General features: G+C 35.2%; 11 protein-coding genes and 2 non-coding genes across 16 annotated transcripts; 3 read left to right on the plus strand and 10 right to left on the minus strand.

The window, feature by feature from the left end:
* Positions 1-21750: 21750 nt before the first annotated feature.
* Positions 21751-24557, plus strand: LOC140813133 (cytochrome b-c1 complex subunit 6-like). The gene is made up of 5 exons (XM_073171582.1): positions 21751-21891; positions 22025-22061; positions 22792-22876; positions 24122-24211; positions 24294-24557. Coding segments are annotated over exons 2-5 (210 nt in total). The 5' UTR covers positions 21751-21891; positions 22025-22059; the 3' UTR covers positions 24327-24557.
* A 24497-nt stretch (positions 24558-49054) lies between these two features.
* Positions 49055-50561, minus strand: LOC140812565 (NAC domain-containing protein 104-like). Its single transcript, XM_073170870.1, has 3 exons — positions 50162-50561; positions 49412-49683; positions 49055-49337 (listed from the first exon to the last, which is right to left on the minus strand). Exons 1-3 carry the CDS (start codon positions 50331-50333, stop codon positions 49203-49205), a joined length of 579 nt encoding a protein of 192 aa, XP_073026971.1. The 5' UTR covers positions 50334-50561; the 3' UTR covers positions 49055-49202.
* Positions 50562-65434: 14873 nt separating this feature from the next.
* On the minus strand, positions 65435-67143 carry LOC140811591 (15-cis-phytoene desaturase, chloroplastic/chromoplastic). The gene has a single exon (XM_073169577.1). It carries the CDS (start codon positions 67007-67009, stop codon positions 65555-65557), a length of 1455 nt encoding a protein of 484 aa, XP_073025678.1. The 5' UTR covers positions 67010-67143; the 3' UTR covers positions 65435-65554.
* A 221-nt stretch (positions 67144-67364) lies between these two features.
* Positions 67365-92131, minus strand: LOC140811589 (uncharacterized). 4 transcript variants are annotated; one of them, XM_073169572.1, is made up of 2 exons: positions 92083-92131; positions 67365-69755 (listed from the first exon to the last, which is right to left on the minus strand). In XM_073169572.1, exon 2 carries the CDS (start codon positions 69430-69432, stop codon positions 67528-67530), a length of 1905 nt encoding a protein of 634 aa, XP_073025673.1. In that variant the 5' UTR covers positions 69433-69755; positions 92083-92131; the 3' UTR covers positions 67365-67527. The 4 variants fall into 4 exon arrangements, with proteins under 4 accessions (XP_073025673.1, XP_073025672.1, XP_073025675.1 ...); XM_073169571.1 differs by lacking the exon at positions 92083-92131 and adding an exon at positions 71223-71432; XM_073169574.1 differs by lacking the exon at positions 92083-92131 and adding an exon at positions 71230-71383.
* On the minus strand, positions 75485-81512 carry LOC140812431 (uncharacterized). Its single transcript, XM_073170692.1, has 5 exons — positions 81434-81512; positions 78718-81092; positions 76707-78565; positions 75992-76562; positions 75485-75553 (listed from the first exon to the last, which is right to left on the minus strand). Exons 1-5 carry the CDS (start codon positions 81510-81512, stop codon positions 75485-75487), a joined length of 4953 nt encoding a protein of 1650 aa, XP_073026793.1.
* On the minus strand, positions 86136-86225 carry LOC140813409 (small nucleolar RNA snoR114). The gene has a single exon (XR_012113943.1). It is a non-coding gene; the product is annotated as a small nucleolar RNA snoR114 (small nucleolar RNA).
* TRNAG-GCC (transfer RNA glycine (anticodon GCC)) lies at positions 86235-86305 on the minus strand. The gene has a single exon. It is a non-coding gene; the product is annotated as a tRNA-Gly (tRNA).
* Positions 88353-92131, minus strand: LOC140811590 (pentatricopeptide repeat-containing protein At2g17525, mitochondrial). Its single transcript, XM_073169576.1, has 2 exons — positions 92083-92131; positions 88353-90529 (listed from the first exon to the last, which is right to left on the minus strand). Exon 2 carries the CDS (start codon positions 90520-90522, stop codon positions 88654-88656), a length of 1869 nt encoding a protein of 622 aa, XP_073025677.1. The 5' UTR covers positions 90523-90529; positions 92083-92131; the 3' UTR covers positions 88353-88653.
* Positions 92132-99349: 7218 nt separating this feature from the next.
* LOC140812362 (aminotransferase ALD1, chloroplastic-like) lies at positions 99350-102441 on the plus strand. Its single transcript, XM_073170607.1, has 10 exons — positions 99350-99473; positions 99577-99602; positions 99678-99751; positions 100085-100201; positions 100449-100511; positions 100665-100769; positions 100955-101005; positions 101095-101412; positions 101603-101809; positions 101887-102441. Exons 1-10 carry the CDS (start codon positions 99412-99414, stop codon positions 102178-102180), a joined length of 1317 nt encoding a protein of 438 aa, XP_073026708.1. The 5' UTR covers positions 99350-99411; the 3' UTR covers positions 102181-102441.
* A 547-nt stretch (positions 102442-102988) lies between these two features.
* On the minus strand, positions 102989-105168 carry LOC140812737 (non-specific lipid transfer protein GPI-anchored 31-like). The gene is made up of 3 exons (XM_073171097.1): positions 104625-105168; positions 104479-104505; positions 102989-103356 (listed from the first exon to the last, which is right to left on the minus strand). Exons 1-3 carry the CDS (start codon positions 104962-104964, stop codon positions 103175-103177), a joined length of 549 nt encoding a protein of 182 aa, XP_073027198.1. The 5' UTR covers positions 104965-105168; the 3' UTR covers positions 102989-103174.
* An 8766-nt stretch (positions 105169-113934) lies between these two features.
* On the minus strand, positions 113935-114285 carry LOC140812435 (uncharacterized). Its single transcript, XM_073170695.1, has one exon. The coding sequence runs from the start codon at positions 114283-114285 to the stop codon at positions 113935-113937; it is 351 nt and encodes a 116-aa protein (XP_073026796.1).
* Positions 114286-131462: 17177 nt separating this feature from the next.
* Positions 131463-133006, minus strand: LOC140812113 (peroxidase N1-like). Its single transcript, XM_073170317.1, has 3 exons — positions 132532-133006; positions 132237-132399; positions 131463-132018 (listed from the first exon to the last, which is right to left on the minus strand). Exons 1-3 carry the CDS (start codon positions 132931-132933, stop codon positions 131594-131596), a joined length of 990 nt encoding a protein of 329 aa, XP_073026418.1. The 5' UTR covers positions 132934-133006; the 3' UTR covers positions 131463-131593.
* Positions 133007-143270: 10264 nt separating this feature from the next.
* On the plus strand, positions 143271-143681 carry LOC140812444 (uncharacterized mitochondrial protein AtMg00240-like). The gene has a single exon (XM_073170711.1). It carries the CDS (start codon positions 143271-143273, stop codon positions 143679-143681), a length of 411 nt encoding a protein of 136 aa, XP_073026812.1.
* The last annotated feature ends 498 nt before the right edge of the window (positions 143682-144179 follow it).

Raw genomic sequence — 144179 nt, forward strand, 5'->3', positions numbered from 1 at the left:
TCATCATTTGTGCTTGACCACGATTCTAAAACATTATCAACTTTGTATCATGATCAACTTCGAAATGATTTTATATGTTATAAATGAGGCCAATAGAACATTTTATAACATAAGAGAGTAATATCATTCATGTCACGTCCCATGGACGGGGTTGGTCGACACCTGCGTTGCTCTCAAATTTACATTCGAAAACAACAAGCCACAGAAGTACAAAATTCATAAACCAGTCTTTTATTCATAATACTGAATATTTATTGTCTAATACAAAGTCAAATGATTAATGTTTTACAGCGGAAATATAAAACCAAATATAATGTCGTCTTAACAGATACAGCGGAAAACATAAATAGAACTGAGAAATAACAGTCTTCTTCACCAGCCCCAAAACTGAATCTGCTCTTCTTCTTCTAACATTTCTTCCTCGTTCTTATCTGAGATGAGTTTGGTGGGTGAGTGATATGGTCGTCACTAAATAAGCGGGGGCGGGAATAACTCTCAGTTTTCGAAATTATTTTCAACATTAACAGTAATTAATACAAATAATATACAGAAACTCTTATTTTCAGAACATGAATCAGTATTCAGAACAGAAATAAGAACTTATAATTTGGCAAGTAAGCACTGAGAATGTTTGTGAATTTCATGGCTAAACTGATATCAGTCCCCTATATGTTCTCTCATCGAAGGGGTGATGACAGTAATCAGTAATCAAAATTCATTAATATTCAGAATATATATTCCTACCATTAGTTCACTAGGTTTCAGTGCTTCAAAAATCATATATTAGAAATCAGAATTACATATACTTTGCTTCAAAACAGAATCATCAAACTGGTTTCAAGATATTTATACATAAGCCCACTTACCGTAATTTGCTAGAAAGTTTCGGTTGAAGTCTGGAATCTGCTTGTTCTGGCTACTGGTTTCTACTGCTTGAAATAGACACTTTCTTAGCTCGAAAATTCAAGTGATAACTCAAGATTTGTGTAACACCAATTCAGAGGTTTGAGGGTGTTATTTATAGGAAAATTTCTGACTGTTAGTCTCTCAATTAATGGTCATAATCTGTCATTAAGTGTCATTACAACCTTTATTCCATGATAAATACTTCAGTTACGAGTCATAAGCAGAATCAGTAGCTGTCAGCTGGAATCTCGCACTACTGAACTATTCTGCTGCTGGATTCTATCTGGTGGAAAATACCAGCTTCTGAAATCTTAATTGCTGTTGAAATTTTACATTGCTAGCTTCTACTGGAAATTCAGGTTCTCATAATTCATTAATCTACAACTTGCATAGCCAAATGAGGTCAGATATATGCTTGATAGTCATAGACCGAAATCGAAAGTTAGAGGATTTCATGGTTCATTAATGATATTGCAATTGTTAAATAACACAAAGACATTTTATTATTGAATTTTGTCAATTAAATTAATATAACTAGACAGAGTACATTGATAATTTAGGGAATCCCCTAAAAATCATGCTTATGAATGAGAATTCAATCATTAGAGAAGATTAAGTGGTAGGTGAAACGGTATCCTAAAAACTATTTTCTTATTATTTTACTTTTTGTTATTTATAGTGCGTTGGTTTAATTCTTTTATTTGAGTTTCAATTTAATTTAATGAATTTCACATTTTCGTTAAAGTTATTAAATTATTATGTTTGAGATAAATTTGTAAGATATTAATCATTGTGAGAATAACACCTATATTTATTACATTAAATTAAAACTTAACATGTAAACTTGCGGTAAATATCAAACAACCTTGAGAGATTTAATTGTTCTAAATTATTGTGCTAGAAAATCTCAATCAAGTTGTTAGCGTCATTGTCGGGAGCAAATTTTACTTTGTTTAGTTAATTTTGTTTTATTTATTGTACTTCATTCTGCGTGATCTACTGGTTTATGTTATATTTTTACATGAATATTTCTTATGTAATACTTTAAGATGTTTTATCAAAAAATAGTCATAAGTTCTTCCCAACAACACGAAGAGTTATTCTACTCAGTATGAGTAAGATTCAGTAATTTAACGAACACTCTCGGTATCATGATTGTTCTAAATTTTTTCATAAACAAAAATTTTTAATGGTTTGAACACAGTGACACGAAGATGGATAATCAATAGAGCTCTGACAACTAGTATTCTCATATTAAGCTATAGAAATTCGGCCTCAGTCAGAAGAAGTTTTGGAAGAATTATCATATGAAGATAAGTCACCATTAAAGTTGGGGATGAAGAAATTTCCAAAAATATCAATTTGATCTCATCGAAATTATTATCATACACACATCCATGTGATCTTTCTCTTCCTCTAACACCGATTTCAAAAAATTTTGTTCTTCGAAAGCCAACACTGATGTTCTCTTCCCATGTTTATCCTTATTTGTGGAGTGTTGTTGAGGTGACAAACTTAAACTGTATAACATATGGCCAAGGTTGAGGGCGCCAAGCTGATAAATGGTGTCATATGACACTTACTTTCCATATCAAACTTTCTTTGATGAGTGCTTCTGAGAGAGTTAAGTCGACGAATAAAAGTTAAACGCTTCTTTAGAGGTAACTCGTGCGTTTTACTTCTGTTTTATTTATTTAAATTAATTTTAATTTTTGTATTGAGTTATTTTTATTGATTGATCATGTTTAATCTCTTAAATTTATGTGCAAGATATGCATATTAGAAGAAGTGGCAGATTGGTGGTCTAACAAATTCTCCACAGCAGAGAAATTGATTTTTATCTGCAATACTCAAGCCTATTACCTTACAATCAATCAGGAGAGCACTCTCGTTCTTTGAGTTTTCATTTTTATATTTTATTATTTTTTTGTCAAGTATTGTATGTTTTTGTCTGTGCATTTAGGAAAACGAAAAAAATTACTATAAGAAAAGCGTAGATATTTTTATGTTCTTATTCAAGTTAGTTGTATTAAAAATTAGTTCAGGAAAATATTGTCGTGACAATTTTAGCTTTTCTAAGCCTAACAGTAAAAAAAATATAATCCATTGTAACCTTATTAATCCTAAGGAAAAATATATATTGGTCCAATCCCCAATCCCTACTCAAATAATCATCTTTTACGTACATTCGAGCCACATAGTTCTACCTTTAGCCAAAATTGAAAACAAAAGGAAAAAATACTCGTACCCTAAGAGAGTATCTTTGGTAGTACACACCTAAGCCACGCTATACACCCGGAAATTCTCGGCGATTTGTGTTTCTTGGTTGGTAAGTAGAGGAGAATTATTACATAAAAAGTATGCTTTCACCAACATGTCCATTGAATTGTGTTGCAATGATGTGAATGGAGTCTACGTGAAGCAGGTGCTACTTGAATACTTGGGAAACATTGAATGCTCTACGGCGTAAAAAATGATCGCTCCAACGTGACGCAAAAAGGAAAAATCTTTGCGGATTTTCTGGGCGTAGATATAAAAGAAGAAAACATAGTACATGAAATAGAGGAAGGTGGAACAAGAAGGAGTAGCCATAAGAAGCACAACTGAGAGAGCCAGACAAAAGGATAAGAGGGAGAGCAAGAGCGCAAGAAAAGAATAAGAACTCAACACAACGTTTTATCTTTTTCTGTCTTATTTTAGTTAAGATTTATGAGATCGTACCCTCAAACATTTGTGTTTTGAATTTTTTTTTTTAATTGAATTTTGTTTTTATGCATATTTGATTATGTTATTGTGTTTATTATATATTCTAACATGATTAAATTCTAAGTGATTTTATATTTTATAAGCAAGCCCGAGATGATATTTTATAAAATGAGAGAGCAACATAAACCATGGATCTACAAATTTTTACAGATATATAATATTGGGTAAATGTTGATAGCCATAAAACAAAAAATGAAAACTAAAGGATTTTGTTGGATTAAGCAGTGTGTAATTGAGAGTAGAACTGAGATGAGTGACCTCTTGAGAAGTTTTCGTGTATCAAGCTGCTGACATTCAATAATTAATTTGGTTTGCTAGGGGTGCCATAAAAGAGTGACTTCAGATCTTAATAGGTAATAATATGACTACTTGGGATAGGACCGACGGTAGGGAAATGGTAAGATTGATCTCTAAGGAATATGAGACAGCATGATACGAATCCACGTACGAATAAAAAGCAAACACGATTAAATATGAATCGCACCCTCAATTTAATATCGAACAAGGATCGATGTGTTGTCCCGATCTTTTGAATCAAGTGTGTGTTGTGATTTTCACCTCTAAACTATGAAAAGTTTAGCAACAAATAATCACGAAATAAACAATCGAAAACTATAATCTACCTTCAAAGAACGAGTCTAAGACAATCCACACAAGCACGATTGACAAACGCCACAAAGTTAAAACTTTAATAAGTTTGATTTTGGTTACAAAGCGAAGCCTTGAAAAAGTTTGAGAGAAAACTCTAAACTTGATAAAAATATCAATAATATGTCAATTGTGTCTCAAATTTCGTCCAAACACTTTTTAATAATGAAAAGATATCACAAATCTAGTTACCCAAAAAGTTAAAACTCTAAAGAAGGAAAATATTCTCGCTCATCCACCTCAGACACGGACCCCGTGTAGGCCTCCATGTACGGGTCCGTGTACTCTCGGGAAATCACCTTCAGCTGGAAACAAGGGGCACGGACCCCGTGTACTGGTCCGTGCTCGGGTCCGTGTAGACACTGGAATTCTTCATCCTTGACTGTAAAGGGCACGGACCCCGTGTGCAGGTCCGTGTGCACATCCGTGTAGGCTCGGCCGTCTTCAACAATGCTTGAATAATATTCTTTTGGCCTCCGAACGTACTCCCATGCGTCACGACCCCTTCATGCTTGCTCATGACTCCTTGTAGTGCCTCCTTGAATTTCTTTAGTCGTCCTCTCGTGACTGGTCCCTCCGGCAGCTGTAAAGGATCTCATGCCTTCTTTGGAGCTTGACCACCTGTGGTCGTATCATCCTCCCCTTCTTGAAAAAGATTTGTCCTCAAATCTTGCTCGTCACCTACATCAAACAATGACAAGTCACTAATATTAAAAGTAGAACTCACGTTATACTCACCTGGTAAATCGAGTCTGTAGGCGTTGTCATTAATCCTTTCAAGGACTTGAAATGGTCCATCGCCTCTTGGTAATAGCTTTGAACGTTTCTTCTCAGGGAACCTTTCCTTCCTCAGGTGTAGCCACACCCAATCTCTCTTCTCAAATATCACCTTCTTCCTCCCTTTGTTGGCTTGCTTGGCATATTGCTCATTTCTCTGCTCAATGTTGCCCTTGACCTTTTCATGCAAGTTCCTAACAAATTCAGCCTTCTTTTTCCCATCCATGTTTAACCTTTCACTCATAGGTAAAGACATCAAATCCAACGGAGTCAAAGGATTAAAACAATAAACAATCTCAAATGGCGAAAAATTTGTAGTAGAATGCCACGACCATTATGGACTTAAAACAATTTTCCCATTCTTTAAGTTCTTCTTAAGTCTCAAATGTGCCTATGTCTAACAACTTTAGTTTGTCCATCTTTGAGTATGAAGGCACAGCTTTTGTGCACGTTTAGCCATTACGTTTCCAAGTAACTCAAATTTACATCGCGACAAATAATGTCCTGGTGCCATGCAACCTAACGATTCTCTAAAAATGATCAATGTGAGACTTCACTCAGTGACAAGCAAAAAATGTGCCATCTGAAATCTTCCACAACAACAATATATCTCCCACTTCTTGTCCGAGAAACCTCAAACAAGTCCATAAATATCACCAAGGTTCCTAGGGCGGAATGTGTGATTGTGTTGTTTTAGATTTAGCTTGCCTACAAGTAATGCACTTTTCACAAACACGCTCAACGTCATGTTTAATGCGTGCACTTAATGTTTTAGCCACACCAAAATGTCCCATTAGACCACCCCTATGCGTTTCCCTAACAAGTAATTCACGAATGGATGATCTAGGAATGCACAACCTATCTTCTTTAAACAAGAAACCATGATGCAAATAAAATTTGTCATGTGGACCATGCATACATGTTTCAAATACATCCTTGAAGTCCTCATCTAACACATATAATTTCTTCACAAGCTCAAACCCCAAAATTTTTGACTTCAAGGTATAGATTAGTACGTACCTCCGTGATAGTGCGTCGGCCACTACATTTTCCTTACCTTGCTTGTACTTGATGATGTAGGGGAATGTCTCTATGAATGCCACCAACTTGGCATGCGCTTTTTCAACTTTTGTTGACCCTTAAGGTGCTTTAGAGATTCATGATCTGTATGAATCACAAACTCCTTAGGCCTCAAGTAGTGCTGCCACGTCTCTAGGGTCCTTACGAGCGCGTAGAACTCCTTGTCATATGTGGAATAGTTCAGCGCTGCGCCATTGAGCCTCTCACTAAAGTACGCTACCGATCGACCTCCTTGCATCAAGACTCCACCAATACCAACACCTGAAGCATCACATTCAATTTCAAAAGTGTTAGCAAAATCAGGTAAAACAAGTAAAGGAGCATTAATTAATTTTTGCTTAATAAGATTAAAAGACTTCTCTTGCTCCTCGCCCCAATGGAACGGAACGTTCTTCTTGATTACCGCCGTCATTGGTGCTGCCAATGTGCTAAAATATTTTACAAATCTCCTATAGAAGCTTGCAAAACCATGAACTTCGAACTTGACCAACAGTAGTAGGCGTTGGCCAATCTCGAATAGCACTTACCTTGTCTCCATCAACTTGTATCCCCTGTGAGCTTACTACAAAACCAAGAAAGACAAGTTTGCTTGTACAAAAATCACATTTCTTTAGGTTAGCATACAAATTTTCAGCCCTTAATGTGATTAGTACAAATCTCAAGTGATTAACATGCTCAGCCAAGTTCTTGTTATACACTAGAATATCATCAAAGTAAACCACAACAAATTTTACTATGTACGCATGCAAGACATGGTTCATTAACCTCATAAAGGTGCTAGGAGCGTTAGTTAAGCAAAAAGCATGACCATCCACTCATACAACCCATATTTGGTTTTAAATGCAGTTTTCCACTCATCACCTTCTATCATCCTAATTTGGTGATACCCACTCTTCAAGTCAATTTTGCTAAAGATACAAGCACCATGCAATTCATCTAACATATCATCTAGTCTAGGTATGGGATGCCTATACTAAATGGTAATGTTATTAATTGCCCTACAATCTACACACATACGCCATGAGCCATCTTTCTTAGGAACTAGCAAAACAGACACAACACAAGGAGACATGGACTCACGCACAAAACCCCTATCTAACAACTCACTTACCTGCCGTTGAAGCTCCTTAGTCTCCTCCGGATTGCTCCTATAGGCTGGACGATTTGGCAATGCATTCGCAGGCACGAAATCGATTTGGTGCTCGATTCCCCTCAATGGTGGCAATCCTTGAGGCAACTCCTCCGGAAATACATCCTCAAATTCCTGCAAAAGTGAAACAACAATGCTCGGAAGGGCTCCGGCTATATCACTTGTGTTAAGGAGGATCTCCTTGTAAAGAATCAACACAAGTGGTTCATGTGTGTGCATCAATTGCTTCAACTCACTTTTTTGGGCCATATATGATTTCTTTTTGGCCTATTTCCTCTCATTTTCTTTCCTCTCAATTTTTTTTCTCTCATTTTGATTTTGTATGGCTATCTCACTCTTTTGATCACTCTTTTTTTCAGTCATTTCATTTTTACTTTCGAAAGTCATCTCACTTTTTAATTCACTCTTTTTTTCGTCCTCATCTCTCTTCTTTTTTTTCAATTGGTCCTCCAACACTTGTTTTGGGGACAAAGGAAGTAAAACAATGGAATCCTTCTTCAACATAAATGAATACATATTCTTGTATCCATCATGTGTCACCCTCCTATCATATTGCCAAGGTCTACCCAACAAGATATGACATGCATGCATGGGTACCACATCACACAAAACCTCATCCACATACTTCCCAATAGAAAAAGACACCAACACTTGTTTGTTCACCTTCACCTCCGCACAATCATTCAACCATTGAAGCCTATATGGTTGATGATGCTTTAGTGTAGGTAAACCCAACTTTTCTACCATCTCACTACTAGCCACATTGGTGCAACTTCCCCCATCTATGATAAGATTGCAAACTTTTTGATTCACAAAACATCTAGTATGGAACAAGTTTTCCCTTTGGTTAGTCTCCTCCTCCTTGACTTGGGCACTCATGATACGCCTAGTCACTAGTGCTTCATCTACCACCGCCTCATATCCCTCGTCAGATCCTCTAACACAAGGCATCTCATCATCACCATCACCCTCACTATGAGACTCATGCTCACCATAGTCATTTAAGATCAGTATCCTCTTATTAGGACACTCACTAGAAATATGACCCAACCCTTGACACCTAAAACATTTAACATCTCTATATCGATTAAGAGGAGTTTCAGATTTACCTTGCACTCCTTGCTTAGGCGCCTCTTGTTTGGTCTCAATTTTGGGCTTGCTCACCACCTTGTTCTCCTCACGTTTCACCACATTTGATCGCCATGAAGATGATGAACCCCCAGTTTGATTGGTGCGGCCAACTCCACGCCTTTTGAGTTGTTGCTCCACTTTTATGTCCATCTGCATCATCTCATCTAGATCCAAGTAGTGTCGAAGCTCCACTTGATCTTGAATTTCCCTGTTCAAACCACAAAGAAAACGAGCCATGGTCGCCTCACTATCTTCCTCCACATTGACCCTAATCATGACTACTTCCATCTCCTTATAGTAGTCCTCAACACTATTTACCCCTTGCCTCAAAGTTTGTAGCATCTTAAACATCTCCCTATAATAATGATTGGGCACAAACATCTTCCTCATGACCCTCTTCATCTCATCTCAAGATTCAATGGGCCTCTCATTATACCTCCTCCTAGTGGTCACTAGTTGATCCCACCAAATGAGAGCATAGTCTAAGAATTCAACCACCGCCAACCTTACCTTCTTTTGTTCGGAATAGTGGTGACACTCAAACACGAACTCTACCCTCTTTTCCCACTCTAAGTACGCCTACAGGTCAGATTTCCCATGGAATGAAGGAATTTTCATCTTAATACTACTCATGTTACCATCTTCCCTATCCCCATCATATCTACCCCGTACAGCCTCTCTTTTTCCTCTCCCAAATCCTCTACCTCTTCCATTCCTTCCCCAATTCTCATTTTAACTCTCATTGTCTCCTCCCAAATCATATTCCTCATCATCTCTACCCAAATCCTTAGGCTTAGATTTACTCCCACTAGCACTACCCTCAAGCTTGTCCAACCTTTCATGCAAGGGCTCTAATTCATTCCTCATCAACCTACTAAAATGTCCAAATAAGGCCTCCATTTGGAACTTAGACACCCCTTGGTTTGAATCATCTCCTACCTCCCTCTCCATTTAATTTTTAGAATTGTACCTGCAAGAAAACGTTAGTAGAAAAAAATATTCCTCACCCAAAAGCTCACGATCACTCCAAAGAAAGTCGCTCGTCACTCCTCTCTAAATTTTTTTGCTCACAACAAGTACTCACTAGTCACTCCAAAGAAAATAACACTCACACTCAAATGTTTCCACTCAAATTTTGATTTTTTTCTCGAACTGTGCTCAAGCTTTGTATTTGGGTTTATCAAACAATCAAGTTTCGACTTGTGAACAAATGTGATCGACTCACTTAGATTGCGTAGACGAGCAATTTGAAGATCAATATTGTTTTTTTCACTGTGTGAGGCAAGTGTATATGACTCACAAAAAGGAATAGAACAAAATATCAAAAAGAAATAATGGTGAATTTTCGGATTTTTGGTATTCGTTTTTTTTTACTCTAAGGCTGAGTAAAAACTCGAAAATCCCAAAAAAAAAAATATCACCAAAATTTCAGAATCTGGTGAAGAACGGTAGAACAAGAACAGGTCTGAAAAGGACGAAGAAATATCACAGATATGAAAGTTTAAGAACAAGATAAACTTACTTGAATTCAATGAACCTAAGCTCTGATACCAAATGATACGAATCCACGTACGAATAAAAAGCAAACACGATTAAATATGAATCGCGCCTTCAATTTAATATCGAACAAGGATCGATGTGTTGTCCCGATCTTTTGAATCAAGTGTGTGTTGTGATTTTCACCTCTAAACTATGAAAAGTTTAGCAACAAATAATCACGAAATAAACAATCGAAAACTATAACGAACCTTCAAAGAACGAGTCTAAGACAATCCGCACATGCACGATCGACAAACGCCACAAAGTTAAAACTTTGATAAGTTTGATTTTGGTTACAAAGTGAAGTTTTGAAAAAGTTAGAGAAATATGTCAATTGTGTCTCAAATTTCGTCCAAACACTTTTTAATAATGAAAAGATATCACAAATCTAGTTACCCAAAAAGTTAAAACTCTGAAGAAGGAAAATATTCTCGCTCATCCGCCTCAGACACGGACCCCGTGTAGGCCTCCTCCGTTACGGGTCCGTGTACTCTCGAGAAATCACCTTCAGCTGGAAACAAGGGGCACGGACCCTGTGTCCACCTCCAGTGTACGGGTCCGTGTACACTCGGTCTTCGCAAATATCATAGGACACGTACCCCAGTGTACTGGTCCGTGCTCGGGTCCGTGTAGACACTGGAATTCTTCATCCTTGACTGTAAAGGGCACGGACCCCATGTGCAGGTCCGTGTGCACATCCGTGTAGGCTCGGCCGTCTTCAACAATGCTTGAATAATATTCCTTTGGCCTCCGAACGTACTCCCATGCGTCACGACCCCTTCATGCTTGCTCATGACTCCTTGTAGTGCCTCCTTGAATTTCTTTAGTCGTCCTCTGGTGACTGGTCCCTCCGACAACTGTAAAGGATCCCATGCCTTCTTTGGAGCTTGACCACCCGTGGTCGTATCACAGCACATACAGATAAACATGCATCTCTCCGAACTCATGAGCCTAACAACCCTACCCATTAGAATTCAAGTAGGTACACTCTGCGGTGCCACATGTATAAGGAAAAAAGTTGTGCCAGGACTAATAACTATAATTTTTTGCCAGTGGTAATCGATTGATCCTAATAATTGGTATCAGAGCGAAATCATGATTTCATTGGGTTTAGCGTGCATGAATGATATCAGTACTGGGATGAATGAGTGACCTCATGAGAAGTTCTCGTGTGTCAAGCTGCTGACGTTGAGCCGCTTGATCTAGTTGGCTAAGTGGACCGTAAAAGAGTGACGTCAGGTAATATTATCATTGTTGGGGACATGGCTAAGGAAATGTTAAGACTAAGGGATATGATACATGACTAACAGATAGACACGCACCTCCCCGAACTCACGGGCATAACAGCCCAACCCATTAGTACTTAAGTAGGTGCACTCAGTACTGACACAAGTGTAAGAAAATAAAGTTGCGCTTTTGCTAACAACTATAACTTTTGACATAGTGGTAATCGATTGATCATAATATATTTCACGGTTCGTAACGTGATTATAATTGTCAAATAACACAAGTACACTTGATTATTGTATTTTGTTAATTAGATCAACATAACTTGATAGAGTATATTGATATATTAGGGAATCTCGTCAAAAACATGACTTATGAATTAAATTCAATCATTATAGAATATTAAGGGGTGAGTGAACCGATATCTTAATAATTATTTCTTTATTATTTTAATGTAAATGATTTTTATTGTGTTTGTTGAATTAGTTTATTTAAATTTAATTTAATTAATTTCACTTTTTCATTAGATTTAACTAAAGAAACGTGCTTAGCTAAATTATCATATATCAATCTATGTGGGAACGACACTCGTATTTGTTACATCGTATCAAACTTGACATGTACATTTGCGGTAAATATCGAGTAGCCTTGAGAGATTTAACTGTTTTAAATTGTTAGAAAAACTCGATCAGCTATACTTGAAATATTTCTACCTCTATGATGTGGTGAAATTTTAGCTCATGTATCATCAACTTATGAATGTCAACTTTCTTTAAAACTAGGAACCATTTGCACGCTATGTGATATTTTTATGATATTTTTTTAGTTATTGTTAATGTAATGCTTTATTATAAGGGGAAATTGTCAAAAACTCCCTATTTCCATTCTCAACCTCCTCTTTACTCCCTACCCCATTAAAACTTTGTTTCAACTCCCCATATCCCTCAAATTTCCAAGTTTGCCCTTATATTTATTTTAAATAATTGATTTCTTTTTTGTAGTAAAAGGCCCATCATGCTTCCGTAAAATAAATTGAATCTTTTACCTTTTTGACTAGAGTACCACCGGGTTATATCCACCGTTTTTTACGAACTGCTCCTCACAGTCCAACCACACGATCGCAACCGATGGTTACTAAGCAGATTCCTTCAGCAATACTTAGCACAGCTCTAATTCGTTTCCTACCTTAGAGCGTACAGCAAAAGATCAATTTTTGAAAATAATACATGATAGGGGCTAAGAGCAAAGATCTCTTTTATTCAAACACAAACATTTATTTATTACATAGTAACCTCCTGTAGAGGAGGAGAAACTTGTTTTAGCTACTTATCGTAGCTGAACTCTTAACACACATAAAACTTGAAAGAAAATATTACAACCTTGTATGAAAGAAATGGAGAAAATATTTGATGATCTTCACTTCCTTCTTTCTGCCTTATTTATAGAAGGCTCCTTCGGATTTGAACTTCGGATTTCAAATCTTCATAAGCCTTTACAGCTTGCATTGGGGACCATTTGGTGGTTGAGGGGTCCCTGTCTAGATTATTAATCTTGACATCAACTTCTCATCCTACTTTATCTCTTTTAGATACCATTGACGATGAGTTTCCAGGATATCGGCAGTAATTTCATCTTTTTTATACTCTTTGAAATGATTTACTAACCATTTAAGAGCTTCTCCCTCTTTCCTCTTGTATGTTATTCTTCTTTTCAAAACTTTCAAATATACACGATACATTTTAAGTTTTGGTTCTGGTGTGTTAACTGGTTTTCTTTCTGTCCTTATTTATGGATGAATTTTCGGGACCAGTTAATTTACGTTTATTCATTGGATTCCTTTTAGATTGGTGTCCAATGCTTGCTGAGTCATCCACCATTTGTTATTGATGGTCTATTTGTCCTTTACCACTAATTAGTGGTTGTCTTGTTTCTTCCACTCACATGGTAGTGGTCCTGCTTTTGTAGTGGAGGGTCACATGTCCCTTTTAATTTTGTCGAGGAATCTTTGGCTTTCGGCTTCCTCGAGGAAATCGTGAATGTGGTCCATCTGGTATCGGTAAAGTGTTTCCGATCAGATCTCGGCTTGAATCCTTTACCAAATTCCGGTTCCTTCTGGTTTTGGCATTCTGGACAGATGTTTTCAGACCATCTTCCTACATGTGCCATATTACAGAATTTCCGACGAGTTTCTTTACTTGCCGGCAGCTTGCTATTCCACAAAAGATTTCTTTTCTTTTCAAATAGATCTTCTGCAAAACTTGTTGTTTTTCCTGTCATGGTATTTAACAGGAATGATCCGTTCCCTGAATGATTGTAGAATTTGAACGGAAACTTGACTTTGTCCATCTCAGTGAGACAGACCCAAATACCCCAAGCTCTTCTGGTAGAAATGTCATCTTCAGTCATTGAAGACACTAGGGGTGTTTCTTCTGTCGGAGGGTCCTTGATAAATTTCTGGATATTTGAATCTGGCCTCCTTAGCTTGATGAAATGAAAGGCTTCGTGAGAACCTTTCCCTGCTGGTTCTGGTGCTGCACTAAAGAAGTATAGCTCCAAAACATCTCCTCTGGACAAATAATCATTGTTTGCCCAAGTCTCGTGAACAGCTTCCTGGATCCACTTTGGTAAACCTGAGATTTTCGGAAAGCTGGGTGATGTAGTATAAACTGAGGCAAGAGCCCCAAATTCATACCAAGCTTTAACCTCCTTGGGATATGAATTAGGTTTCATCCATACCCTTGGATATTTTCCTGAAACATCAACCCTATTTGTAGCTGGGTTAATGCCAATACGTGTTTTTAATTTCTCCCAATTCTGCTGATAAACCTGGAATGGAGAAATTACACCTTCATTAGTACCAACCTTAGCTTTGCCTTTGTCAATACGAGGCCTAAGGTTGATCTCTCCCTCTTCAATCCCCGAGGTGAAGGGTTGACTTGAGGACTCAAGATAAGGATCAGGAGTCTCAATTTTTGTTTCAGCCGACTCATCTCGTGATGATCCCGACTTAACACTTGTGCAAGGGGTATTTGAATCCCCCGCTACAGGTATAGAGTCCTGTACTCGAAAACTCTCCATTTGAGAAACCACTGGTCTCTCAATGCCCTGGAGGATAGGCCTTTGCGTTACAGACCATAACTGAGTATATGCCTGTAAACATCCTGTAATTCGATCAGAGACAATTCTCTTATCAGCTTGTTGTAGCCTTCCCGCAACTTCTGCGTTAACAGCTAACTTGTTGAACTCGGTTTGAAGCATTTCAAGGTGTTCCCTCAAATGCCTCTGCATCTTGATAATAGCATCAATGTCAATGCTGTCCATCTCTTGTTAAAAAATCTGCAAGAATATTTTCATGAGATTTTATTATCATAATATCAAAAATATAATTTTGACATAAAGCTTGCCATCGTAATAATCTAGCCTTCTCTGGTTTAGACTCAATTCTATTCCTCAAAAAGGCTTTAACTTGAGTGTTATCAACTTTCAAAGTGAATTTCTTTGCAAGTAAAAATAACGGCCATTTTTCAAAAGCCCTTTTTACTGCATAAAATTCCTTTTCGTTGATATGCCATCTTATGGCTTCTGCGTCTGAGAATAACCCACTACAATATCTGCATGGTTGTTCTCCATCTGGTGTGAGCTTTGTTAATACTGCAGCCCACCAATGATCACTGGCATCGGTATATAATACCAGATCATCCTCGTCTTGAGGAATAGCCATCTTTGGAAGATTTTTGCAAACCTTCTTTAAATGGATAAGTCCTTTTGTGTGTTCGTCTGTCCATATAAATCTAGCATCCTTTTTCAATAATGGACTGAACACCTTCCTGTGTTTTGCTAGGTTTTTAATAAACATCCCAGCAAAATTAACAACCCCTAAAAAACTTTGAAGTTGTTTCTTGTCTTTGAGATTCTCTGGAAAATTCTGCACCTTTTCTACTATGTGTTCTTGCAGAATTATTCCTGATTCATCGATTTCAATTCCGAGGAATTCAATCTTTCTTGTAGCAATGACTGCTTTCTTTTCAGATAAAACCAGTCCTTCTTTCTTGCAAACATTAGAGAAAATCTCCAAATGTTTAACATGTTCATTCATATCTTTGGATGCTATTAAAACATCGTCGATGTAAACAAACATAAACTTGAAATAATCTTTGAAAAGATTATCCATCTTTCTTTGAAATATTTGGGGTGAGTTAGCCAATCCCATTGGTAATACTTCCCAAATATAATGTCCTTGAGGTGTGGAGAAAGCTGTGAATTTCTTGCTTTCTTCCTGCATCCGAATCTGATAGAATCCAGACTTGCAATCAAATTTAGAGAATATCTTGGCATTGCGAATGCAACTAATCAAGTGTTCTCTACTAGGTATAAAATACCCATCAAACTCCAGAATCTTATTAATTTCTTGATAATTAATAACCAATCTGGGTTTTCCTCGTTTAATTTCACCATGGTTTCTTACCAGAAAACCTGGACTGCTATATGGTGACATACCTGCTTTGATTAATCCAAGGTCCAAATGTTCCTTGATTATAATCTGCATATCCCTCTGATCAATGATGTTCATTGGGATGGGTTTACAACGGACAAATTCATACTCTTTGCCTTCCTTGATCTTAAGGCAAGCCCTGAGTTGATTTCTGTCCCACCATGCCAAGGGATCTTCGTTATAATTTTCTTTGATCCTCTTCTTGACATCTTCCAGTGATACCTTAGATTCAAACTCTACTTCATTTGTGTGTAGAGTTATCTTAAGGCATTTTATATCTTCTGGTTGGAGTTCCTTATCTGCTCTTAACTGGAGCATTGTTTCTCCAAACCGTCTTGAATCCTTCATTTTTGGGTTCAGAAGTTTTCCTGAATCACCACGCTTGCTGCGAAACTGGATTGGCAATTTTCTGTAAAATGTCTCCCTAAGTCTCTGGACTATGATTTTGTGAGCACATGGTGTTGTGAACACTAATCTTCTAGTCTCATTTTCTTGTGTATAGGACTTGAACATTTGTAGGAAATTATTTCCTAACAATATGTCAGCTCCTGTATCATGAAAATAAATTGGTGGTGTCTTTACCTTGTACCAAGGTGTTTGTCCAGCACCGCCAATCATGATTTCAGTCATCTTAATCCCTTTACATAAGATTAAGATTCTTCTGGAAAAATCTCTTCCAGCAATCTTGGGTAACTCTTCTTCCAAATTATTTGGAAAAACTCCTCGTTTTGCTGTACATATTCCAGCACCTGAATCAATATATGCAGCAAAGTATTCTGCCTTATATTGTTCATACAACATTCCTACTGGAATGTATATGGAGAATGGACTTGTGGTCATTGGATTTTCCACATTTTATCTTCTGCCATAAACTCCATTCCATACTCTAGACGTTTCCAAGGTTTATGTTCCTCGAGAAACTCTAGCCCAAGAATCAATCGTTCTGATTCTTTTCCTGGAATTCCTTGAATATGAACCTCCAATTCTCCGATATTAATCAGTCCTTGGTAAGTTCCTATCATCGGTTGTTCCAAATAGTATATTGAATTACAAGGAAATTGATTCCTTTGTTTTGTAATATCAAATACTATTTCTACTTCCTTCCAACCTTCTGGGCATCTGAGCTTTCCTATTGTAGAAAAATTTTTCAACTCCTGTTGGGTTTCTATGACAGGCTTTTTATCCCATCTGTAACTTGTAATTCTATCTCCTTGAAAAGATAGTCTTCTTGGTTCCAGTCTAAGACTTTGATTTCTCTGTAGAATCGGTTTGTCTTGGATCTGGATATCTGTTTCCTGTATTAAAGGAAACTCAATTCTTTCTGGATAAATTGCCTGCGCAACTTTTCCAAATATCTCAGGTATTTCAATAAACTCGTTTCTAATAAACAATTCAGAATGATGTGTATTAGATAGAGCATATGAAATCTGATAGGTAATAGAATATGGTCTATTGCCTTCCTTCATCAACCTTTTTTCCTTGAAGTTCTGATGTAATGTCAAGGCTCGGCTGAAATCTCGATCTGCCAGGTTGTAGGCTATCCTTGGATAGATTACTCCTACAATTTTTCCTGCACAGAGGTTTCCTGAGATTGTTCCCAGTACTGAATCTTGTAGATTCCCCATTCTTTTATCGCATATGGCGATATCAATTGGTGAATCTATCCCTTCTTTGAAAGTAGCCTTTATCATAATCTGGATTGCTCCTATATGAATCCAGGACATAGTCCTTGCTACTTCTATCTTGAGTTTTTGTAATTCCTCTTTTATTTCTTCGGAAGGAATTAACTGCATCTCCATTCTATTTCCTGTAAGTTCCATTGGGATTGCCATTTCCCTTCTAGAAACTTTATAGATTAGATGATGCTTTCTGCTTCTTAGGCCAAGACTTCCTAAGAACTTTTCTACCTGTCCTGCAGAGAAACCTTGGTATCTCTGTAGACTTGGATTCTCTCTCATGATTCTTTGAACCATGTTATGAGATATTGTTGTCTGGCTAAAAAACCCAGACAAATCTTCATGTGTTTCGTGTCGAAACACCTCGTTTTCAGTCAGATTCCGATTCTGTTCCATCAGATTCTTCCTGACTTAAGACTTCCTCTTCTTCATATATACTCTCATCTGAGGCAATGTCCTCAAATTGGTATACTTGAATGAGATCTTGGTAATAAACTGCTTCTTCAATATCCGGAGTAGGATCAAAACGTTTAATACCTCTTTTCTCATTTTCTGGACAATTGGTCGAGATATGACCTCTTGCTCCACATGTCCAGCAATTACAATCCTTGAAACTTTCATTGGCTCTAGTATGAGCTCTTCTGAAAGTTTTTTTTGTAGGTGTTCTTCCTGTGCTTCGAGATGAACTTGATGCCTGGGATGATATCCTACTTCTCGATGGTCCGCTTCTTTGTCCAGATTTATAAGATCTGGCTTTCTGTCTAGACCATACGGTTCTTGGTTTCCAAGAACTTCTTCCACTTCGTGCATAAGGATGAGTCCTAAAACTTTTCCTTTTATGTTTCTGTGGTTTACTTCCAATAATTGTTGGAAGATCATTTTCCTTACAACACAAAGGAGTTCTTTTGTTGATACCCCTTAGTCGTTTGTAATTCTTTTGTAATGCTGCCATGTGACACCATTCTGCTAATTTCCCTTTAAGGAAAGAGGCTCTTCTTGCCAATGTATCTGGATTACCAGGTACGTATTCCCCTATGAGCATTTCTCTCCAAGGGCTTGGCATTTTTGCGAAGAAAAGCTGCATAGCTATATCTTCTTCGACTCCTGAATTCCATCTATATTTGGTGAATAACATAATGTATTCATCTACCAAACATATATCATGTAATTCAAGACTATACAGAGCTTGCGTATATTTTTTCTTTTTCTCTGTATCTTGACTATTGAAATAGTCTACCCCTATAAAGTGTGCTTTGAATAGGGTAGCCATCTTTCCAGCGATCTCACTAAGAGATTCCCCAACTAGGACTGACTCTTTCATGTCTGATGAAGTCATGTCCCAAGCAATTTTTACTGATCCCATAAGACTCATTTCTAAAAGTTTAATGAATCCTTCTTTGTTGAGATCAAGTGTTCCTGCTGCGATCCTCATAGCAGATGTCCAATCGTCTATGAGATCTTCTCTGTTTTTGAAGTCCAATACATCAAGGTTAAGCATCACCCCGTAAGGATGTATATGATCTAAAACAGTTTTCCCATAGGGTGTTTGGTGCAAAGGAATTTGAGTTCTCCTTGCCCTTGTTCCCGCTGGGTGTGATCCTCCACCAGTATGGAAATCAGTCTGAGATTCTCTCATATTTATATTATGAGATCCCATACTTTCCCTTGGTGGTTCCTGGGAAGATGACCAGGTTATTGCAGGTGGTGTTTCACCTGCTGCTGTATTCATCTTTAGATCTACAACTTTGAGATTTGCGAAAGATTCCGCAAGCTCTTGTAGATCCTCCAAACCAATCCTTTCTAAAGTTGTCATCAGATCAATTTCTTTTCTGAGACAGATTTGATTAGATTGATCATCTTTTCTTCTTCAGTTAAAGGTTTTGACACCACTCTGGCCTTCCTTGTTGATGTAACAAGGGTTCGGTACCAAATGATGGTGGTAACCAGCCTCCTGAAGTTCTTCTACTAGAACTTGGTTGTTGTTCTAGTTTCTGTATTCTTGTTTGAATATCCTTTAAGATCTCAAGAATTTCTTCTTGTTTCTCTAGGACCTTTTCAATCCTTTGAGGTACATAATATAGCATATTGCCATAATTTTGTACCGTTTTCTGTATTTCTCTGAGATCCAGAGAGAGCTTAGAGGAGTCTGGTACTATCTCCAGAAATTTATTATTCTGAATCATAAATTTTTACCTGAGGGTGCTGTTGCTTCCCTTCGTGGATCTTCTGTTTATACAGATCCATTGTTCTCTGAAGAATTTCTTCTGAGTAGATTTTGAAGTATGTTTTTACGGTTCTTTAAACCTTGTAAACGCATACCTTTCGTTCTGAGTTCAGTGAAGCATGTACTTCGCTGTAATTCTTGTTCTAATTGAATTATTTCTAGGGAAATAAGTTCAATTTCGAGCTGGATGGTAGTCCCTGGCATATTTAACAGATCATTGAAGATCTGGTCTTTTCGGCCTGTAAGAGTCTACCTTTTGTGTATGCAAGGTTTTGCAAACACTGCTGTCTTTCATCAGGAGATAAATTTCCTTTGTTCTCCTGTTTCTGATATCTAACAATAGTTAGATAAACTTGTGTATATTCCAAAATATTGGAATAGTTCTTGTAAATTATTCTCCTCGAACTAAAGTTCGGATTCATAATTTTTTCGAAATTCTCCTTCTCATACATTTAATTACTAGTAATAATAAAATTTTCGTGTTTGAAATAAATTAACCATGCTCTGATACCATTTTGTGAAGCGCGGAGGATCAATTAAAGAAAATAGAGAATAAGGGTAGTTTTGTCAATTCTATAGGTTTAGGGAGTTAAAAGAGAGTTTTTGATGGCTAGGGAGTTAGGAACAAGTTAAGTTTGGGTTTAGGGATTTAGGAGCAATTTCCCCTTATTATAATGAATTTTTATATTATGAATGATATAGTCTTTGAAATATTCAAAAGTTTAGATGAAGATTAAAAAAAATATTTTAGTAATTTTAAAATTTTTGGAAAGTGGATGATAGTGATAAAGGAATACATAAATCTATGAAAATAGATTTTTAAAATATTTTTTATTAAATGAAAGTATTTATAATTTTAAATAGTATCGTAGGTATTTTAAAAAATTCATCGAAACATCAAAGTTAGTTATTATAGATGACTTGGAATAAATACAATAATAATTATGATAATATAGATTATATAGTGTATATATCTTAAATTTAATAAAATAGTATATATAAGGATATAAACGAGTCGAGCCGATTAATATCAGGGTCGAGTTTGGTTCATTTAATATATATATATATATATATATATATATATATATATATATATATATATATATTTATATATTATCGAGCTTGATTCAAACTTTTATCACTAGGCTCGAGCTCGGCTCGTTTAAAAAATATTAAGCTCGCGAATAGCTCGATCTCGATCTTGATTAACATATTTAACAATTTTGGCTCGAAATTGACTCATTAAACAGATTTATTTTCAAGCTCGTTTTTGATCTCTTCGAGCTTTATCATCCAAATATTAAATAATATATAAAAATTTAAAGAGTGGGCTTCTCATTTTTATAGCATTTATATATCTTCTATTTTACCAAAATTTCGATGTTGGACAAAACAAATAAACAATACATGTTGCCTTCCAATGTTACATTCGCTGCTCAATAAACTTGCCCAACAAACTAGCCGAGCTCGGGCCACATAAATGATATGAGCTCGTGAACAGGCTCGCGAGTTTTCGAGCCAAATACCTTAAGCTTGATTTCGGCTCGATAAAAATGTCGAGTTCGATTTTGGACTTCAGCTAGACTCTATAAACTTAACGAACAATCTCGAATGAGCTTTTTATCAAACTAAACTATGAATAGCTCACCATGACTTGATTCGTTTACATCCCTAAGTATAGATTGTATCATAACAATGACAAATATTATTGAAATATGAAGATAATTATTTCGATCAAGTATAGACTAACCCTAAATCGTAATTGCAGTGACATATTTTCACATTTATTACTCTATAATATAATCAAGAAATATACATATTTCTTGAGTCAATCACCACACAATAAAATAAAAATTATTGCATCCTAAAAAGAAACATACATATATATAGTTAAACATATAACAAATATATCATACATAGATATTTATAATAATTATGTCGTCGAATTTTTTAATTCTCTCATCAGATTTTGATAAATAAAATGTATGCATTGAATTTTTTATATTGTAATAATTGTTATATAAATCTCGTGTGTGTATATATATATATATATATATGTATATATATATTTTTTGAAATATGTATGTATATATATATATATATATTTATGTTTCTTTTTAGGATGCAATAATTTTTATTTTATTGCGCGGTGATTGACTCAGGAACATTCCTAAAAGATAAACCTAAACACCCACTTCATTAAATTTACATCGACCGTCCTCCCGTCTCCGGCTTGCGTCGCACCTCCACTCATATCCGCCGTCCGCATCCACAGGTAAGCCACGCTAATTTACATGTTAGATCTTTTTTTCTGTAAGAACTCTTAATCGACGTTTTTACTCCAGTTATTTGTCGGCGTATCACATTTCCGTGTAAGATCGATTGAATTTGGCCGAATTTTTTTGCAGGTTTTTTCGCTAGATATTTTTCTGTTACTTTAACTATGTAAGTTTTATGTTTGTTCTCACGCTGTCAACTGTTTCACCTTTGATTTGTTAAAGAAATTGTTTTATATATATATATATACCTTGTTTATCGACCCATATAATTAAATGCTGTCCTGCCACAGTTGATATTGGAGATTTTAGTTTAAAAAAAAATTTCCCTTTCTGGAAGCATATAAACCTCATGTGATTCTTAAAAACTGGGCTGTAAGGTAAGTTTCCCTTGTTACTTAGTGTGTGTTTTTAATATTTCTTGATGCCATTGGGTGTGGGTGTGAAACCAGAGGCCAAGTTTCTAGTGATAAAGCCAAGTTTGTGTAATTTGTGGTTGGGCATATTATTAGGACATTTACTCAGGTCCACTGATCTGCTCATTCCGTAGTCAGCTCATAAAGATACCCCTCTGGTTTGGCAATAAGTAACACCCTTTTATCATTAGTTGGTGATGGATCTTGATTCTCGACTAATATACATTCTTGGATCATCCTTTGGATTTTGGTTTGGCTTCGATCCCACTTGCCCCATGACTTTATTGTTTTCTAGAAGTTATGTACTTTACGATTTTCTTTCTTTCTCACCAAGGCAGCACACATGCTTGACAACCGTAATTTTTCCTTAGGTTAGAATTGTTTTTGTACATTAGCAAGCAGACGCTTAGTATTTGTGTATTTATCTGAATTAGAGAAGCAACACCCCTTTTCTCAACTTTTTCATGTATTTCTTTTATTTAGGTCAGACGAAGAGCCTGTAGATCCAAAGAAGGAATTTGAAGACCGATGTAAGGCGCCATGTACACGGCCACTGAAGGAATATCAGGTGATTTTAGTTGAAATTTCAACTAATTTAACTCAACATTTCTTTGTTCTTGAGTTTTTACCATGCCTCAGGTTTGATATTGAATGATGTCTCGTTCTTTATACTTTGTTGTCATATTACAGCAGTTTATTTCATTTTTTTGTCCTCATCTCTTAGGTTATTCCTTTATTTTCTTGTTTTAGACTTCAGCATATTTGATTGCAGCATTTCCCACAATAATGTAGTTTTACTATTCTGTCATCTCTGAGTGCTTAAAGGCCTTGTTGTGTTTTAGACATGCTCAGACATCACTATCATCATAATCTTCATATCATCTATGCGTTGATAATCTTATGAACAAAAGCCAATAGTTTTGCAAATGGATTAAGCATCCTTGCTACTGTTTTATCCTGGAGAATTATGAGGATCTTTTTGAAAAGTAATCTGAAGTTTGTGTTGGTCATGCGCTTGCAAGGGTGTGTATGCTTGGTAAACAAAAATTAGATCATAAACGCCATACATGGGACTTGTACTTTATTCCGTATTGTGTATGCAGTTATTCTTAAATTTGATATCTAAGTTTTTTTTCTGAGATAGAGTATTTGAAGTTCACTCTGTTGTCAAATGTTATATTTCAGTGCTTACTTTTTTCTTGCCACTAAATATATTGGCATTGCAACGTTCACAAGGATCAAGTTTTACTATGATCAATGATATTTAAATTATGCATTTGTTTTTTTTATTGTGAAATGATGTATATGGGAATTGAGTTCCAGCAGATCAGCTTTGGAGAACTCTTAAGGAATCACTAATAAGTGGAACCATTGAACAAAATTAGTAATTTTGAATTCAGAATAACGAAAATACAAAATCATGCATTGATTTTATCAGCAACTTTTGTCATTGAAAAATATATTCTCTGTTTGTTTGGGATCTCAGGTGCTTCTGAACTCAACTTAAAATAATTTGATTCAATACATTTGAAAACTGCATCAAAATTTCTCCTTTTGAGAATTTCAAGTAAATTACCATTTTCACGTAAACATCTCAAACAACCAGTGGACGGATGATTTTATCATATGGTTCGTCATTCACTCTCAGTATAACCACGTTGGAGTGTGACTATTTTTTATGAAAGGCAGTACTTTAATTCTCTCTCCAATATTTTCCTTCACAATTAGTGGTCTTCTGATTTCCTTAATTATGCTACAAGCCTCCCAAAATTCTGGTGTCACTGATGATGCTAATCGCCTGAATATTTGGCAGGCGTGTGCTAAAAGAATTCAAGGGGACGAATCCGGGCACAAGCACTGCACTGGGCAATATTTTGATTATTGGCGCTGTGTCGACAAATGCGTAAGCCTCTTCCCCCAATTTTTCAGAGCACGACTTACTGCTGCATTTTTGTTAATTTCCTGCCGAAAATTTTCTGGCACAGGTCGCTACTAAGCTATTTGCTCATCTTAAATGATGGAATATCCAAGCTGATCGATGCACCAAAACCAAGCACTTCAGTTTTTTAGTTTCTTGCAAGTAACCCATGATTCTCTGTTTGCAACTCAACAGCATGGAATTTTGATAGATGGAGACTTGCTTGATAAATAAAATACAAAGACGTTGTATTAAATCTGTTATGTCGCTTTTGCGATCACGATATCTTCCATTATATGTGCACAATTTGGGTGCAGTCTTTTTGTGTTTCTTTACTGTCTGAAGTTTGTGTGTTTCTTTTGATCAATTTCTGGTAGTTATTCAATTTAATTAATTACCCAAAAAAATTTACGCTCAGTGATCATATTGATGGATTATAAATTTATAATGCAAAAATTTGTGTGAGACGGTCTCACGGGTCGTATTTTGTGAGACGGATTTCTTATTTGGGTCATCTATGAAAAGTATTATTTTTTATGTTAAGAGTATAATTTTTTATTTTAAATATCGATAGGTTGACCCGTCTCACAGATAAAAATTCGTGAGATCGTTTCACAATAGATTTACTCAATTTATAATTGGGTCTTTGATGAAATAGATAAATTACATATACTTAATTTTGGTCATGGCAGTCTTGTCTATTATCAAATGCATTTTCTAATTTAAAATTTTAAAATGCATATCTTCTGATAATTATTGAGTAAATTTGTTTTAATTCTTACACCTTGGGTAATTTGTAGAAAAATACATCTGTCCAAGATTTATTTAAGATTCAGTACCCAACAGTTTTTTTTTGTATTTTAGTACCTGACAAAAGATCAACTTAGTTTTTAGTACATATTTCATGCATTTTTACATTTTTACCCTTTTAATTAATAAAAAAGTATATAAATACTTATTTTTGTTGGACATCTTCTATTTCCACTCATCAATCCCGATGCATTTGGATGACATGTATATTTAATTTAAATATTTTTTATTAAAAAAAACAAATTCACAACTAATTCAATTTTTTGAAATACTTAGTTTTACTTGTGAAATACTTAATTTCAATTTTAAAATACTTGATTCAGTAAATGAAATACTTAGAATGTTTATTAAAAACTGGATATTCGAACATGCATTTAAAAAAAACAAATTCGCAACTAATTGAATTTTTTGAAATACTTAGTTTTACTTGTAAAATACTTAATTTCAATTTTAAAATACTTGATTTAGTAAATGAAATACTCAGAATGTGTATTAAAAACCTGGATATTCGAGTATGCATTTAAAAAAAAAAACTTTTCGCAACTAATTGAATTTTTGAAATACTTAGTTTTACTTATGAAATACTTAATTTAAATTTTAAAATACTTGATTTAGAAAATGAAATACTCAGAATGTGTATTAAAAAGCAGGATATTCGAATATGCATTTTAAAAAAAAAACAGATTCGTAACTAACTGAATTTTTTGAAATACTTAGTTTTACTTGTGAAATACTTAATTTTAATTTTAAAACTACTTGATTTAGAAAATGAAATACTCAGAATGTGTATTAAAAACTGGATATTCGAATATGCATTTAAAAAAAAAACAAATTTGCAACTAATTGAATTTTTGAAATACTTAGTTTTACTTGTTAAATACTTTATTTTAATTTTAAAATACTTTTTTTAGTAAATGAAATACTGAGAATGTGTATTAAAAAGCTGGATATTCGAATATGCATTTAAAAAAAAACAAATTCACAACTAATTGAATTTTTTGAAATACTTAGTTTTACTTATGAAATATTTAATTTAAATTTTAAAGTACTTGATTTAGTAAATGAAATACTCAGAATGTGTATTAAAAATCTGGATATTCGAATATGAATTTAAAAAAAATCGCAACTAATTGAATTTTTTGAAATACTTCGTTTTACTTATGAAATACTTAATTTTAATTTTAAAATACTTGATTTAGTAAATGAAATACTTAGAATGTGTATTAAAAACCTTCGAGTATGCATTAAAAAAAACAAATTCGCAACTAATTGAATTTTTTGAAATACTTAGTTTTACTTATAAAATATTTAATTTAAATTTTAAAATATTTGATTTAGTAAATGAAATACTCAGAATGTGTATTAAAAAGCTGGATATTCGAATATGCATTTAAAAAAAATCGCAACTAATTGAATTTTTTGAAATACTTAGTTTTACTTATGAAATACTTAATTTTAATTTTAAAATACTTGATTTAGTAAATGAAATACTCAGAATGTGTATTAAAAAATGGATATTCGAATATGCATTCAAAAAAAACAAATTCGCAACTAATTGAAATTTTTGAAATACTTAGTTTTACTTGTGAAATAATTAATTTCAATTTTAAAATACTTGATTTTGTAAATGAAATACTCAGAATGTGTATTAAAAAACTGGATATTCGAATATGCTTTTTACAAAAAATCGCAACTAATTGAATTTTTTTGAAATACTTAATTTTACTTATGAAATACTTAATTTTAATTTTAAAATATTTGATTTAGTAAATGAAATACTCAGAATGTGTATTTAAAAACTGGATATTCGAATATACAACGCAAGTTCACCAAATGCTTGCATTTTCACCAAATGCTTGCATTTTCATCCAAGATCCATTTGGATGATATGTTTATTTCATTTAATTATTTTTTTATTGTTAAAAAAACAAATTCGCAACTAAGCATTGAACTTTTTCAAGTACCTAGTTTTACTTGCGAAATACCTAATTTCAATTTTAAAATACTTGATTTGGTAAATGAGATACTCAGAATGAGTATTAAAATACTGAAAATTCGAATATGCAACGTAAGTTCACCAAATGCTCGCATTCTATCCAAGATGCATTTGGATGACATGTTCATTTTATTTATATATTTTCTTTATTTTTTTTAAAAAAAAAATTCGCAACTAAGCATTGAACTTTTTCAAGTACTTAGTTTTACTTGCGAAATAATTAATTTCAGTTTTAAAATACTTGATTTGTTAAATGAGATACTCATAATGAGTATTAAAATACTGGATATTCGAATATGCAGCGTAAGTTCACCAAGTGCTCACGTTTCCATCCAAAATGTATTTGGATGACATGTTCAAGGACTTTTCAACAGCCACAAAGCTTTGAAAAAGAAAAAAGGCTTAGAGCGAAGATTTGAAGATTTCCGGACAATGTTCTTAGGAACAAGTAACTTAATCCGTGGATTTAAAATTTAAAGATAAATATGAAGTCGGATATACGTCGATAGTCATAGTTCAGTAGGTCGAAAGCTAGTGGATTTAATAAAACGACATGCAATTCATCCTTGATAAATAATTAAAGAGATTTAATTACTTCACTGAGTTGAATTAGTTTGGCATAGCTTGAGAGGGCGTGTTCAATTGGATATGAAATATCGTCGAAAGCATAGATCATTGTCGAACGAATTAAGTAGATTAGCGAGGGGTAAATGAAATACTTAGAATGTTGTATTAAATACTGGATATTCGAATATGTAACGTAAGTTCACCAAATGCTCGCATTTCCTTCCAAGATGTATTTGGATGACATGTTCATTTCATTTTAAAATACTTGATTTAGTAAATGAAATACTCAGAATGTGTATTAAAAAACTGGATATTCGAATATTCATTTAAAAAAAAAAACAAATTCGCAACTAATTGAATTTTTTGAAATACTTAGTTTTACTTGTGAAATACTTAATTTTAATTTTAAAATACTTGATTTAGTAAATGAAATACTCAGAATGTGTATTAAAAACTGGATATTCGAATATGCATTTAAAAAAAAAACAAATTCGCAACTAATTGATTTTTTTGAAATACTTAGTTTTACTTGTAAAATAATTAATTTCAATTTTAAAATACTTGAGTTTGTAAATGAAATACTCAGAATGTGTATTAAAAAACTATATATTCGAATATACATTTAAAAAAAATCTCAACTAATTGAATTTTTTGAAATACTTACTTTTACTTGTGAAATACTTAATTTTAATTTTAAAATACTTGATTTAGTAAATGAAATACTCATAATGTGTATTAAAAACTAGATATTCGAATATGCATTTTAAAAAAAACAAATTCGCAACTAATTGAATTTTTTAAAATACTTAGTTTTACTTGTGAAATAATTAATTTCAATTTTAAAATATTTGATTTTGTAAATGAAATACTCAGAATGTGTATTAAAAAACTGGATATTCGAATATGCATTAAAAAAAATCGCAACTAATTGAATTTTTTGAAATACTTAGTTTTACTTATGAAATACTTAATTTTAATTTTAAAATACTTGATTTAGTAAATGAAACACTCAGAATTTGTATAAAAAAACTGGATATTCGAATATACAACGCAAGTTCACCAAATGCTCGCATTTCCATCCAAGATCCATTTGGATGACATGTTCATTTCATTTAATTATTTTTTTATTGTTTAAAAAACAAATTAGCAACTAAACATTGAACTTTTTCAAGTACTTAGTTGTACTTGCGAAATACCTAATTTCAATTTTAAAATATTTGATTTGGTAAATGAGATACTCAGAATGAGTATTAAAATACTGGAAATTCGAATATGCAACGTAGGTTCATCAAATGCTCGTATTCTATCCAAGATGCATTCGGATGACATGTTCATTTTATTTAGATATTTTCTTTATTTTTTTTAAAAAAAAATTCGCAACTAAGCATTGAACATTTTGAAGTTATGCTCGATCACTATGAATTTTACAATGAAAGTTTTGCTCGATCACTAAACATGGAATATTTTGAAGTACTTACTTTTACTTGCGAAATACCTAATTTTAATTTAAAAATACTTGATTTGGTAAATGAGATACTCATAATATGTGATAGAATACTGGATATTAGAATATGCAACGTAAATTCAGTCATGATTGGTTTTTCCAACTAAGATTCATTAGAATACTTATTCATGTCATTTAAAGAAATGAAACAGTTCATTACTGATCGTGGAGTAAGAGTAAGTTGTTTGTTGATCAAAATAAACACTTACTTTTAACAAAAATATAGTAGCATACTTGTCCCGGAGTAAAAGTAAGTTCTTAATTTGTATACCGAAATAAATTGTTATTTTTATTTCATGAGAAATGATGAGCAATGTATTTGTTAAAATTTCATTTGCATTGAAATTGCATCATAATGCATATTCGAATATCCAGTATTTTATAATCTATTTTAAGTATCTCATTTATGAAATCAAGTAATTTGAAACTAAAATTAGTACTTATCCAGTATTTTAATACACATTCTGAATATCTCATTTACCAAATCAAGTATATTAAAATGAAATGAACATGTCATTTAAATGCATCTTGGAAGGAAATGCGAGCATTTGGTGAACTTACGTTACATATTCGAATATCCAGTATTTTAATACAACATTCTAAGTATTTCATTTACTAAATCAAATATTTTAAAATTAAAATTAAGTATTTCATAAGTAAAACTAAGTTTTTCAAAAAATTCAATTAGTTGCGATTTTTTTTTAAATGCATATTCGAATATCCAGTTTTTTAATACACAATCTGAGTATTTCATTTACAAAATCAAGTATTTTAAAATTTAAATTAATTATTTCACAAGTAAAACTAAGTATTTCAAAAAATTCAATTAGTTGCGAATTTGTTTTTTTAAAATGCATATTCGAATATCCTGTTTTTAATACACATTCTGAGTATTTCATTTACTAAATCAAGTATTTTAAAATTAAAATTAAGTATTTCACAAGTAAAACTAAGTATTTCAAAAAATTCAATTAGTTGCGAATTTTTTTTTAAAATGCATATTCAAATATCCAGTTTTTTAATACATATTCTGAGTATTTCTTTTACTAAATCAAGTATTTTAAAATTACAATTAAGTATTTCACAAGTAAAACTAAGTATTTCAAAAAATTCAATTAGTTGCGAATTTGTTTTTTTTTAAATGTATATTCGAATATCCAGCTTTTTAATACACATTCTGAGTATTTCATTTACTAAATCAAGTATTTTAAAATTAATATTAAGTATTTCACAAGTAAAACTAAGTATTTCAAAAATTCAATTAGTTGCGAAGTTGTTTTTTTTTAAATGCATATTCGAATATCCAGTTTTTAATACACATTCTGAGTATTTCATTTTCTAAATCAAGTAGTTTTAAAATTAAAATTAAGTATTTTACAAGTAAAACTAAGTATTTCAAAAAATTCAGTTAGTTACGAATTTGTTTTTTTTTTAATGCATATTCGAATTTCCAGCTTTTTAATACACATTCTGAGTATTTCATTTACTAAATCAAGTATTTTAAAATTTAAATTAAGTATTTCATAAGTAAAACTAAGTATTTCAAAAAATTCAATTAGTTGCGAAAAGTTTTTTTTTTTAATGCATACTTGAATATCCAGGTTTTTAATACACATTCTGAGTATTTCATTTACTAAATCAAGTATTTTAAAATTGAAATTAAGTATTTTACAAGTAAAACTAAGTATTTCAAAAAATTCAATTAGTTGCGAATTTGTTTTTTTTTAAATGCATGTTCGAATATCCAGTTTTTAATAAATATTCTGAGTATTTCATTTACTGAATCAAGTATTTTAAAATCTAAATTAAGTATTTCACAAGTAAAACTAAGTATTTCAAAAAATTCAATTAGTTGTGAATTTGTTTTTTTTAAATAAAAAATATTTAAATTAAATATACATGTTATCCAAATGCATCGGGATTGATGAGTGGAAAGAGAAGATGTCCAACAAAATTAAGTATTTATATACTTTTTTATTAATTAAAAGGGTAAAAATGTAAAAATACATGAAATCTATATCTATATATATATATAAAAGCAGAGTTTTTGCCAAAAATAGTAATTTCCCGCCAAAATATCATTTCTAAAAAAAGAAAGATTTATCATCAATATTGACATACGTGCACTGCAATAAATGGCCGCTTCAATTATTGTCTGCATTGATTATATCAATTCATTTAATTCAATTTCGAATTTAATTAATTTTATATTAATTCAAATATAATTTATGTATTATATGTTTTTTTTTTGTTTTTTTAATTCAAATAGAAGCTAAACTCTATTGAAAACATAAACTACATTAATTTTTTTGCATTGATTATATCAATCAATTTAATTAAAAATTGTACATTTGCATTGATTATATTAATCAATTTAATTAAAAAATGTACAAACAAATTTAAAATACAAATGGTTAAAACGTTCAGTATCACTCATTAATTAAATCATTTAAAAATACATTTTTCTATTTTAATAATTTTCTGCCCAAATTATTTACTAAAAAAGAAATGCAAAATTTAATTAGTTTATCTAATTTTTCTAAAAATAAAAATGGTTAAGTGTTAAAAATTATCACTACAACAAGGTTTTCCAATCGACATTAAATTACTATTTAATAATCATTTTTTTTTTATCTCAAATGCATATTATTTAGAAATCTATATCTATATATATATATATATATATAAAAGCAGAGTTTTTGCCAAAAATAGTAATTTCCCGCCAAAATGTCCTTTCTATAAAAGGAAAGATTTATCATCAATATTGAAATATGTGTACTGCAATAAATGATCACTTCAATTATTGTTTGCATTGATTATATCAATTCATTTAATTCAATTTTGAATTTAATTAATTTTTGTATTAATTCAAATGTAATTTATGTATTAAATATTTTTTTACTCAAATTAAAACTAAACTATATTGAAAAATTAAACTGTATTAAAAAATTTTGCATTAGTTATATCAATCAATTTAAGTAAAAACTATATAAATAAATTTAAAATAAAAATGAATGCAATGTTCAGTATCAGTCATGAAGTAAATCATCCAAAAATAAATTTTGCTATTTTAAGTAATTTATTTCTCAAAATACTTACTAAAAAAGAAATACTATATTTAATTAGTTTATTTAAATTTTCTAAAACAAAAATTGGTTGAGTGTTAAAAATTATCATTACAACAAAGTATTCCAATGGACATTAATGTACTATTTAATAATCATAAATTTTTTTATCTCAAATACATATTATTTCGAAATTACCTTAATTTTAAAGAATTATTGCATTGTAGTTTTCTTCCAAAATCATATGTATATCGTATATCTTGATTTGTCTTCTTAAAAATTAAAATAAGATAGCACAAGAAAATTAAAAGAGATAGATTCAAAAGAATTTCAAATAGACATTAAATTACTTTTGATATTATCCTCAATAATCAGAAATGTTTGACACTCAATGCATGCAATTCGGGATTTCCATAATTTTAAAGAGTTAATTTATGTTTTAATTCTGTCAAAAGCATCCAATGTATACTTTTTGTCCTTTGAGATGTTTTATTTGAATTTTAAATTATAAATAATGCAATATTGCATATTATATTAGAAATCAATTTTATTAAAATTTTTCTTATTAAATTTATTTATTCCAAAATTGAATTCTGAAATGGCTCTTCTTTTCAGCAGCATATATGAGTTGAATCTTTTTAAGATGTAATGTTCGTTTAAATTTAGATTTGTTCGTTATTATGAAATACCTATATATGGAAACAACGAGACATTAAGTTTGAAATATATGTTTCATGATCAAGAAATAAAAAATATTATTCTTCTATTTATACAAAATTTTAATTATTATTTGTTACTAATGTGATAATTTTTTTTTATATTACAAAGTTCACGGATACATGATAGCATAATGTCCCGTAATGGAAATGATTGGACCAATTCTAAAGAAAGCAAACATCTTATTAGAAGACACCTTTTAAAATTTGTTGACATTATTTTGGAATACACATAGTAAATGTTAATAAAATAACTTTTATGATTTATACATAATCTACTTATGATCAAATGTTTCATTTTTCTTTCGAAATAATAGGCTGTTGTGTATATTACGAAGAGATTTTGTAAATTAAATCACAACCTATTTGGATAAAGATATTGATGAAAAAATTATTGTTATCATTCAAATGTGTCAAACACGTGTCATGTCACAAAATTGTTTGTGAATGTGGATTTACACGAAATTACTGAATTTTTAAAAAAAGTATATTTTATTAATTTTAATGAATGTGATTTAAAAATATTTGCTTATCACATGTTAAAAAATAATAATATATAACTTCTCGAAAAGTAAATAATTAAATATGTATTAAGGTTGATGACCGACATCAATAAACTAAACACGATAAACATCATGTTATTGCCTTAGGCTGACACGATCTAAAAATTTGATATATGATAGTGATTATTATCCAAAAAAATTAATCGACATGCGTGGTATGTAAGAAACTTTTTAAAATTAGTGACAAAATAGTTTTTTTTTAATTTTTTATAATTGTATTACTTTTTTTAAAATTTAAATATCTATTCATTTTTCATTAATTTTTAATAATATCATCCCGTGCATCGCACGGATTAAATACTATCTATATCTATATCTATATATATATAAAAGCAGAGTTTTTGCCAAAAATAGTAATTTCCCGCCAAAATGTCATTTCTAAAAAAGGAAAATATTGACATATGTGTACTGCAATAAATTATCACTTCAACCAATGCTTCATTGATTGTATCAATTCACTTAATTCAATTTTGAATTTAATTAATTTTTATAGTAATTCAAATGTATTTTATTTATTATATGTTTTTTATTTTTTTTACTCAAATTAAAATTAAACTTTATTGAAAACGTAAATTATATTAAAAATTTTGTATTGATTATATCAATCAGTTTAATTAAAAACTGTATAAATAAATTTAAAATACAAATGATTGCAATGTTCGATATCACTAATGAGGTAAATTTATTCAAAAAATACATTTTGCTATTTTAATTAATTTCCTACCCAAATTACTTACTAAAAAAGAAATACAATATTTAATTAGTTTATTTAATTTTTCTAAAATAAAATTGGTCGAGTGTTAAAAGTTATCACTACAATAAAGCTTTTCAATAGACATTAAGTTATCGTTTAATAATCATAAATTTTTTTATCTCAAATACATATTATTTCGAAATTACCTTCATTGGAAAGAATTAATACATTGTAATTTTCTTCCAAAACCATATGTCTTCTTAAAATCAAACAAGAGAGCAGGAGAAAATTAAAAAAAGGTAGATTCAAAAGAGTTTCAAATCGACATTAAATTACTCTCAATAAACATGTATAGTACCCCTCAATAATAAGAAAAGTTTGATACTCAATGCAAGAAATTCGAGATTTCCATAATTGGAAATAGTTAATGTATGATATAATTCTGTCATAAGCATTCAATGTATAATTTTTGTCCCATTGTGATGTCTTATTTGAATTTTAAATTATAAATAATGCAATATTGTATATTATATTATGAACCAGTTTTATTCTATTTATATTACTAAATTTATCTATTCCAAAATTGAATTCTGAAACGACTTCTCTTTTCAGGACCATATATGAGTTGAATCCTTCAAAACTGTAATGTTCGTTTTAAATTTAGATTGTTCTTCGTTATGAACTACATACATATGGAAACAACGAGAACAACGTGACATTAAGTTTGAAATATATCTTTCATTATCGAAAAAGAAAAAATATTATTTTTCTATTTGTACAACTTTTAATTATTACGTATTACTAATGCGATAATTTTCTTCTATATTACAAAGTTTACGGATACATGATAATATAAAATGTCTCATAATGGAAATGATTAAACCAATTCTAAAGAAAGTAAGCATCTTATTAGAAGAGAGCTTATAAAATTTATTGGCATTGTTATTGAATACACATAGTAAATGTTAATAAAATAAAATTTTTGATTTATACATAATTTACTTATGATCACAAGTTTCATTTTTCATTCGGAACAATAAGTTGTTGTGTATATTATGAAGAGATTTCGTAAATAAAAGCACAACCCATGACAAAGATATTGATGAAACAATTATTGTTATCATTCAAATATGTCAAACACATGTCATGTCATAAAATTGTTTATGAATGTGGATATAGACAAAATTACTGAATTTTTATAAAGTATTTCTCATTAATTTTATTGAATGTGATTTAAAAATATTTTTTTATCACATGTTAAAAAATAATAATATATAGCTTCTCGAAAATTAAATAATTAAATATGTATTAAGGTTGGTGGTCGACATCAATACACTAAACACGATAAGCATCATGCAATTGTCTTAGGCTAACACAATCTAAAATTTTGATATATTATATTGATTATTAGCCAAAAAATTAATCCACATGCTTATATTTAAGAGATTTTTTTAAATTAACGATTTTTTTTTATTTTTTATAAATATATTATTTTTTTAAATTTAAATATCTATTCATTTTTCACTAATTTTTTATAATATCATCCCGTGCATCGCACGAGTTAAATACTAGTATGTACTAAAAACTAAGTTGGTCTTTTGTCAGGTACTAATATACAAAAGAAAACTGTTGGGTACTGAATCTTAAATAAATCTTGGACAGATGTATTTTTCTACAAATTACCCAATTAAAAATTACATTAATTTATTGTCAGAAAATTATGTGTTTGCATTCCTTCGTCCAAGACAAAATGTTTGTTCCATCTTTTGGGTTCATATGTCATACAAAATATTAAAAATATGATAATAATATAAGATATTTAAATATTAACTGTTTCAAATTTGATATTAATATAATGATTTTTGAATATCCAAATATTTATATTAATGATTTATTCGTCTTTTCAGATAAAAATCAGTATAAAATATTGAAAATATGATAATATTTGAATATTAATTTTTTCAAATAGAATATTAATATATGATTTTTAAATAGCCAACATGTATATCAAATGTAGAAATTAACAAAGTTGTTTCAATTTTGTACTTGAAGTCTTATTATTTTTTTTACAAAGCTTAAAAAATTATAATTTGTAAAATATAATCTTTGTAATATATATACACACATCTGTAGATTGAACCGCTGGATCTTCTCCCGGTTTTCGATTCCACCACCTTTTCAATCCAAAGATGGCACCGTCGTCTTATCCTCATTCGCCTTCCTCTCTGCGGAAGCTTCTCAGAACCGATCAGAAGCCCAAGTCCGCCGCTCCCTTGAACTCCGCCTCGTCTTCCTCAACCACCACCATTCCGCCGCCCGATAAGAGGACCAGAGACCAGCCCAATCTATCCGATTGTCATTGCTGTGGCCGCCGAATCAACCACACAAATCCAAAAGATCGCCTGCAACCCTTGGACAGCATCTGGCGCATCGTCCTCGTTTGCAGGAAATGCCGCAAGAAGGTCAATTCCGGTCAAACCTGCCCTTACTGCTTCAAACTAGCGGAAGAACTTTCAGGTAATCTTTTCAGATGTTGTGTGTGTCAGCGTAGAATTCATAAAGATTGTGCTGGGGAGTACAGGAATTGCGCGCCGTTTTGCTATCTGAGGGTAGATTTGGGGTTTAGGGTTTGCGTGGATTGTTGGGTTCCGGATTCACTTAAGAATTCGATTAGGGCTTGTGGGAGGAGCGAGAATATAGACGCGTCGAAATACAAGAATGAAGCTAAGGATTCCTCTGAGAAGGATGCTAACCGTCACGTTGAGAAGGCAAAGATGGCCGTAAATCACAAAGATCAGGCATTGAAGAAGGCCACAGTCGCCAAGAACGCTGCAAATAATGCGAAGCACTTTTTAGATTTTGTGAGAAAGAAAGATAGGAACGAGCAGAAGGATGCGAGTTCAGATTGCAGTGGAAAAATTAAGGAGGTTGATGATGCAGAGTTGGCTTTTAGATTGCATAGAGCAATGAATAGTTCTCCACGGATTTTGAGGGATAAGTGCCAGGTGAATTCATGTTTGGACGACTTAAAAAATGGTGATTTGAATGTTTTGACATGTAAGAGGTTGGTTTTAGGGGGAGATCAAAGTGAAGATCGGAGTTCTAATAGTGCAGAGATTGAAAGAAATAATTGGAGTGACAAGAAGAGTTTGTGTTCTGATGCTAATGAACTAGCGATAGGGCCATTAATGTACAAGCGGGAGAAAAAAAGGAAGACATGGCAGGAAATTAGGTCTTCCCTTCCCGAACAAATGAAGTTCAGGTTACAGCTGAAGGATTCTGGGCCTGGAAGGCCTATCAAGTGGAAGGATGATATTTGGGAGATTTTAGTTTGTGTTAATTCGGATCAAAGTGGTTCTTGTATCAATGTAAATAGATTTAGACAAGATCCGGTAGTTTACAAGCGGACTAGATTCAGACAGAAGTCATGCGAAGGAAATGGCATGGTAGAATGCAACTGCTCCTTTGACCGTTGGAGAGCTATATTTGAATCTCAGAATCATCATCAATCAGATGATAAAACACATGAGTTGCCTTTGGTTGAGTCGGGGACTGTTTGTGTAGCCAAGTGCAATACTGAGGCAGATTTGCCAAATGGAAATTGTGATGCTGAGAATGATAGCTACTTTCTGAAGTATACTAGGACTGATCGTGGTTTCAAGTGTGGCGATAAGGTAATTTTGCCGGACAGGAGTTGCAATGCAGAGAGTGACCGCTACTTTATAAAGTATAGTAAGAGGATAAAAGTTACTGAATCAGGTTCGACTGTACCGGTTTCTGATGCTTTTCTGTGTGCAAAACAGGCTTGTGCACCTTCCTTAATTGACTTGCAGTCTGGGTATTCTGAAAAATGTGATTGCGAGTTAAGTTCGCCACCTGGTGACAATGATGAAGAACACGACCGGTATTTTTTTAAGTATGTCAAGAGGATGAAAGGCTCCCACACTCTCTCAGTTGTTGAAACTAACCCTGCATTCTGATAAGAACTGAGGACAATCAACTTACCTTCATAAGTAAAAACAAAAGTACTTGGTGCATTGTCATGTGCTTCACTATTTTTACCAATTTGTCTTTTTTTAGGCTGATTTTTTTTTTTACTTTCATCAACTTTCCTTGATGAAATTTTTTTACTCATGAGACTAATCTGAATTTTTTACGTGTCCTTGTGTTTCATAGTTATTTTCTGTTTTTCTTTGGTTGCAACTGCTAGTGGCACACTGAAAAATTTACAGGATATTTAGAATAAAACCATGACTTGCGATCTGAGCAATAATCTTTAGAGTTCTTGTCCTGATAAAAAATATGAACTGTGTGATTGCCCATCATAGGAGACCAAGATGTGAATATAATATTTTAACACTTTTGTGAAGAATTGATGACACAGAAAGTTGTACTGCCTTTCATTGATTCTTTTCTCTCTTTGTTATCTTGTTTTATTATGTAATTCATTTCCATGCACTGCCATAGACTTTGATGAAACAAGATATGATTCTGTTGGAATGTGGACGCATTTTTTTACGCTGTAATATTAACAATATATGATTTGTTAATCTAATGATCTGAGTGTTGCTATATTATTATAATCAACATCAATACTACCTGTGTGTTGAGATAGACACTTGAATAAACGCTTGGGTTACTGCCATATTCATAGCATCTTACCAACCTATTTTCACGATCGGAGGACTTGCTTTTTGTGCACTTTGCCTGTATTTAGTATCAGAGTGTTGCTGGGTTCGGAATTTTGAGCTTAGCGTTTTAAGTATAATGGCTATTTGTATTTGTTGTAGTACATCAAATTTGAATAGTTTCCGAATCATATGACTCAATTCGCCTAATGTCGCATCCTTAAAATAATTGAGTTTCCTAGGAATCTGTATATACCCAAATCCAAATGTTGACTTTATTTTTAACATCTGTTACATAATCAAACTCTCGATGATAATTTAGAATTTAGGGTGAAAGTTGAACAATGATTTTCATAGTAAAAAATAGGGTGTCATGCATGGTGGCTTCTCTGTTCTGACCACTTAAGCACGTGCTGATTATTCATTCATGTCTAGTTGAATAAGTTTTTTTTTCGCCTGCATACCGAAGTAGACCAGTGAATAATACTTCAGTGATATCTTTATATAACCCTGTTTGACCTAATTAACAAAATAAACTACTATTGATTGGTTGAGTAAAAGGTATTGAAAGATTGTGGGTTTTGTGTGTAATCCACACTCCCTCAAATCAAATTAATCCCATTTCTTACAACTTTGTGTGTGGAGGTATTATACCAATTTCTGTATCATGCCATTACCTCTATTTTTCGCAAGTGCTTTCCTCACCAGCAATCCACTTTATTCTCTTTCATTTCTTTAGGAAAATTTTATACAGTCCAACCGCACCAAATACTATTCCCTCTTTTTTATCGAATCCATCGTAACCATTAGCTACATTCCAGGAAATTGTGCACCACAAATAGGAACTAATAAAGAAACCAGCGATCTCGTAGAAAGACGTCACAAGCCTTTGTGGAAAAAAACAATTTGCTGAGCCTGAACAAAAGGTATAAAATTTCTATCAAGATAACTAGAAGCAGATGTGTCTGAAAGACTTGGTAGCAGATGGTTCGGATGATGATTGTTTCTGGCTTTCAACCCAGGACATTTGATTTAGAAAGTGAACCTCCCTCAGAACTCAATGGAGTATGAGAATTTTTTTTCCTCATTGAGCTGTGGAGAGATTTGTTATACTAGGTTTTCAAACGTAATACCTCGTCCTAAACTCGAGATTTTTGTACCAAAAGAGCTATAGATTTCATATTTTTAGCAAGTATATAATTAAATAAAAAGCCATAGGCTTGTGCTCTGCACACTACTAATATTTTTTCCATCACCACTTATGACTCCATCATTATTTTCCCTAATTAAACTTTCCCTTTTCTCCCCATATATATCTTCCACACCCATGCAGTTTTTGTATCCCCATCAACAGAGCTTGAAATAACCAAAAATCATAAACTAAGCATATCTTTCATTTATCATGGCTGCCTCAAACCAAGTCCAAATCACGATTAAAGGCAATGCAGATCATCAAACCCCATCAACATTCATCTCCAGGAATGGAAAGAGGACTTCGACTTCACAAAAGGGCATAATGGCTTCGAGCTATACTTGGAGCCAATGGTGGGTTAGTAACCATTGCATCGTTATTTCTGGGAGTTGGCGCAGGTCAAAATGGACATGAAAGCCATGATCCGCACCGGCTTCGCCGGACTATTGCCTGTTCTTGTAGCATGGCAATCGGGGAATTTGTTTCCATATATTATCAGTTAGATATTGAGGTGGCCCAGATGAAAAGAGAACGGTAGCAAATAATGTTTTTTTGAGTGATGAAGATAAAGAAATCTTCTGAACCCTTTTCAGGCAGCCATGGCATTCGCCCTGGCGTTATATTTAGGGGCAATATTTCCATTGCTCGAGGCTGCACTCATAGTATATCACACAGTGAGGCTCTGCGTGGTGGTGGGTATCACCACGGTGGCTTTGCTCGGGTTTGGTGGCATTGGGGCAGTTTTGGACAGACTAGTGTCATAAAGTCCTGTGTTAGGGTACTTGTGGGAGGTGGATGGCTATGGGTATTACTTTTGATCTTACCAGTTGCTTGGATCGAGTGAACTGCATATGTGATTGCAAAGTAGTGATAATGATTGACTTTATTGATGTGTTTTATTTATCATGCATGTCTATTTATATGATACAAATAAAGTTGGGGTTCTGAATGAAGGGTAAGATGTAAACTTTGTAATGTTTACCTATAAATGAAGATTGCACTAAGATTATTACAGAGTTCATTTCCAACATACAAACTAAAATCCTTGATTCCAGCTTCTTCTACTCTAACTTCATTTCATTCCAGTTTTTCAAGCAATAATGCTCAAAAGTTAAACCTAAATTTGTAAGATATAAAATCTTAAATTTTGAGGTTTAACAAGACTGTTTAAAGAATGCAGATTACATGATCTAAGCAAGAAAACAAGGCTTCAGATACGGGAAAATCAGTTTCTAAATATCATATTTGCTGATGTTGTCTATCTCCTATCTATACTAGATTATTCCGAATCTCGTTGATTCAAGTTTTCAATACTCGGAAAGCATCTAGACAAAAACATCAATATGTTGGCGTGCAGCCTCCTATATTTTGTCACTGCACCTTAGCTAGCTCTACCAGTCCCTGCGTACCATCTCTTGCAAATTATGCCTCATAATTATCTTCTCTTCTACCAACAGTCTTACGGATGACCTCCCACCCGAACCCAACATAACACTACTACCACTCCCGGTGGCCACAGCGCCGGAAGAAGCCATCGCCTGAGAAATAGATCCTTTTTGGTACATGCCATCGAGCAGCATAGTATCAAAACCTCCTGGAAGTGATGCCCTTTGTTTTGACGAATGACTCGCAGATTGGAACAACTCTGTTTCTCAGTCCCCTGATGTTCGGTCGAAAGCTTCCCTCCTTTTTCCTCTATTTCTCGTATTGATTCTCCCATTGGTGGCAACGCGGCCTTTACGACACTTGTATCCACCTTCGATTCCGACTCCTTGGCTAGTACTTATTTGCTAGGCACTTGCTTTTGCTCCGGAGTAGTACTAGACATCCTCATGTTGCTCATGACTGATTTTTTGCAAATATATGTTGGAGTACCGTTTTCTCGCACCAAAGCACAATGGAAGTTTAAAAATTTTAGTTTTGACGTTTGAAACGTTCGTTGTGCGTCTATGATATATAACATTCATAGGGTGTTTAGATCTGTTTAACTTTGTGTATTTAATGTCAGCTCCGACTGTTCTGATTTTTAACCGGATTTAGCACATTTTGTGATTCCCTACTAACAAATCTCTCCTCTGATCGTCTAAAATGTACTATGTTGTCTTCGAAAAGATGTTCTCCAGTTGTGTTTCACTGGGACCTTTTGCTTGTTTGAGTGCAAATTCGAATCTGATCTCACGTTTTGAATGCTATTATTGCTACTGTGGTTGTCTGCTTTCATGCCAAACTACCTAAATGCTGATGAATTCGTATAACACGACGATGAATGCACGTAGCACAATGTTTATGGAGTAACTTTTCTGTGGGAAAGGAGGTCAAAATTTTTAATGTGCTCTGTACTATATTCTATTGTCCTACCTTCTCTTCCAAACTACTCGTAACGGTAAAATGGGTTCGGCAGGTAAACATTTCCCTTGTTTCTTTTGTTTAATCTTATCCTACCATTCAAAACTGTTCTCGATTGTAATATTTATCATATTAATGTTGTTAAACATTTGACAGGCTGCCTGGTTTTTGAGTGGATGTTTTGGAAAGTTGATGATTGGCTTGCTTTTGCTAATCGGAGCAAATTAATATAAATAAAGTTGAAAAATGTCTTTTGGGTTGCGATAAGCCTGAGCTCGAGTAGTTGCATCATTTGTAACATTTGTCCAGTGTGACGTGTGAAGAGTTTCTTATAAAATGAGGCCAGTTCCTGTAGGCGTCACACATAGCAACTGCTTTCTCTTGCTTCAATCCGCTTCTCGTGGAGTTGTTTTCTTGGAAAAGATGGCTTTTCTGTTTCTTTTGTCCTTTTTCGTCACTGAGAATCTGAGATGCATTTGTTTCAAGTCGCAGCACTATCCGCACCTCACTTAACCTCAGGTTTGATGGAAAAGTTGAATTCTGGAGTCTGCTGGAATGAAATAAATCTGACTCTTGCCCGATAATAGATAATTGTCACTCCCCTGCCACGTTTTTGTGTTATCTCCCAAAATTTTGGATATGAAGATCATTGAAGAAATCTTCTTGTTGCCTTCGGTGGTTACTGCCTGCACAATGTGAAACTGCTGTCAGTTGCTGCTATAGGCTTCAGTTAGCTCTTTTTTCTATTTGATCCGCCGAAAATTGTAAACGGAATGCTTGGGAATCAGACGCAGGGCTGTACCTCCTGCGAGAGGCGAGATAGGCCATCGTCTCAGACCCCAGCTCCCACAGGGGCAAAAACAAAAATAATTTGTCTCTTGTTGTTGAGGCCTGCACCTAGATAGTATGTACATTGGACATTTAAAAAAAAATGGGCATTGACCCATTGAGAACATAATTAAATATAATGATTGTGTTCACTGGGAATTTAATCTAATTGTGTATAGCCCAAACAATAAAACTACATGGCTCATTAATTAAATTATTAAAAAATTTGTATACATAAAATGGTAATGTTTGTCCAATATATTTATTATTTTATCTTGTGTCAACTCGTGTGTTAAACTTTTATACTTTATTTGATTATTTGGCTACTTTTCTTGAGTTTATGTAGTTGGACCCATTTCAAAAAATAAAATATACAAAATTGTGATACTTAAATATTTTATATACTTTTATTTTCTATTTTCTTGAATAAAATATTATATATATTATTTAAAACAAATCATTTATTTTTATAATATAGTTCAATATATTTATCATTTTGATAGTTTATATTGATAAATTTCAATTTTAGCAACATATCTTACAATTTTTGGCAATTTCAATCTTTTTCCAATATAATTATTCATATGACACTGCATTATGTTCGAGCCATGTTAATGTTGTGGGGCAAGAAGAAAAAAATTGCAAAGAGATAAATATATAACTATAACTCGTAAATTATATTTTCTTTATATTTATTGTTTGGTTATTTTTAATTTACAAACTGAGCTTTACGTTTATTTATCACCACAAGATTTTTTTTAACATATCGTTTCAGGTTCTGTGAACCACGGGTATGGCTCTGATCAGACACAGAAATTCTTTATATCGCCCAACGAAACTCATTTCAGGCCTACCCCTCGAATAAAAATCCTGGTTCCAATCCATGTCTACCACTTTCTTTCTTTCTTTTGTAATTTGCATGCACTGAATGTCCTTTAGGAAAAATTTGCCCTTGAATTTCTCGTACTTCTTTGTATTGAACTGATTCCAAAATTTCCCTTGAATTTCTCGTACTTCTTTGTATTGAACTGATTCATATTTTGGAATACATTCTCAATGAATCCATGCCTCTACCGAATGTGGAAGAGATTTTTGGTTTTATTCCCGCCTTCTTTGTAAAGTGGCATTTCTATTTGTCATCACTATTTTACATTGTATGTTTATTAGACAAGTCAAAATGGGCTGGCGGGGGGCGACCAGCCAGCCACTTGTCGCCACCTATCGCAACCCGCCATTAGTTTCATAAAATACTTAAAAACATTGAAATAAGAAATTAAGAAAGTATATAACATAATTCGTAAAGGGTAAAGTGCTTAAACCAAATATAAAGAAATTAAACAAATACTATAAAGTCAATTCTCATTAAATTTCATTCAATCTTGATCTTCTACATTAGCACATAGATTCAAATTTTACCAGATTGAGTGATGGAAGCGAGGCGCATGAGAAAATAAGGAATAAATAAGATAAGAAACTAATGGAAGCGCGGGAGGCTTATTCCAATTTTTATATAAAATTTAAAAATATAAAATTCTGCCCTAATTTGATGGGCTAATCCACCCCGTCTTGCCCCGCAACCCAAACGGGCTGAACCCGTTTGGCTCACCTCCAAACAGTATGCTATTTCATCAACTCAATCCGCTCAATTTTTATAGTGGGCCCGGCCGACCTGACGGACCTGACTCAATTTAACAAGTCTAATGTTTATCGAAAAGCAATTGGTTATCGGATTCGTTTATTTTACACATAAAATAGAACATAGATAACTTAAAATGGACTGTGAATATAACTCTCATTCCCATAAAAATATCATCATGGTGGCTCGAGTTTTGAACCCAGTTTAGTGTGACTCCAAAGTTACATGTTCACGCAGCCTTATTGAAAGAAAGAAATAAATAATCCATATGGAGTAAAAATACATTTTAGCCGTAAACAAAGCCATCAATCAAAGGCAAGAAATGTGCGACAGGGCATTATCCTTTCCAGTCAATATCCGCCGATGATTAATTGGCCCGACAATTCAATTGATCTTTGTCCATTTGTTCTGCAAAGTGGCATCTCCACTTCTGCACAAGTTTCTGTCGAATGAATGCATCTTTTATGAATAAAATTCAAAATATTGATCTGTTTAATTGGAATTAATTAATAGTTTAATGCACTTTTAGATTTATCTTATGTATATAAAATACAAAAAGAAACATCGGTGGAGTGAAAGAGAACCTAGTTGCCCTCTTCGCACTCCATTCTTGTGCCTCTAATTGCTTTGACATTTGATGTAATAATTTATTTTCTTGGAATATTTGTTCATCCATATAATTAGCGTCGATTAAAAATTATAGCTGATATTAATAGTACACAAATATTTAAGTTATATTATAATTGGATTATATATATTTTAATCAGTGTGCTATGTATGATAAGAGAGAACAATAAATACAATCGATCATTTCCGAGAAAAGAACACTATTTCGAATTATGTGGGAAAAAGGTTTGGCTTGTGTTCGTATCATTACCTTTCCTCTTCAAATTTGATGTAGAACTATATGAAAAGGCATGGCATGTCTTGTGCTATCATAATTGCTCTCAATTTGATTTTGTCTTCTCAATCCAAAATTCAAACATTAAAAATCAGACTTGCCTTTAGTCACAATTAATTTGACTTTGCAACATTCACAATTGATCCCTATCATCCATATTGTTTACTGATAAAAAAAATAGTGTTTGGGGGAATGATTACTATTGTTGGTGGTGACAAGTTTTATTAAGCAATGAAAATATATAATTTTGTTGTCTCTATAGTCCTTGTTGACAAAATATATATATTATTGCAAAAAATAGAATAATAGTTATAAATGATACCGTGTGATACACTATTCACACTATGGATTATGCACCAGCAAACATACGATGTAAAGATGAACGAAGAATGTCGAAGGATGTCGAAGTTTTTTTCGACGAAACCCCTCCAATTATCAAGTCAGTTGTGGTGAAAGTATACGAAAAAATGCTAAAATATAAATGAAAAAAGAAATTAGATATCATCAGTATATCTATGTTATATTCGATGTATTTGCAAGTGTAAAAAATGTTTTATGTTTTTTGAAGTTCATGACTCGTCGGTGTTCAATAGTATTGCATCGTACTTAATGTAGTTTTTTGTTAAAAATAATAATAATTTTGAAATATTGATAATGATATATAAAAGTTTAATTGTTTGAGGTGATTTGATCTTCAATCTTGCTTATAAGTTACAAGTTATTTCTAAATTTTGTTTGAATAAAATATAATTTTCTAAGAAAATCCAATTGCTATGGATCAAACGATCCAATCTGACCACAAAAAAATTGCCAAAATTTTTGAAGGTGAGTAAGCATGACATCTTCTCTGACACAACTTGTGTTGCCTATATCTGAGACAAAGTAAATAGGCATGGTTTCTACAAAGAATTTTTTTATGAAACTTGATTTCAAAGCATCCTCTATACATATATTTATACATGAATGTATAGGCATGGGGACTATTTGGCATTTACACCACAATTTCAACCTAGGAACTGCAAACAGCCATCTATCTGTCATATATTCACCACACACATTTACATATATTTAGTGACAAAGATGGCTACAAATATATATATATTTTCCAATAGATAAAATGAGCACGAACTTTATAAAGTGTACATACAAATATAATTGACAAAAGTAATGATATTCTTTCTATCAATATTTTCTCAAATGAATATGTCGTACAAGGTTTGTCTAGTTGGATTTACTTGACTAGAACTGTTTGCAGACTACTGCATTAGTCCAAAGATTTATTTAATGAGTACTAATGATAATGACTACAATTTCTTCATCATAAAAATAAAAATAATGGTAACCATATCAAATGTCCCCACTCTTAGCTCATGTTTGACAAGTGTCATTATCTCATATTTCTATTTGTGGATAATTTTCAATTTACAGACACTTGAGTAGTATTTGTAAAATGCTCAGTTTTGGTAGTGCATAATAGAGCTTGTTTATGGGAGAAATCTCAGAAAGAGCCTAACGATCGTATTTTTATATTTGGTCACGGCTCAGTGACGAGAGTTGCTGACGTCCCGCCCCAGGTACTTGGTATAGCTAGACTGATAAGTGGACCACATGATAATATGATAGTCACTTTCAAAGATCAAACTTCACCCAAAATGATATACTATTTATGATTTATGGTTATTTATGCTTACAAGTTTTACGCCAGCTTATTTTAAATAAAAGTATTATTTTTATATGTATGTGTCTGTCTACGTATTATTTGTTATTTATGGTTAGAAGGTGCTGAGTCATTAGACTCGCTACATTTGGATGGTTAGGTGAAGATGATTTTGAAGGAGGCGCTGAAGCTTGACTGAATAGGATCTAGCATTACATTTTTGAGAGACTTTTATTTTCCGCATTAGTTTAAGATTTAAGATTTTAAAGTAAAGATTTTCAGAATTATCTATTTAAAAATTTGGCAAAAACTTGTGCGAGACGATCTCACTGGTCGTATTTTATGAAACGGGTCTCTTATTTGGGTCATCCATAAAAAAATATCATTTTTTATGCTACGAGTATTATTTTTTATTGTGAATATCAGTAGAATTGACATGTCTCATAAATAAAGATCCGTGAGATCGTCTCACAAAAGACGTACTCTAAAAATTTTATGCTTTGTTTTGAGGTTTAGTCGTTGGAATATTTTAAATGGACGTAAGATTTTACGGTTGAAGTTTTATGATATTTTATGCAGTTAAAGTTTTTTAAATATAAGTTTTTACATTGGATGGTTTTGAAGTTAGAAGAAAATGTTTATAAAAAAAATAAAATTCTCTAGTATTTATTTAAATTCTAAAGTTAAAAATAGAGGACATTTCAGTATGTTTTTCATTATAAATTATAAGTTATGCTTAGATTGATATATTCAAAATAATTGATTTCAAATTCTTTAAATATAGCTTAGATGTAAAAGAATTGAAATGAATTCCAAATTCACTTCATATCAAGTTTTGTAAATACACACAAGATGAATATTATTTGAAATTATGATAAAATCAATATCAAATCAAATCACTCACTTCAAATCAACTTCTTCAATTATCTTTAAGTACTTTGAGATATACTTTTTTTTATAAATATTTGAGTCTACACTTTGTCAAATTTCTGCATATTCAGACAATACAACCCAAAGTCTCCTCATTTCTCAAAAAGATAATTAGTTTGAAATATTTGAAGATGGATTGTTGCATCATAATGACGCATGCTGACCTCATAAGCCATTAATTAAAGGAAAATGAAAACATTTATTTATTTATTTATTTTTCTTTGTTATACAGTACAAGACAACTTCCAAAAGTTGGAAAGAGTCATCCCATTTATATATAAATATAAAAATCTTAAATGTGTACTCACAACCCAACAACAAAAGCCCATTATTCATTGGGCCCCACAAGCCCATATTTATAATCCCAATAACCCCCTTGCACGTGAGAATCTTCCCAACAAAATGATTAAAAATCAATTGTACATAATTTTGAAGCAACATCGAGAGGCCATACATATATATCATTCATATATTCAATATTTCTTGCCCTTGACATAGTTGTGATGGTAGGTTATAATGGAGATTTATCATATTTTCCTCCGTCTTTGTCTTTCTAGTTCGAACCTGTCATACAAGACTTGTTTAGTGTGGTTTATCTGATCAGCGTGAATAGTAGATTACTGCATTGTTCTTTTAGATTTGTTCAAAAAATAACGGTTATGGGTTCCAAAGATTAAAAAATATATTTAGTCTTCTGATCAAGTTTAGAAAATAGAACTTGAATATTAAGAAAATTATGTATATAAGTATTGCAAAAATTATATCATGAAATAACCATAACCTACAATATATCATCGAAGCGAATTCAAAACTTGACATAAAGCGTATTTTCCTTGAAATAAATGTCGCATACTACATCATGAATTGAATCGGTACAAACATTTGCTAACATAAAAATTCGAAATCCTACGACATTCAGGCCTGGGGAATTAACTAGGCCAAATCAATCTTCAGGCAAGCTGATTTCATCCATATCATCCAACGACAGGAAAACCTCATCCAAGCACGAAAGTTCCGTCCCGTCATCGCCGTTGTCGTCGTTCTCGTACACTCGGCACACGACCCATTTGCTGTAATCCTGCAGCAAGCACAAAAAGATGTATGTAACTTATGATTCTACGTTAGTTTAAGAAAATAGTGTTAAAACCTTACATTAATCTTGGAGTTTCTCCTTGATCTAGTTTCTCTATTGGTGGAAGCAGAATCAGAGAGCCTATATTCCTCCATGATCCAATTTGTTTTGACCCCTTGAGCCGGTTCCCCGATGTAAAATGCGCAATATTTTTTCATGCCAACTTTGGAGCCACCACTCGTGTGTATTGGCTCTTCGACGCCGAGTGACTGCCAATGCCCGCTCCCTGTAACTCTTTGCTGTGTTCTTCTACTATAGAAGTACCACTTGTTCCCTTCCCCCATAGCTTTACCTACATGCAGCACAATCCATGTTATGAATAAAGAAAAAGAAAAAAAAATCTAAATTAATATATACTAGTGTCGTGACGCACGCTCGTATAGATACATAAGAACAAAAATTGTTTTGAATAATTGAAAAAGCGGCGGGAAAAATAAGACTATAACGACTTTGAATTTAATATATAAGTATATAACTAGTGACTCTTGACATGAGATAAGCGCATGTCAGACGGAGCGACGGAGCCGGACATGGAACTCTTTACATAATTTTCGAGACGGAGTCAAAATACAATAGCAAACTTCTAAGATCAAAAGGAAGAAGGTGAATTTGTCTACTGTGAATTGAATGCTAGCTAGCTAGGTAGCTAGCTGCATGGTTTGAAAACATATATATACACAGCCAGCCACATATGTATAGATACCATGCACCTAAGTAATGTCTGTGTTTTTGTAAGTAAAAAATAAGTGTAAATATGCTGAATTAGTTACCATTTAAGTCCCATGGATCATAAGGATAAAGATCAAGATCCGGGATGATATCAGGATGGTAAGGCAAAATCGCCGCCTTTCGTTGAAGGAAATGAACCACAAGCTCTTCATCTGTGGGGTAAAACCGAAATCCCGGCGGCAGGTTGCAGTTGAAGCTGCTATAATCTCCCATCAATCCCACAAAAGAATCAAGAATTATGTATATTTAAGATAAATCTTGATCACTAATTATTCAACTCGATAAAAACACACACATACATATATATATGTGAGCTAAATATGGGAAGATTGAGTGTGTGTATATACATACAACTGGTGGTATATATAGATGGATGAAGGATTATTTCATAATAAAAGTGGTATTTATAGTGAGTCGGGGTGTGGGAAAAGAGAGAAAAATGAAGGGTTTTGACGTGAAATGGAAGTTGTGTGTGTTTTGATCAAAGATTGAAGCATATGCTTTTGTTTTTATGTGCAATAATATTATAATAATTATATTTGATTGTGTTCTCTTTTTAAAATTGAAGTGTGGTGTGCTGCTTGATGCCCTTGTTCCCACTCGGGCGGCGGGTATAATATTATTAACAAAACGTTGGATACTTTTCAAGTAACGGGAGTGGTACTTGTCGGCATTTTAGGGAAAACTTCATAATATAAATGCTAATGTCCATATTAGATGTCCGAGTTGATATAATTTGTCAAAAATGTTTTTTTTTAGATATATATCAAGATGATCAGTCTCACAAAAATAAATTCATGAGACCGTCATACAAATACCAATAATATATTTTTCATGAGTTGTGCAAGATTCGTCCCATAAATTTGACTCGTGTTACAGTCTGACAAGAGTTTTTTTGTGTTGACCTACGTATGTATGGCCAAATAAATTTTGATTCGTTATGATGTGGAGATATTTAGGGGCGGAGCCATCCCAAAGGTTGGGGTAGGCTCCAGTCTAGGCTATGTTTTTGGGTCAAAGTAGTAGTATGGATTGAGTTTTCTTTTATTAAGTTTTAGCCTTATCTTTTTAACTTACTAAATTTTGTGAGCCCATTTTTGTAGCTCATTTCTTTGAGGGTTTTTAATAGCTGTCTGCCAAGGGAAGAGCTTTTGTCTTCGATCTTCTTTCACTTCTCTCGACAGAAAAGGCTTCAAATTTCATCATTTTTGTCACGTCCCGGGACGGGGGTTGGTTGACACCGGCGTTGCTCTCAAATTTACATTCGAAAACAACAAGCCTCGGAAGGAGAAAATTCAGAAACCGGTCTTTTTATTCATAATACGAAATAATTCATTGTATGATACAAACTCGAATCATTAATGTTTTACAGCGGAAATGTAAAACAGACAAAACATTGCTTCTACAAATGCAGCGGAAAAACATAATTTAAAACTGAGAATAACAATCTTCTTCTTCACCATCCCCAAAACTGATTCTGCTCCTTTTCTTCTAACCTTTCTTCATCGTTCTTATCTGAGATGTTATGGTGGGTGAATGATATGGTTGTCACTCAGTAAGCGGGGGCGGGAATAACTCCCAGTTTTCGAAATCATTTTCATACAGAAACGTAATACGAAAATATACAGGAATTCTTATTTTCATAACGGAAATCAGTGTTCAGTATTCAGAAATCAGTAATCAGTATTCAGTAATAAAAAATCAGAAGTTTACCAAGTAAGCACTGAGCACGTTCGTGAATTTCATGGCTAAACTGATATCAGTCCCCTATATGTTCTCTCCTCTAAGGGGTGAGGCCAGTAATCAGTAATGTTCAGAATATATATTTCTACCATTAGTTCACTAGGTTTCAGTACTTCAAAATTCAGATATCAGAAATCGATCATACAGAAACTTTGCTTTAAAACATTGATCATCAAACTGGATTCAAAATACTTATACATAAGCCCACTTACAGTAATTTGCTAAAAGTGTTTCGGTTGAAGTCTGGAAACCTGCTTGCCTTGCTACTGCATTTTACAGCTTCGAAAATGCACTCTCTTAGCTTTAATTTCAAGTGATAACTCAAGATTTTGGTAAACCAATTCAGAGGTTTGATAGTGATATTTATAGGCGCAATTCTGACTGTTAGTCTCCCAATTAAGGGCCACAATCTGACATTAACAATATTTATTTCGTGTTAAATGCTTCAGTTACAAGTTATGTCCTGAATTAGTAACTGTCTGCTGGAATTTCGTGTTGCTGCTGCTGCTGGATTTTATCTGTTGTCTGCTGCTGGATTTCAATCTACTGGGAAAATACCAGCTTCTGAAATATTAGCTTCTACTAGAATTTTTAGCTTCTGCTGAAATTTACTAGCTGCTGCTACTGCTGGAATTTCAGGTTCTCACAATTTTCATCTCCAACGAATGGATCTTGCAGGTGGGTGTCTGTTTAGTCAGCGTCTTTCACATGTTGTGTCGTTGATTTTGTTTTCAAGATTGATGGCAAATGATTTTGCTTGGAATTGTTGTTTATTTCTCTATTGTTGGCTTTCGTTTAAAATTTGTAATTTGGGAATTATTTAGGTGTTGAATGTTTCAATTTCTTCCTTTTTTATGTATATTTTTAGTATTTGGAGAAATTAATTTATTTACCAGGATGGCTTGGCAGTGTAAGTGGCTTGTTTGGTTTGGTGGTGATGGTGTAGGTTTTAGGTATAGTTCAGTTTTAGAATGGAAGTACATGATTCGTCGTCAGACAATAATTGGGGTTAAGAGGCTGTGAGTTCATATAAAATGGGTAAACCATTGTTCTTTACTTTTCGCTTCTTTTGAGGATGACAAAATCAAGCTCGCAATGCCAAAAAACCACGAGACAGTTAAATGGGAGAACTGGATTGAATCTTTATATTTGATGTGGAAACCACATTTAATAACATAAACCTAACTCAATGATCATCCATTTTTACCTATGCAGCTTCATGGTCTATTTATTTTAGGTTAGTTTAATGTGATGATATTAAATATTTGATTTACATTATTTAATGTTGTTTATCGATTCATCCAACCCATGATCAAAATATTTTTGGCTACGTCTCTGGAGATATTACGGATTTTTTCTTTCAAAAAGATCATTGATTATATTTTTTAGAGTTTGTAAAAAAATTTCTTTTTGTATTGCTCGAGTTACATTGACTTAATTTACGTTGGGGTGGGGAAAATGGGATATTCCCGTGGATTCTTTTTAAATAGGCAAAAGTTTGTGTGAGACGGTCTCAGATGTCATATTTTGTGAGACGGATATCTTATTTGGGCAATGCATGAAAAAATATTACTTTTTATGCTAAAGTATTATATTTTATTGTGAATATCAGTAGGATTGACTTGTCTCACAAATAAAGATTCGTGAGATCGTGTCACAAAAGACCTACTCTCTTTTTAAATACGAGGACTTGACTTATTAAAGTTTGTTATAAGGTACGAAATTATTGCATCTATGAGTTTGAAATTTGGTGACTTATCATGATGAAAGAGAAATATGTATGCATATGTATGTATGATGTCATGTATGTATGTATTAATATAATAAATAGTGTAAATTAGTTTTTTATTGGTAAAAAAATTGGATGTTTATATACACTATTTTTTTACATTAAATAATTTGTTTATAAAAAATTTAGATGTTACACATGAATTATAATTTTTGAAGATGATTTTACATATAATTTTTATAATTAATCAGAAAGATCATATAAATAGGATAAATTTAATTTTTTTAAAAAAATATAAATAAAATTTTATAGCTCTTTATAATAATAAAATACCCATAATTTATCATGTATATTGATGCTGATGATTATGATTATGATGTGAAATAGTATTGATAAGACCTCGTGCCATCCCGGCATGATGTTTATGCATAAATTTGGGGGTCATTTCATCTTAGGTGGACCGATCGATCCATTTTAGCGAAGAGTGAGTCTCTTGTGAGACGGTCTCACGAATCTTTATCTGTGAGATGTGTCAATCCTACCGATATTCGTAATAAAAATTAATACTCTTAGCATAAAAATTAATACTTTTTCATTGATGACCCAAATAAGATATTCGTCTCACAAAATACGACCCGTGAGACCGTCTCACACAAGTTTTTGCATTTAACGAAAACTAAGTTTATCAAATAATTGATTTCCTACATTCATTTTATCCCAATTTGTGGTTTGACATTTCCTTCTTGATGAGGTTGAGGATGATGGACAACATTAAAAATGGTTTCATATAAATAATTTTTTTTTAACTAAGATTCTATGGCTCAAAGAAAATATTGATTCTATGTTGGAATTGAAAATGCCAAGGAAAAAAAACTCATATTTTTCACTTTGAAATTACTTGGTTAGATTGTTCCAATTCCGATAGATGGTGAAGATGGCTCCGAACTTCTTCGATACACTCAAGTTCAGGTCTTTGATTTTGAAATTTTGCAAAGATTTGTGAGATCGGATTCACTATCCCTTTTCAATAGCGAAGGAAAAAACCTTGAGATTTCGTGATAGTTTTTACTTTAAACTTGTAATGTAACCTTCCAAAATTTGCAGAAGTTGAAGAATTCTATAAATTTTTCTCTAAAATGACGAAACTTATCTTTCATCCCTATTGGCCGCATATTCTAAGGAAATTTCTCGCTTTTGGAATATAAATCAATTTCATGGCAAAACCAAATGCTTTTGCAAAGACATTCAATTAGTTTGTTTTTACTTTTTATTCGGGTTTGATGCATCAAATCATGACTTTCACCATAATTGTACATCTTATCTTATTATTCATTTGTACTTATTTACACGTGATGGTACATACCCATTTACTCGTTGTAAAAAAAATAGTTAAAAATAAAAAACAAATATGATTAGGTCTGGTTCGATACGGAATATCGATTTTTCCAGATAATACCTTATACCGTACCGAAACATTTCGGTACCGAAAAATTAATACCGGTATTGTGCCAAAATTTCTGTATACCGTCATATCAGTATATCGAAATTTCGATATGACATAAATTTCATACCGTTCTTATAAAAAAAACTTCGGTATACCGAAATTTCGATGCGGTATCGGTATAATACCGTTTATACATAAAATTTTAAACAAAAATTGTGTTATTCTCATTACAAAAAAGCTAAAAAGCCCCACACAAAAATAATAATTGACGGAGCAAGTGAACCCAACAACATTATATTATAATTTTTTAAATATATAAAAAAAATTCGGTATACAATACCGAAATTTTTAAATTTCATACCGATGCCGATACCGAAAAGTTCAGTAGAGTATCATACAATACCGAAATATTCGGTATACTGTTAAATTAGATATGTACGTTATTTTGCGATACGGTAAATGTGGTATATCGGAACTATCAGTGTTTTTTCCTATCCCTAATTAAGATTTTAAAAAAAAGGGAGTTATTATATGAAAAGCTAGCTAAAAACTTGGAGTATGCATTATACATATTCATGTTCAGACATAAAGGCCAGCTATTAAATTATGATTTAAGAATCGAAATGAAAGCTTACCGACCAAATTTGGAAAAAGATATCCCAATATCCATTTATATTAGTACCCATAGATATATAGATGTCATAATATTTATCTATCATGAGACACATATATACTAAATGAAGGATGTGATTTGCGCCTAACAATTAGGTTTAAACTTTAAACTCAAAATCTTGTCATTTTCATATAATGATTTGTTAAAAAAACAAAGATACCCTAATGAAAAACCATATATTAGTTAACCCGCTGGTTTGTCATCATCTAACAATCTTACATAAGATATATATATATATATATATATATATATATATATATATATATATATATATATATATATATATATATATATATATATATATATATTGCTCCAAAAGGTGAAATCGCTCACCTTAGGCGCCCCTCATCCCCGACCCGACAGGAATGTGAGAAGAGGTAAATCATGGTGACTCAGTCAACCAGCAGCAGCTAGACCTTATGCTACGCCGCGCACAAGGAGCTCCCCCTCATTGGAGGGAATTTAACTCCCACACTGCCGCTTGCGAGACTCGATCTCTGGTCATTGCTCCAAGATTTACTGCTGCTGACCAACTGAGCTAAGCCCATGCGGGCATATATATATATATATATATAGAGAGAGAGCGAGAGAGAATTTCATAAAAAATTTGGGGATTTTGCGAAATTAATTTCTTCAATGATCATTTGGGAAGAATTTTGAGGCTAGATAGTAACCCAATTAAATTAATTATAGAATCAAATAAGTGTTATTAAAAAGGGAAGTTATTGAAAAATCTCCAATCAAAAAATTTCTTTGGCTTCACTCCCTACCCATAAAATTGTGGTACTATGTCATACAAAATGTGGTACACTTCATGTGGAAATGTGGTACACTTCATGTGGAAATGTGGTACTAAAAAAGTACCTAGGGACTGAACACAAAAAAAAATGACGGCTGAGGACTGAACCCAAATTTCCCGTCAGTAAAATCGGAACAGATTTCGACAATGAGTCGGTCACGAGTCTGGTCTGACCAAGCCTATAATCTGTTCTAACAGTCGAATCGATCAAAATGGTCAAAAATCACTCGGGTCCATCATAAACCGGTGATTGATTCAACCCGTATTTAATATTTTTAAAAATTTTGATTATTTTTTATGTTCTTTAAAAAATTATATATATATAAGTTTTTAAATTTTAAATATAAGAAATAAATATATATATATATATATATTATTTGGATTTTGGAAAATTTTAAAATTATTATTTTAGTATTATTAGAGTTTATTTTGATTTACTTTTTATAAAAAATATAAAAATCATTATATTTAATTATATATAATTAAAATTTTTAATTTTGATAAATATTTTATTATTATTTATATATATGTTTAAGATTTTTAGAATTTAAAATATATTATTTATTATATTATATTATTATTTTATATAATATGATAGTTTTTTGACCGAAAGTCTTGTTGAACACATACAACCGATTAAACCCTTTAAAAAAAATAGATCTGCTTGTTCACCGATTCGATTATGAAAACATTGATTAAGACTATTATTTTATCTAATTATATTTTTTCGTTATCTTGTTTCTATTTATTAATGAATTATGAAAAAAAAAAAAAAGTATTACATTGCGAAATAGAGAGGGTTGGACGGGATTTCACACTTTAATCAATCCTTTCATGACATAAATAATGTGGTTTAATTTGCTAATTGGCTAGACGACATAAATAATTGCATTCGAGGCTTAGGGTTTCGCATCTTACGTTGTGTGTGTGGACACATTGTAAATGGGAAGTCACTTTCCAATTTTTTGTGGCAAAAGAAATTATCTTTTATCGTTTTGCGCATTAATAATTTATTGAGTAGGTCTCATGTGAGACCGTCTCACGGATCTCAATCTGTGAGACGGGTCAACCCCGCCCATATTCACAATAAAAAGTAATACACTTAGCATAAAAAGTAGTACTTTTTCATGGATTATCCAAATAAAGATCCGTCTCACAAAATATGACCCGTGAGACCGTCTCACACAAGTTTTTGCCTAATTTATTTGAGCTCACAACCCTTTTCGCCTAAGAGTGGGCCTCATGTGATATCCATTCACATATCTTATTTTGTGATACGGATCAATCCTACGGATATTCACAATTAAAAGTTATAGTTATTAGCATTAAAAATAATATTTTTTTATAGATGACCCAAATAAGAGATCCGTCTCACAAATACGACCCGTGAGATCATCTCACACAAATTTTTGTCCTCGCCTAACTACAATTGGTTTTCATGGGGAATAAGGATTTCGTTTAATAAGGGAAATTTGAATTAAAAGCAATCAGTTTAATGTATCCAGAATTTTGATTAAGACTTGCATTAATATATATATATATATATATATATATATATATATATATATATATATATATATATATATATATATATATAGGTATAGTTTGGTACACTGGATAAGGGAGGAATTGATAAATAATCCTCTTTATCTCACGTTTGGTACATTTTTAGAAAGTTCATGATATTGATAAATAATTTTATACAAAGATAAAATATCTCTTTTATAAGATGTGATAATTTTAATTTGTATATTATATAATATGATAATTATATAAATGATTTTTATAAATCTCAATAAAATTATTAATATCACTCGAATAACCTTAAAAATTGATATAAATATCAAGGACTCAATTATCATTGTTGTGTCCAAAAAATATATTCTTTGAAGTCTATGAGCAGTAGCCCAACAAAGGAAAGCCCAAGAGAATTGTAGTTGGCCCATGAAAAGAAGTTGCGGCCGGTTACATCCATTACCCAATATGGAAGACGTGGATTAATCGTGGAATGCGGTTGAAACTTCCCGTGGAGTGTGACAAAGGCAGAAGGAGTAATCAGAAAAAATCTCTCTCAACAACTACACACAAAAATCTAAGCAAAAAGCTCTGCAGAATTCTATCATCAATTGCACGCTCATTTTTCATTTTCCAGTATTTTAGTTTCTTCATATTTCGCATATTCCTCCAACTTTCTTGTGATAATGTCGTTCAAATTCATAGCAACGTAATTAAATTTGATGTTGTTAATGGATTCCATCTATAATTTTTTCATATTCCTTATTTCGTGTTTACGTTTTGAGCCATTTCGAAGGAGTTAGAACTTACGACCGAATCGAGACCTGCAACGCTTGGTAAACGAAGTCAGATTATTTCACAAATTTGACACGAACACGTGCCTGGCACGCCCGCAAATTTTCGTGACAAACAAGTTGGCACGCCCGGTGGGACCAAATGCCTCCAAAGCATACTGAGAAGAATGAAGGAATTCCTCCATCACATGGAAAAAATCATCGTTCACAGGAGGAAGAGACTGATGTTGATGGAAGAACGGTGGAAAGGCTAGTACAACAGTTCGAGGAAAAGACTATGAAGGAAGGAATTGTTGTTTCTGGTGGTAATGGACCTTCATTGAACTTTATGTTAGCCATGGAGAAAAACATCCGCAGTGATCTCAAGGAAATGACCCAAACGTTCTCTACTGTTATGATGGAATTTGTGACAGAAATGAAGGAATGGAGGAAATCTGTAAGAGGAGAGGCTGTTACACCAGAAAATGCTGAACTCCAAGAAACTGACGTTAAGTTGCTAAAAGATCAAGGCCAAGGATCAGGAACTTCTCAAGCAGGTGAAAATCGCCGCTTAGGGAAACACGAATTCCAGAATCTGCCAAGGGAGGGAGATACACTCCTCCGCACAAGAGGGATGAAGAATTGGGATTGAAGTTCCAAAACTGCAACAATGGCCAACAAATGGCTGGTAATGTGTTCTCCGTGACGTCTCCTAACTCACATCCAGGGATGTATGGTGATGGGGGAATGCGTGGATATTCAGCGCCAGGTTTGGAGAATAACACTCGGGGGGCAATCTATCCTCCTCACCAGTTGAGACAAACTCCAACATTGGATTTTGAGATGGTACGTGATGTGATTCAAGAGTTGTATGGCCCAGGAGTGAGGCCAATCAACCGACCAGAATTCCACAAACCATATCCTGATGTTGTGGATCGTGACAACCCTTATCCAAAAGGATACCGCATTCCAGACTTCACGTTATACTCCGGGGAAGACGGTCAATCCAGCGTGGAACATGTAGCCAGGTTTACAATTCAGTGTGGGGAATTGGCAAATTTGGAGAACTTTTCTAATTACAAGTTACGTTTGTTCCCAAATTCCCTGACCAGTACTGCTTTCACATGGTATGCAACGCTGCCTCGGAACTCTATTATGACTTGGCATGATATGGAACGTCAATTCTATACACAATTCTTCAGAACGATACCTGAGATTAGTATAGCAGAATTGTCAAGGGTGGTCCAAAAACCCGGGGAATCTGCTAATGATTTCATTTGCGAATTCAAGAAGGTGAGAAGCAGATGCCAAGTTTTCCTCCCTGAATCAGAATACGTGAAGATGGCACAGCGAGGACTTGATTTTGAACTTAGAAAGAAGTTCCAAGGGATGGAATTCCGTGATTTTTATGAACTTGCTGCCAAAGTGTCAGAGTATGAGGAATTGTTACGAGAGGAGAGTCATAAAAGAAAGTCTACAGTGGGCTCTTATTTCCAGGAAGTGGAGGAAATTGCGTTGGCAGAAGTAGCAAATTCCGGATCACGCACTGTCCCTTTGTTGAAGCGCAAGAGTGAAGAATTTTCCAAGAAAAACATGACTCTAGTGCAAACTCCCTATACTTTCGATGCATCAAGGACGGAGGAAATTTTCGATCACTTGGTGAAAGAGAAGTTTATAACATTCCCCTCAGACCACAAGCTGCCCACTAGGGAGGAATTGAAAGGAAGAGATTACTGTAAGTACCACAATTCCTTCAATCATAATACTAATGCTTGTTGGGCTTTCAAGAATATCTTGCAGGAAAGAATAAACAAGGGAATCCTGAAATTCCCCGAGAAAAAGGAAGCAATGATCGTGGATGAAGATCCTTTTCCCCCGATAGCCAATGTGAACATGAGCAGTACTGACTTGCGCTTCTTGATCAATGAGAGGAGGAGGAGTGGAAACACGGACATGTCCATTAGACCAAGAATTACTGTAAAGAAATGTTGGGTGCCTCGGGAAATGATGTTTGAGGTTAAAGAGAAGAAAACAGAAGCTTTTCATGGAAAAGACCGCTATTACAGTAAGGAGGATCTGCATTATACTGGAAGGAATATGACGTGTAACAGAGAATCCATGGCCAAAAGGCCGGTGAACCAGTACCTCAGAAGGAGCCCATATTCTTGGTCGATGAATAACGAGAAAAGAAGTGGCCAGCAGTCATTTCATAAGATCATACAGAGGCCATCTCTTATGAACACCGATAAAAAATATGAGAGGAATTCCCGCTTTGTTGTTCCTCCCAGAGAAATCCCTGATGGTGTGTGGAGGCGAGTAGAACATCCAAAATTCCCAAAGCCTCTCTCTAGAACCCAAAAACGACGTTTGTTGAGAGAAAAAGCTGCTGAACGTAGGGCAGGGGTAGAGGAGTCATTTAACGAGAAGAAAAAATTTGGGAGGAAGGCTACTGAAGACAATGAGGAAGAAGATGAAGATCTGTTATCAGAAGAAGACAGTAAACAGGTCAAGAAAGCTACTATCAAGGTGGGGCAAATCCCCGTTTCATTTGAGCGTGCCACTGGCTCGTTGATGTTGCCAGAGGAGTTTAAACGCAAAAGGACATGTGAGACCGATGTATTTACTGGAGATCAAAATGGTACAGAATCCATTCAATCTGATATGGTGGATGAGAGCATTGGTGTTCTTGTCGATGAAAAGAAAAGAGTATTGATGAAGCGACCCACCAACGAAATGACTAAGCATATCAAGCCACTCTACATTGTAGCACACGTGAATGGAAAACCATTGTCTAGGGTACTAATAGATAATGGGTCGGTTATGAATATTCTACCCTACAGAATCCTTCAAAAATTGGGCAAGAATGTTGAAGATTTGATTCCTACCGAAGTCTCGGTGGCGGCTTTTACCGGGGAATCTACAAAAACTTTGGGAGTGTTGCCAGCAAACATCACTGTAGGCTCCCGATCTTCGTTGTCAGCCTTTTTTGTGGTAAATTCCAGTGCTAGTTTCCACGCTTTGTTAGGAAGGGATTGGATTCACACCAATCATTGTGTGCCATCATCCATGCACCAGTTGATGTTGATGTGGAAAGGAGATGAGGTGGAAGTGGTACAGGCTGATTCCCAGCCGTACCAGTCAAACTCCAACGCAGTAGAAGCTAGAGACTATGACGGCGCCTTCGGACCTATCAGAATTCGTGATTACAAGGTGAATGGGCAGCAAGGAGCAGTCTACATGGACACCACGAAGGTAAGGTAAGAAGTTGAAAAAATTCTCAAACCCACTGCCATGGTCTCTCCTAGACCCATGGTTCGACCTATTATCGAGGTGGTCGATGTTTAAGTTCACTAAAGAAGAGATGGAAGTGGCTGCAACTTCCGAATGGAAAGCCACATTGCAGCAGCTGGTGAGTGAAGTACAATATCAGGAATTGTGGGACATTGACGGAACTGAAATAATATTTGAAGATGAATGTGATAACAGTGAGGAAGAAAGGGTTACAAATGGAGGATTTAATCTTAGCTCCGGCTCAGATGAAAGATCGACAGCCGGAGACCGATGTTTTATAAAGATGGAATAAATGAGAAGTGTTGTACAAAGTAGGCTGGATAGCCACTTTGGCTAATTTTGAGATATTGACTCGTAGGAAGTTTCTGCAAATATGCGAGGAATAGGCTTTTAAGCCATTCCTTGTTTGTAAATTGATGGAGCATTGTGAATAAATAAAATCATTGCTCATGAAATCCGATGTAGTTGATGTATTTTGAGAGGACTATTTGTTGTGTTTGTTGGCCAAATTGATGAAAAACTGAAGTTTGCTTATGACATATCTTGAAACCTTGGAGAGTATTGTTTGAAAAATGTTGTTTAATAGTTGATTGGTAACAAGCAGTGTTGACACGTCATGTTTGCATCAATGTTAAAGAAAACAGGCTTTTTGCCGTTTGTTTAGTTTTAGAAAATTTTGGCAGAGTTTCCTTTGTAAATGTGAAATGCCAAAATACAAATAGATGAAAACAAATCCCAAGCAGCATGTATATAGTAATAACAACATGTTTTCAAATAAAGTTTGGCTCTCGAGCCACTTTACAGAGTTACAAATCAGAAAGACATCCGCCAAAATATGGCAAACAAAAAGAGACAGCAGAAATCAGAATAAAAATGAGAATCGTCTCAAGTATGTGCAAAGGTAATAACAGCAAAAGCTCAAGGAATATCCAATCTGAACAAATCCTCCCCTTTGGAATGACAATGTGTTCGAACTTGTTCAGCCTCCTTCAGTGTGTATTCCCATTGTTGGTCTTGAAGCTTCCAAGCTGTATCAATATTTCTGAACACCTGGACCTAGAATCTTGAAAGCTGAAATATGGGAATGACTGTAGAAAAATCAACACTTGGATTGATACCATGTTGGAATCTGCAGTAGAGTTAGGTGAGGACCTGTAAGTTTAAGCGAATATCAAAAAAAAAATATATATATACATTGGTTTGGTTTTTAGAGCCAGACAATGCAGTAGACATACCTAGGAACAAAGGTGGTCTTAGCAACCAAAGGAAGATCAGAGTTGGCTCGATGGATTTGCACTAGGAGACGGAGGATCACTAACCATTCCTACGAGTAAAGAAAAATAAATCAATACACTTGAGTAAAGTGGCCAAGAGATCATCCTCAGTGAATTCGGTAGAGCATCACAATTTCTTATGCTGGTGCATTTCTTGTAAGCACATGGAAGATTACATAAGTTGTACGAGCTATGGACCAAGCTCCAAATATGCACACCAAGGGAGCCGCTCTACTGAGATGCAAGCAGTGGGTGTTGCATATCAAAAAACTCATTCAAACATATTCACAAACACCTTAAGAGCGGAACGGAATGTGACATATTCTACTATATTTGATGTGATGGAGGATTGAAAAAATTGATGAAATATCCTTACCTTGAGAAATTGTGGTTTGATGTGAAGGAGGATTGGTTGTGAGAACATTGAAGAGCTTGAGAATTTTTTGGGGTAAGAAGACAGAAAAGAAGTGTGGGAGGAAACATCTTTTCTTTCTTGTTTTTTTTGTTTTTTCTCTCCACTGCCTCATCCTATATATCGTATTAGAATTTTGGCCTAACTTATAAATGGGCTAATACATTAGAATTTTTAAATATAGCCAAATTGGCCCATGGGCCAAATTGGCTACGGGGGGCAATTGTTGTGTCCAAAAAATATATTCTTTGAAGTCTATGAGCAGTAGCCCAACAAAGGAAAGCCCAAGAGAATTGTAGTTGGCCCATGAAAAGAAGTTGCGGCCGGTTACATCCATTACCCAATATGGAAGACGTGGATTAATCGTGGAATGCGGTTGAAACTTCCCGTGGAGTGTGACAAAGGCAGAAGGAGTAATCAGAAAAAATCTCTCTCAACAACTACACACAAAAATCTAAGCAAAAAGCTCTGCAGAATTCTATCATCAATTGCACGCTCATTTTTCATTTTCCAGTATTTTAGTTTCTTCATATTTCGCATATTCCTCCAACTTTCTTGTGATAATGTCGTTCAAATTCATAGCAACGTAATTAAATTTGATGTTGTTAATGGATTCCATCTATAATTTTGTCATATTCCTTATTTCGTGTTTACGTTTTGAGCCATTTCGAAGGAGTTAGAACTTACGACCGAATCGAGACCCACAACGCTTGGTAAACGAAGTCAGATTATTTCACAAATTTGGCACGAACACGTGCCTGGCACGCCCGCAAATTTTCGTGACAAACAATCATATTTATATAATATATAAAATTAGATAAAAATAAATAAATCATGCAAGCACCGTAGGTGCATGAACAAATAAGAAATATTAACTCAAGCAACAACTTTTAAATTATAAAATTTATTATGATAAGATTATTTTTTTATTACAATCTAATATCTAAATTTAATCACTCTTATTAAAATCATACAAAACATTAAATATAATATCATACGTCTTATTTTTCCTTAACTTATAGGGTGTGTTTGGTTGAGTAGATTAAATAAGGATAGATTAATAGTCAAATATTTATCGTTAAAATTATAAGATGTTTTAATAATCATTTTGACCCGGTTTAAGATCCAATTTTATTAACCAAATATTTATCCATAAAATTGGATCTTAAATCGGGTCAAAATGATTATTAAAACAACTTGAAATTTTAACGATAAATATTTGACTATTAATCTATCCTTATTTAATCCACTCAACCAAACACACCACACATATTTATCCTATCATGTGTACCAAACTATGCCTAGTGTTCCATCTCAGTTTTTATGTAGTGAAGTTACTCGAACTCGAAATTAGTCTATCTTTGGCAGGGTTAACTCGACCCTACCCCTGCGGGCAGTGCCCTCACAGGATCTCAGCCATTGATTTTACATGGTGATTAAATTTAGGCATTTGATCACCTCATGGGGTATATGTGTGTTTAAATCTGGGCCTTTGATCACCTCATGAGGGCAGTGTCTCACAAGGTAGGGTGAAATGAACCCTTTGGCAGTGAGCGATTCTTTTTATATTATAATATCATTAAATCATGTGAATTTTTAATATTTTAATAGAAATTGATGTTATTTATTGATAATTTAAATACTAAAATTTCGTCAAAATGTACGGTGGATTGGTTACCTTAAAGCAAAATAACGAATCACACGAATGGAATTAAACGATACATGCAACAAAAACTTCACATTCTTGTACATAACATTTCATGATCAAGGATTCTTGTCCGTCACACTTTGACAGTCGCCCTATCCTTCAACAAAGCTTCGGCAGCCCTCCTCCCGGAGGCCAAAGCTCCATCAAACGTCGCGCTCGTCACATAATCTCCGCATACGTACAACCCCGGATTCAGCCTCGGATCCTTTACCAAATCAGTTGGTGGGCATTGGTTCGGCTGGGCAAATCCTATCCGGTACATTCGCAAGTACTGCCACGCACCCACTGAAGCCTTGCCGAACCAACCCGACAACTCCTCCACGACCTGTTCGGCCAATTCTTGATCCGGCACAGTTTCGTATAATCCGATTAGAGACACAGACACCAAGGCCTTTCCGGGAGGGGCGTAAGAAGGAGCCACATTTGTTGCAAAGAACATGTTGTTAACTATTCCTCGCCCCGACCCGTTTAAAAACAGTATCGGTTCATTAACCGGGACCTTTTCGCTGTCCACTGAGAAATACAAACAGACTGTGCTCCGCACTGGTTTCTTGACCCGATTGGAATCCATTTTTCCAGCCAGAAGATTCACAGCTTCAAATTCTTCAATGGCTACTATGACTCCAAGATCACTTTTCAAGACTTCCCCACTTTCTAACTTGACAATCACACCCTCCTCTGATTCTTGATCTAAAGAAACAACCCTTGAATTCAACTTGATCGAACCTGAATTCAATTTTCCCGCCAATTGTTCGGGAATTGCAGAAATGCCATTCTTCGGGAGGGTGTTGTCCCCGAGTGCAAGACATTTGAATACGAAATTGAACAGACGGGAAGTGGTTTCAAGCTCTCTGTCGAAGAAAATCCCTCCAAAAAAGGGTCGGAAAAATCTGTCCACCATTGAATCCGAAAAGCCAATTTTTCTCAACAAGGCAATAGTCTTGACTTCATCCGCATTCAAAATGTCGTAATCAGATTGATTCAAAACCCCAATCCTAGTCAGTCCAATCAATATCTTATCAGCGAACGTACCAATGGGATTCGTCAGAGACTGCAAGGCATCGACAAAATGCCGCAACGGGTCCGCTACCGTGAAGAAGCTTCCGTCGCAGTAAACGCGCGCACCTGAATAAAATCTTTGAAGATCAAGCGAATGATAATCGAGCAGCTTTTGTGCTTCGGGATAAGCTGTGATAAAAATCTGGAAGCCTCGGTCGAGGGTGAATCCGTCGATAAAGTCGGTACGAACACGTCCGCCCACGGCGTCGGAGGCTTCGAGGAGGAGGAAAGGGACGCCCTCGGCTTGGAGGCGTGTCGCGGCAGCTAAGCCGGCTAGACCGGCGCCGATTACAACCGCGCCGGTTTTGTTGGTGGGTTGTAGAATTGGATTGTCACTGGGTGGGGATAAGTCCAGGGAGATTTGCTGGGGCGTTGCATTGAGTGGTTTCACAGAGATCAATTTTGTGACGTTAAAACAATGCGAGTGGGAAGGGAAAGAGATCGGGAAGGAAATCGGAGCAACTATCATTGGGCCGTGGCGGCGGCGGTGGTGGCGGCGGTGGTGGCGGGAACTTTACGACTGCGCCGCTTTATGTGCGGTTGGCATGGCTTTCTTTATCCAAAGAAGATATAAACTTCAATATCCCGTTGGCTATTGGCTAGCACTGTTTTTCTTGTTTCAAATTTAATATATGAAAATTAAATTTTAATTTTAATTTGAAGGAACATATTTTTTAAAAAGAAAAGAAAAATATATAATTTTTGTACAAGAAAAAATGAAAGAGCAAATGCATTTTTCCATATGAATCTTTGGAGCAACAAAGTTTGAGTCTCTAATCCAAGAAAGTAGTCGATTTACATTGAAATTTATTAAATTTTAGGAATATTATAACAATATATAGTAACAGCTTTTATTCAACATTCAATTGGGACTTAACAATAGAAATATCCGAAGCGTCTACTACACAAGTTCCACCTCAAGAACTTCATAATTTACACATTACACAAAGATCACAATTGAATGTAAGAATAAATAGTGGAACCAATTCAAATCCCATCAACAGCATTATTAAGATTTCCCCCTAGCAAGGACAAGAGTCCACCACCATGAACTCTACCCTCAGGAACCGCAAAATCCAAGCTCTTTCTTGCATCCTCGCTGCTCCTGTCTACTCGCTTCTCTGAACCCAAAGGTCCTGAGTAAGAAGACATGGTCTTCATGGACAAAGGAACCAAAACCTGAGGCGGGATCAGCTCATGCCGCTTTTGTGCCTTTTCTAAAGAGTCGATAGAATCGGATATTATGCTCATTCCGGATGAAGAACACGTGTTTTCGAAGCTGCTCCTAACAGTAGAAGAAGAGGGTACTAATCCATGGAAGAGCCTCGGTCCTATAATTCCACCTTTGCTCGTATCTCGACCAAGAACCAAACTACCATGTGCTGCACATAGCCCACTCTTCCCCCTGGCAAACTTCTCGCACTTTCCCTCGCCCCAGTTGCACCTCTTTCCGCCACCATGTGCCTTGCAAAAATCTGTGCTTCCTTGAGCACTCTTATCACAGTTCTCAAATTTGCATCGCTTCCCACCCCCGTGTTTGACACAACAATCCGTTTTCCCACGAGCGCTTTTAGTACATCCAGCGACAGCACACCTCTTTCCCCCGCCATGAGCAACACAGAAATTTGTGCCACCATGAACACTTTTCGGGCATATCCCTCCACCATCAAATAGGCAACGCTTCCCCCCACCATGCCCTTTGCAGAGAGGAGTGCTCCCTTCCGCACCTTTGTTGCATCCGGCAAATATGCATCGTTTCCCTCCACCATGTGCTTTACAGAACATGGTGCTTCCCTGAGCCCCCTTGGCACAGGAGAGAAACTGGCACCGACGTCCCCCACCGTGAGAGATACACAGGCCAATCTGCCCCTCAGCACTACGGGGGCACCCTTCGACCTTACACCTCTTTCCACCACCATGTTTGATGCAGAGCCCGGATTTTCCGCGTGCTGCTTTGATACAACCTCCTGCAAATCCGCAACGTCTGCCCCCACCATGTGCTATGCAGTGATCTGTCTTTCCCTCAGCACTTTTAGTGCATCCTAGATGCTGGCACCGATTCCCTCCTCCATGAGCTTTGCAGTAGGCGGTACGACTCTCAGCACCTTTATTGCATCCGGGCTTCTGGCATCTCTGTCCGCCTCCATGGCCAATACACAGACCCGTTGCTCCTCTAGATCCTTTTATACATCCAGAAAACTTGCATCGTTTTGTGCTGCTCCCTCTGCGATCTGAAGAAACTGTAGCACTTCCAGGCTCGGATACTGCACTCATGGTGTAAGTCGAGATAGCAGAATGTTCAGAACTCAGCTGCGAAAGTTGTATATTGGATTTCCCACTGATTTCAAGAAAATTATTCGGGGTCAACAAAATCTCAGAGGCTTCCATCCTCGGTGCCAGAATAAGTCTTCTCATGTATCCACCCGATTTCTTAGCTGACGTAGAACCCTCATCATCTACAAGGGCAGTAAGTCTACTACGATCTGTAGAAACTTGATCTGGAAGACGAGTTGCATCAGAAGGACTTTGAGTGGAAGCTGAAAACTCGAGTACATTGGAAACCACATCCGTACCACCAGACAGCCCTAACTTTAAAATTGAGTCACGTTGAGATGATAGATCTTGATTGAACATATTTGCAATTTCTTTGGCTTTACTATGCACCGAAGGTGAATACTCATTCGAATATGCACTTGTGGTTGGTCCTAGTCCAAGGACTAATTTGCACCCATCATCTGGTGCATTTGTGCAATTTCCTCGACCACCACTGTTACTTTGAATGCCACCAAATGTGGCAGTTTCACGAACACTATAGCCAAAGCCATCCAATCGCAGAGTGGTATCCCCGATCTTACCATTCTTAGCGAAATCACCACAAAAAGCCGAATACATATTCTTTTTTAGGTTAACTTATCCCTATACTATCTAAGTGAAGAAATGAAGGGCTAGCCGGTTGGATGAATGCCACTAGAGTTTAATAGGAAAGTCCATAAATTAAAATGAAAAAAACAAGAGAAATAAAGTGGAACAAACTACCTCCACCGCTCACAAAACCAGATGTATCCGACCTATCCATTCAATTAATTTCTTAGGAGAAGGACTGCACTTATAAAGAGAACCGGAATTTGGTTCTTAAACAAGAAAGTAGAGTAACTTCAACCCAAGCAGCCATTCCAACTGCTGCCAGTAATATAGAGTCCTTAAGATTCGATCACCTGTGGTAAGAAAACGAAGAGGTTTACTTCAGGAACTTATGATTAAGAATAAATGAATTGTGTGGTTTAAAGTACAATAAACAGCTCCCATGAAGTTACGCAAAATTACGAGGGTAAGTTTCAAGAACAGCTGCAACTTTATAGGAATACTGATTACTAAGTGTGTAACATATATATATATATATATATATATATATAGACACACATACACATATACAGTCCATGTCAAAACAGATATTTACTTTCTCGAATCTAGAGTAGCTATGGCACTAATCAAAGAAATTATTATAGACCAGTGATAAATATTCCGAACGGGATGATAGCCAGTGACTATGGAGTATTGGATCTTTAAACTATATCCTGTTAGCATTTAGTTAAACTATAGAGATGCTGAAGCATTGGAGAGGTCGGTTGGCAAGCAACAGTAATTTTTATCCAGCAAGACACCAAGAAACTCCCCTAAACGGCTAAAAATATCTCAATATATGCATTCAGGTCAATTCTAACATGAAAAACCACTTCAAGAATTCCTGTAGCCCAAATTTGGAAAAAAAAAGGGTGGCATGAACTCTAACTCCTCCATCCCACAATAGTTTATAAAGTTAATTTTACAGCAAAACGAGGGTTTAATATATAGTATTTGACTTCCTACCTAATGGAGAAGAAAATGGAAAGTCTTTCACAAGAAAAAACTGAAGTGCTGAATACAAGAAACAGGCAGTTGAATAGATTATCATGCACTTTGCCTATAGTCAAGTGGAGTAGATGCCAGATGGGATTGAAAACCCACCGATTCACGATCCATTCTAATTCCGTTGACATGAGACAAGCTATGAGATAAATCTAATCATCAGTTTCCCATGTTTCTATTGACACTTTCGCCTACCAAACTACATGGCAGTAAGATAATCAGAAGAAAATCACAAGTTGACTTAAATCAAACTGAGAAGACCAGTTTGAGGATTTTGCTTTCACAGCATTAAATCTGAGATCTGAAAATTTACCATAAGAAATATAATAAAATGGAAAAAAAAATTAAATCTTAAGAGTAGAACTAACAAAAACCAACAATAGACAGCACTGCTTCTGAAGAATATGACAAAGCACAAAACACAGAAATCCAGAGAAAATAAAATACAACCAAGACAATTGACCAATTAAATACCACAGCAGTCCAAGAATTTATGTCAGTTCTTTTCAAATCCTGAATCATCAACAGCCAAAAGAATACAGGACTAGCTTCCCGTGAACCAAATGCAAAAAAAAAAAAGAATCATAAAAGAACACCATAATATCATACAAAATGGTTCTTGTAATTCCCAAAAAAGAACGAACAAAAATCTAATCAGATCCACAAACAAATCACTGCACATAATCCACAAAGAACTCAGTTTCTGCTCAAACAAACAAATTTACAGCCCTTCAAAAACAGAAAATTCTGTAAGCAAAAAGAAAAAAGAATATTACGCTTTACAATGGAAATCCCAGAAAAAGATGGAAAATTTCTCAATCCATCGCGGCACCCAGTAATTTTAATCCAGTCTGCATACAGAAAATGGAGAGAACAAAAAAATTTGAGTGGATTCCAAAGTACTGCGTTGAGAAAAGAGGGAGCGCTTTAATAATGAACCGTCAAGTGTTAAATAACGGTAGCCAATCAAATAAAAATTATTAATTTTAATGACATCAGCGAAACAACTGTTGAGGTTTTAGGTTTGCTAATTTGGAGTACTTTTTGGGGAAAAGGAGAGGCACTGGTCTGACCAATATGCCCCGGATGAGTGAGCGCCATGGAGCGAGGGAGAGGGTAGTAAGGACTTTTCATCGACTGATTTAATCAATGGTGGTTGCTTGGGTTTGGGAATATTTGTTGGGCTGATGGAGTTGTCCCCTATAGCAATAAATTTGGTTTGTCTCTTAGCGATTTAGCTCGGTTCGGTTCGACTCGACTCGATTTAAATTTGAGAAACTCGATTCTTCCATTTAGCTGTGTTGACTTAATTGATGTTTCACTAAAAAAAATAGTTTTTCTTTATAAATTTATGGCGTGTTTGCAAAAGATTATACATATAGAGAAGTGATTAAATTAAAAGATTCTTAAGAATTCGGGAAAATAAGAAGTTTGTAGTATTTGAAAATAAAAGTGAAAAGAAGAAAAAAATTAAGATGGGGAGAGTTAGAAAAATAAGTGACTCTAATATAAGTTGTTTGATGAACTACCATAAATACCTTTGTCGAAGTGTTTACGAAAGATGAGTTTGATGAAGTATTATGAACATGATGTAAAAGGTAATTTTGGATTAAATAAAATATAGGAGATGGTTGTATCTAAAAATGACGAAAACTTGTGTGAGACGGTCTCACATATCGTATTTTGTGAGACTGATCTCTTGTTTGGGTCATCTATGAAAAAATATTACTTTTATGCTAAGAGTATTACTTTTTATTTTGAATATCGGTAGGATTGACCTGTCTGACAGATAAAGATTTGTGAGATCGTCTCACATGAGACCTACTCCTAAAAAAATTTCTAATTATTCACCAAAAATACAAGAATCACTTTTGCAAAATTAAAATTTAGATTTGAATTATTGAACATAAGTAGAGTTTGGAGTTAAAAAATACAACTACAACAAAAATCCGATTTTTTAAGTGGAAAATGATAATCACGTTGTTGCAAAAAGTCGTTTAATTTTTAAAAAATAATCTATGAGTGAAAATTCAAGAAAGCATTTATTATTTTATTTCCAATAATTGGGAATTTTTGTGTTTTAAATATTATGTTTTAAAATTTAAAAAAAAAAAAACAGAATTTAGTTATTTATTATCACAAAGGCCGACAAAGTCGTTTTACATTTAAAAAAATAAAAATCATCTATGACTAAAACTTTTATTTTATTGGGTGAAGGAATCTACAATAATTAGGTACACGATTCCTGGAATCTCGCCTTTTGACACTGTCCAGGTACTCGATGCATTAAAACTTGTACGTTCATTTGGCTCCCTTTGTACCCGCGTATGCTCCGCGTTGAGTGTTTTTACGCCACGTCGCCCTTCCCATTATATGAAGAACAAATAAAATTGTTATATAATCTATAATAAAAATACATTTTATTATGAACATTGTAAAAACTTGTATGAGCAAATCGTATTTGTGAGATGAATATCTTATTTGGGTCGTCCATAAAAAAGTATTACTTTTTATTGTAAATATCGTAAGGATTTATCCGTCTCACAGATAAAAATTCGAGACAATCTCACAAACATATAATTAATTAGAGTAATCTCTAATTACACAAAACAATCTAACTTAATTAAATCTTGATTTTTTTTAGAGCTTAAATTAAAAGGGATGGTTCGGATTATAAAATAAAATAAATTTGATTTTATATTTTTATATTTATATTAAACAAAATTGGAAGAAATTGATCCGTGAACCTAATAATGTGAAGAATAAATTAAAACACGTTGGGCAAAAGGACAAAAGTGCTGGCTGCTGGTACCAGGGAGGGACACGTGTCGGAAAGAGACAGGGCATTTTGAACTAATTTGATTGGCTGAAAATTCTTTAAAAGAGTAATTACTGTGTGACGCCTCAACAACGTAATGGGCCCCGCCAGGGATTTTATTACAACCCACGCAACTTGGTTAATTTCATTTTGCACCTCAAATTTGCCTCATTTTGCATTTACCCAATGGCAAGAGTTAATTAGTATATAGATATATTATATTAGAATTAAATTTTGTTGCGACACTACAAGAAAAACGATAGGATTAACGATAATTCAAAATAACTCTGTCTAATATTAGCTACGGAATATCTAAAATCACGGATATCAACTAAAATTTTGTTATATCAATCTCTAATTTTAATCGAGAAATTTTAGATTTTCTAAATAAGCTATAATGTTTGTTCATTCCAATGTTAAATCACTTAACAATATAGTATATGATAATTACATTACAAAATTCGCATAAAAAAATTAAATTCTGAAAATAAAAAATTTGTATGTTTAGTTTAGGGTTTAAAGATTAATTTTTAAAAAAATATATTTGCGTACTAAAGTATTATTTTGCTCACTAAAATGTGTCAGCTTAATTATTTAAGCCTAAAAGTTTATATATATATATATACATATGTATATACATATATATATATATACATATGTATATACATATATATATATATATATATACACATATATATATATACATATATATGTATACACTTTTAACCATGAACAACAATTACAATAAGGAATCAGCACTATCGATGAAAAAAGAACTAAAATTGCTAAAAATCGAAAAATACAAAACTAAGATCGAAATTCGATAATATAAAAATATCAAAACAGCCAAAAAAATATATGTAAGAGTAAAATTAAAGTTTTTTCTTACAATCAGTGGTGGATCTAGAAATATGGCTCTGCCCAGGTTAGAATTTTAAATTCTAAAATCTTTTAATATTTTAAATTGATCTACCCGATCTAATATCATATTATTTCAAAATTTACAAATAAATTTTTTTAAAAAAAATTAGATCACCCGAGGGCTATACGTGCATGTGGCTCCGCCACTTCTTACAACTGATGTCGACCGGGCAAATCGGGTAATAGTCGGGTGTGCAATCTGCCAAGTCTGGTGTCTGAATATCTGTGCGGTTTGAATTCTCTATAGTGAATGGCTGGTGATCTGGGAAGATTGAGTTCCCTATAGCCTGAGGACTAGCGCCCGGGATGACCTGAGTATTAATCCTGAAATCACAGAACGTTAAGGGGGCGCCGGAAGTTGTTCCGGCGTATCCACTCCGACGCTTAAGTCAGTGATATACGCAAAGGAAAACTGAGAGAGAAAGTAAGAATAGTTGTGAGTGCTTGTGTGTATTCAGAGAAGAGTCGATACCTCTGTGAAATACCAACGGAGGGTACTTATAGATGAAGCTGGTAGATAAATTGCCCGCAAAGTTCGGATGGTGGTCCATGACTTGGGGTCATGGGCCACGTTGCAACGTAGTGGGCCATGTACTGAGAGTGGACTTGGTCATGGAGTGTGGGAGGATGGGCTCCGCGATGTCCGGAAGACGTGGTGGTCAGGGAGAGAACGTGTCTCTTTCCCGGGTATTTTCCACCCGGGTGCCTCTGAGGTACTTTTCGGACCGGGAAGTTATTACCCCGGGTATTGGCTAATTACTCACTGGGCGGTGGCTCGCCAAGTGGTTCATTGGGAATTCCTCAGATAACTGAGTGCACAACTTGCCGGGCGTCTGAAGATCCGGGATACTGTTTTTCACCCCGGCTTACTGAAAGTAATTGCACTTTGATATTTTCTCTCTGCTCTGATCTTGCCCAAATTCGAGAAACTCTCGGGTCAGGGTCTGTACCCGGGCCCGGGTTCCCTTGGAGCATCACCACTCCCTCCTAAAAAAGTCGGGCTAGAGTCTGTCTCGTTGTCCCAATTACTAAAAAACAGTTCTCCTGGTGATAGCGGAGTCTTCTAGAATTCTACATATGTGGATATCATTGCTGATGCTGTCGTAAGCCCTACAATTCAAACTTATCCGCAATGTTTCGCGTTTCGAAGACTGTTATGATATCTCGATATTTACGCCTGTCTTTTCGTCTGCTCGGTGCAACTTCCAATACTCATCTCAACCGTTGATATATTCGAGAAGCAACGATTGTGATACACTCCTCTTTCCTATAAATATATAGTATCCTCCAATGCTTCCCCTATCCCTTGCTGATCACTTCAATAGATATGGCCGGTGCAAGCAGCTCAAGAACCCCAGCGTCATCGTGCTAATTTGTGAGTAAGAAAGATTTACCCAGTGTTGGAAGATATCCTGGTTATGATAATATCTGAGTGATGACATTTAGTAATGTTACGTACCGAGGATCAATCAACTCAGGCAACCGAGACTCTGGATTCCCCCGATTTGATAATAAATTGAAGGGAAGCCGGGGTATGGTATCACCCGGGCCCTTAATGATTTGTTGAAGGGAAGCCGGGGCATAGTATCACCCGGGCCCTTATATATATATGGGCCGGGGTTCGGGACCTACCGGGCTTAAGAATAATCTTCTCCGAAGCTTGATTTTTATTGCCAAGTAACCACATGAAATTTACAACAACTTCTAAGGAAAATATTTTTTAAGGTGGAAAGCATTACAGGGTCTTTTGAGGGGATGGCCCTGCTCATCTTCAAGATAATAAGCGCCCGAGCTGACTCTGCGTACCACTTTGTAAGGTCCTTCCCATCGGGCATCAAGCTTGCCAACATCTCCAGCCGGGTTTGCTTTTTTGAGGACCATGTCTCCTATCTGGAACTCTCGGTGTCGGACCCTTTGGTTATAAGCTTTCATCACCCTACGTCGATAAGCCTCCATTTTGATTGCCGCTCTTTCTCTCCTTTCTTCAATGAGATCGAGTTCACTGGCCCGGGCATTATCATTGTCTTCCGGATATGTGTGCACCCGAGTTGAGGTTTGCCCGATCTCGGCCGGGAGCACTGCTTCAGAGCCATACACCAAGCTGAATGGTGTTTCCCCGGTAGCCGTTCGAGGTGTAGTACGGTATGCCCAAAGAACACTGGGCAACTCCTCTACCCAGTCTTTTCCAACTCCGTATAATCGAGCTCTGAGTGCCTGGACAATAGTGCAGTTGGTTACCTCAGTCTGCCCATTGGCTTGTGGGTAAGCGACTGAGGTAAAAGCCTGAGTAATATTCATCTCCTCGCACCAAGCTCTGACTTTATTCCCCTGGAATTGCCTACCGTTGTCAGATATAAGCTTCCGGGGGATCCCAAACCTGCAGACAATATTTTTCCACAGGAATTTAAGAACCTCTCCCTCCGTGATTTTGGCCAGGGGCTCTGCTTCCACCCATTTAGAGAAGTAGTCAATCCCTACGAGCAAGAATTTTTTTTGAGCTCGGGCCACAGGGAAGGATCACACAATATCCAGGCCCCACTGATCAAAAGGGCAAGAGGCCCGGATAGGTTTCATCAGGGCAGTTGGGTGGTGATTAATGTTGCTATGCCTTTGGCATCCCTCACATGAGCGGACTACCCGGGCAGCATCTTGATGCATCGTAGGCCACCAGAATCCAGCGAGCAAAGCCTTCCTAGCCAGGGAGGTTGCTCCAAGATGATCTCCGCAGGAGCCCTCATGGATCTCCCTTAGAACATAAATGGACTCGTCCCCGAAGATGCACTTGAGAAGGGGACCCTGAAAAGACCGCCGGTATAGGATGTCATTGATCACAACAAACCGAGCCGCTCTCTTTTTGATTTGACTGGCCTCCTTGACATCCTCGGGTAGATAGGATCGGGAGATGTAGTCAAGGATGGGGGTGGCCCAATTATCTTCTCGACTTTGAGGAGGCCCGGTATCCACTGAGGATACCAGGCTAGTGTGGTAAGATATACCCGGCTCCCGATAGTCAGAAAGTGAAGCCGCCATTTTTGCCAGGGCATCGGCTTCAGTATTTTTCTCTCGGGGAATCTGCTCTATGCTCCAATCTATGAAATGCGCTGATAACTCTCTGATGATAGTCAGATATTTTACAAACTTCTCCTCCCGGGCCTCATACGCTCCTTTTACTTGTTGGGCTACCAACTGCGAATCTGTATAAATAATGACCCGGGTAGCTCCAGCATCCCGGGCCGCTTTTATCCCGATGATGACGGCCTCGTACTCTGCTTCATTGTTGGAGGCCCGGAAGTCCAACCTAACTGCCAACTGTATTTTTTCCTCGGTGGGTGATATCAATAGTACTCCCACCCCGCTGCCATCTTTGCCGGAAGCCCCGTCTACAAATATTCTCCAAACTCCCTCGATATCGGGGACAATCATCTCAGTGATAAAATCTGACAAGGCCTGGGCTTTAATCGCCTTCCGGGGCTGGTACTCGATGTCATACTCTCCCAATTCTACAGTCCACTTTACCAGCCTTCCCGAGATCTCTGGCTGAGTAATGATTCTCCCGAGAAGAGTATTGGTCAGCACCGTGATAGGATGGGACAAGAAGTACGGGCGAAGTTTTCGTGCTGTAATTATCAGGGCCAAGGCCACCTTTTCTACTTCGGTATATCTAACCTCGGGCCCTTTGAGGGCGTGGCTCACATAATAGACCGGCCTTTGATCAGTACCTTCTTCTCGGATTAGTACAGAGCTGACAGCATACTCAGTGGCCGAAAGGTACACCCAAAGTTTCTCCCCAGGTCCAGGCTTCTCAAGGACAGGGAGCCCGGCTAGATGATTCTTCAATTCTTCGAAAGCCTTCTCACATTTTTCATCCCAGCCAAACTCTTTGGCTAGAGCTTGGAAGAAAGGGTAGCTCCGGTGTGCAGATCGAGAAATGAAGCGTGATAAGGTGGCGATTCTCCCTGTGAGCCTCTGCACATCCTTGACTGACTTTGGGGATGCCATTTCAGTAATAGACCTGACTTTCTCCGGATTGACCTCAATTCCTCTCTCGGTGACCATGAACCCGAGGAACTTGCCACTCTTAACCCCAAACGTGCATTTGGCCGGGTTTAACCTCACCCCATACTCCCGGAGAGTAGAGAAGGTCTCTTCGAGGTCTGGGATGAGCTCAGTGTGTGCCCGAGATTTCACCAAGATATCGTCCACGTAAACCTCGATATTCCGCCCGGCTTGCTTGGTGAATATCCTGTCCATCAATCTTTGATATGTGGCCCCGGTATTTTTTAATCCAAAGGGCATGACCACATAGCAAAAGGTTCCTCCCGAGGTAATGAAGCTGATCTTCTCCTGATCTTCCCGGGCCAAGGGGATCTGATGGTACCCCTGGTAGGCATCCATGAAACACAGCAGTTCATACCCTGATGTCGAGTCCACCAGCTGATCAATCCGGGGTAGGGGTAGCAGTCTTTTGGGCAGGCTTTGTTTAGATCCCTAAAGTCAACACACATCCTCCATTTGCCAGCTGATTTGGGTACCAAGACTACATTGGATAGCCAGGTGGGAAATTGGACTTCTCTAATCTGCCCGGCTCTCAATAATTCCCCCACATGATCGGCAATTACTTTATCCTTTTCGGGACCAAAGTGTCTCTTCCTCTGCTTTACTGCCCGAGAACCCGGGATGATATTTAACTTGTGCTCTGCTACGTGGGGGGAGATCCCTACCAACTCTGATGAAGACCATGCAAAGATGTCCGCATTCTTTTCAAGGCACTGTAACAATTGGGCACGGGTGGCTGGTTCAAGGTCCCGGGCTATTTTGGTTGTCTTCATGGGTTGCCCAGGCAGGATGCTTACTTCTTCCTGCTCATCCCCTTCCACCATGCGCACGTGCTGGATAGAGTGCACCTCCTCCTTCCCTGGCCTCCTACTTTCTCCGCCTCGTCGGGCTCTTTTATTTTCAATCTTGACCGTCTCTGCATAGCACTTGCGGGAGGAGGGCTGGTCTCCCCTTACTTCTCCAACTCTGTTCCCCACCGGGAACTTTAACTTCTGATGGTAAGCCGAGGCTACAGCCCGGAGAACGTTCATAGCCGGCCTGCCTAAAATGATATTGTAAGATGTAGGAGCATTTACCACCGTGAAAACCGTCATCACCGTCTTCCTGAGCTCCTCAGCTCCTATTGTGAGGGGCAGGGTGATTTCCCCCCGGGGGTAAACTGTGTGGCCAGCAAATCCGAATAATGCCGTTTCCACTGGCTGCAACTGGTAGCCCTCCAAATACATCTGGTCTAGGACCTCCTGGAAAATAATGTTCACCGAGCTTCCCGAATCGATGAAAACCCGGCGGATGTCATAATTTGCCACCTTCGCTTGGATGACCAAGGCATCATTGTGTGGGAGGCTGACTCCCTGAAGATCCCGGGGACCAAAGCTGATCACCGGCCCCTCATCCCTCCCTACATCCTCCACTCCAAAACTCTCTTGTCGGGAATGTGCTTTCCTGGCCCGGTTGGAATCTCCATCCGTTGATCCCCCCGAGATCATTTTAATCAGCCCAAGGGTGGGCGACCCTCCTCCGTCTCTGTTTTCCCGACCACGAGGCGTTTGACCGGTGTTATCTTTCTTTTCTTGTCTGACCTGGCCTTTGTCCCCCGGCTTGTACCCTACATCTTTATTTACCCACGGGAGACCCCGGGGCTTTTTTGTTAACTGTGCCTGCTCCCCGGGGCCCGACTGGGAAGGGGCCCGTTTCAGTCTTCGGCACTCACTTGTACTATGAGCACATTCTCCATGATAGGAGCACATCTTGGGAGTGTGTGGCAAGCTTGGAGGTGACCGATATAATTTGGGTCCCTGATCACTGCTGCAAAGATGGACTCCTTCACCCCGGTGCGGCTTCATGGGGGCGTATCTAGAGAAACGCTCGAGATTATTTCCTCGGGCGTTGTCCTCAACTTTCCCGACTCGATCATTTCTTTCTCGGCGGGTGGACTCCCTCTTCTGCCGTTGCGCTTCCTCCATGTTTATGTACTTTTCTGCTCGGGACAGCAGATCCTCAAAATTCTCGGGCTGCTTCTTCACCAAGGACCTGAAAAAATCTCCCTCCTTGAGTCCCTGAGTGAACGCTGTAGTTTTGGTTTCAGGAGCACAAGCCGGCACCTCCAGGGATGCTTTATTAAACCGGCGAATGTACGCCCGAAGAGATTCATCACCTGATTGCTTTACCTCGAACAAGCTAAAAGCAGTCTTCTTATACCTCTTGCTGCTGCTAAAGTGGTGCAAGAAAATGTCTCTGAAGCCTGCAAAAGATTGTATGCTCCGGGGTTTCAACTTTTCGAACCACCTCTGAGCAGAGTCTACTAGGGTGGTGAGGAACACCTTGCACTTGATTTTGTCAGAGTAGCAATGTAACATGGCCATATTCTCAAACCGGGTGAGATGCTCGTCAGGGTCTGAGTTTCCATCATACTCCCGTATTTTGGTAGCTTTGAAATGAGCGGGGAGGGGCTCACTCACAATTTCCAGGGAAAAAGGGCATCCCTGGGAAGCAGCCGGGGTTGAAACCTGAGATGACCCTGCTTTAGCTTCCAACTCTTTCACTTTCTTCTTCAAATCTTCTAGCTCCTGGGCCATAGCAAGGGTAGGAGCTTTGGAAAACGCCTGGGAATTCTCTTCTCTGTCTCTCTCTTTTTCGAGAGGAGACTCTCCCATTGCCTCATTTTCCTTTGACTGGCTGGGTTCAGGTAGGCCCCTTTCTGCGAGGGCTTTTTGGACCGCAGCAGCTATCAACTGAGCCAACTCCTCTGGAAGGTGACTGGGCGATGGATTTTCTTGACCTCCTTCCGGATTTTGAGGACCATAGTGGTTCCCCGTAGTTTTACGAGTGGTAACAATATCTACGTCTTTAGCTACAGTTTCCCACAGACGGCGCCAATGATGTCGACCGGGCAAATCGGGTAATAGCCGGGTGTGCAATCTGCCAAGTCTGATGTCTGAATATCTGTGCGGTTTGAATTCTCTATAATGAATGGCTGGTGATCTGGGAAGATTGAGTTCCCTATAGCCTGAGGACTAGCGCCCGGGATGACCTGAGTATTAATCCTGAAATCACAGAACGTTAAGGGGGCGCCGGAAGTTGTTCCGGCGTATCCACTCCGACGCTTAAGTCAGTGATATACGCAAAGGAAAACTGAGAGAGAAAGTAAGAATAGTTGTGAGTGCTTGTGTGTATTCAGAGAAGAGTCGATACCTCTGTGAAATACCAACGGAGGGTACTTATAGATGAAGCTGGTAGATAAATTGCCCGCAAAGTTCGGATGGTGGTCCATGACTTGGGGTCATGGGCCACGTTGCAACGTAGTGGGCCATGTACTGAGAGTGGACTTGGTCATGGAGTGTGGGAGGATGGGCTCCGCGATGTCCGGAAGACGTGGTGGTCAGGGAGAGAACGTGTCTCTTTCCCGGGTATTTTCCACCCGGGTGCCTCTGAGGTACTTTTCGGACCGGGAAGTTTTTACCCCGGGTATTGGCTAATTACTCACTGGGCGGTGGCTCGCCAAGTGGTTCATTGGAAATTCCTCAGATAACTGAGTGCACAACTTTCCGGGCGTCTGAAGATCCGGGATCCTGTTTTTCACCCCGGCTTACTGAAAGTAATTGCACTTTGATATTTTCTCTCTGCTCTGATCTTGCCCAAGTTCGAGAACCTCTCGGGTCAGGGTCTGTACCCGGGCCCGGGTTCCCTTGGGGCATCACCAACAACAATTATGGTTTAAAATAAAAGTAAATCCCCGTTAAAATAAATTATGGTTTTAAAATAGCAGTGAATCACTCGACATAATTAGAAACGTGGCCCCGCACATTAAAACGGTCAACTCTCCTAATTTGCTTCGCTCCATCAATTGTCAACTATTTTGCTCAAAATGATTGGTAGTACTTTGCTCTTATTTTGACATAATTTGCTTGATAGAAAGATCAACCTTAAAAAAATTATTAACCTTCCGCCGCGACAAAGCAACAAAATCGAGTCCTTAATAAATTCACGACCTAAATTTGTTGTTACTTAATATTATCGCTTTTACAAACAAAAAAAAAAACATTATCGTTTATAAAGAGTCATATCGACTACACGATACTCTACAATATAATTTATTGATGCAAAATCAATTCACTATCCTTCCTACATTTATTTTGTGATGATTTTATTTATACCTGACTGCCACATATCTTACTTCAAAACATCATTCGATGCGAACGATAAAACGTTAATTGACTTGTTTCATTTAAAGTTTAACTCAAATTTTATGAAGCAAGTTAGAATTATAAAGCGTATTGCTATTCATGATATTTTGGAAATGGGATTGCGAGAATTCAAATGAAATTTCCGGTATATATGTTGTGTGCTCGTGTGTTAAATAATTAATTTTCATTTTATGTTGTGTGCTCGTGTTGACAACATCAGAACACAACACTAACTTCTGATACACATAATATATTAAATTTGGCAAAAACTTGTGTGAGACGGTCTCACGGGTCATATTTGTGAGACGGATCCCTTATTTGGGTCACCCATGAAAAAGTATCACTTTTTATGCTAAGAGTATTACTTTTTATTGTGAATATGGGTAGGGTTGACCCGTCTCACGGATTATGATCCGTGAGACGGTCTCACATGAGACTAACTCATTAAATTTTTGTACTTTTATTATGATCAAGTGTCCTTTCAAAATTACCTAACTGCAATGGAATATCTTATTTTTGTGATGTAATCGATTGGATGGATATTCAATTGCCCCCGAAAAAGCAGCTGAATATTCAAGGAGATACAGAGACACACACGTTGGATTAATAATTTTATATTGAATTCCATTTGGGATTATCTTAAATAAATGGCCTGTCCTTATCTTACCAAATCCTTTGATTAATCACAATTATTTTTGAGTTAATATAAAAACTCGAAATCATGTTTGAACATTAGTAACCTTTAAGGCAAAAACTTGTGTGAGACAGTTTCACGGGTCGTATTTGTGAGACGGGTCTCTTATTTGGGTAATCTATGAGAAAATATTATTTTTTATGCTAAGAGTATTACTTTTTATTGTGAATATTGGTAAGCTTGATCTGTCTCACAGATTAAGATCAGTGAGACGGTCTCATATGAGACTCACTCTAAACTTAAATAATCTTTTTTATGTTTGAAAAAAAAATAGAAATTTTATTAAATGTTTTATTATAAATATATATGCAGTAATTTTTAAAATATATGTGATGAATGAAATTGTAAATTATCATATTAATAGAATATTACTGATATTTTCTCGTCAAGGCTAGCAAGTTTCCCAATTTGATAAATCTATTTTGGCACAAACTTGTATGAGACGGTCTCACGGGTCGTATTTTGTGAGACAGATCTCTTATTTGGGTCATCCATAAAAAAAAATATTATTTTTTATGCTAAGAGTATTACTTTTTTATTGTGAATATCAGTAGGGTTGACTCGTGATACCGTCTCACAAATAAAGATTCCTGATACCATCTCACAAGGGACCTACTCATCTACTTTTTGTATTCTAATGAGATTTTTGATAGAAATTTCTTAAATATTTAAATCAAATACATTAACTATGTAGTATTTTTGTCGTTAAGTTTAATACTGATCTTGGAGAAATCAACTTGTTCAACCTATATGATAATAAATAATTTATAACACGATAATAATAAATTGAAATATATGAATAATAAAATATTGTATTATTCTAATTAGTATGAAACTTCAGTGATTGAAAACTTTAAATAAAGATATGAAAATAATTAATGTCTTATCCTTAGTATCAAATAATTAAAATTTTTTCCTTCGGATTAAAACTTGATTATGTTCTATCTTAATGGAGATGGTTTCATATTCCTTGTAATGATTTTTTTTTTACGTCACGCTCTGTTAATTAACTCAATATCGAAAAAATTATCATTTAAAGATTTGGTTTGGAGTAAGAATAGTTATGTGATACATATGTGTCACAAAAAGACCTAGAGCACCTATGAGAAGCCATTTATACATGTATTTGTCTTAATATATTCTCTTGATTTATAATCGTTCATATAATCAAATGAATGACAGATATTGCATAATTGATTAACAAAATTAAGATGATATTTAAGTTCATATATGTAAACAAAAAAAAAAAAAAGACTATGTTGGGATGAAACAAATCTTGATGCCTAAGAATAAAGATTGACAACACTTTGTTAATGTAAATGTCTATAAACATTGGTAAAACTTTGTTTATGGTTAAAAAATAAGATCATATTTATGTTTATGTATGTTAAAAAAAACAAATTAGAATACTATGTTGGGATGAAAAGAATCTTGACACACATGAATAAAGATTGGTGAAACTTTGTTCATGGTTACGACCGTTTGTATAATCAAATGAATGACAGCTATTACAGAATTGATTAAAAAATAAAATTAAATGTAATTTTATCTGCACTTAAAAAAAAGGAAATTAGGGTACATAAAACAAATCTTGATGCCTAATAATCCAGATTGGTGAGACTTTGTTCATGTCATGATTGGTGAGACTTTGTTCATGTCAATGGTTATAATCGTTTTGTTTAAATAATAATAGATGAACTTTCAAAACAAGAAAGTCAAGCTATTTTGTGGCAACTTGTTCTTGGGAAAAGGGAAGGGGTGGTTCTTTTTTCAATTAAAATTTAGTAGTTTAATATATGGTGATGGGATCTAGAGTGACCTCATATTTGTCCACTTGGCAATTCCAATACTCCTAGTTCGAGGCTAGAATCTTAAATTTATAAATTAAAATACTTATATTATTATTTATAGAAGATGTAGTTTCAAAATTTATTTAAAATAAATATTTGGGAAAATGGCAAAAATAGGAAACTTGTTTCAAAGAAAATACTAAATAATTAAATATCAATCATGGTTTCTGCCAATTGCAAGATGTCTCCCTTGATTTTGTTGGTGGCAAATATTATAATCAAATATTTTAGTTAGAAATCGTGTGATCGTGAATTTTTTTTCTTTCCCAATTTGAGGAACGATTTTTCATGTAAAATTGTGTGTATATATTGTTGGAAATTTTAATAAAATTTAGAAGTTGAATAAAAAATTATGTCTCATTAATATGAAAGTATTTTTTGACTTTCCACATTCTTGAGTTACTTGAAGATTTTTTGTTCTTCATATTCTTGAGTTAATGAGAAAAATAATTGAGTTAACTAATCTTGCATGACTCTTGGTGTGTATTTTGAGGCTTATAAATAGTGGGTTCATTTCCTCATTTCAAGTACATGAAAATCTTTTATCTTTCAAGTATTCTCTTGCATTTCATATTGTTATCTTTTCATTTGGCTTCCGTTAAATCTCGATGATAAAGTAAATATACGTTTTTAGTTCGCCGTAGTAGTGCCTCGTGCTAAGTCACTGCTGGCTGTTCCATTGTATCTAGGGAAGTAGACGTCCAAGACGATCCTCGAAGCACATACATGAGGGAACGAATCTGTTTTAAGGACACTGTATTTCATACATGTCTCGATTTGGTTTATTTTAAGCATTTATCTACTGTTTTACTTCACTATATTTTGCTGGTTTTTTTTGCCAATAACTTTCTGTACTATACCATTTGATATATTGTGCAACATATATATTTGCAATTCTTGTTTTTTAAAGAAGAGAGTAATTAAACGTTGGTTCATGTATAGTAAATTTTTTTTTTTTTGAATTTTCTAAATTATCTCATCTTTTAAGTTAATCTTCCCTACTATAATTTCATTTACAAACAATCTTTCTCTTTCGGTTCGAATTTCAACAATCAATAAAAAAATTTCTCTGAATTAATCGTGTCTATTTTAATTAGATTTAACCATATAATAAAAGTAATATTTTTTTTTAATGTAATATAATATAATATAATAAAAAAAATTAAAGGCTCAGATGCGCCTGCATAGTCGTCCTCGAATCAGACGGTTGTGGAGACCCAATCACCACTGGGAGCGCAATTTAATCCTCACAGCCTAATTTATATTGCACCAGCCGGGAATCGAACCCGGGTCTGTACCGTGGCAGGGTACTATTCTACCACTAGACCACTGGTGCTGTTGTGCTATGATGATGGAATATAATATATTTAGCTTGCGACTTGAAACCCATAGAAACACAATTATTAGACTAAAAAAGTTTGAAGATGACATTAGTTTAAAAATCCCATGTACTTGTTGACTTTTCTTTTTCCTGAAATAATGAGAAGGAGACTGCCCATTTTTCAAAAGACTAATCAGCCATTTGTGAGAGAGTATTCGAATTTCGTTAAGTAAATAAACGTTTGATTAATGATTATGAGTTCGATTATCTTTATCAACTGTTTTCTCGGATGAGCTTATTGCATATGTTTTGTCCGGTGCACTTTATCTGATTAGCGTGACTTACAAGATATTACATTCGATTATAGTTTTATCCGATACATACCAAATGTTAGCTGGTATGAGTTCATCGTCATAAAAGAAAAAAAAATTAAATCCTTTTTTTTAATGTGTGCGTATGTGTTGAAAGTAAAAGTCATCTACAAGGAGTGAGTCTCATGTGAGACGGTCTCACGGATATTAATTTGTGAGACGAGTCAACTCTACCCACATTCACAATAAAAAGTAATACTCTAAGCATAAAAAATTATACTTTTTCATTGATTACCCAAATAAGAGATCCGTCTCACAAAAATTCGACCCGTGAGACCGTCTCACACAAGTTTTTGCCCATCTACAAGATAGCAAAGCCGACTGACTGCTTTCACGAAGAGACGAAACTAAACCCGTAAATAATTGTGCTATCTATGGAGCCTAAATTTAAAACATGTGTAAGAGCCCAGCAAGTCTTATAATTTATAAATCACCGGCAAACTGAGAAAAAAGAAAATTTCAGACAAATCTTAGTCTTCCTTTAAATTGGCATTTAAAAATAATGAATGTTAAAAGTAGGTATTCAACGAGCTAACTTGTGACTTGAGATTTATTGATTATTATGTAAAAATAATATTTATTTTAATAATGTTTTATGATTTTATCCATTTATGACATTTATTTTATCTGTATATCAATACAAGCTTCTTAATAAAGCTCTTAAATATATTAAAGGTATCATGAGGTCTGTATTTCAACGCAAGATATAAAACTCATTAGGAAGTGTACCGTATATTATAAAGAGGTTCCTAGTCGAATCCGTTGCCTAAATAAGGATAAATGTCGCTTGAGCTTGAGACCGATATAAGTGATGTAAATGTCACGTTTCATTGACAATAACGACATGAAGATGTCCATTCATACTGACGAGTGATTATTTGATGATGCACTAAACAACCCTCCATCAGACAGTCCAAGTGGTTATCACTTATCGAGTGAGATAGTCTGTGGTTATGATTGTACAACATTAGCTTTTTGACATGGGAAAACGTGGAGGCTCTACGTATTAGCATAGACTTTGATCCGTTTACCGACTCCATTGAAGGTCATAAAGTGGAGATATTGAGCGTAGTTTCGAAATACGTAGAAGCTGATATATTGTAGTCGGTGATTCACGATATCCTTTAATTTATCTTGAAAATTTTATATTCACGTCATCCATTGATTTATATGTCTCGTGATTATTAATTAATACACGCAACGTTTGTTCCTCGTTCGCTAGTATTTTGATCGATTATTTCTTAGTAAGCTTGTGGGCACACCACCAATTAAGCGGACATATAAATACATACAAGATTGAATATTATTTGCAAATTTTTAAGTACAAGTAAATTTTAAGGAACAATTTTACCATGAAATAAATAAAAAATTTCATGTGTATCAAACTATATTCAGTATTTACATATAAAATTATCTTAGGCGGAATCGAGAATTTCTTTCGAAAGCGAAAAATGAAGTTTTTATAAAAAAAAATAAAAAAAACATTATTTATTATTAAATATGGACACAAAAAAATATTGATATTTAATTTATATTATGTTAACTTGTTCCATCAAAAGGTAAATTTAAAAGACTTTTTTTATTTGCTACCAAGTTAAAAACTATATAATTTTCAAAAAATCCATCTTTTTTCTTTTCATTGTTTAATTTAATGATGATTTTGGAAGTAGCAAATACATTAAACATGAATATATCAGTAAAAAAAAGATTAAATATTGATAAATATAGACATTTGACCATAAATTTAGGACAAAGAAGGAAAAAAATGAAATTAGAGTACTAATGCATAATCATATGTTAGCTTGACACATGCCAAAGACTACACTTCTTGACCAACTGACCAGCAATCCAATGAGTTCAACAGACGGGACAGAGGACAACTAGCGTTCCATCTGTTGAGGCATAAATATTCTTGAAAATTTTTTGCTCGACCTGACCATTACAGCAATGAAAAATTTGATCTTTTGCAGAAGAAAATGAGGGAGGAAAAAATCAGATCTCAATTAGCTGCTGCAATAGTTTATGATCTCTAAACTCTGATGCTGCCGGGATTATGACATTCCATGAGTTGTAACCAGGAGTAAAACCTCTTCCCACCATTTCCAGAAACAACATTAAAGCCTTTTGCGGCTCCCCTTGACTGCAAAAGGCATTGATTAAGAGACCATAGCTTTCAGAATCAGGCAAGAAGCCTCTCATCTTTAAGTCCTCCACGAGCCTCAACGCCCTCGTCGTTTTTCTCTGCTCACAGAGGCACTTGATTAAACCATTAAAAGTTGAAGCAATGGGAAAATAACCGAGGCCGATCATTTGACTCATGAGCTCTACAGCTTCCTTTATGCATCCTTTCTCACAAAATCCTTGAATTAAACTAGCATGAATAAGAGCACTTGGACATCTTCCTGCTGCAGTCATCTCCTCGAAAACTTTCTTTGCTTCAACTGTATGGCCATCATGACACAAACGTAGGATTCTCGAACTCATATCTACAGCTGTTGGAAACAAATTTCTCATGTTTTTTAGAAACTCGAGAGCTTCAGTGATTAAATTCTCCCTGTATAAACCATATAGAATGCTATTGTACGGATTGATACGACCAAGAAAACTCCCTTTACCCTCTTCTATTAGTTCAAAAATCCTGAGCCCCTCCCGAGTCCTTCCATTTGAACACAATCCATGAATTAATGTGTCGAAAGTGGCAGAATTCCATTTCACACCAGCCCTTTTCATTTCATGAAACATATCCAGAGCTGAATCCAACATGCCAGACTCACAGAAACTTGCAATCAAAATATTATATGTGTCAGTGTTTGGTAGGCATCCTTTCATCTCCATCTGTTTAAGAAAACCAAGTCCCGCTCTCACTTTCCCTGCTCTGACAAAGCCCTCAATTAGAGTGTTGTGAGCCACAACATCAAGAGTCCCTCCCTTTCCCTCCACTCTCTGTAATACCTCAGCTGCGTCCAAAACACGCCCAGCGTTGCACAAAACTTTCACCACCTTAGTCACTGAAACAACATCTGGTAAAAAACCGTTGTCGAAACACTTCTCCATCAACACAAGAGCAGGAACTAGATTGTTTTCATTGCAATATGCTGATATCAAAATGTTGAAAGTAACGTCACTGTAATCCTCCATTTCACTCGTTAGGCTCCTAGCTCGTCCCACCTTACCGTTCTTACAAAGAGCATAAATTAATGTATTATACACAACAACATTTATCTTAACTCCACGAGTTTTCATCACTCGCAAAAGTTTAAATCCATCCCCAATTCTATTCGTCAAGCAAAAACCTTTCATCAAAATCCCATAAGTGTAATCATCACCCTTTAAACCACTACCCATTATTTTCTTCCTATAGAATTCTCTTGCAATATCAATATCTTCCTTCGCTAGAACATCAAGAATTGAGTTCAACAATTTCAGAGAAGGGGCCTTACCAAACTTAGGAAGCAAGTCAAGCACTCTTGTTACTTCCCTTATCATTCTAGCTCGTCCATAACCTCGGACCATTGTGATGAAAATATCATCATCTGGGCCTGAACCTATTGACTTGGGCATTTCTTCGAGCAGCTGTTCTACAGTCTCAAATTGACGGAAAGTGCACAGCTTGTGGATCAAAGCTCGATATGTGGACGGAGTATGGGTGAAGTTTGAAATCTCAGAGGCCCATTTAAAAGTTTGAAGAGCTTGACTTGCTGTTTTTTGTTCTAAAATGAGATGTGCAATTTGTTGGATAGTCGGGACAATGACAGGGGATACCGAGATAAATCTTGATTGAACAGAGAAAATTAGCCTCTTTTGGATGAATCTCGAGGTTAAATGTTTTGAAAGGTTGCAAAACTCCTGGCTTCTTTGCATAAGACCGCTGCAAATAACGAAGGAAGCATATAAATGAATTACATCTTTAGATATAAAGCTTTATGCTAAAGTAAAAGAACCAAATGTCAAATTATGCAAATCACACCAGAAAAAAGGAAACGAAGAGGTTTACTTCAGGAACTTATGATTAAGAATAAATGAATTGTGTGGTTTAAAGTACAATAAACAGCTCCCATGAAGTTATGCAAAAATACGAGGGTAAGTTTCAAGAACGGCTGCAGCTTTATAGGAATACTAATTACTAAGTGTGTAACATATATATACATAGACACACACATATATACAGACCATGTCAAAACATATCTTTCCTTTCTCGAATCTAGAGTAGCTATGGCACTAATCAAAGAAATTATTATAGACCAGTAATAAATATTCTGAACGGGATGATAGCCAGCGACTATGGAGTATTGGATCTTTAAACTATACCTTGTTAGCATTTAGTTAAACTATAGAGATGCTGAAGCATTGGAGAGGTCAGTTGGCAAGCAAATGTAATTTTTATCCAGCAAGACACCAAGAAACTCCCCTAAACGGCTAAAAAATATCTCAATATATGCATTCAGGTTAATTTTAACATGAAAAACCACTTCAAGAATTCCTATAGCCCAAATTTGGAAAAAAAAAAGTTGCATTCCCACAATAGTTTCTGAAGTTAATTTTACAACAAAACGAGTGTTTAATATACAATATTTGAGTTCCTACCTAATGGAGAAGAAAATGGAAAGTCTTTCACTAGAAAAAACCGAAGTTTGTGATTCTGAGCTGAATACAAAAAACAGGCAGTTGAATAGATTGTCATGCACTTTGCCTAAAGTCAAGTGGAGTAGATGGGATTGAAACCCACCGATTCACGATCCATTCTAATTCCGTTGACATGAGACAAGCTATGAGATAAATCTAATCATCAGTTTCCCATGTTTCTATTGACAGCTTCGCCTACCAAACTACATGGCAGTAAGATAATCAAGAAAAAATCACAAGTTGACTTAAATCAAACTGAGAAGACCAGTTTGAGGATTTTGCTTTCACAGCATTAAATCTGAGATCTGAAAATTTACAATACGAAATATAATATAATGGAAAAAAATTAAATCTTATCACAGCTATACTAAATAATTAAGAGTAGAACTAACAAAAACCAACCATAAACAGCACTGCTTCTGAAGAATATGACAAAGCACAAAACACAGAAATCCAGAGAAAATAAAATACAACCAAGACAATTGACCAATTAAATACCACAGCAGTCCAAGAATTTATGTCAGTTCTTTTCAAATCCTAAATCATCAACAGCCAAAGAATACAGAACTAGCTTCCCGTGAACCAAATGCAGAAAAAAAAAGAATCATAAAAGAACACCATAATATCATACAAAATGGTTCTTGTAATTCCCAAGAAAAAAAGAACAAAAATATAATCAGATCCACAAACAAATTACTGCACATAATCCACAAAGAACTCAGTTTCTGCTCAAACAAACAAATTTACTGCCCTTCAAAAACAGAAAATTCTGTAAGCAAAAAAAGAAAAGATTATTACCATTTACAATGGAAATCACAGAAAAAGATGGAAATTTCTCAATCCATCTAAAAATTGTATAAATAAATTTAAAATACAAATGATTGTAATGTTCAGTATCACGCATTAAGTAAATCATTCAAAAATAAATTTTTCTATTTTAAGTAATTTTTGCCTAAATTATTTACTAAAAAAGAAATACAATATTTAAATAGTTTATTTAATTTTTCTAAAAATAAAATTGGTTGAGTGTTAAAAGTTATCATTACAACAAGGTTTTCCAACATTAATTTAGCATTTAATAATCATAATATTTTTTTTTATCTCAAATACATATTATTTCAAAATTACCTTAATTCGAAAAAATTAATACGTTGTAATTTTCTTCCAAAACCATATGTATATTGTATATTTTGAATTGTCTTCTTAAAAATTCAAATAAGAGAGTACAAAAAAAATTAAAGAGATGGATTCAAAAGAGTTTCAAATAGATATTAAATTAATCTCAATAAACATGTATATTACCTTCAATAATCACAAATTTTTGACACTCAATGCATGCAATTCGAGAATTTCATAATTTGAAAGAGTTAATGTATGATATAATTCTATCAAAGCATCAAATGTATAATTATCGTCCCTTGGGATGTCTTATTTGAATTTAAAATTATAAATAATACAACGTTGCATATTATATTAGAAATCAAGTTTATTCTATTTATATTACTAAATTTATCTACTCCAAAATTGAATTTTGAAATTACTCATCTTTTCAGCACCATATATGAGTTGAATCATTTCAAGATGTAACGTTCGTTTAAATTTAGATTTGTTCGTTGTTATGAACTACCTACATATGGAAACAACGAGAACAACAAGACACTTTGAAATATGTCTTTCATAATCGAGAAGTAAAAAATATTATTCATTTATTTGTACAAAATTTTAATTATGACGTATTATTAATGTGATAATTTTCTTCTATATTAAAAAGTTCACGAATACATGATAATATAAAATTTCCCGTAATGGAAATGATTAAACCAATTTTAAAGAAAGTAAGTATCTTATTAGAAGACACGTTATAAAATTTATTGACATTATTTTGGAATACACATAATAAATATTAATTAAATAACTTTTTGATTTATACATAATTTACTTATTATCACGTGTTTCGTTATTCTTTCGGAATAATAGGTTGTTATGTATTATGAAGAGATTTTGTAAATAAAATCACAACTCATTTGTATAAAGATACTGATGATTAAAATTCTTCAATCATCCAAATCAAGTTCATTTTCTTCCGTCGAATCATCATGTACCCCACTTGTGTTCTTATTGGACTTCATCATTTTCTTGATCAATATTAGTTTCTTCTCCCTCTTCATCCAAAAGATGTAAAATCGATTTTTTTTTGGTTGTTTGGATGTAGATGAACTCCCCCGTTCTTCTGTTCAGAGTTCTCTTCTTCTGATTCCGGTGTTGGGTCGTTGGGTTGTTAGGGTTTGTGTTCGGACTATTTTAAACAAGTAATTAAAAAATTCACACAAACGTGCTAAACTTCCAAGGTTAGTCTAGGCGAGTGTCTGGATTCACTTTAGTGAATCGTTGCGCTTGGTCAGCGAGGGTTACCAGGCGCAGGGTCCTCGCCTGTGCTCACTGGCGGAGCCATCATAGGCCCAGTATAGGCATCAGCCCACACTGGGCCAAAAAAAAATTTATATGTTTATATATATTTGTGTCTCCCGACACCTTAGATATATTTATGTCTAAAATTTTTAATTTGTGTATGCTATTATTATATGATTAGCTAATCCAATTTTCCTTTAATAATTTGTAGACCCAAAATTTTAGACTCTTACACGTTATTAGTATCCAAGTATACACTCTATAACCTTCTGTATGTGTTTTCTCTTCTCGAGTCACGAACGTCATATACTTTGATTAAGAATCATTCCAATTTATTTTAATTATTGTTTCATCTTTCATAATCTCTAAAAAAATTCAAAATATTACCAAATTTTAGGTTCGTTTTTTTGTCCAATGTTTGTCGATCATTCAATTGTTTTATAATTTTATGCTTTTTCTTAGCGATAATGAATTCATGCTTATTTTTCGAACGTATATTTTATATCATATGTTGTTTTGATTTCGGATTTGTACACGTTGTTGTTTGTCGTTTTTCTGACGTATTCTCATCAATTATCAATGCTACTGACTGTGCGTAACTTGTGTTCAAACTTTATGACACATTTTTTTAGCTGTCGATTAATCATTGTTTTTTTTTTTTTGCTTTATTAATTATAATATATTTTTGTCTACACTGAACCAATATCCTGGCTCCGCCCCTGCGGCTGTGCTGCCTCTCGCCTTTTAACAACTATGTAACCAAACCAACAAGACACGAGTCACATATGTTATTTATCATTTTGGTGATATGTCTCCATGGGTATCTAACCTGGATACACATATTGTTAGAAGGATAAAATTGTGTATATGCTTGAAATTCTTTTCACTCACTTCCGATCCCAGTTTTAAATTTCCTGGATCTTTGAATATCTCAGAAGAAGAAATCATTATAGGCATGTTTAGATGAGATAAGATTCAATTAGAGAAAGATTTTGAATCTAAATGGGCATCAAACTCTTTCAACCAGCTAATCAAGAAAACAGAAGTCAGTGTTCTCCTTCTAGGCGGTCAAGAGACATAAGATGAACATGAAAATTCAACTCTATCAAAGACAATATTTTCCACTTCGATCGGGATGTCGGTAAAGATCTATCAAAGGAAACTAAATACCCTCACAACAAGTAGATACATTTTGTTAAAATATCTTTTCCTCCATATATCATGCAAAACTGAATTCTACTTTTCAAAGGAGATGTAAAATAATGAAACAAATTTTGAATTCAATTGTGTTCAAAATGTACATATATAAATACACGTGATATACAAAAAGAACAACAAATCATCATGTCTTTCTGCTCATATTTCTGCATATAATGATACAAGAATTTCATGGCAAGCATACCTGTTAATGAAAGAGATGAGTGAGTATTTTAAGGATGGAAAAGCCCATCAAAATCTTTGGTGTATTTTGGAGAAATTTTTTAGATTTTTTATTATTGTATATAATACTTCGATTACTTTTTCAAGAACCAATGAAAATATTGGATATCGTTATAATTTATAGAGTTTTTAAAAAAAATAGTTTGAATATCAAATGATTTTTTAAAATTCTACCAAAATCTATTTTGAATATCAATGGACTTAATTATAGAGAGTATATAAAAGTTTAGATTAAATATCTTTCGATTTTTAAACTCCATAAAAAAACTTTGAAAATCTAAATGAATACACCCCTCTGCTAAACAAATATTCAGAGAATTTATTTATACGGAGAAGTTTGGAAGTCTGTACTACTACTTTGTGGAAGGAGCCGAGTATCCTTCTGGGCGGGCTTCTTTTTCTTGGCCTGTGGCCCGGTTCCTACAGTGGTTAAGAATAGAATGATTTGTGATTCCTTGGGCTTTTCTACAATCGGGCTCAATCAGCCAACTGAGTTTAAGACTCAAGTTATATATTCTCCTCGGAAAAAAAAAACTATTTCTAAAAAAAAATTGATGTTTAGAAGCCAATATATCGGTTCGACGTATAGCAATGTGTTGAGCTACTTCAACAAGCCTGTGCGTGGCTCTTACCATCTTTATAGATGGATACCGAGGAAGACCGGAACGTACTCGTGAAGGAAACGATCTTTACATGGAAATTTTTTAGGGTTACTATTTCTATTTATCTTTAAAAATTAAGAAATAAACTGAAGTGTTTTCCTTTTGGACTTGGTTTATCTACCCAAAAAAATAAGAGTAGGTCTCATGTGGTGAGACGGGTCAATACTACCCATATTGACAATAAAAAGTAATCCTACCCATATTCACAATAAGATCTTCGTCTCACAAATACGACCCGTAAGACCGTCTCACACAAGTTTTTGCCAAAAAGAGTAGGTGTTTTGTGAGACGGTCTCACGAATATTTATCTGTGAGACTGATCAACCCTACCGATATTCACAATAAAAAGTAATACTCTTAGCATAAAAAGTTATACTTTTTCATGGATATTCCAAATAAGAGATATGTCTCACAAAATATGACCCGTAAGACCGTCTCACACAAATTTATACATATATATTAACCCCTTAAATAGTATATATGCTGAATCTATTTGAATATTACTATAGATCATTAAATTTAAAACAAAATGAGGGAGAAGCAAGGGGAAAAAAAAAGATGTGACTGATCTGCGGAACTTTGGAAATTGCAAGCTTTAGAAAAATGGCCTTGGAAAAAGGTGATATTAGAATTTTCTCACCAATTTCCCACTATTTGAGGAAGCAATTTCTCATACATCCATTATCATTGAATATATATATTATAATTAAGAAAAGTCTTAAATAAAATGGAGTAGAAACATAGAACCAGAATTTAAACCCAAAAAAATTATATCAATAAATTATTATTTTTATCTAAATAATATGATTGTAATAATATATAATTAATTTTAATTTTTTGCCTATATACACAGTGAAAGTGATTTCAAAATAATAACTATTTATCTTAAAATTATGAATAAATTTTTTCATTATAGAATTATGAATAATTAATGATTTATTTTTTATATATAAAAAAACTTTAATGATGTACTCTGTGTAAGGTGAGTTGCACCACAAAAATTAAAACACATAATAGTCGATACAAACATATAGTCCCAATTATGAAACAAAATTCACAAAAATAAACATCATTTTCTAAAATCAAAATTCGTGTTGAATCATTTGTCAAATATTCGCAACCGAAATAATATAATTTAAATCGATAACATAACGATTTATAACTATGATTATCGTAGAATTTAGAAATATATACACCAAGGTGCATGCTTTTGCTCATTCATTCGATCGTAAGATTGGAATTTCATGCTCAAAGTATTATTCGTATAAATTTTTCCATAATTTTCCTACATGAAACGCAAATTCTCCATCAGTATTCCTCAAAATCTCAAGTATGAAATATCCAAAATCGTGTTCGTGTGAACGAGTTAATAATCAAGAAATAATAATCCACCAATTTTCATGCACGCGTGAAAGTATCGGTCCTAGCTTGTTGTCTCATGGATTTCTTTGACTCCAAATTTCGGTCATTTTTTTTCACTCGCAGTCAGATTTCAAAGGTATGATTAATGATGAAATTCTTGAATTATTAACGACTCAGTACTGATTATATAACTACTGCCATTGAATGCATTTTAACCCTTTCGATTATTTTAATGTTGGAAGAAATTTTGTTGCGTGGTTTCTTAGTTTTACATGTGACTTGACTCAGTATATGCACAACGTGTGCAAATTTGAATTGACACTGTTTTCTTTAAGCGTGAAAATATGAGTCTTTTTATATGATTTTTCACAAGGTGGTCAAAACAAGCAGGTTTTATTCTAAAATTTGTTCTTTTAATTTACGAAGTGTGAACCCTTCTGTTTGTGAAGATTGAGTCTTTATTCGTTTTCTGTTTCAATATTTATACTGGGAAATTGGAAGTCAATGCATGCATGATGCATTCTTGGGTAGGTGCAAATATGTAAGCGCGGTCTGGCGATTTAATGTATTTTTTTAGTTGGGGAATTTGTGTTTTCGGGATAAAAATTTATGCAGAGATTTTGTTTTGTTTTTGTCTCATTTGAATGGAAAAGTGTAACGTTAATCCGACCATTAATTAGATAGGTCTTGGTCTGATGAAGAGCTGAAATTTCTTGGTTTTACATATATATTTGAAAGGTCAATTCCACGTTTTGACATATGGAGATGTTTAAGCTCGTGGAGATCTTTCGTTTTCTCCAGCTTTTTCCTTCTCAATTGTTTGAATGTTTCTATTTTGCTTTATCATCCATTCGCGTCATTTTCAGAGATTGCATTATTAGTTTGGGACTTTTCACCTGCCTCAAAGTCAATATATATATATATATATATATATATATATATATTTTTTTTTTTTATGACTATGGAAGTAATAAATCTTGAATTAACGCAATAATATGCAAACTACGCTAGTCAAATAAATCGTACTGAACAAATCATGTGCGACATGTTAGAAAGTATTGATAGGTTATCAAACTCATGACTATTGGCTAAGTGTTCACCTATTCTACCGACTCGAACACTATGAGGGACGACCTTAACTCGATATTGACGAAAAAAGCCATGGTATTTTGCTTTTTTTTTTCCTGGCAAAATAAGGATGTGAACCAAAAAAATTAGTTGAAAGAAAAGATAGTATGTGCTATTGTTTGGTTGTTGGTTATAGTTCTGAGTTAGGACATAGATTTTTATGCAGTTTCTAGTGTCATCGATCTGAACTTTCATGGAAGTTTGAATAATGTGTTTATAAAAGTAGGAAATTACCAACGTTCGAGTTTTGGGCTACAAATTTAGGCATGTGTGATATCTGTTATTCAAAAGAATGTTGATCTAGTATATGTACAGATTCATGCACGCTTACTAGAGTTCAGACATCTTATATTCTTAGTACTTTGATTGATCAGTTTGGAAAAGCTTTTTGTGGAAAAACATGTCACCTTTAGTTTGTTTGTCTATATACAGAACTTGGACTAAGAATCTAGTTTTGCTTTTCCCCCCTTATCTGTAAAGAAATGGAAGACACTGCAGACAAAGACACATTCCTTTGAAATTTCAGAAATATATGGAGTATTTACTTTTGTGATCAATTCTATTGTTGGCTGCATTTGCATCAAATGTAGATGATACAATTTGCATGGCTTATATTCTCTTCTCCTGAAAGCATGCCGCGGATTACGACATTGCTGAGCAATAGATTCTCAATCGTTTCACACTCCTGTGATGTTTCTTTGCGAATAAAAGGATTGGATGGATAATATGCATGATGATGTCACTGTACGTTACAGTGTGAAAGGTTTAAAAAAAAATTATCAAGGGGTTATCCAGTCAACTATGTAAATGATACAGCTGTTTGACAAGTGTTATTTTGAATGCGTGTTGGAGACTGGATTGTGTGAGAATAAGATAATAAGTATAGCATAAGCAGTATCAATAGGACGACACCAGCATATCAGAGGTCAGTGTCACCCAATGCTCTTAGTATTGACATCATGCATGTATGCAAGTTGACTGTGACAAAATTTCATTAAATTATATTGATTCGTAAGAGTATAAATATCCCCTTCTCTTGCAGTACTATGCTCATTATCCTTTGACTATACTATATTCAGACAATAAACTTAGAGTGCCAACATAGTTTTAAGTTACAAGGAAAAACATGTTCAAGGCTTCATCTTTCGGTTTAATGCCTTGTAAAACATTTCTTCAGCCTAAATCTAGGTAATGCGTTTGACTTGGCACCAATTTTTTTTGCCTAATCATTTGGTTTTATTAACCACTTTGTTCTGTAATAATGCTCTCATGCCAACTTTTTCTCATGCAGTATCAAAACAGAAGATAATGGGAAAGGTATACATCAGCAAGCTTTTGTGGGATAAGTTACAAGAATTTCATTAGGTTTAAGAGTTTGGCTTGTTCTTGCAGTTAACTTCTATCACACACAAGTTGTTCGTAATCCAAAGTTGGAGAGGCTTCAATACAACTATTTGTTTCCTGAGGTTGGTGCTCTTTGTTATATATTCATTCATGCATTGGTTGTTACAGATAGTTTTCACCAACCTATAGATCATCTACAATATAAGTTCACTTGCTTGATCCGTAACGCGAAACACACTTTTTCGATGAAACCATGCTACAACTGATCTTCATTATATATATTGATTTACTGAGGAAATTCATTCTTCAGTACCGTTCCGTCACCTCTTTTCGTCGTCTCAGTAGTAACTTTTAGTTGTGTGTTTATAATAATTCTAGTCATTAACCATCAAATGATCACATGAAAGTCTCTCATTTATTTGGTTTGGTCGTCATGAATCGAAACCGTATCACAGATTTCTGCACGTGAACTGCAACACGTCAAAAAGTATCCAAATGCAAGAGTTATAAGCCTTGGCATCGGTGACACCACAGAGCCATTACCAGAAGTTGTAGCTTCAAGCATGGCTAATGTAAGTTCAAGCAAATTCTGATATTGAGGTTTTCTGTTACATATCCTGAAATATATTTTCATTAACTATCGAGACCAAACTAGAATTAACATGCAAGGCGCGATCAAAATGTTCGACTTGAATATATTATGTGTCCATCTTGGACAGGGATAAAGTTTTTTCTAAAGCAATTAAATAATTTTAAAATGTTAACAAAATATTCTACTGTATAGCATATGAAATCTGCTTCTGATATTCTATGTTGCAGTATGCACACAACCTTTCGACACCAGCAGGTTATAGAGGGTATGGAGCTGAACAAGGTAGCAAGGTAAAAAGTGTGCAGACCTCTTTATTAAAAATAAATAAAGTGCCGAATGGAAACCTTTCATTTTGCGGCTTTTCGACTGGCGTAAATTTCTAAATCGCCCTTTATATCCATCTAGTCGTATGAGGTTCATTTGCTTTCAAATTCCTGTCTCAGGAACTTAGAAAGGCAATAGCAGAAACATTTTACAAGAAAATGGGTATAAAGGACAAAGAAGTCTTTGTATCAGATGGTGCACAATGTGATATATCTCGCCTGCAGGTACATATCAAGCGTCACAAGTGATTGGAGGTGTATCATTTTCCTTTGTTTATTGAAACCATAGTAAACAGACAAAGGCACAATTTATTCAAGGGCCGAGCCTTGACTAGTGTTTCGGCCTAAGGCTGAATGTGCTTTGAGGCGAGAAACACCCATTGTGAACTTATGGTTGTGTTTTCTTGTAGTTGCTATTTGGATCGAACATGTCCATAGCGATTCAAGATCCGATTTTTCCGGTGATTATAGCTCTTTTTACAACATCTTGGTTTTGCATCAAGATCCTGCTATAACTTGTTCCTTAAAGTTTCTTCCCTTATGGAAACAGGCTTATCTAGACTCAAGTGTCATAATTGGACAGACAGGTGATGTGGATACTGAATCAGGGAGGTATCAGAACATCAAGTACATGAAATGTGGCCCTCAGAATGGTTTCTTCCCCAACCTCAGGGAAACCGAACGAACGGATATTATATTCTTCTGCTCCCCCAACAACCCAACCGGTCACGCGGCTACTCGGGAGCAACTAGAACAACTAGTGCAATTTGCGCAGGATAATGGATCAATTATCGTATATGATTCAGCTTACGCTGTTTATGTCACCGATGGACCTCGATCAATATACGAAATCTCTGGAGCCAAAAAGGTCAACACATCCCCCAATCAAAATCCTGTTGGATCGAAAAGAGATACACAGAACAATACATAATTTATTTGGTTCTGCTTCTGCAATCTCAAAAGAGCACAGTTAAATCATATGTAAAATAAATGATATCAAATATGGCCTCCTAAAATTTATTCTTTGATTTATAAAAATGTAGTAATCACTGCCACAGGTTGCTATTGAAATCTCGTCGTTTTCCAAGATAGCCGGATTCACGGGTGTTCGTCTTGGTTGGACAGTGGTGCCTGAGGAGCTCTTGTACTTGAATGGCTTTCCTGTCATAAACGATTTTAACCGTATTGTATGCACTTGCTTCAATGGTGCCTCCCGGATAGCTCAGGCTGGCGGGCTCGCTAGTTTGTCCTCCGAAGGCTTCAAGGTAAGTTTTCGACACCAAACACGACACTTTCCTTAGTTTACTGATTCATGACTAGCAACATTGTCCCCAACTTCCAGGGTGTTCTATCTCTTGTTGATCACTACAGACAGAATGCAGAGATACTACTGGAAACATTTGAATCCCTCGGATTAAAAGCTTACGGGGGCGTAAACGCGCCTTATCTTTGGGTTCACTTTCCGGGGTCGAATTCTTGGGATGTTTTCAATGAAATTCTTGAGAAAACACACATCATAACAGTTCCAGGTAGCGGATTTGGCCCTGCAGGCAAAGAGTTTATTAGAGTTACTGCATTTGGCCACAGGGAAGATATCATAGAAGCTTCAAAAAGGCTAACAAGTCTTCTGTCCTAGGCAGAAGATATCCATGATAATTCTCCCTTACCAGAGATCATGCGAAGAAATCTTAGTAAAGGAATAAATAACTGTAATAAAAAAAAATTACCAATATTATTTGCACCCCAATCATTATCCATACTCCACTTCATAGAAAAACAAGAAAAAATTTTATTTGTAAAGTGAAGTATGTATAATACAAATTGGAATGAAAATAACATTATTAAAAAGAAATATGTATTGCAAGTTTCTTGTTTGAACATTTTGCACTACTTTTTATTTTGGAACTTGATTGTTGTTGTGATTTGAATTTCCATCTTTCTTTACTGTTTTTTGTTCTTGGCCTGAATTACCAGTAACTATCGCACAAGAGTTCGAGACAAAATAATATCATACAACATTATTTTTTTATAAAAATGGAAAAAAAAATTCTTATAAATTAAATAGATTTTTTTAAAAAAACGTTGAGAGCTAATTTTATGATTAAATATATATAATAAAGATATTAGCTTTGATATCTCATTATATATAGGTAGTCTTGCGTATATTTCATTGCATATAGTTTTGTTTTTTAATAAATTAGCAAAAAATAAAAATTTCCCCAAAAATTTAAAATGAAACAAATGCAACAATCTTATATCCACAATTTCAGGCTTATGCCAATTTAAGTATTTTATTTATATAAAAAGCATCCAAAGACATTTGTTATCAGAAATTTCTTTGGGGAAAAAAAAACCGATTTTACTCCAGAAACAGCCGAACACAAATAGACATATCAAATAAAAGGCCACATGAAAGCACTATAAACAGAAAAAAAAACCGAAGGAAAACTAAAACATCCACAGGAGTCTATAATATATATCATAATCATGCCAACAGGTAGTAGCTAAAGTAGGTCTAAATTGTCTCCGAAGTCTGGTAATAGAACATGGAGCAACTCCAGCTAATTAATAGTAAGCATGGAACCGATCTCCGACAAGCGTCTCGTCTCCAAAACAGGACCACATTATGTTCAAAATATAGCAAACGAGGCAGTAAAAACCATGGTGGCAAGCACAAAGATCTCGGCAGAGGGTAAATATGAGGACGAGCCCGAGCTTTGAGGAGCTGGTGCAGGAGCAATTGTACTAACTCCAATGTTGGTGGTAGGTGCCCCGGCAACCGAACTAGGAGATATGGCCAAAGGTGAAAGAGCTGTGACAGAACAATGCAGTATCATGTTATAAGCTTTGTGAGCAGTAAAAACGAACAAAGTAATGATGGTATAGTATAACACCTTCAAATATTACCAGGAAACACATTAAAGCTAGAAAAAATCAACTACCCAGTCATCGTTCATACGGCATTATCTACATTCATAATATGGATCACGTCCATCTTGCTTGATAAAGAAATATACACACGATCCTTCCCATCTTGAAATGTATTAACGATTAATGTTGGCAAAACATAACATGGATGAACATAGAAGTCGGCTAGGGGCAATACTTCTAATGACATGTATTTGCACCAAAATCGACAAACATATGTTGTAGGCACTAGTTTTGCACGAGTATTAATATGACTAGAATCAATTGTATGACAAAACCAAAGATCTTGTCCCAACCAAATCCACCCGCCTAAATAAATCCTCAAAACCAAAAGAGCACAAAAAGAAGGAACAAAAACAAAGAAAAGAAGAACACATGGCAAGCAGCACAGTAATAGACGGCCCTCCCATACAATCACTCACATGAATTCTGTGACACACTAGTCCAAGAAGCATATAAAAACGGCACAACTCGGTGCTGACGGTGATTGATTCAATCACCATCATTGCTCGAAAAATTTTCTTTATGCGGGGATCATGTGTTAGACCCCACGTGTTTGGATGACCATTTTAGTTCTTGTGTGGGTAATAATATAAGACATATTTGGAAATGGCATTAAAATCGGTCGTTCAGTGCAATATATCTATCATACACGTAATTCAATGCAATCCTTCAACGGATAGGTTCATTAGGAGGGCAAAGATAAATTTGTAGTCTTCAAATTGAGCGAGCCCACATAATTTTTTAGGCAGATAATCGGAATCTCATTGCAGACATGAAAATATTAATTTTTAAATGAAGTGGGATTCTTATGATATAATCTTTAGTCTGCCATTTTCGATTAAAAACCACAGAACCACATTAACATTACAAAAAGAATTCATTTTTATCAGAAGGGGGAACTTAAAAAAGATCTAAAAGGATATAAGAAAACGGTGAAGTCTCTAGCATACAAAACTGAAAATGGGTATAATTTCTTGACAAAAAAGATCAGATCTGAGAGTACCTGGAGCTGCACCAGAGCCAATGCTCACTGCAAAAAGGGTAAAACAAAGATAACAAGAACTCCATTATATCTTAAGAAAAAAATACACGTTAAAAATTTTAAGCAAAATTTTCCCGAATCCAGTCAAAATCGATGATGAAACTTACGGCCACAGTTGCTGATAGAAGGAGCAGAAACATGGCAGGCAGCGGGAAGAGTCGCGGCCTTGGTGACATTCAGCTTCACCCCCAACTGCGCGCTGTTCTTAAACGTTTCACAGAGACACTCCGCCCTAGTCTTGAGCACATTCTTCAGCCCGGAACAGCACTGGCCCTCTGGCTTCGTCGCCGTGCTGCCCTCCGTCACGAAAGACAGACAGTCGACCATGGACAGCACCAAAGTCGAGCAGTCCGGCGCGGGTGTCGGCGCCAACTGCGCGGCAGAACTCGCGGCGGCAAAGAAAGCCAGAAGCATGCAGAGAAGAGGCACTCTCAAACAAACTGCCATTTTCTTGATCCGTCGAAATGGGCTGGGAGTCGAGGGGACTGGGTTGTATATACGGCAAGGGTGTGGCAGATATGGAAAATCCCAGTTGTTCCGGGGGTGTGATGGGAATGAGGCGGGACAGGTGGAGAGGATTGAGGAAAGCGGTGGGCGTGATGTCTGTGTGTCAAAAAATGGTGCTTCAAATTTTGGAAATGGAGGAATCGAAAAAGGCACACACTGAGGAAGGGGTAATAAATTCTTCGATTTAGTGCGTGGCCACGTGTCACATCCTAAAATATTAATTATCGCGATAAATTTAAATTTTATTAATATTTCAAATTTGACGTATGATTCAAGATTTAAATACATATAAAAAAACATCATATATAAAATTAATAGTATTTTCAGTTTTTAAAAAAACAAGGATAAAACCTCCATTATATGGGATGAATGTAAAAGATGGAAAAAAATATTGAATTTTTGGCACATCAAGGTTATAAAAATATCGAATTTATCGAAATTTTCGTTACAATAACAATATGAAATTTGAATTTTTTTATATATACTGAAATATTGAAATAATAATATAATATATCTAAATTAAAAAACATATAATATTTTAAAAAATATTGTATTTTTTTTAAAATATAGCTACTTTTTTTAAAAATATAAGATATTTTTTCGATATAAAATTGTATATATCAAAATCATACTGAAATCTCGATATACCACAATATTTCAGTCTAATAGATATGTTAATTACGCATACCGAAAATTTCGATGCCGAGAATATCGGTATGCCGAGAAATTTTCGGTACAGTATCGATATAAATATTTTTAATATCGAAATTTTCTATACAATATATTATATGTAGGCAAAAACTTGTATGAGACGGTCTCACGGGTCATATTTGTGAGACAGATCTCTTATTTAGGTCACCTATGAAAAAGTATTACTTTCTATTGTGAATATGAGTAGGGTTGACCCGTCTCATAGATTATGATCCGTGAGACGGTCTTACATGAGACTCACTCTTATATGTATTTTTCGTTACGATATATCACCCTAGATAAATATCTTGAGTTTTTAGAACAAAAAATGAAATGTATTTTATTTAAAATAAAATTTATACTAGTTTATTAATATTTTAAAAGATTTCAAGTCTTTTATAAAATTTCACAAAAGATTAGTATAATTAACCCAAATAAAAAGAGACATAATAGATCAAATAAAAGAAACACATATGCCCGCGATCCTTTGGTCCAATGGTCTCAAGTTCGAGGTCTTGAGACTTATTGGTCTCATATTCGAGTATCTCTGATTAGTAGTAGTTTTTGTAACTTATTTAGGTAGATTAATTATTTTTTGTATCTTATTTATCCGATATATATAATTCTCGGGTCTATATTCAAGTCTCGTAAGTAGTACAAATCATTATATTATATTTTTATATTCTGAAACAATATTATACTTGTAATTAGAAAAATAGCACACTAGACTGCCTCATCCGAAGTTCGTTGATTGATAGCAAGAGAATCATTCAAGGGCAACTTGTGTATCAGTACCCAACTTTTATAAACTTTGGTTTTGGTACCCAATTTCCTAAAATACCCTTCTTATCCATTTTTAAATAATTGAATTTTCTTTTTCAAATAATGACCCATCATGCTTCCGTAAAATAAATTAAATCTTATACCTCTTGACCGGAGTACCACCGGGTTATATCCACCGTATTTTACAGACTGCTCCTCACAGCCCAACCACGCGATCGCAACCGATGGTTACTGACGTAGATTCCTTCAGCAGCACTTGGCACAACTCTAATTAGTTTCCTACCTTAGAGTGTACAGTATAAAATAGAATTTTTGAAAATAATACATGAGAGGGGCTAGAGCAAAAGATCTCTTTTATTCAAACACAAACATTTATTTATTACATAGTAACCTCCTGTAGAGGAGGAGAAACTTGTTTAGCTACTCACAGTAGCTGAACTTACTACACACATAAACTTGAAAATATTACAAATGATTTGGAAGAAAAATGAATAGGTTGATCGATGCCTTCATCTTCCTTCTGCTTCCTTATTTATAGAAGGCTTCTTCGGATTTGAAACTCGGACTTCAAATCTTGATAAGCCTTTCCAGCTTGCATATGGACCCTGCGGTGGTTGAGTGGTCCTTTTAAGATGGTCCCTCCATCTTTCTTGATTTGTCTTCTTCTAGATTATTAATCTAGAAACAGTCATTTCTTGCAATTTTATCTGCCTGCATAAATAGTTTATATGCACTTGGATCAGATCAGCTTGTATTTCTCTTCCTGTTTCTTTGAGCTTCTTTTGATATTCTTTGAAATTTTTCAGCTCTTTTCTTGTTCCCTTAATCCTTTTCCTGGAAACTCTGAGATATGCGAAATACATTTTGTTTCCAGTTTCGGTTTAAGTTTGGTGTGAGTTGCTGGTTCCCGTTTTATCTTATTTATAGATTTATTTGGGTCCAGTTTCTCATCTTTAGATTTTTCTTATCTTTAAAGATAAGGAATCCAGCGTCCTTTGTCATTTTCCACCTATTATTGGTGGTCCTTGTTCCTTTTCCACCGATTATTGGTGGTCCTTGAATTCCACTCACATGTTATTTCACATGGTGGTCCTTTTTCTTGGTGGGATGCTCACATGTTCTTTTTAACTTTGTCGAGGAATCTTTGGCTTTCGACTTCCTCGAGGAAAACGTGAATGTGGTCCATCCCCACTTGTACTTGTATCGGTAAAGTGTTTCCGATCAGATCTCGGCTTGAATCCTTTACCGAATTCTGGTTCCTTCTGGTTCTGGCATTCAAGGCAGATGTTTTCTGACCATCTTCCTATGTGTGCCATGTTACAGAATTTTCGGCGAGTCTCTTTACTAGCCGGCAGCTTGCTATTTCACAAAAGATTTCTCTTTTTCTCGAATAAATCTTCTGCAAAACTTGTAGTTTTTCCTGTCATGGTGTTTAACAGGAATGATCCGTTCACTGAATGATTGTAAAATTTGAACGGAAACTTGACTTTGTCCATCTCAGTAAGACAGACCCATAAACCCCAAGCTCTTCTGGTAGAAATATCATCTTCAGTAATTGAAGCAACCAGGGGTGTTTCTTCTGTCGGAGGGTCCTTGATAAATTTTTTGAACATTTGTATCCGGCCTCCTTAACTTAATGAAATGAAAGGCTTCATGGGAGCCTTTTCCTGCAGGTTCTGGTGCTGCACTAAAGAAGTATAGCTCCAAAACATCTCCTCTGGACAAATAATCATTGTTTGCCCAAGTCTCGTGAACAGCTTCCTGGATCCACTTTGGTAGACCTGATATTTCTGGAAAGCTGGGTGATGTAGTATAAACTGAGGCAAGAGCCCCGAATTCATACCATGCCTTGACCTCCTTTGGATATGAATTTTGTTTCATCCATACCCTTGGATATTTTCCTGAAACATCAACCATGTTGGTAGCTAGGTTAATGCCAATTCTTGTTTTTAATTTCTCCCAATTTTGTTGATAAACCTGAAATGGAGAAATTACACCTTCATTAGTATCAACCTTAGCTTTGCCTTTGTCAATACGAGGCCTAAGGTTGATATCTCCCTCTTCAATCCCCGAGGTGAAGGGTTGACTTGAGGACTCAAGATAAGGATCAGGAGTCTCAATCTTTGTTTCAGCCGACTCATCTCGTAATGATCCCGACTTAACACTTGTGCAAGGGGTATTTGAATCCCCCGCTACAGGTATAGAGTCCTGTACTCGAAAACTCTCCATTTGGGAAACCAGTGGTTTCTCAATGCCTTGGAGGATAGGCCTTTGCATTACAGACCATAACTGAGTATATGCCTGTAAACACCCTGTAATTCGATCAGAGACAATTATCTTATCATCTTGTTGTAGCCTTCCCGCAACTTCTGCGTTTACAGCTAACTTGTTAAACTCGGTTTGAAGCATTTCAAGGTGTTCCCTCAAATGCCTCTGCATCTTGATAATAGCATCTATGTCAATGCTGTCCATCTCTTGTTAAAAAATCTGCAAGAATATTTTCATGAGATTTAATTATCACAATATCAAAAATATAATTCTGACATAGTGCTTGCCATCGTAATAATCTAGCCTTCTCAGGTTTAGACTCAATTCTATTCCTTAAAAAAGCTTTAACTTGTGTGTTATCAACTTTCAAAGTGAATTTCTTTGCAAGTAGAAATAATGGCCATTTTTCAAAAGCCCTTTTTACTGCATAAAATTCTTTTTCGTTGATATGCCATCTTATGGCTTCTGAATCCGAGAATAATCCACTACAATATCTGCATGGTTGTTCTCCATCTGGTGTGAGCTTAGTAAGAACTGCTGCCCACCAATGGCCACTGGCATCAGTATATAATACCAGATCATCTTCATCTTGAGGAATAGCCATTTTCGGAAGATTTTTGCAAACCTCCTTTAAATGGATAAGTCCTTTTGTGTGTTCGTCTGTCCATATAAATCTAGCATCTTTTTTCAATAATGGACTGAACATCTTCCTGTGTTTTGCTAGGTTTTTGATAAACATCCCAGCAAAATTAACAACTCCTAAAAAACTTTGAAGTTGTTTCTTGTCTTTGAGACTTTCTGAAAAATTCCGCACTTTCTCCACTATGTGTTCTTGCAGAATTATTCCTGACTCATCGATTTCAATTCCGAGGAATTCAATCTTTCTTGTAGCAATGACTGCTTTCTTTTCAGATAAAACCAGTCCTTCTTTCTTGCAAACATTAGAGAAAATCTCCAAATGTTTAACATGTTCATTCATATCTTTGGATGCTATTAAAACATCATCAATATAAACAAACATAAACTTAAAATAATCTTTAAAAAGATTATCCATTTTTCTTTGAAATATCTGTGGTGAATTAGCCAATCCCATTGGTAATACTTCCCAAATATAATGTCCTTGAGGTGTTGAGAAAGCTGTGAATTTCTTGCTTCCTTCCTCCATCCGAATCTGATAAAATCCGGACTTACAATCAAATTTAGAGTATATCTGTGCATTGCGTATGCAACTGATTAGATGTTCTCTGCTTGGTATAAAATACCCATCAAACTCCAGAATCTTATTAATTTCTTGGTAATTAATAACTAATCTGGATTTACCTCGTTTAATTTCACCATGATTTCTTACCAGAAAACCTGGACTGCTATATGGTGACATACCTGCTTTGATCAAACCAAGATCCAAATGTTCCTTGATTATAATCTGCATATCCCTTTGATCAATGATGTTCATTGGAATAGGTTTACAACGGACAAATTCATACTCTTTGCCTTCCTTAATCTTAAGGCAAGCCCTGAGTTGATTTCTGTCCCACCATGCCAAGGGATCTTCATTGTAATTTTCTCTGATCCTTTTCTTGACATCTTCCAATGATACCTTAGATTCGAACTCTACTTCATTTGTTTGTAGAGTTATCTTAAGGCATTCTATATCTTCTGGTTGGAGTTTCTTATCTGCTCTCAACTGGAGCATTGTTTCTCCAAACCGTCTAGAATCCTTCATTTTTGGGTTCAGAAGTTTTCCTGAATCACCACGCTTGCTGCGAAACTGGATTGGCAATTTTCTGTAAAATGCCTCTCGAAGTCTCTGGACTATAATTTTGTGAGCACATGGTGTTGTGAACACTAATCTTCTAGTCTCATTTTCTTGTGTATAGGACTTGAACATTTGTAGGAAATTATTTCCTAACAATATGTCAGCACCTGTATCATGAAATAAATTGGTGGTGTCTTTACCTTGTACCAAGGTGTTTGTCCAGCACCGCCAATCATGATTTCAGTCATCTTAATCCCTTTACATAAGATTAAGATTCTTCTGGAAAAATCTCTTCCAGCAATCTTGGGTAATTCTTCTTCCAAATTATTTGAAAAAACTCCTCGTTTTGCTGTACAGATTCCAGCACCTGAATCAATATAAGCAGCAAAGTATTTTGCCTTATATTGTTCATATAACATTCCTATCGGAATGTATATGGAGAATGGACTTGTGGTCATTGGACTTTCCACATCTTATCTTCTGCCATAAACTCCATTCCATACTCTAGACGTTTCCAAGGTTTATGTTCCTCGAGAAACTCTAATCCGAGAATCAGTCGATCTGATTCTTTTCCTGGAATTCCTTGAATATGAACTTCCAACTCTCCGATATTAATCAGTCCTTGGTAAGTTCATATCGTAGGTTGTTCCAAATAGTATATGGTATTACAAGGAAATTGATTCCTTTGTTTTGTAATATCAAATACTATCTCTACTTCCTTCCACCCTTCTGTGCATCTAAGCTTTCCTATCGTAGAAAAGCTTTTTAGCTCCTGTTGGATTTCTATGACAGACTTTTTATCCCATCTGTAACTTGTAATTCTATCACCTTGAAAAGATAGTCTTCTTGATTCCAGTCTAAGACTTTGATTTCTCTGTAAAATCGGTTTGTCTTGGATCTGGATATCTGTTTCCTGTATCAAAGGAAACTCGACTCTTTCTGGATAAATTTGCCTGAGCTAAAACATATAATATTTTTAAAAAATATAGTTAATTTTTTTAAAATATATAGCTAGTTTTTTTAAAAATATAAGATATTTTTTCGATATAAAATTATATATTTCAATATCATACCGAAATCTCTGTATACCACAATATTTCAGTCTAATAAATATGTTAATTATACATAACAAAAATTTCGATGTCGAAAATATCGGTATGCCAAGAATTTTTGGTACAGTATCGATATAAATATTTAATATCGAAATTTTCAATACAATTGTTTATCACGAAATTTGCGGGCGTGCCAGGCACGTGTTCGTGCCAAAATGGTGAAATAATCCGACTTCGTTTATCAAACGTTGCGAATCTCGATTCGGTCGTAAGTTCTAACTCCTTTGAAATGGCTTCAAAATTAAACATATAAACTGAGGAAAATAAATGAATTATAGAGAGAATCCATGGACAACATCAGACTTAAATATGTTGTTATGAATTTTGATCAACATTCTACAATAAAGTTGAAGGAATAAGAAAATATATTGTACTGCTTGGAAAATGAGAAATGAGCGAACAATCAATGATAGAATTCTGCAGAGTTTTTGCTGAAGATTTGTTGGATGATTTTGTTGGGGGCCTCTTTCTGATCCTTCCTGCTGCTTTTGTAACGCTCCTCATGGAAGTTTCAACCACATTCCACAACCACTCACGTTGGGTCATGGCTCAACTTCTGTCATCGTGCTTTCTTGGACCGAACTGCAACTCTTCTTGGGCCAAAATGTTTGGGCTTCTGATTATGGGCTTCAAGGAATATTTTTTGGACACAACAATTGCCCCCCGTAGTCAATTTGGCCAGTGAGCCAATTTGACTAATTATATATTTATCCCACTTTGGCCCATATTCAAAACTTGGCATGGAGGCCATATTTTGTATCACAGTACCCTTCAGAGTTTGTCCAATAACAACCCTTGACGTGAATTCTTATTTTCTACTCCTTTCATTCCTCCTTCAAATAGACAAGCCCAAACCCACATCAATCTTCAAAATTTCGCCTTTACATAAACAAACTTTGATTCCTTCATTGTGTTCTCACTTACCAGTTATCGATTATTCGCAATTTGCCACCGGATCGTGGAGTGACCTGGACACCATTCAACTTTCAATTAAATTGCCACCCTCAAAGTCATTTGCATCCAGCCGTATCATCTCAAAAGAGCAGGTAGATTTCTACATTTTTTCTACTTCTTCATGACAAAAACATTGTAGAATATGTCAAATTTCATGATGCACTCAAGGTGTTTGTGCATAAGTCTGAATGAGTTTTTGGTAAGTAATAATGGGTGTTGCACTTCGACAAAGCGGCTACCTTGCTGTGCATATTCAGAGCTTGGCCTATGGCTAGTGCAACTTTTGTAATCTTCATATTGAGAACACAACCACACGAAGTGCTCTTCTTTTACCCAAATCATTAGCTAGCACTATATAAATTAGCTCTGATTGAGATGGTAAAGTCTGATAGATTTCAGAAGATGGAAATGAGGTATGTATAAATCACTCAACTTTTATTCACTTGGTCATCTTCCATCCTGCTTAGTAGATGCTCTTCTTCCTCGCTATAATGTTGCATTATTATTTGAGTATTCATAGTTTGTTGAGCAACACTTCGTTATTCATCACTTGGTTCCATTTATTTAGCAGGAATATCGTTGGAGAAATCGAGGATTTATCTCAAAGGCCAATACAAGTAAATACCTTAAAGACCAATAAAGATGAAAATTCCTCGTGGTAGTGCCGCTGGCCAATCAAAATTACCAAGCTTTGATGAATATCTCTGCAACCGGCTGAGCATATGCGTAAGGAGTGTCATGCTCATTGAGAGAAAATAAAACATGCAAACTAGGGACAATAGCTGTAATTTTTTGCACTTGTTTGCCATGATTTGGCAAGTTCTTTTTGTTTCGTGAATGTTGATGAATGACTAGAACTCAACTTTGCTGTTGGAATATAATGTTGTTTGGATATCTATTGCTTGGGGTTTGTTTGCAGGTATTCACATTTTTGGCGTACTATATTTACAAAGAAAACTCTGCCAATTTTTTTCTAAAAAGTGAACATCTCATAACGACGCAAACCAACGCAAATCAACACATATTCCCAATGAACGGCCAAACCACATTTTTTCAAATAAAGCTCAACAAAGTTTCAAGACCTGCACTAAATGAACTTCGCTTTGTCACGGATTTGGCCAACTAACACAACAAATATTCCTCTCAAAATACATCAACTACATCGGATTCCATGAGCACTCACTTTATTTATTCACAATGCTCCATCATTATTTCCAAACTTCAGAAATGAATGGCTTAAAAGCCTATTCCTCACATATTTATAGAAACTCTTTACAAGACAATATGACAAATTCAAACAAAGTGGCCATCTAGCCTACTCTGTACCAATCTCCTTCGCATCTAGCTTCATGAACCCTTTGTCTCTGACATCCCTACCCAACTACTGGGATAATAATGCTTCAGATACTTGCCATTAATGCACTTTTTATGTGGCTCTCCATCCAGACTTGCCAACCAATATGTGTTTCCATCTAAAACTCGATGAACTTTGAACGGCCCTTCCCAGTTGGGCGACTTGCCGAATTCCTTGTCTTTGGATCCGAGGGGTAGAATCACCTTCCAAACCATGTCTCCCTCCTCAAATATTTTCTTATTCACGCGTTTATTGTAATTTCTAGGCACCTTGGATTTCTGAAGCATCATAACATTATACGTTTGCATTCTCAACTCATCCAAAATTTCAAGTTCCATGATCATTGCCTCTGAGTCTAGGAGAAACCATGGCAGTAGGTTTGAGAACCTTCTCAACTGCTTATTTAACTTTTTGAGTTTCCATATACAATGCTCTTGGTTGTCCATTCACCTTGTAGTTACGAAACTTAATTGGACCAAAAGCTCCATCATAATATCTAGCTTCCACGGCATTGGAATTAGATTGATACGGCTGTGAATCAGCCTGTATCACTTCCACCTCATCCCCTTTCCACATTAACAATAATTGGTGCATGGATGATGGTACACAGTGATTGGAATGAATCCAATCCCTCCCTAACAAAGCATGGAAGCTAGCACTAGAATTGACTACGAAAAGGGCTGACATAGAGGATCGATACCCTACAGTAATATTTGCTGGTAAAACTCCCAAGGTTTTGGTGGATTCTCCAGTAAAAGCTGTCATAGAGACTTCTGTTGGAATCAATTCTTCCACACCTTTCCCCAACTTCTGCAGAATTTTGTGGGGTAGAATATTGATAGCAGATCCACTATTTATCAATAATCTAGATATATGTTTTCCATTAACATGCGCTGTGATATAAAGTGGTTTGATATGTTTAGTCATTTCATTGGTAGGTTTCGTCATAACCACTCTTTTCTCTTCATCAACGAGAACTCCAGTACAATATTTTGATACATTATTCTGGACGGAATCTGTAGCAATTTTATTTCCTATAAATCCACCAGACCCAAACATTCTTTTGCATTTGAACTTATCTAGTAACATTAATGATCCTGTGGCACACTCAAATGAGACAAGAATCTGCCCTACCTTGAAGGTAGCTTTCTTGACCATGTTACTGTCTTCCACCAACAGCAAGTCATCACCTTCTTCCTCATTATCTTCAGTAGCCTTCCTCCCAAATTTTTGTTCTCTTTGAAAGAATCCTCCATCTTAGATCTGCGCTCAACATCTTTTTCTCTCAACACACGTCGTTTGGTCCGAGAAAGAGGTTTTGGGAACTTTTGATGTTCTACCCGTTTTCATATACCGTCGGAGTTTGCTCTGGAAAGAACAACAAAACGAGGTTTCCTTTCATATTTTTCATCAGATCTTAGAGGTGCTGGCCTCTGTATTATCTTCTGAATCAACTGTGGGTCCTTTCTTCTCTCACCATTCGTCAACCTAGGAAACGAGCTCCTTCTAAGGTACTGGTTCTCTGGCCTTTTGGCCATAGATTCCCTAGCATACTTCATATTCCTCCCACTATAATGCACACCACTCCCTCTGTAATAGCAGTTTTTTTCATGAAAAATTTCTGCTTTCTTCTCCTTAACCTCAAACATCATTTTCCGAGGCACCCAACACTTCTTTAAAGTAAATCTTGGCCCAATGGACATGTCCTCATCTCCACTCCTTCTCCTCTCATTGATTAAGAAACGCAAGTCAGTATTGCTCACAATCACATTTGCTACCGGGGGAAAAGGATCTTCATCCACTATCATTGTTTCTTTTTTCTCGGGAAATTTCAGGACTCCCTTGTTGATTCTTTCCTGCAAGACATACTTGAAAGCCCAACAAGCATTAATATTATGGCTGAAGGAATTGTGATACTTACATTAATCTCTTCCTCTGATTTCCTCTCTGGTTGGTACATTATGATCTGGGGGGAAGGTTATGAATTTTACTTCATCAAATGATCGAAAATTTCTTATGTCTTTGATGCATCAAAGGTATAAGGCGTTTGAACAAGAGAACCATTTTTCTGGGAAATTCTTCATTCTTGTGCTTTAACAACGGGACTGTACGTGATCCAGAATTCACCACTTCCGCCAAGACGACTTCTTCAACTTCCTGGAAGTAAGAGCCAACAGTAGACTTCTTTCTATGACTTTCCTCACACAATAATTCCTCATACTCTGATACCTTGGCAGCAAGCTCATAAAAATCGCGGAATTCCATCCCTTGAAATTTCTTTCTCAACTCAAAGCCAAGTCCTCGCTGAGCCATCTTCACATATTCTGATTCTGGAATGCAAACTTTGCACCTACTCCTCGTATTTTTTTAATTCGAAAATGAATTCATTAGCAGATTCTCCCGACTTCTGGACCACTCTCGACAATTCTGCTATACTGATCTTAGGTACTGTTCTGAAAAACTGTGTATGGAACTGGCGTTCCATGTCATGCCAAGTCATAATAGAATTCCGAGGTAGTGTGGCAAACCAAGTAAATGTAGTACTAGTCAACGAATTGGGAAACAAACGTAGCTTGTAGTTGGAAAAGTTATCCAAATTTGCTAGTTCCTCACACTGTATTGTAAACCTCGCCACATGTTCCACGCTAGATTGACCGTATTCTCTAGAGTATAACGTGAAGTCTGGAATGCGGTATACTCTTGGATAAGGATTGTCACGATCCACGATATCAGGATACGGTTTATGAAATTCTGGTCGGTTGATTGGCCTCACTCCTGGGCCATACAACTCTTGAGTAACATCACGTACCATCTCAAAATCCAACACTGGAGTTTGTTGTAACTGGTGAGGAGAATAGATTGCCCCCCCGAGTGTTATTTCCCAAAGCTGTCACTGAATATCTATGCATTCCCCCATCACCGTACAACCCTGGATGTAAGTTATGAGACGTCACAGAGAACATATTACCAGCCATTTGTTTACTGTTACTGCAATTTTGGAATTTTAACCCCAATTCCTCATCCCTTTTGTGTGGAGGAGTGTACCTTCCTTCCTTGGCAGATTCAGGAATCAGTGCTTCTCCCAAGCGGCTATTTCACCTGCTTGAGGAATCACCGATCCTTGGCCTTGATCTTTAAATAGTTTAGTGTACGCTTCTTTAATTAAGTTTATCATTTTCTGATTTAACAAACTCTCCTTTTGCTGACTTCCTCCATTCTTTCACCTCTGCCACAAATTCCATCATAACAGTAGCGAAAGCTTGGGTCATTTCTCTGAGATCACTGCGGATATTCTTTTCCATAGTCCACATGAAGTTTGTTGAAGGTCCATCACCACCAGAAAAGACAACCCCTTCCTTCATAGTCTCCTCTTCGAACTGGTGAACAAGTCTATCAACAGTTCTTCCATCTGCATCAGTTTCTTCTTCCTGTAAGCGATGACCTTTCCCCTGTGATGGAGGAATTCTCTCATTCTTCTCAGTACGCTTTGGAGGCATTGAATCCCACTGGGCGTGCCAACTTGTTTATCACGAAATTTGTGGGCGTGCCAGGCACGTGTTCGTGCCAAAATTGTGAAATAATCCGACTTCGTTTATCAAACGTTGCGAGTCTCGATTCAGTCGTAAGTTCTAACTCCTTCGAAATGACTTTAAAATTAAACGTATAAACTGAGGAAAATAAAGGAATTATAGAGAGAATCCATGGACAACATCAAACTTAAATAAGTTGTTATGAATTTTGATCAATAATCTACAATAAAGTTGAAAGAATAAGAAAATATATTGTACTGCTTGGAAAATGAGAAATGAGGGAACAATTAATGATAGAATTCTGCAGAGTTTTTGCTAAAGATTTGTTGGATGATTTTGTCGGGGACCTCTTTCTGATCCTTCCTACTGCTTTTGTAACGCTCCACATGAAAGTTTCAACCACATTCCACAACCACTCACGTTGGGTCATGGCTAAACTTCTGTCATCGTGCTTTCTTGGACCGAACTGCAACTCTTTTTGGGCCATAATGTTTGGGCTTCTGGTTATGGGCTTCAAAGAATATTTTTTGGACACAACAACAATATATAATATGATTTTTTCGATACGATTCATGATGATACAATATATCACCCTAGATAAATATCTTGAGTTTTTACTTTTTAGAACTAAAAAAGAAATGTATTTGATTTAAAATAAAATATATGCCAGTTTATTAATATTTTAATAGATTTTAAGTCTTTTAAAAATTTCACAGAAAATTAGTATAATTAACACAAATAAAAAGAGACATAATAGATCAAATAAAAGAAACACGCATGACAGCGATAGTTTGGTCCAATGGTATCAGGTTTGAGATCTTGAGATTTATTGGACTCATATTCGAATCTCGCTGATTGTGAGTAGTTTTCTTAACTTATATAGATAGATTTAGTTATTTTTTCGTATATTATTTGTCCGATATATGTAATTCTCAGGTCTACGTTCAAGTCTCGTCATTAGTACGAATAATGGTGTGATGTCGTTGTGTCACTAAACTTAAATTTCTACTCTTTAAATAAAAGTAGTGTAATGGTGAGTAGGATCGAATCCACAGGGAACGGGAGATAATTCCTTTTGAGTAAAATGCAAATAAATTGGGGATTTTGGATTATGAATTTAATAAAATATTAAACTAAATTTATTCAAGAAAAAAAAATAATAAATTAAAATGATAATTTATCAACTAGCATAAAGTGAAGAATTTAATACGAGAAAGATCTGATTCAAGGGAGTTCTACTATTTAATTATATCGCTGTTCATCGGCAAAAAAATAATTTATTCAAGTTGTTCCAAGCAAATAACCTTAGAATTATAGGGATAGCCGCTAAAATTCTTGTGTTTTCCTAAAATAATTGACCGAACCCAGCATCCAGTCAAAACTTATCAATAATTAACTGAGCACGATAACTTTCCATATTAATTAAACTGCATATAGGCTATCCCTATCCTCTGAGTAGGCAGACCTGGTGCGGTGACATGAGCCGAGGACCACATGTGTCCGCATTACGATTTGTGAGATTGAGAGGAGATGAATATTTTCATATGTTGATGATTTTAAGAATTTTATTAGTTTATGTTTTCGTATGATTATGGATGAGTTTGGTTATTTTAAAATGCATTATCTTTATTGTCGAATACTTTAGATCATTTTTAAATGTTATTTCGAAAATGCGAGCTTTTATTTTTTTAAAAAAATATTTCCGCACTTTTTAAAACTAGTAGACGTTTCACATTATGTCTATAACAATTTAGTAGACTGGACAAAATAATATCGACTTAATAAAAAATTTCAAAAAAAAAAAACTTTTCTAATGTGTAAGATAAATTTAGGTTGCAAACACAGAGCACACTCAAATTTTAAGAAATTTTAAACCAAGTCTCTGATAGCACTTGTTCTCACAGGTGCTACATCTTGATATATAAATATGAAAATAAAGAATAAAATTGGACACTGAGATTTAAGTAGAAAACTCATAAAAATTACTAGGGTAAAAACCACTTGTGTCATGTATGTGGATGTAACAACGCTGATGTTAAACTAAATGCATGCTAAGCCGAATTATTTAGGTCGTTGGGCAAGCGTGCACAACTAATATCTCTCAAGCCTGTTCATACTTGAAAGAACATCCTTGTTGCTTTTACAAGTTAAACGGAAGTTAAAGACAACAGAGTACACCAGTTAAGTTACTCAGAGTTCAATAGATAAAAACAAAAGTAATATACAAATCTTCTCCCTCGAAATAGAATATAATTTCCAACTTTGGACGAAAATTCCATTAGAAACAGGCCACTTGGAATGAAAAAATTCGGTTTGTTCATGTGCCTTTTACACACACTGTGATCTTTTCAATGCACGGCCAAGAGATTTTTCGTTTTTTTTTTGTTTTTTTTTTTTTATCAACAAGTGATTTTTAGGTTGGCATTAAAAAAAAGCTCAAAAGAACAATAAATTTAAATAACGAGTATTTAATTTTTGTAAAAAAAATTTGATGACACTAACAACAGAGCTGTTAGAAACTCAAATCTAACGACATGATTTAAATTTGTTTTCTGTCAATTACGGGTTGAATTGTTTTTAAATCAATCAATCCAATTTTTTTAGATAAAACGAAATTGAACCAAACTGTGATACCCTTGTCCCACATCGAAAAAAACAAAGATTTAAAATGAGTTTATAATAGCTTACAATGGACTTCTATAGCAACATGGGTTAATCATTTTCGTAAAGCGAGGACGAATACGAAGTAGTTGCTATAGGATCCCATTGTGCGGTCACGTAGTCGCGGGCCCGGGCTCGGGGCGTGACAGAATGGTATCAGAGCCGGTCAGCGGCATGGAACACCGAGAAATCAGTGCTATGCGGGGCAAAGTGCTACGTGCATGGGAGCCACCTCTTGAACCTGCGGGGCAAAGTGCTACATTACGGGAGCCACCTCTTGAACCTGTAGGAGCCACCTCTAGATTCTCGGTGCTGGTGGATCGAGGGGTCAGGGCGCGACGAGGACGTCGCGTTCTGAAGGAGGGATGATTGTGATACCTTTGTCCCACATCGAAAAAAACAAAGATTTAAAATGAGTTTATAATAGCTTACAATGGACTTCTATAGCAACATGGGTTAATCATTTTCGTAAAGCGAGGACGAATACGAAGTAGTTGCTATAGGATCCCATTGTGCGGTCACGTAGTCGCGGGCCCGGGCTCGGGGCGTGACACAAACCAGACAATTCAGACCGTATTTGAACATATATATATATAACAGAATCAACTTTCGGTGGCTTTTGAGGCAACAAAGTTAGGTTCCCTTGACTGCTTGAGTTTTGGGGACCCCATTCCCTTTTACCCTTAGAACCTTTTCAAAATGACAAAAATTTGTGTGAGACGGTTTCACGGGTCGTATTTGTGAGACGAATATCTTATTTGGGTCATCCATTAAAAAATATTACTTTTTATGCTAAGAGTATTACTTTTTATTGTGAATATGAGTAGGATTGACCCGTCTCACAGATTAAGATCTGTGAGACGATCTCACATGAGACTCACTCTTTCAAAATATATGTAGACGAGAGTTGAAAATACAGCCTACAAATATTAACCTATTGTTGGCTTATGTGGCAACAGGATGACTAAGGGTGAGAAAAAATACCGAAATACCGAAAAATCGTACTGAAAAAAATACAGAACTTACCGAAAAAATCGGTATACCGATCATTTCGGTACGGTATCATACCATACCGAAATTTTCGATACCAGTATCGGTATGAAATATTTTTTTTTCGGTATATACCGAAATACTGAAAATATTTTTTTATTATTATTTTTTTAAAATTTAAGTTTGGTATACCGAAAAAATTTCGGTATATCGAAAATATTTTCGGTATACCGACAAAATTTTCGGTGTCGGTACGGTATCAGTATGAACTTTTTCCATACCGAAAATTCGGTATACCGAATGTGCGGTATATCGAATTTCCGGTATCAATATCGGTATGGAAAAATTTCATACCGATATTTTCGGTACGGTATATGGTACCGTAGTTCGGTACGGTATACCGTACCATATCCACCCCTGAGGATGACATTGAGTCTGATTCGGTCTCCATCGTCATTTATTGTTTCCACTCTTTACCCGTCATTCTCATTAGGTATTCAATTTTTATCATCATCTTCAGACTCGTCGAAGGACTGAGTAACCGTATCCTACCAAAAATATTATATTGCTATCCACAATTGTATTTTTTCAAATTTGAATTATTTCGATAAAATTATGTTTCTTTACCAAATTCTTGAGAAAATAATAAGAAAATATTCAAGATAAAAAAGTACCAAACTAAATATCATATAAAAACTAACAAAATATTATTAATAATATATTCCAACAAAATTATCCTACAAAATTACATTGGCCATATACTAATAATTTTATTCGTTGTATCCGATTATAATATTTCAACAAATTATAATTAATATTTTTAATATAAAGAAATACATAAATATGTGTGTGTGCATAATTGGGTGTGGGTATGATGTTACTATATCAGCCTCTATCCACATACCCGATTACTCATTTATTTAATCGAATAAAAAATTTCCTTCATATTTTCCTTTATTCAGATCGGGTATCGGATTCTTTTTCGAGTTCAGATAAAATTATCATCCTTGTGGCAACCGATAATAGACACTTATCAAAATGTAGAAAAATAAGAACGCCAAGTAGTTTATAAAATTCAGAAACAAGGAAAAGAGAATGTGGAAGGACAAGATGAACAAAAATCATAAAGCTTGAGAACTAGATTGCCTTTGAACCACAGATACAATCACAGTTGCGTCGTCAACTTTGCCACCGATGTACCCTGCATATCCGACTGCCTGCGCACTATCTGCAAGCGAACTTCTGGCCGATGCGGACTTACCAACCTCTTGTGCCTTGGCTGCCAATGCCTCGGCAGTTTCCTACCGGTTCGGATGAAGCAACGTTAAGAATTGCCAATGCCTCAGTTTCTGACTTGAGCGTCGGAGGGGCTACGCCAGGATACCCTCCTGGCCCCCTCCTAACGATCTTATTTGTGATTTCAGGCTCAGGGTAATTTTGGAACCTGCGTCTGGATTAGTGACACTTGATGGAATCAGACCCTAAATTTCCCGTGAGTATCACTTGGCGCCGTCTGTGGGGACATTTAAGTTGAGACGTAGAGATGGTAGGGAAGAGAAGGAGTAGAAGAGCTATCTCAGCATCATCGCATCCTCAGAGGGGACCCGAACAGTCTCATGCTGAGGCGAGGCAGGAACAACCCCATCAGGAGGCGAGAACAGAACAGCCTCGTCAAGAGAACAGGGTCGAGCAACCCCGTTCTAATGAAAATGTGGGGAACTTGACCCTGGAGCAGTTGGGCTACTTTATCATTCGGACAGTGGATGAGGCTATGAAGAGGAACCAAGAATCTATGTTTGCTGAAGAGCAAGCCACTCGCCAAGAGCAAGAGGAAAATGCTGAGGGCCACCAGGGCATGGTTGAAGAGACACAGCCCCACCAAAGTGGGGAGATTGGTGAGATGAGAGAAATGTGGAAGGAAATACAGGTGTTGAGGTAGCACTTGGGAAGCAGAGCGCCGGCACCCAAGAGAGGAAATCCCTTTTCACTAACCATTTTAGAAGAAGGGCTTCCTCCAAATTTTCGACAGTCAAATGTGGGAGAGTACGATGGACATACTGACCCCGAAGAACACTTGGGGAGATTTGAGAATGCGGCTTTGTTGCATCAATATTCAGATGGAGTAAGGTGCAGAGTGTTTTTGGCCACATTGGTCAGGTCAGCCCAGCAATGGTTTAATACCCTGCAGCCCAACTCCATACAGTCTTTTGAGGATTTTGCTACAGCTTTCTTGCACAGATTTTCCAGCAGCAAGAGGCACCAGAAAAATTATTTGAGCCTGTTTGTGATGAAACAACAAGATGCTGAAACTTTGCGAGAATTTGTCCAGCGTTTCAACAACACAGCGCTGGAGATACCAGCGGCCACTCCTGACATCATGATAAGTGCCTTTACTCAGGGACTTAGAGGAGGATAGTTCTTTAAATCATTAGTAAAGAAACCTCCATCAAGTTATGATGAGCTGTTATCTCGGGCGGAAAAATATGTAAATCTCGAAGATGCCCAGCGCCATAAGAGGATGGAGCAGCGACCTGGGGGAAGTAGAGTTGAGGGAGCGGAAAGAGGAAGTAGGAAGAGAGGCGCGGGCGAGAGAGAGAATGATAAGGCTAGGGACCAAAGACAATTCTCATCACATGTTCCTCGGAATAGGAGTCGTGACGAGGTAATGGATGTGAGGGAGCCCGAGGAGAGGTGAGAGAAGTCGCGAAGGGCTAAGAGCAGTGCTAGGTTGCTTTCGCGGGACAGACGAGAAGGATCTGCATCCGGGAGTCGACCGAGGTCTCGCCCGTCCCCTAGGCGTGGTCAAGGCCCTCCATGGATAAATCAGAGGATCGGGGAGCAGAGAGATGAAGGTCGAGGTCAAGGTGTTCCTCAGGAACTCGTCGAACCGCGGAGAGGAATGAATGAGGATAACCACCCTACTAGAGGAATGATTCATATGATCTCGGGGGGTGTTACTGATGGAGACTCTGGGCGAGCTCAGAAGGCACATGGGAGAAGGTTGGAGAACTTTGAGATATCTAAGGGTGCAGACTTACCACAAGACCTCGTCATCAGCTTTGGGGTGGAAGACCTTCGAGGCGTTGTGACTCCACATAACGATGCCTTGGTAGTAACGACCACAATTGCCAATTATGATGTGGCGAGGATATTTATTGATAATGGAAGCTCCGTGAACGTCTTGTTCAAGAGCACGTTGGATCAAATGAAGATGGAAGGATTTGAGTTTGAGCCGGTATCCACCCCGCTGTATGGATTGGCAGGACATCCCATCCCGCCGCTCGGTTAGATTGTCCTTCCTCTATCTTTGGGACATGAGCCTCAGCGGGTAACAAAAATGACAACATTTACTGTGGTGGACACCCCATCTGCTTACAATGGAATTCTGGGCGACCAGCCCTAAAGGATTTCAGAGCTGTAGCGTCCACGTATCATCAGAAGTTGAAGTTTCCTGTAGGGAAGGAGGTTGGAGTTTTATGCGGGGATCAGAGGGTCGTGTGTCGATGTTATGAAGGGGCAGTGAGGGAGGAAGGATAAAGAGCGCGTTTGAAGGTTAACAATATTAGGATGGGAAGAACTGTGTAACTTTGTCCTGTGAAGGTACAAGAGGAGCAGAGATAAAAGTTGGAGAATGCGTCGGGCAAGGGTCTAAAGAGGCTGAGGAACGCTTGCCACCTTAGAGAATATTAATCTTGACTTTAATTTTGCTGTATTTTGTTTCTGAATTTATCTTATGTTATCAGTTGAAAGTTAATAAAGTCAAGTTCTTATATTAAGTTCGTGGATGTTGTTGTATTGTGAGGATGAAATGATTTAAATTTTCCTGCTAAGGCATCGCCTAGCAGAGGAACAGAGTGGAGGAGAAGAATTTTATTTTCCTGCTAAGGCATCGCTTAGCAGAGGAGCAGAGTTGGGGATGAGGAGAATCTTTATTTTCCTGCTAAGGTGTCGCCTAGCAGAGGAGTTAGGGGGTGTGCGGAGTTGGGGATGAGGAGAATTTTTATTTTCCTGCTAAGGTGTCGCCTAGCAGAGGAGTTAGGGGGTGAGGGTGGAGAATCTTTATTTTCCTGCCTTAGTCGCCTAGCAGAGGAGCTAGGGGGTGAGGGTGGAGAATCTTTATTTTCCTGCTAAGGCATTGCCTAGCAGAGGAGCAGAGTTGGGGATGAGGAGAATTTTTATTTTCCTGCTAAGGCGTCGCCTAGCAGAGGAGTTAGAGGGTGAGGGTGGAGAATCTTTATTTTCCTGCTAAGGCGTCCCCTAGCAGAGGAGTTAGAGGGTGGGGGTGTTAAATTTTTATTTTCCTGCTAAGGTATCCCCTAGCAGAGAAGTTAGAGGGTGGATGTGTTGAGTTTTTACTTTCCTGCTAAGGTATCACCTAGCAGAGGAGTTAGGGGGTGGAGGTGTTGAATTTTATTTTCCTGCTAAGGCATCGCCTAGCAGAGGAGTTAGAGGGTGAATGGGGAGAATTTTTATTTCCTGCTAAGGCTCGGCTTAGCAGAGGAGGTAGAGGATGAAGGTGGTGAATTTTATTTTCCTGCTAAGGCCCGACCTAGCAGAGCAGTTAGAGTGTGGAGGTGGTGAATTTTTATTTTCCTGCTAAGGCCCGGCTTAGCAGAGGAGTTAGAGGATGAAGGTGGTGAATTTTATTTTTCTGCTAAGGCCCGGCTTAGCAGAGGCGTTAGAGGGTGGAGGTGGTGAATTTTTATTTTCCTGCTTAGGTATCACCTAGCAGAGGAGTTAGAGGGCGAATGTGTTGAGTTTTTATTTTCCTGCTAAGACCCGGCTTAGCAGAGGAGTTAGAGGGTGGAGGTGGTGAATTTTTATTTTCCTGCTAAGGCATCGCCTAACATAGGAGCAGAGGTGACGAAGAGAAAAATTTTATTTTCCTGCTAAGGCACCGCCTAGCAGAGGAGCAGAGTTTAAGAGGATGGAAATTTTATTTTCCTACTAAGGCAGCGCCTGGTAGAGGAGTAGAGTGCAGTAGAGAAATTTTGTTTTCCAACTAAGGCATCGCCTAGTAGAGAAGTTAGAGGGCGGGGGGTGGTGAATTTAAATTTTCCTGCTAAGGTATTACATAGCAGAGGAGTTAGATGGTGGAGGTGTTGAATCTTTATTTTCCTGCTAAGGCATCACTTAGCAGAGGAGTTAGAGGATGACGATGTGAAATCTTTATTTTCCTGCTAAGGCTTCGCCTAGCAGAGGAGTTAGAGGATGACGAGGTGAAATCTTTGTTTTCCTGCTTAGGCGTCTCCTAGCAGAGGAGCAGAGTTTGGCCGGAGAAAAATTAAATTTTCCTGCTAAGGCATCGCCTAGTAGAGGAGCAGAGTTTGGGAGGAGAAAAATTTATTTGATTTGACGATAACGAAAAATGTTTGCCGCTGCGAAAATTACGGGGACAATCATTCACAAGTGAATATCTCTATTGTAACCTCTTCGAAATAAAAATCTCAACATGCTTGGGCGGGGCTTACGAGGGGCGAGTGTGGCGGTGGTGGCTGGGCGAGCACGAGGGCAGTGCTAGGGCGAGAGGCTGCGCGCTGGGGAGGGCGAGGGGCGAGGCTGCGGGCTGGCGTCCGATAAGCAAGCACGAGCGCACGGTGGGCGAGCTGCTGTGGGCGAGCGTGGCAGACGGGGCAGGCGCACGGTGGGCGAGCTGGGGGTGAGGGCGAGCTGCTGAGGGCGAGCGTGGCAGACGAGGCAGGCGGACGGTGGGCGAGCTGCTGTGGGCGAGGGTGGCAGACGGGGCAGGCGCACGGTGGGCGAGCTGCTGTGGGCGAGCGAGGCGCGCTCGGCAGGGGCGCCCGGCAGGAGTGCTCGGCGAGAACGAGCGTGTGCGCGCTGACAGCGCTTGCATGGCAGTAGGGTGAGAGGCGCTTGGCGAGGGTGTAGCACCGTGCTGGCAAGGCTGGCGGTTGAGGCGAGGGCAGCGTCGCGGCAGTGCGACTCGGCGAGGGGCGAGCGTGCGGCAGTGACGAACGGCTGGAATAAAATGCACAACTCGCACCCGGTAGACCGAGAACAACGCAATTAATTGAACTTTGAACCTACGATTCAGTTCGACTCGGGAGGGGGAGACTGGTGATACCCCAGGGATGAACCCATCAAGATCCGACCCAAACTCCTGGCCCATATATAAGGCCCACAGATGAATGGCCAATGACAAGCCTAGGTATTCCCCTGTAAATACCAGGTTTGAGCGTATGATTAAGGATTCACTATATTGTTTTCAGCAGCACCCTTAGCTGCTCCCCCATATATATCCTCGGTCTCTGACTTGAGCGTCGGAGGGGCTACGCCAGGATACCCTCCTGGCCCCCTCCTAACGATCTTATTTGTGATTTCAGGCTCAGGTAATTTCGGAACCTGCGTCTGGATTAGTGACACTTGCTGGAATCGGACCCTAAATTTCCCGTGATTATCAACTTCCATATTTCTCTATGCTATTATCTTTTTAAAGTATTTGCCAAACCGGGAACATTTCCCAAATCCAAACATTACTAAAGCTATTTTTGTTACGCCCCAAATTTGACGTTTGTCCCCATTATACTAAGACGAGTTTTTCCAGCATGCTTATGCCCTCACTTATACGCACCCAAGAAAATCACCCATCCCAGAATTATCACAAGCCAAGCACTCTTAACTTTAGAGTTCTTATATGGTGAGCACTCAAAAATAAGATACACCTTTTTGATATGATTAGTACTTATCGAATCAAATCTTTTAACCACTCATCAACTGTACAGTCTCATACCTGGACAATTTTGGAATCCCTTTCATTTCGATATGGGATCGGTTCATTCATTTTCCATTCGCCTAGAAGTCTGTAGGAGTCTCTCATTGTCCGTGCAACCTCATTGCATCGACGATCACTCCGTGCCCTTTTCGACCCCGGGCCTCACATGCCCTACTAGCATCTGCTTGGTTCGTCCCGAACCACACCGTATTAAGAAAGGTCGGCTCTGATACCAACTGTAACGCCTCAAATTCGACGAATGTCATCAATATACCAAGACGAGTCTTTCCAGTGTGTTTATGTCCTCATTGACATGCACTCTATGAAACTTCCTAGTGGGTCATCCATTCCAAAATTGTCTCAAGTCAAGAACATTTAACTTTGGAGTTCTTATGTGATGAGCTTCCGAAAAAAGATGCACCTTCTTGATATAAGTAATAACTATCAAATTTTTTAAGTACTTCTCGATTGCATAGTCTCATACCTGAACAGTTTTGTAACTCATTTCGACGTGAGATCGGTTCATTCAAGTTTTCTTCACCTAGAAGCCTGCCAGGAGCCGATCATTGACCGTGCAACCTCATAGCACCGACGATCACTTCCCGCCCTTTTCAGCTCCAAGCCTCACAATTTTCCCATGTGTTCTTGTGCATTAAGGAGAATGTATGTAGAGGATCATTTCATTTACCAGAACTAGCACTTGAATCCTAGTGGGAAAAAAATTAAATTTCATTCGAGAATTTTCGCACTGACAAGTTTGTGCCCTCCTCAATCTTCTAAATAATCTCAGTCAGTATTTTAGAAAGATCTCAGTCAATCTTCTAAATAATCTTCTAAATAATCTCAGGCAATATCATAGAAAGATCAAAGAGTAGCTTTTTTGCAGATTTTATAAAAAAAAAAAATCAAATTTGTTAGTCTCACGTAGGAGCCATTTATGTAATAATATAACATCATAGAAAGGCCTTTTGGGACAGTGTAGCAACAATAGTTGAAAGAAATAGATAACCGTTGTTCAAATGGGATAAAATGTGGATGATGGGGTAGAAAATTTGTCCGTGGAGAAAATGATGGAATGAAAGCAGTAAATTAAACTAACAAATTTGTTGAGGTTATTAAAGTTTGGCAAAAATTTGTGTGAGACGGTCTCACGGGTCGTATTTTGTGAGACATATCTCTTATTCGAGTCATCTATGAAAAAATATTACTTTTTATGCTAAGAATATTATTTTTTATTGTGAATATTGGTAGGATTGACCCGTCTCACATATAAAGATTCGTGAGACCGTCTATTTGTTCGGATGTACGAAACTTCAAAGGCCTGCTCGAGCCATAAAATCTAACGTAGGAAAAAAATTTAGTACTGGTTAGAGTACAGATATCGATCCCACGAGGAGTGTATGTAAAATTGTATATCAATTCTTGTAATTAAAATAGTCCAAACTTTATCTAGAAATTTCGTAAGAGAATTGGTTTGTTAAAAACAATTAAACGGCGAATAAACAATAAATCGAATTACCGAATATAAAAATATAGTGGTAGAAAATATCTAGAGGAATGATTTCACTAAGTTTCTACGATTATTCTTCCTGTTAGCATTTAAATTCTTGAATTCCTATTATTTAATGGCCAAGAACACTTACGTATTTTATTCCCCCTTTCCCAAGTGACGAATAAATGTATCAATCAAACTCGATTCAATTATTCCTAATACAAATCTAAGTTTACTTGGTAGATGCAATCAATGTTCTTACCTAAGCCTCACAAAAGTTATACTCCTCCGAACGATATAAACATCCCACGATGTGCCTCTATTGATCTATAATCCTAGTCCCTCTCCCGAGTTGCAGAATTAATCACAACATACAATTTATGGCCAGTAAATTGCAATGAAACAAGAGTAGAGAACACAATTAAGTAAAACGGAATCCAATCATAAAAATATCCACGTCAAATCATCGTATAGACAAAGCTACGTCAACCTCTAGAATGGAAATTTTAGTTCATCACGAAATCCAAGAGAAAACAAGACATGTTTGTGATTCTAGAGATCGCCACGCAATAAAATAAAGAGACAAAGGAAAAGATAACAAATCCGAAGCGTCGTCTCTGTCCCCAGATCCGTCGTTCTTCGTAGTTGTAATCGATCTTCGCGTGTCGTGCCTTCGTCTCGCCTTCGTTCCGAGTCTTCCTCTGTATTTTCGTCCAAAACAGCGTGTCCCCCTTCTGACCTAGCGGCGCACATTATATAATGATTTCTGGAACGCCGTGCACGCGGGTGCGCGTGATGTCGCGCGCGCTACTGTGTTTGGCCGTGCATGTGTGCGCGCGGTTGCGCGTAATCTCGCGCGGGCGCGCGCGAGCTTCTGATCATTCGCTTCTTCTGTGCGCGCGCGGGTGCGCGTGATGTCGCGCGGTGGCGCGCGATGTTCTGCTCGGGTGCATGTCTTTACGCGCGCGGCTGCGCGCGATGTGGCGCGATGGCGCGCGCCTCACTGGTCTTGCATTTGTATGGGTGCGCGCGCGCCTGCGCGTGAATTGGCGCGGCCGCGCGTACACATCTGTCCGGTGGCGTGCTCATGGTCGTGCACTTCTTGGTCCACTTGGCTTCGTCTTCGCTATTTTCCCCATTCCTGTAATGACAACAGAAACAAACCAAAAAAACGCATAATTCTGTTCGAAACAAGCATAATTCAAAATGGATTCTAATATAATTTAAGTGCAAATCTTGCACTTATCAGTTACCTCATGGAGAAAGCAAATTTTAGAGGAGAAAGAAGAATTGGAGGGGGAGGTTTTCGAAGCAGTAACACCAGAAGATGCCCGATTTCCTCAAATTTTTGTCTCCCTTCTGAATGTAATGCAGAAAAAGATGTAGGAGTTTTATTGATCGGCTTCGAAAACTGCAACTTCGAATTTTTGAATTGGGATTGTTCAAATTCAATCATTCAATTTAGAAGTTTTCTTCTGGTGGAGAACGAGGATCAGATGGTGGGGGTGGGAAAGAGTGATGACCCAAATGGATTACTAAATATGCTATTGTGTTGAAGTCTATGTATGAAACAAACATATAGGAGTAAAATGAGAGAAAAAAATTTTTGTGATCACGTCATGCCAAAACTTTAATTGTCGGAATACTAATGTGTTATCGAAAAATATTATATGGAGCCAAAAAAAATTGATGTGTCGTGCTTTAAATTGACAACTTGACCAAAATAATTGGAAATTGAAAATTATTACACCAAGATCAAAGTTTAACAAATTAGTTAATGAACTATGAAACTCAAAATAAGATAAGTTAATATACCAAGTTTATTGAATTTATGTCAAGTTGATCAAGTTGGAATAATATGTATGTTTTTTAATAATCTATTTAGATCAAGTAGAATGCTAGTAAAGTTCGATTCGACTGTTGCACCTCTAAATCAGTATAAATTTATATCCAAAAAACTAATTAAGATTCATGTAATGATTCGACTTCTACAACATGGGATTGTAATATCTGACATGTTTTCTACCAACTTTCTACGCTTTACGAATTTTGCATATTCTGATCGTGACATTCTATGCAGTCCATTGGATATTTCAAAGATTTAACTATAAATTTTGACTTTATTCCATTTGTAATCATTATATAATTATTTCACAGCCAATTCATTAACCAAGCACAATAAAATAAAGTATATAATATAAACTAAATTTTACATAAAGTAAACTCTCGAACTACACTTGATTTGATCAATTGACTGCTGAGCAAACTCTACGAATTTCACCATCAGTACTACTCCCAGTCTTGACTTCGATATTACTCATCTTCACCATGGATCTCCCAAATTCCACACTGAATGTCAATCCAAGCAAACCCCTTATTCCCAAATAACGTTGCACGAAACTCTGGGTCGAAGCGTCGGTCCATAACTTTTGATCTGATTCAAGAATTCCTCGGCCGCTCCTGAGATTGGCGAAAAACGAGTTGTCGAACCGGTTTTGGCTACTGTTGTCGAGTCCTACACGCGTTGAGCCGTCGCCGTTTTGAGGGCAAAGAGACTGAAGAGTCGGGAGAAATGCTGGGTCGATCGATGGATCGGGACCGCCGGTGGAATTGTAGTTGTACAGCCTGTAGCTGAAAAACTGGCAGGCGGAGGTGCCGATGGTGTGGCCTCCTGCATAATTTTCAAAAAGGTTAGTATATTTAGTCGAAATTATAAGTATATAAATTTGGACATGCATGCACAACAAGTCAAAGTCAAAATTGCAATAATTAATGTGTGATTGAAGCTTGACTTTTCATTACAGCTAACAAAATTAACCACCACCGTTAAAATGCATGTTTTTACGTAGTTTCAGTGTAATATCTTTCAACTTCAGCATTAATACTTACCAACAAGGGTGACAAGATCCTGAGTATTGAGCCCTTTCGCTTGAAACTTCTGCACTTGCACATCAACGGAGTCAGTAAAACCAGGGAGATTAGAAGTATCACTCGCCAATGAAACCCGCCCGTCTCTCCGTCCTGTCGGCACAGGCCAGCCCACCCCACCAGCCTGAAGCAACAATTAGCAAACAATATATAGTGAATTCATGATTTTGGACATATGGCTAGATATGACATATATTTGAGAAAAAAAACACTGAAAATATTAGCAAGAAGTCACAAAACTGCGTTGACATCATACCAGCACCACCGAGTCCCGTGCAGCAAGAGCAAGAATATCAGCGCACGAAACAACGCCAGGGCACGCCGCCTCCAGCTGCGTCTTTGCATCGTCTATCACTTCATATCCTCTCAACAAACTGTTAGGCGGGGCAGTTCTCTCAGTGTCATCTCCAGCAATAAGTATAGAAGCATCACAACCTTGAACAAAACAGTCATGAAAGTGCATTCTAAGCAACCCCGGCGCAATAGTAGGGTTAGCATTAAAGTGCGACCTTACGGTCGACTGAACTACAGATTCCACCCGAGGGCATGAGCTCAAATAGAACCCCACACGCGTGCCCTGCCCGAGTGCGGAGGTCGCGAATGTCGCGAACAGAACAAAGAATGCAGCAGCAAGTGTTTGATTTAGTTGAATTCTCATTGTGTTTATATATATAAATATATATATATGGATCAAGAAAGTGTATATATGTTATAATCTTCTTGATGAATTTGTGTGTGAAGAGAAAGGAGATGTGGGGGATATTTATAGGTGGCGAAAGAGATAATAATTTGAGCTGGATCTAGCACGAGTAATCAAAGCCGATTTGTTGGAATTTTGTGACTAAAATTCAAAGGGTTATATTGGATGATGAGGTGGGATGCAATTTCCAATTAAAGAGACCAAATTTGAAAAATATAAGTCTTTTTGTGTATACATTATCTTGCATGTATTGCATGGTGGCCTTTCACCTAATCATAAAGTAATTAATAGATTCATTCAACTACTTTCGGTGTTATTACGAATTTGCACCAAATTTTACACGAGAGGTAAAAAAGATAAACTTATATATATTGACAAATAGAGCCACGGACTATCGGAAAATAAGACAAAATGTTATGTACAAAAAATATCAGGAAAAAACAAGTCACCTGGGCTACTGCCCGGGCGGAGCAACACATGGCTCCACCTGTGTGTGTATTTATGTTTATAATTTAGTTTGATCCATAGCTTGTATGTAATTTAAAATTACAAAAACCGATTGGTTATAGCTCATTATCACTAAGGCTCAAAGTTCTTATTGAGATCTCGGGTTCAAGATCCGATTATAACAAACTTTTTCCTAATTTAAAAAAAGAAAAAAAATCAACGTAACGTTTATAATCGCTATATAATAATGTTTTAGAACTTGAATGAGGTAGCAGATATATGACTACATTGATCTAAAATTTTGTTACCTAATCTTTTAAATTATTTGATAATAATGATAGTATTTTGCGTACCCCACACACACACATACATACACATTAATAATTTATCACTAATTGGAAATTTTAATTGACTTATTTGCATAACCATCATTTGGCTTAATTTCAACGTGTGAGTGAGTGTGTAGGGTACAAGACTGCTAATTTCCAGTGATTAAATTCCAAACTAAACATGTATTAAGGAAACAGAATTCCTTATTAACTTATGGCATAACAAATTCTATTCGGATAATGAATGCTCATGCTATAAATGAATTATGGATACATACTTTAATAACTTTTTCGATCGAAAATGAATTAATTTGGTTTCGAGTTTGACGTAAAATAAAAAAGACAAAACTTGTGTGAGGCAGTCTCGCGGGTCGTATTTTGTGAGACAGATATCTTATTTGGGTTATCCATGAAAAATTATTATTTTTTATGCTAAGAGTATTATTTTTTATTGTGAATATCGGTAGGGTTGACGCGTCTCACAGATAAATATTCGTGAGACCGTCTCACAAGAGACCTCCCAAATAAAATTAGAATTCAAGATGAATTGAACAAGATTCAAAATTATTCGATTTGTTTGCATTCCAAATTTTAACTATTATCAAACATTTAAAATGATTACTGAACCCTTAATATATCTATGATGATAATATATTTGCAAAGTTTAATTTCCCCGATACAAATTATGTATTTCATTTTTTTTCAAATTATTGAATATATAATTTTACAGTAGCATATAAATGGGTTGACTCGTCGGGTTACGTCTGACGCTGCCTTGTGTCGCATTCGGAAAAATTTGGTAGAAACGCGTTATATAAAAACGCGCCTTTCTGGAACAATGATTTAAAAAAAAAAAAAAATCAAAAGTGGATGCATTGATCAAGTCAACTTAGCAAGTATTAAGTCACACAATTATAAAAAGGAGCAAATCAAACGTTATCTAAAAATTTAGTTGGCAGACAAATTAATTTAAATTATAATATAAAATTATAGTGTATATGATTAGTTCAAAACATAAAAAAAAATAACTATTATTATGTAAAAACATCTTACAATATGAACGATTGAGTTCTTGCTAACATATCATCGTCATGAAGCATAAGTTGGGGAAGCCGGAAATATTTTGCCGATCTTCGTTTTTCATACAACTTCAGATCGATTAGATTAAAATAGTCAGAAATTGAAAATTAATGTATCAGATCCCAAAATTGAAAAAATAATGACCAAACTAAAAAAAAATTCCAACGTTAATTAACCAAAAAATTATTTTCCCAATGTTTAAAACGTTAAAAACCTTTTTCGAATGTGTTACGGAGTACACCAAATAAATTAATAATGGGAGTGGTGAAGGGTTAGAAATCCACTAACCCACTCTCAAACTAAAAACATTTGCAAGTCAAAAGCCCATAAATTGACAAAAAATAAAATAAAATAAAATAATTAATTTTTTATTGACAACTTTATAATTTTCACACTTTTCCATTCAGCGCAGTGGAAAAAAGTTTTATTTTTTATATATTATGTTTTATTTGGTTGTGGCTTATTTTATCGAAAATTTTATTTATGCTTATACATGTTATCTTTTGGATTTTAAATCCATATTTAATTTATTGTTATTATTTTTATGTTTTCATTCGCATTATATTTTCTTTTTTGATGTGGTGGTAAATATTTCTTTAGTCAAATCTTGATTAATTAAGTTCTAAATTTTAGAGATTTGGCCACTTAGTGTTTGAGCAAAAACTTGCATGAGACGATCTCACGAGTCATATTTTGTGAGACAGATCTCTTATTTGGGTCATCCATGAAAAAATATTACTTTTTACGCTAAGATTATTACTTTTTATTGTTAATATCGTTATGGTTGACTCGTCTCACAGATAAAGATTCTGAGATCGTCTCATAAGAGACCTACTCTATAATATAATACAAAATAAGTATATTATGTCTTTATTCAATGTTCATTCTAGTGTTTTATATATATATATATATATATATATATATATATATATATATATATATATATATATATATATATACATATATATATATATATAAAAGCAGAGTTTTTGCTAAAAATAGTAATTTCCCGCCAAAATGACATTTCTAAAAAAGGAAAGATTTATCATGTCATTCTAGTGTTATATATATATATATATTACATTGTCAATCCATTTAATTCAATTTTGAATTTAATTAATTTTTAAATTAATTAAATGTAATTTATGTATTATATGTTTTTTTATTTTTTTTCTCAAATTAAAACTAAACTCTATTGAAAATGTAGATTATATTAAAATTTTTGCATTGATTATATCAATCTGTTTAATTAAAAACTATATAAATAAAATTAAAACACAAATGATTGCAATATTCAGTATCACTCATGAGGTTAATCATTCAAAAAAACAGTTTCCTATTTTAAGTAATTTCATGTCCAAATTACGTACTAAAAAAGAAATACAATATTTAATTAGTTTATTTAATTTTTCTAAAAATAAGATTGTTGAGTGTTAAAAGTTATCACTACAACAAGATTTTCCAATAGACATTAAATTATTATTTAATAATCATAAATTTTTTTTTTATCCCAAATACATATTATTTCGAAATTACCTTAATTTGAAATAATTAATGCATTGTAGTTTTTTTTCAAAATCATATGTATATTGCATATCTTGAATTGTCTTCTTAAAAATTCAAATAAGAGACCACAAGAAAACTAAAAGAGAGATTCAAAAAAAGTTCAAATGAACATTAAATTACTCTCAATAAACATGTATATTACCCTCAATAATGCGAAATGTTTGGCATCCAATACATGCAATTCGAGATTTCCATAATTTGAATGAGTTAATGTATGATATAATTCTGTCAAAAACATCCAATGTATAATTTTTGTCTATTGGGATGTCTAATTTGAATTTTAAATTATAAATAATGCAATATTACATATAATATTATAAATCAATTTTATTCTATTTATCTTACTAAATTTATCTACTACAATATTGAATTTCAAAATGAATCGTCTTTTCAGCACCATATATGAGTTGAATCCTTCCAAGATGTAATTTTCGTTTAAATTTAGATTTGTTCGTTGTTATGAACTACCTACATATGGAAACAACGAGAACAACGAATTGAAAATATTTATTTAATGATCGAGAAATAAAAAAATATTATTCTTCTATTTGTACAAAATTTTAATTATTATGTATTATTAATGTCATAATTTTCTTTTATATTACAAAGTTCACGGATATATGATAGTATAAAATGTCCCATCATGGAAATGATTAAACCAATTCTAAAGAAAGTAAGCATCTTATTAGAAGACACATTATAAAATTTATTGTCATTATTTTGGAATACAGATAGTAAATGTTAATAAAATAACTTTTCTGATTTATATCTAATTTATTTATGATTAAATGTTTCATTTTCTTTCGAAATAATATGTTTTTGTGTATATTATGAAGAGATTTTGTAAATAAAATCACAACTCATTTGGATAAAGATATTAATGAAACAATTAGTGTTATCATTCAAATGTGTCAAACACGTGTCATGTCACAAAATTGTTTGTGACTGTGAATTTAGACGAAATTACTGATTTTTTTTTAAAAATTATTTCTCATTAATTTTATTGAATGTGATTTAAAAATATTTTTTTATCACTCGTTAAAAAATAATAATATATAATTTCTCGGAAATTAAAGAATTAAATATGTATTAATGTTGATGGTCGATATCAATCCACTAAACACGATAAATAGCATGTCATTGTCTTAGGCTAATACAATCTAAAATTTTGATCTATAATAGTGATTATTAGCCAAAATAATTAATCGAAATGCGTTGTATTCAAGAAAGTTTTTTAAAATTAGCAAAAAAATATATTTTTTTATTTTTATTTTTTATAATTATATTATTTTTTTCAATTTAAATATCTATTCAATTTTCACTAATTTTTAATAATATCATCCCGTGTATCACACGGGTTAAATACTAGTATATATATATATATATATATATATATATATATATATATATATATATATATATATATATAACTGTTTGTACATTATATGGGAAAAAATTAAATTTGTTTTACTGTTTGTTATTTAATTTTTCAAAATTTGATTTTAATACAATAAATTAGTTATTTCCACAATAAATGACAGTGTTGACGTATGACATAACAACAATATCCACGTCATATTAGCACAATACACGATTAAATATGAATTTTCGAATAATTAGAGGATGAAGTTACACCAATTTTTATAACTTTTCCTTCGATTAATGGCTCTAAAAATCATATGCCTTAATTACGACATCAGATTTTCTTATCCAATATTTGCACCAACAATGGCGTCACTCGCATCATTGTTGCACAAACTCTCTTACCCTCCAAAACCAAAGTCTCCAACCCCAAGAAATCCCCACCCCGCCACCGCCGCCGCCACCAGAAGATCACTCTTACTCAACATACTAATCACAACACCAACATCCACGATACCGACAAAATCCGCCACCGCTCTGGAATTGAGATTCGCAATCCCGGACCAGACACTTGAAGAAGCAGAAAACAGCATACCAATCCACACCCAGAGCCTACTCGAAGTGAAGGATTTTCTAATGGCGGAATCTTGGGTGGAAGCTCAGAAGGCACTGAGGAAGAGTTCATCTTACTTGAAGCAGGATTTGTATACGATAATCCAGGGCAAACCCGCCAAGGAGAGGCCACGGCTCAGAAAATTGTATGCTGATCTGTTCAATGCCGTGACGAGGTTGGATTATGCGGCTAGGGATAAGGATAGGATTCTGGTATGGGATTGTTGGAGCAGTATTATCTCCTCCCTTGATCTTGTTTTGTCTTGTATATAAAAAATTCTATATGTTATTTATATTAGGTAAAAACTTGTGTGAGACGGTCTCACGGGTCATATTTGTGAGACGGATATCTTATTTGAGTTATCCATGAAAAAATATTATTTTTTATGCTAAGAATATTACTTTTCATTGTTAATATGAGTAGGATTGACCCGTCTCACATATTAAGATCTATGAGACGGTCTCACATGAGACTCACTCTTTATATTAATATTATCCAATTTCATCAAGAACTCGAGAATTTTTTGCAATTCGCGATGTCTTTGTTAGCTATAATGCTCTATTAGGCTTCGGTTCTTGAGAAATGTTATATGCAACATTGAGTGTTGTGTAACCATTTGTGTAACTCTAAATACACATATAGTATAAATCTTCGTTCTTTTATTAAATTCTTATGTGCTAATTAGAATATGGTGATATCAAATATGTATAATATATGAACGATATATAATGGATAACATAATTATTTACGATTTTTCAAACGTCTGATAAAACAATCATGTGTAATCAATTTATGTATAATGTTTAACTTATAGCATCCAATGGAACTATATATGACAAAAGTTAGGGAAGCTGCCACACCAAAACTAGTTAGGGAGGGAATGACATGATTGATATAAACTAGCTACTTTGTACACGCGGTGTGTGTATGTATAATTTTTTTAATAATTATCGAAGGATTAAAGTGAAATTTGATAAATTATACTAAAGTGTTATTTGAATTATTGTAATTAAAAAAATAAAAATATAAGTGTTCTTTGAAATTAAAAATAAAAACAAAATGTAACACTAATATAACATAAGGGCAAAATTAGAAGAGCAAAAAATAGACGAAGACAGTATTTTTGTCTCTATTATAGAGATTATTAATAGAAGTAATAGATTGATAATGACAAAAACTAAATCATAAAGTTTAAGTTACTTGTTTAATTTTTTATATCCAAATGTTTTAGAACGGTTATATATTTGGGCTTGGAGTGAGTCTCATATGAGACTGTCTCACGGATCATAATCTGTGAGACGGGTCAACTCTACCCATATTTACAATCAAAAGTAATATTCTTAGCATAAAAAGTAATACTTTTTCATGGGTGACCCAAATAAGAGATCTGTATCACAAATACGACCCGTGAAACCGTCTCACACAAGTTTTTGCCTTGGACCTGGGTTTAACTTTTAAAAAGAGACCTCCGAATCATAATGTGTTTTCATATTTTTTTTAATTTCATAGTAATTTTTCAAATTAAATCAATACGTCAAAGACAATATAAAAAACTAAAGGAATAAAAATATGAAATATGTCCAAAATGATCATTAAAAAACAAACCGCCTAACAGTTTTAGAGCTAAAAATACTAATCAAGTCTGTATAATCAAGTTGTTCAGTAATTTCTTTTCTCAATCGATAACATAGCCAATCCATTCAATATTTCTCGTGACATGGTTGATCGGAGAAAAGTTTTGATGTATTTTATCTTTGAGAAACTTCGCTCTGCACTTGTTACTGTGACCGGGACAGTCAACAAGATTTTATAAGCAATATGAGCATTTGAAAGCCGGATAAGCATTACATCCACTAAAATTTCAGTCAAAAAGCGTAGATTATAGATACCACATAAAGCCCCGAAGAAAGTAAAAAACTACAATGAAAAATTAGAAGCCCGAACAAAGCAAATACAAGAAAATAGACTTACAGCTCCTCAAGGATCTTTCAATCGAACCTAGAGACGACGCAAAGTCGATTAAGGCTTGTCTGCAAATGAATATTGGGGAAGATTGAGGAATAAATCGATAACAGGCTAAGCAAGTTTTTCATTTAATAAATACTTGGTTTTAGGCTATCTAATAACTAGTATTATATATAATATTTTTTTTTAAAATTTTTGGGTCCTAAAAAAGAGATGGACATGAGTCATTGGGCCCTATATATTGTAAATGTAACTTAAAACACTTACATGTTATATGTATTATACAAATTTTAAAAACTAAATAACTATATACATATATTCAAAATATCGATTGTAATTATATTATTTAAAAGGAAAAACAACAAAAAAATACATCAAATGAACTCTAATATTATTAAAAATATATTTTAACGAAGTCTAAATTTCAAATAATCATGTATATATATAACCAAATATTAAATTACGATTTTAAAAATAAAATAAAAATGAATATTTCAAAAAAATAAAAAATCAAAAACCAGTTGAACCGATTTGCCGGTTCATGACCTACCGGACCAGTTCTTCTCCGGTTTGATGGCTAAAATAGTTTGTTAGTATGTTTCGTACCAAATTCGTGACCAGTTCCGATCTAATTGACGGTCCGATCAGGTTTTGAAAATATTGGCTAAATCATCACAAAAACTACTGTTTTACAAGTCAACTTGGTGAGACAAATTTTCGACCCGACTCACGAGAATATATACTTTTATGTCAAAAGTATTTTTCACTGCAAAAGAATCTTTTTTTGTTATGTATATTATGAATAACTATTTTATAATATATATTGTTTTGAATGAAAAATATTATTTTTTATGTCTAAATTATTATTTTCATTGCGAAAATATAATTTTTTGTTAATTATGATCTGAACAAATATTATATAATATATGTTGATTTGAATGAAAAATGTTATTTTTATGTCAAAAAATATTAATTTTTATTATAAATATAAATCGAGTCGACGTGTATCATGAAAACGTACCAAACCTACTATTAACATGAAGATCTGTTTTGTGGTTGGTAGGGATCTCAATTGTGTGTCGTACCCACAATCTTGTTTTAAAGATGAGAACTTAGTATAAGATAAAATATATGCTTAAAGTTGATTGGATGAATAAAACATCCAACAGTATGCGCTTCTACCAATTATATGGTGACTGAATCACAGTTGTCGGCACGCCATTTTAGAATCAAAGGTCAAATTATCTTTGAAACAAATTCAAATCGCTTTATTATTTAAATAAAAGAAAATGCTTTATTATTATTATTATTATTATTATTATTATTATTATTATTAAATTATACGTCTTATTATTTCAATGGTTATTTTAATTTCATGCCCATTTTGCACTTTAGATCAAGAATACCAACGTAGGTGCATTATTTAATCTAGATATTTGTGTTCGACTTTTACTTTCATAAAGTTAATAAATTGCTTGATCAAATTAAGTTAATGATACCTTGTATATGGACAGGATACCTGCTATATGCTTCTCATAATTATTCTATTTTCATCTTTTTCCGACGTATTATTGATGTGATATCAGTAATTTTTTTATAACGTGTGTAATGACATTTCATATGAAAATATAATTTAAATTGTCAAAAATTTAAATATAAAAACTATAACTGAAATTCAAAAATATTGACGATCAATCACAAAAATTATTTATTAAATGCAACTATATATATTGAATACGATGCAAAAGCTTATTTTTTAAAGTGAGTTCTTAGTTAGCGTTTATGTAACACAATGTTGACCCTTTTCCAAATGTGGTCCTGCCAAAACCATCATGCACAAATAATGATTCTTCATGTGCTGATATCACTCCCTTAATAGTCCCTGACTCTGACCAGATGCACGCATCGCACAATGGTCCTCAGACAACCATTAGTACTCGGACTTCCTCCAGAATCCTGAACCCACCATCTTATCTTCGTGACTATCATTGCAACTTATTGCACTCGTCAGTACCAGCACGCTCCAAATGTCCCTATCCCCTAAGCGATCATGTCTCTTATGATGTTCTATCTAAGTCATATCGAAATCTAGCGCTCAATGTTTCCTCACACTTTGAGCCTCAATTCTATCATCAAGCTGTCCAATTTCCTCAATGGCGAGATGCAATGAAAGCTGAACTCGATGCCATGGAAGTCAACAACACATGGACAATGATCTCTTTACCTCCGGGTAAACACTCTATAGGATGTCGTTGGGTATACAAGATCAAATATACATCCGATGGTTCCGTGGATCGACACAAAGCACGTCTCGTTGCCAAAGGTTACACATAATAGGAGGGTGTTGATTTCTTTGAGACGTTTTCACCAGTGGCAAAGTTAACTATTGTCAAAGTACTCTTTGCACTTGCTGTCAGCCGACATTGGCACCTTGCCCAGCTCGATGTGAACAACGCATTTCTTAATAGAGATCTCTTGGAAGAAGTTTACATGGATATGCCCCTTGGCTTTACTAAACGAGTTCCCCAAGTCACTGAACCGTCCAAACTCGTATGTAAACTACATAAGTCAATTTATGGTCTCCGTCAAGCATCCCGCCAATGGTACTCTAAGTTATCTCAAGATTTACTTCAACGTGGATTTTCTCAATCTCACTCTGATAACATGTTATTCACCAAAGGGTCAGGCTCTTCTTTTGTTGCTTTACTCGTATACGTCGATGATATTCTCATTGCTGGACCATCGCAGCAAGTCATACAGTCTTTAAAAACATTCCTTCATAGTCAATTCAAGCTTAAAGACTTAGGCTCGCTTAAATGTTTTCTTGGTCTGGAAATCGTCCGCACCAAGGGATTTGTTTTTCACAGCGTCATTACACGCTGCAATTACTAGAAGATGCTGGCTTATTGTCTAGAAAACCACTCCATACACCAATGGAACCTCGCTCAAGTCTTAATACTACTGATGGTCAGCCACTTGAGGACATATCGCAATATCGTCGCCTCATCGGAAGGCTCATTTATCTCACATTGTCAAGGCCTGACATTGTATTTGCAGTACACAAAATAAGTCAGTTTGTTTCAAAGCCCCGTACACTGCATTTGCAAGCCGTTCAACATCTCTTACAATATCTCAAAGCAGCCCCCGGTCAAGGCATCTTCTTTCCAACATCTCCATCGCTTCAATTACGAGCATTTTCAGATGCTGATTGGGCTTCGTGTGCCGACAAAAGAAAGTCAGTTTCTGGATATTGCATCTTTCTTGGTGATGCCTTAGTCTCATGGAAAGCTAAAAGCAACCCACCATTTCTTGATCTTCAACCGAGGCAGAATACTGAGCATTAGCCAATACATAAAGTGAAATCATTTGGCTCCAACAACTATTACGTGATTTCGACATTGTACCTAGTGCACGAGCCACTATATTATGTGACAATCAATCGGCAATCCACATCGTTCATAATCCTATCTTTCACGAATGTACCAAGCATATAGAGGTTGACTGCCATTTCATTCGAAACAAGATATCTGATGGTTCGATCAAATTACTCCATGTGCGATCGAATCTCCAACTTGTAGACATGTTCACAAAGCCATTACCCTCCACCACAATCTCTAGTTTACTCTACAAGATGTCCGTAAAGAACATATATCGTCCATCTTGACTGGGGTATTAGATATTAGATATTATTAGTTAGAAGTAGTTAGAATACGGTTAAAAATAGATAGTTACATATAGATAAATAAGGACAGCTACTCAATTTTCTGGTTTTTGTAATCTTCTTTCTTTTCAATTCACGATTGAATGAAAAAGGCTCCATGCCTGAGCTCTTAATCTTCTTC

The sequence above is a fragment of the Primulina eburnea genome, chromosome 14 (assembly GCF_022965805.1).
Source record: "Primulina eburnea isolate SZY01 chromosome 14, ASM2296580v1, whole genome shotgun sequence".
Classification (NCBI taxonomy): domain Eukaryota; kingdom Viridiplantae; phylum Streptophyta; class Magnoliopsida; order Lamiales; family Gesneriaceae; genus Primulina; species Primulina eburnea.

Coding starts and splice junctions, on each gene's coding strand:
- LOC140812737 (XM_073171097.1), bottom strand. CDS start 104,964: ATGGCAGTTTGTTTGAGAGTGCCTCTTCTCTGCATGCTTCTGGCTTTC. Junction 104,506..104,624: donor TTCTATCAGCAACTGTGGCC/GTAAGTTTCATC, acceptor CCCTTTTTGCAG/TGAGCATTGGCTCTGGTGCA. Junction 103,357..104,478: donor TGGCTCTGGTGCAGCTCCAG/GTACTCTCAGAT, acceptor GTTCTGTCACAG/CTCTTTCACCTTTGGCCATA.
- LOC140812431 (XM_073170692.1), bottom strand. CDS start 81,512: ATGGACCACCATCCGAACTTTGCGGGCAATTTATCTACCAGCTTCATC. Junction 81,093..81,433: donor TCCGTTGGTATTTCACAGAG/GTATCGACTCTT, acceptor GGGAAACTGTAG/CTAAAGACGTAGATATTGTT. Junction 78,566..78,717: donor GGCTATCCAATGTAGTCTTG/GTACCCAAATCA, acceptor GATGCCTACCAG/GGGTACCATCAGATCCCCTT.
- LOC140811591 (XM_073169577.1), bottom strand. CDS start 67,009: ATGATAGTTGCTCCGATTTCCTTCCCGATCTCTTTCCCTTCCCACTCG.
- LOC140812444 (XM_073170711.1), top strand. CDS start 143,271: ATGGAACCTCGCTCAAGTCTTAATACTACTGATGGTCAGCCACTTGAG.
- LOC140812362 (XM_073170607.1), top strand. CDS start 99,412: ATGTTCAAGGCTTCATCTTTCGGTTTAATGCCTTGTAAAACATTTCTT. Junction 99,752..100,084: donor ACAACTATTTGTTTCCTGAG/GTTGGTGCTCTT, acceptor ACCGTATCACAG/ATTTCTGCACGTGAACTGCA. Junction 100,770..100,954: donor GTGATATATCTCGCCTGCAG/GTACATATCAAG, acceptor GTTTTCTTGTAG/TTGCTATTTGGATCGAACAT.
- LOC140812435 (XM_073170695.1), bottom strand. CDS start 114,285: ATGATCATGGAACTTGAAATTTTGGATGAGTTGAGAATGCAAACGTAT.
- LOC140813133 (XM_073171582.1), top strand. Junction 22,877..24,121: donor GGCCACTGAAGGAATATCAG/GTGATTTTAGTT, acceptor AATATTTGGCAG/GCGTGTGCTAAAAGAATTCA. Junction 24,212..24,293: donor GGCGCTGTGTCGACAAATGC/GTAAGCCTCTTC, acceptor TTTCTGGCACAG/GTCGCTACTAAGCTATTTGC.
- LOC140812565 (XM_073170870.1), bottom strand. CDS start 50,333: ATGGGAGATTATAGCAGCTTCAACTGCAACCTGCCGCCGGGATTTCGG. Junction 49,684..50,161: donor TGATCCATGGGACTTAAATG/GTAACTAATTCA, acceptor TGCTGCATGTAG/GTAAAGCTATGGGGGAAGGG. Junction 49,338..49,411: donor GGAGAAACTCCAAGATTAAT/GTAAGGTTTTAA, acceptor TGCTTGCTGCAG/GATTACAGCAAATGGGTCGT.
- LOC140811589 (XM_073169572.1), bottom strand. CDS start 69,432: ATGTATTCGGCTTTTTGTGGTGATTTCGCTAAGAATGGTAAGATCGGG.
- LOC140811590 (XM_073169576.1), bottom strand. CDS start 90,522: ATGCAAAGAAGCCAGGAGTTTTGCAACCTTTCAAAACATTTAACCTCG.
- LOC140812113 (XM_073170317.1), bottom strand. CDS start 132,933: ATGAGAATTCAACTAAATCAAACACTTGCTGCTGCATTCTTTGTTCTG. Junction 132,400..132,531: donor CACGGGACTCGGTGGTGCTG/GTATGATGTCAA, acceptor TTGTTGCTTCAG/GCTGGTGGGGTGGGCTGGCC. Junction 132,019..132,236: donor GGATCTTGTCACCCTTGTTG/GTAAGTATTAAT, acceptor AAAATTATGCAG/GAGGCCACACCATCGGCACC.